The sequence below is a fragment of the Alternaria ethzedia genome (assembly GCF_023757985.1).
Source record: "Alternaria ethzedia strain BMP 0044 chromosome Unknown scaffold_34, whole genome shotgun sequence".
Lineage (NCBI taxonomy): Eukaryota > Fungi > Ascomycota > Dothideomycetes > Pleosporales > Pleosporaceae > Alternaria > Alternaria ethzedia.
In genome coordinates this window covers 185,947-300,706 of record NW_026056227.1, presented here as the reverse complement: position 1 = coordinate 300,706, position 114,760 = coordinate 185,947, and the positions used below count along the sequence as shown (strand labels likewise).

Below are 114,760 nucleotides of genomic sequence, written 5' to 3'. Positions count from 1 at the left end.
TATTTATAGAGTTAGAGTATAAGATTAATATAGTAATATAGAGAGATAGGTAGTAAGTAAGTAATTATATAGAAAAGGTTCTAATTATAGAATATTTAGAGAGAGTAGAGTAGAAATAAGATTAACTAATCTATCTTCTAGTAAGCTTTAATACATAGTAGAAATTAGTTCTATAATTAAGTAGCTAGGCTTATAACTATTAGAGCTAGAGATAATTAATAATTAGAGATAATTAAGTATATTATAATTAATCTTCTATAAAAGAAAGTTAGAATAAAATCTCTAGCTATATACTTAAGAGCTAAGTAATTACGTATCTATAATTAAGTAATTACAACTACTCTCTAACTTTAATATATATATAGTTAGAAAATACTTTATTTACTAATACTTAGTAAGTATCTAGATTAAAAGTATTTAGAAAGTAAATTCTAGTTAGCTTAGCTAGATAGTTAATCTAAAGCTAAAGATCTTAAACTATATTATTATAATTACTTTTATTATAAAAGCGCTTCTTACGTTTACTAGAAACTTATTACTACTATAAAGTTAGTAATATAAAGTAATAAAGGCTTAAATTCTTACTACTACTTTTTTCTTAAGATTATTAAGAGTAAAAGTTTAAAACTTTCTCTTTTTACTATATAATCTAAGTAACTTCTTAGTAGCGCTAAAGTTCTTTTTACTCTTAGCTAATCTAGTTATTTTATCTAGTAACTTATTAACTTTAGTAACGCGCTTATTATTATTTTTATTCTTATCTCTAATCTCTTCTATTTTATTCTTAGCTTTATCTTTCTTATTAACTTTTTTTTTTTTCTTTTTCTTTTCTTTAATAAATAGTATTTTATCTTCTACCTCTAGAGTTAGAGAGTAGTAATATTCTTAGCTTTTAGACTTCTTAACTTTTACTATAAGCTTAGATAAGAGTTTTTATTATTACTTAGAATTATTAGATATATATTTTAGGCTAAGCTTCTCTTCTATAGATAGCGTTTAGAATAAAGTCTATTAAGAGTTATCTTTAGTAATACGTAGTATAGATAGATTTAGCTTAGCTATAGTTTTTATATAAGTAGTTTATAAAGCGCATATCTTTAAATCTAATACTACTTTATCTTTAGTAGACTTCTTAGTAGAAGTAAATAAAAGTTTAGTTAACTTAGATAGAGTATTAAAATAGCTTTTCTTCTTAGAGGTAGTAGTTAAGTACTTAGTATTAGAGCTATTTTTATATACTTTTTTTAATAGTATAGTAGATTATATACTTTTTTAAAAAGCTTAAATAGTAACTTCTATATATTTATCTAGGTTATTATAGTATAAATAGTACTTATTAAGTTTATTAGCGCTTAAGCTACTCTTAGAGACATTACTAGTAGAGAAATATATTTCGCTAGATATAGTTATAGTATATAGAAAAAATATAAAAAAAGTAATTAGTAAAATAAAAAGAAAGTGTTATAGAGTTAATAGTAGAAGTTAGAATAGAATAAAAGGTTAAAGATTAAAAAGTAAAGAAAGTTTATAGATAGTAAAGGTAAATATAGACTTAGCGTAATATAACTAGACACTAGTAGCTTTATACTCTATCTAGCGCGTTAACTCTAAATTCTTAAACTATTAGTATTTTTATATTATTACTATACTATATACTCTATTTATAATCTATACCTACGTAAGATTCTATATTATAATATTTAGCTTTTCTATATATTATAATATAGCGCTATTCTTTCTTATATTTTAGCTTTATTACTTATAGCTAAATTATCTAGCTATTATCTTTTAGTTATAAGTATAACTTTATAGAATTTTTTAGATACTATATAGCTTAATAAAAAAGTCTCTAACTATATTATTTACTATACACTATAAGTTACTATATATTTCTACTATTTATCTAGGTATTTAGGCTACTTATTACTATTAAGATTACTAGAATTAAACTTTTACTCTACTATTTATATTAATAATATATTATTCTATACTTTTAATACCTACCTAGCTATTTAGATATAATACACTCTAGAGATTCTTAGTTACCTATTTTATTTATAATTAGCTATTAAGATTTAGTCTAGAGTATATATATTAGAAAAGAGAATTTAACTCTTTTACTCTACTAGTAACTTTTTTATTAATACTACTTCTATACGTATATATTTTTACTTCTAATATAACTAAATAGCTAAATAAAAGTATTTAGCTAGCCTAAAATACTAGAAATTATAATAGAAGATATACTAATATATTTCTATATCTAGTGTCTTCTCTACTAGCGCTACTTATCTCTATTACTAGCTACTTTACTTTTACTTTAAAATATTATATTTTTCTAAATAGTTTACTCTTTACTTAGACTACTTTTATTATCTTTTTACTTCTTTCTTTTTAGATTTAGAGAATATTACTAAATATTCTTTTATATACTCTTATATAACTTAGCTTTTTTAAGCTTATTTCTAGTTTATAAAATTTATTCTAGACTATCTTTCTAACTACTAGACTCTCTTCTCTACTCTATCTATATCTATATTTCTAAACTCTAATATAGTATCTATACTTTAGCTCTAAGTATCTAAGTTTAAAATTATATTATACTTTATAGATCTACTTCTAAGCTTATATTCTATAATTTATTTACTTTATTTCTAAGTATTTAGCTAACTTTTTAAATTATATATTTAGACTTTTATAATACTTAGTACTAGTTTTTATAATCTACTTCTTCTATTATATTATAGAGTTTTATTCTAGTAGTCTAACTTTAAATCTAATTAATCTAAATATAATAATATTTAAGAATAATTAGAAGCCTTATTTAGTTATAAAAGTAAAGATTTTAGTTAGAAAGATATTAATATAAGCTTAGATAATTCTATTCTATTAACTAAGAGCTATATTACTATAGACACTATATAGATTATTTAAGATATTCTTAGTCTAGTAAATTATTTTAAGAGTAATATTATATTAGATTCTAATATAATAGGTATAGTAGAGAGAACTAAGAAAAAACTTAAAACTATATCTAAAGATAATTCTAAGCTAGATACTAATAAGATAGAGATAGTAGCTATAAAAAAAGATAAGAACTATATAGCTAGTACGTTTAATAATAAAGATTCTAGTAAAGAAACACTACTTAAAGAGTTAGCTATACTAAGATAAACTTCTTTTTTTATTAACTCTAATCTAATTAAAAGCTATATATACTCTAATAATCTAATAAATAAAGTTCTATATTATACTAAAAACTTTAAGATATCTAAATTTAAAGTAGTAGTTACTCTCTATATTAATAAATAGAATATTAGTAAAGAGTAATAGATTAATTTTATAAATATACTTAGTCTTCTATAGAATATTCTATCTAAAGTAGCTTATCTCTCTAAGTAGGTTAACACTATAAAGTAGATACTAGATAATTAACTACTTTTTCTATCTATAAAAAGCTAAGAACTAAAGCTTAACTAGACTTTTCTACTAACTTATACTAATAATAAAGAGAAAATAATACTATTTAATATAAAGTATTTCTTTAAAAATCTTTTATAATCTTAGACTTTAATAAGCTACGTGTATTTTAGTATAGTGCATTTTATTAATAAGCTATTAAAGTTCTAGTATTCTTAATTCTAGAGTAAGTCTAACTAGACTATAAGTAGTTAATTTATCTATATATAAAGTAGTAAATATATTAGATAGATTATTCTAGCCTTAGATTTTATCTAGTATTATAGTACTATATTAAATAGTAGAAGGTTTAGCTACGTTATCTTTATTAGTCTTAATATAACTAATAGCGCTAAATAAGATAAAATATATAAAGAGGTAAAACTCTTTATATAGCTAATCTATATTAAGAGTTAACTTAAAGAGATACTATAAGCTATTATAGATAAGTCTTTTATAACTAACTCTATTAGCTTTACTAATAATAAGATTTTTTTTATAGAGAATAAGCCTAATATATAAATACTATAATTAGCTCTTATCTATACTAAGCTACTTATATATCTTAACTACTACTATATAACTCTAATATCTAGTAACTTTTCTCTTTACTTAATACGCTAGATTATTTAATATATTATTTTATATAACTTTATATCTATTTAGCCTCTAGTGCTTACTTATCTACTCTATAGAAAGTTAGAACTAAAGATATATAGCTAATATATAATTACTAGAAATCTTAATACTATAGCTAAAATAGTATAGTTTCTCTTATATACTTTATTTATTAACGTATTTAGTTTATACTAGAATATATATTATTTAATATCTAGAATCTACGCGTAATTTATCTTTATAAATAAGCTTAACTATAAATATTAAATTAATATATTTTTTATCTTATTAGCCTCTTTTACTATAAAGTAAAAAGATATAGTTAATTTAATAATATATCTAAGAGAACTAAAGACTAGTGTTAAGGTAAAACTTAATAATAAGTTAATAGTTATTATATACGCTCTCTACGTTACTTATATTAGTAATATACTATAATAGTAAGTAAATATAGGCTATAAAAACTAGAAAGTAAAGTACTACTACTAGTTATATCTTATCTTCTCTAAAACTAACTAAGATATTAATAGTAACTATAATATTATTATATATAGTTATTACTACTATAAGATATAGCGCGTTTATAATAAAATAGAAAAGATATTATAAAAGAACTATAATAATATCTTTTAATTACTTAGTTTTAATAATAAGCTCTTTCTATTATCTTATATTTATAAAGCGCTATATATATCTATTATATTCTTTAGTAATATAGTCTATAGTAAATTTAAAAAGATAGCTTACTAGATTCTTAATATTCTCTTTATAAACCTATTAAAACCTATTTTCTATAAAATATTTACTACGTAGTTTACTACTATAACTCTACCTCTAATATAAGCTTATATCTAGAATATTTATTAGTATATTAGCTCTTTTTTAATATAAGAGTTTAGTAAAGCTAGTATAATTACTCTAGTTATACTATAGTAATAGCTTAAGAATATTTATCTCTACTTTAAAGTTTTAGCTTCTATTAAGTAGGTTCTTAAGTATACTAAGAATACTTCTTCTTATACTAGTATTAATTTTATTATCTACTACTATATAACTATTATATAAATAAACGTAGTTATTATAGAGCTATATATAAGAAAGAAAAACTAAGTAAAACTACTATCTTTAGTTGTTAAAAGCTAGTAGAGAATATAGAACTTTATTAATATTATATTTCTTATTTCTAGTAAGGCTATTTACTTTATATCTAGTATAACTTCTACTACTAGACTAACTATTATACTTCTTAGTTTTTTAAACCTAACTTGCTATAGCTTATATAAGTAAACTCTAACTTAAAAAGCTTAATATATAAATAAGTATAATAACTCTAATATAGTAACTAGTAATAGAAATATTAATTTAGATAATACTTTATTTAAAGATAAGAAAGAGATATACGCTACTATAGTAGGTAACGCTTTCTAGAAAAAGAAGAGTATAAAGTCTAGCTAGAAGAAAAAGTAACTTAATACTTTTAAGAGAAAGAAGTTTATACTAAATATCTATATAATTCTATATATTATATCTATAGTTAAAGAGTTTAGCTTAGTAAGAAACGTAATAATATAAAGTAAGAAGAATAAGTATAAGTAAGTATTTTCTTAGTTACTATCTTATCTCTTTTATTTATTTTTAGTAGCTATTAGATATATTATTTATACTATAGTTATAACTATAACCTTTATAAAAATAATAGCTAATATTTTATAATAAAACCTTTAAAGATAAATTTACTATAATAAATTATTATAATACTATAGTTATACTTCTTAAATAGAAGTAGCGTAGATAGACTATCTATCTAGTATTAAGTAGTATATATAATATAAGCTACTTTAAACTAGCTAGTTATTTAAGTAATATTAACGCGTATTACCTATTACTTCTCTACTATCTAACTACTTCTAGTACTTAGCTTAATTACGCGTAAGAAAATAGTAATATAGATAGTTAATATATATAAGAAGATAAAGCTTATAATACTTCTACTATTTAGTTATAAATTATACTAAAGTCTCTTTATATACTAGCTAACTCTATTCTTTTAGTCTATACTTTCTATAAGCTACTACTAAAATATCTATTTATTTAACTATTATAAAACACCTATTAAATTAACTATAATAAACTAAACGTATATACTTTTAATTATAGTCTACTTTACTAAGCTTAGTACTTAAAGTTTAATAATCTATAAGTTAGAGTTACTATAGTATAGATATAAACTAATATTACTTTAGAAAGCGCCTTTATATAGTTACTACTATAATATCTAGATTTATCTAGGTTTAAAAAGATATAATTAGTTAAGTTACTAGAATATTTATATATCTTAGAGAAGGCGTATACTAGATTTTTATAGTTCTTAATATTATAGAAAGTAACTTTATATAATAAAATATTATTAATAACTTCTAGAGTCTAAGCGTTAATAGTAATAAGATTTTATTTACTCTAATCTATACTCTCTCTAGAAACTATTTAATTATTAGTCTTCTAAGTATTAATACTTTTTTAATCTAGGTAACGCTTATAATTAAGCTAGATAGCTTTTAGTTAATTAATTAAGATATTTACTATATATAGTATCTCTTAAATATTATCTAAGTATAGATACTACTTAATAGTTTAGTATATAAGAGCTTAAGTCTTAATATAATATATATTTTTCTTTTTTAACTTTATTCTCTTCTTCTAGAACTTTCTACACTAAGCTAATTACTTCTATAGCGTCTACTAATATAAGCTATATTATCTATTATAATATCTTACTCTTATATATATAAGCTATAGATCTAGATAGTAAGACTTTCTTTAGTTAAGAATAAAAGCTTAATAATAAATAGTTATTCTCTACTCTAAATAATAGCTTTAAGAAACTACTATTAGTAATAGTTACGCTTTAGGCGCTAAAGTAGTTTTAATATAACTAGTATAGTATATCTTTATAATAGATATATAAAGTTATAGCTTTTAATTTTTAAAAATCTACTATAAGTAATAAAGGTTTAGTAGTAATACTAAAGACTAACTAGACTATTACTAAAGCTAATATTATAAAATAGCTTTTAGATTATAGTAGTAAATACGTAATACCTTATAATATATTATATTATTACTTATTAAACTATAGCGTAATTAGCATAATATCTCTAAGATTATAACAATATTATTATAATACTTAGAGCTTTATAGACGTAAACTCTATAATATATAGCTAAAGAAAAAGCTACGCTACTAGCGCTATAGTAGAAAATATAAGAATATAAGCTAATAATTATTATATCTCTAGAAATATATATAAAAGTACTATTTAATAACTAAGGTATATTAGTTAACTTCTAGGTATATTATCTTAACTTAGAGTAAGAGAAGTAGATATAGTAGTTAGAACGCGCGCTTTACTTATAGCTATATAATCTTTTATATATATAATATAATATAAAGCGTTATACTTTATATAGATAAGACTAAAACTTTATTTCTTTAGTATATTTATATTTTTATAATACTAGAAGATATATCTAAATATATTAGATCTCTAGTATATAATTTAGTGCTATTATACTATTCTATCTATTACTACTCTTTTCTTTATACTAATTCTATTATCTATTTTATCTTATACTTTATACCTTATAGCTAAGAAAAGTATACTTTAATAAAGATATTCTAGATACTTAGATTTATTTTATTCTCTTCTTATAGATATATCTACTATCTTTTAATATAGTAATACTAATACTTAATTATTAATCTAATATATACTTTATAGCTAGTAAAGCTAAGATATTAATTAATCTAGCTTCTCTAATTTACTACTTCTAGAGTAGAAGACCTAGTATAGCTACTACTAAATTCTAATTATTACGCTAAGTAGCAAAATATTTTATATTTAGTAAGAAAATATAAGTGTATAGTAAGCTAATATATAATAAAATCTAGATCTTTATTTAGTAAAATAGCTATTAATACGCTAGACTAAGGCCTAAATTACCTAAGATAGGCGCTTTTACTACTACCTATAAGCGTATTAACTAGTATAATAAGTATTAAAATAACTAAATCTAACTTAATATCTATTATTAGTTATATTTCTTATAGCTTAAATTAACTAGAATATATACCTTTACTATTACTATTAAGCTAAAATCTATAAAAATATAGCTTAAAATAGCTAAGTCTAACTTAGTAGTATCTATTTAAATAGCTAAAATATTAAAAATATAGAAATAGCTAAGTCTCTAAAAGCTAAAATATATAAGTAAATATTCTAATATCTAAGTAGAAAGCTAACTAAGCTACTCTTCTCTAAGTCTAGCTAAACCTTCTCTAGCTTAGAATATCTTCTCTTTCTTAGTCTTTTTAAACTTACTTATTATTAACTCTTATACTTTTCTTATAAATTCTTTTAATATACTTTATTATCTATAAGTATTCTTACTAATATAGACTTATAATCTTATAGTAAATTCTAATTTTTTCTAATTTTTTCTAAGCTAGTCTAGACTCTACTAGCTAATTTTAAGTACTTTATATCTTTTTATCTCTAGCTAAAGTCTAACTCTTATCTTAAGTAAAGTTATTAATAATAATATTCTTTTTCTATAGATATATTTCTACTATAATATTATTAATATATATAACTTCTAACTATAATATCTTATATCTAAGACTTTAACCTTATATTATATATTTTTAACCTAGTTTATATATCTAGTAATAGCTTCTATACTAAAGATAACTTATATATAAATAGATTAATAAAAGATAAAATAATAGCGTAATAGGTATAGCTTAGACTTATATAAAGAGTAATAATAATATAGTAAAGTATTAGATAATAGTATAATAGATATAGCTTAGATTTATATAGAGAGTAATAAGAATATTAATAAAGTAAATAGTAATTTAGTATAGTAATTATAGCTTAGGTTAATTAAGTAGATATTAATCTAACTAAAGAATATTAGTATAATTTACTAATAAGATATTATACTAATAAAAAAGAGAAGAATAGTTATACTTAATAAGTAAGATTAAAGTATTAATAGATTTATATATCTTAGATCTTTACTTTCTTAGCTAGTAGACTAATAAGCTTTATAGCTACGCTAGTAGTAGACTATACTTATTAAAGTTAAAGTAGTTTACCTAGTATATTAATTAAAAATAGAGCTAAAGAAAAGAAACTCTTTTTAAAAGTAATCTTAGTATTATTACTATTTTTATTAGTTTTAGTCTTACACTTATAAAAAGTAGCTATCTTCTTAGTAGTAGTAGACTATAAAAGATTAGTAAAGTTTATTAAGTTATTACTATTACTTACTTATATATAGTAGAATATTATACTACTTCTTATTACGCTAGCTAGATACTACTTTTTATTAGTAGTAGCTCTAGCTAAAGTAATTATAATTTATATAAATATATAATAATTAGATAATTAAGCTTATATAAGCTACGCCTTTTACTTATAAAGTATTATAGTCTTCTTAGAAGTAATCTTAGTATTATTACTACTTTTATTAGTTTTTACTTTTTACTTATAGAGTATTATAGCTTTATAAAAAATTAGAAAGATTTACTATATTATTACTATTACTTACCTACGTATAGTAGATAGAATATTATACTACTTTTTATTAGTAGTAGTCTTAGCTATAAAAGTAACTATAATATATTAGATAAATAATAATTAAGCGCTATAGTTACTATAATATAAGAATATTATTTCTAAGTATCTACTACTCTATAGTTATAACTTATATCTAGTAGTTAATAATAAACTATTAGTATATACTTAGCTAAGCTACTAAAGCTAAATATTATTAGTATATATATATAGTATTATTAAAAGTAAGAACTTATAAGTTTTAATAGTTTTATTCTCTAAGTTCTCTTTAACCTTAGAAGTAGATAACTTCTTCTTCTTTAGATAGCTATAACTTTTCTAGATATCTAATAATTAAGCGTATTATTATTATTATTATTATTATTATTATTAGTAGTAGAAGTAGATATAGAAGTAAAAAAGATAGAGGTAAGTAGGTAGTAAGTAGAGATTTATAGCGCTTTAGAGTTTATACTTATATTATTAACTATTATCTAGATATAATAAAAGTAAAAGTAAGTATAGTTTATAAACACTATAGTAATATATATAGAGTTACCTAATACTTAGATAGTAAGTAATATTTCTAGCTAATAGAGTATAACTATAGTATAAACGTTTTAATAGCTATAAGAATAGTAAAAAAAGAAATAGAAAAGTATTATAATAATAGCAATAGTAATAGTAATAGTAAGCTACACTAATAAGTAATCTAGAAACTCTACTATAGTATATAGTTACTATAGTAACTATATACGTTTTAGTAAAGTATAGTATTATTATAATTAGCTACTATAGTAGCTATTAGTAACTATTTAAATATAAGTAAAGTAAGTAAAAGTAAAATAGTAAAATAATAAATATAGCTAACTAAACTAGAGCTTTAATAGTTTTATACTAGATTTATATACGTTAATATTAGTACTATAGAATACTACTCTAACTCTCTTTATTAAGAAGGCTTATATTAAATTAACTAATCTACTATATAATACTAATATATTCTAAGTAGACTAGCTTATTTATATAAAGAATATAGTTAACTAGACTAGTTTTATATTTACTATAGTATACTAAGCTCTCTATCTCTAGTTAGTATAATAATATCTTCTAGCTCTAATAATAGAGATAAAGTAAAGCATATACTTAATATTAATACTAAGTTACTTTTCTTATAGAGTTTACTACTTATAATTCTTTACTATAACCTCTACTTATATATTTATAATAAGCTTTATAGAAGCTAAAAATATAACTATAATCTTATTATAGAATTAGTACTTCTAATAATATATTTAGTACTAAGTATACTATAATACTATTTTATATATAATAAAAAAGTAAATATAAGCTTATATATTTTTAAGTAGAGATTATCTAGACTTAGAACTATATAGTATAATATAGTAGTACTAGTATATTATTATAAAATATTATAAAAGTAATATAATATAAAAGATTAAGTAGTATTATAATAAAGATACGCTAGTCTATAGTAGTAGGTATAGACTAGAGCTAGAGTAGCGTAAGTAAAGTCTTTTATAACTTTTAAAATATAGAGAAAGTAGTATAATAAAAGTATTACTATTCTTATTATAGTTATAAGAGTAGAAAAAGACTAGTAGGTATACGCGCTTATAGATAGACTAGATTTATAAGTAAAATAAGTCTAAAAGTAGCTACCTAGAATATATATATAATATAATAAATTAAATTAGACTTTAAAACTTATTAGCTCTTATTATAATAATAAAATAGTATTATAACTTTAATTACTATTAGTATACTTAATAGATAATAGCTATATATTATAAAATAATATATACTTAACGCCTATTTATCTATAAAATCTACTTAAAGTACTTTTATAATTATAATTAATATTATAGAAATTATTAAGTATTAAATATAATTTACTTATTAATATATACTTTATAGCTATCTAATATTAATATTTATTTAATATACTATTACGCTCTAATATTTAATAGCTCTCTAATACCTATTTAGGTAGATATATATCTATAATATTATAGTAATAGATAAGCTTTATAATTATAGAAATATATTCTAATTTATAATTTAATATTAATTCTTATTATTATTCTATCTATCTTATAGATTACTATTACGTAACCTAGGTTTAGTAGTATAGTAGCTATTAAAGCTACTACCTACTATAGCTAAAAATAAGTTATTTACATTCTTTTATAGAGTAGCGTAGATACGTATTATAGTAAGCTTTCTATTAATACTCTTTATATAGTAGCTAAAGGTATTATATAAGTACTTATTATAAATAGTAGTACTATTAATATTAGCTAAGATAAATAGCTATCTCTACTAATCTAGAAGACATTTCGCTTATAGATACACTACTAAAACTAACTAAGAACTAGATATTTAATTAAAGCTAGAGTAGATATATATATTTAGAATTGTTAGAATTAAATAATACTAGTATTTACTTAAAAGAGAAGGTAGTATATTCTATATAGCTAGATTAGTTAAGTAAGCTATAAAATACTTAGTCTAATAACGCTACCTATTTAGAAATAGAATAACTTAATCTATTAGGTATAAATAGAATCTATACCTGCTGTTATTTTTCTTACTTAGCTTAGCGCTGCGTCTCTACTACAAAACATGCTAAGTAATTAGTTAATTCTTGTGCTAATAATAACTAATACTAAGTATATTACTAACTACTATTGTTGTAATGTAGTATTCGTATACAGAAGCTCTAGTCTTAGAGGTAATTACAGTTGCGTAGTAAAGCATTATGTAATCTATCTAACGTAGGAACAATAGGTATAAGTGCGACGTGTTTCTTGTGATTAAAGAATGTGAGTAAAACACTCTCTTATTGACATCGAGTTATCACAGGTCGACCTGTTCTTTTAGGCTATCACACTTGTCTCTATAGCAAATTGCGTACTGTATAGCAATAACCTGTCCATCATGCGCTTCTTCGCCACTATCAGCGCCGGAACCCTCCTGTTCCAGAGCAGCACCATCATGGCCGCCACGGTCGACCTTCAGGTTAGGCTTCCATGAGCAATCGCGACCCTTTCCACAAAAGCGACTAGCTAACATGTCTCGGTTTCCTTCAAGGCACGAGGCTGCTCCTCCTCTAACAGCGGAACACACTGCATCTCCTCCGACCAGTCTAACCAAGACAACGCTCGCGCCGCACTGAAAGACCTCATGGATCAATGCGGCAACGGCAACCTAGCAGGGAACGCCAAACGAGTCTCCAGCAGCGCGTACAACGGTGTGGTCGCCTACGCCTGCAATGGCTTCTGTCGCACTGGCTATATGCCCTGCCAGGACGCTGAGTGGAGTATCAACCGCGTCATCAACAACTGCAACTTTGGCAAGGGTATGGGATGGGACAGCCAGGAGACAAGGGGCACGTGGTATGGCATTGCCCATGATTGGGACAACCCGTGTGGCTATGGCTACACGGGTCGTGGTGCGACATACTAGTAGAGATGAGTCGAGGAAGACCGATATGTTTAGATCCATAGAAACCGGTAGTTGGATGACAAGGTTTCCCAGCCTCAATAGCAGCCTTGCGTTAATCAAGAAATTTGTGCACCACCAATGGCCAGCTCGCAAGATTGGGAATAATCGCGTGCAGATTGCGTACCAGTGAGACAAGTACATAGGGTCGTACTGCAAGCACATTGCGGCGCAGTATCGCTATTACTAGTACCATCATCATCCTCCTGTTGTGTTGACCCAGCTACGTGTACTTCGTAGCTTGCGTACACATCCTGACCTACGCGCTTTACCTCCGCGACCCATTTCTCACCAAGACTCTATTCGAGCTCGAGATAGGTAAAGTAGTTTGCAGAATGCAAGGCAGCTGCGCATCGGTACGCCGGCGTAACATCCGCAAGGGTTTAGTATTCTTCAAGCTTGGTGCAGTAAGTATTAACAGCGTATGAACAGTAATTGAAAACCCCCCCGGGGTGGTCGTCTGCGAGTTTTCAGCGTGCTGGATCTTCTCAAAGAGGTCAACTTGCCGCTAACAAAAGCTCGGTGGATAGTGCCGAGATTCTCATTCTACATGTGGCTTGCGAAAAGACCAGCATATCTGCAGTGAAACTATCCTTGAAACATGGTATGTCTCCCTCTTCGAGGGACAAGGAAGGCAGGACATCGCTTCGAATCAGTCTTGGGAAGCTCGCAGATCAATGGAAATTTGCGAGGCGTGTCTATGATCACGTCGGTCCTTCGTACGATGGAACGATCGTCAATGTACTGCTTGGTGGCAGGCTCTCAGACACCGATCTCAGACGTCGGAAGATTGAATTAGTCGTTATGGGAAGACGATCTTCTAAAAGGCCACACTGGAACTGATACTTTGAAAGGACAGCCGCAATACAACCCCTTTGCAGGAGATATTCGACGAACGCAAGCAGAAAATGTAGGCTCTCTACTCCCATGCTATATATCTTAAGCTAGACAGCTTTAATTTCTAGAGTGTTTATTTCTTCGAAGATGAAAGATACATTCGATCTTAGTATTTAACTTAGTTAGACCTTGTGACTACTTACGGCAATGTGGCTCCAGGTGCTCCAACAGGTGCGGCTCGCAGTGTCTGTTCATGCATCCGCGAAGGATCTAGTGCCAGACCAAGTGGGCCAACGACAGGCGGGGCGGCACGGACGGATGCCTGTCTCCGGAAACATCATGCCGGCAAATTGTAACAATCAGGCAGGCGACAAGTGTTTCGTAGGCGATGTTGCAAACGCATTGATCCAACACAGCGGGTGTGGAATTCGCGTTGTTGAACACTCCCGAGGTCCACTGGGTCGGACGAGCGAAAGACGGTAAAGAGACTGCGGATATCAGGCCTTTGTATCACAACGCAGCTGATCCAAGATCCAAACATCGCGCAAACGATTAAGTGCTGAGCGATCGGGTGGTAAAACGAGTCATGTGTACTTCGGCGCATGGCGCAATAGGAAGGCAAGAACCCCACCGAACGATGGCTATCGTGCGAAAGGATCGAAGGATTGCAATAGAAGGCTGCCCCGCGCTGCTTTCTTTATCCTTTGACAAACATTGCAGAACGAACACTCGTCGCCTGACATGTCGATACCTGTACCAGATATCCTCGAGCGTGTTGCGGCCGCCGGCAGAGCTTACAAAGCCGAGCAAATCGGCTCGCGAGAAAGTCTTATCGAGCTTGGTCGAGACCTGGTTGCGGCGCTCGAGATACCTAGTGAATTCCTGCAGAGAAGCTTCTGGGCCGAGGTTCGTGACTGAACCTGTACTGCCACCAGCATACTGATGAGTCTGCAGCCGGCATTGTCAGCGCACTGCAAGTTCGCTGTTGAAGTCAAACTCTTCCAGCATCTTAGAGATGCAGGCGATGCCGGAGTTAGTCCGGGCGACCTTGTCCAAAAGACGAGCGTTGACTCCGTTCTATTGCAACGGATCATGCGTCACCTGATCGCTATGAAGATCGTTTCCTTCTCGAACGATAGATTCCATGGTACCCGTCTGAGCCACGAACTTGCAGCGGACAACTATCAGAAGAGCATTGACTTCTGCTACGACGTGTCACGACCGTCGTTCAATGGCTTCCCGGAGTATTTCAAGAAGACTGGTTACAGGCTACCCACTTTGCCTACAGAAGGACCATTGCAGGATGCGCATGGAACAGATTTGCCTTTTTTCCCATGGCTGGTCGCAACGCCTCCTCATCTCGACGAGTTCGACAACTTCATGTCGGTGTATCGCGCAGGCAAGGCGAATTGGTTCGACCCCGGCTTCTATCCGGTCGCAGAACGTCTGATCAATGGCTTTGACTCCAGCTGCAGCGAGGCCCTTCTGGTAGATGTCGGTGGCGGTCGTGGTCACGATGTCCAGCAATTCGTGGCGCAGCACCAGTCTCATCCGGGCAAAGTCATTCTTCAGGATCAAGAGCCAGTCATCGCGGCTATCAAGGACAAGGAAGAGCTTCCTTTTGAGAGTCAGGTCCATGATTTCTATACGCCTCAGCCTATTCAGTCAGCCAGGGCGTACTCACTGCACTCGATTCTCCACGACTGGAATGACGAAGAAGGCGTCAAAATTCTCGAAAGCCTGAAGCCAGCGCTGAAACCCGGCTACTCACGGGTGCTGCTGAACGAAATTGTGCTTTCAGAAGAAAAGCCCACCATCGCCGCCACCTCTATGGATATGATGATGTTAGCACATCTTTCGGTGCGCGAGAGAACAGAAGCGGAGTGGAGAGCGATAGTTGAAAAGGCTGGTCTGAAGTTCCTAGCCATCTACAATTACCCCGGGGTTGCTGAGAGTGTTATTGAAGCGGAACTTGGAGAATGAGACGCGGAGCGGCAAATGACAAAGTAAACGAGGTACCAGGTGTCATGTATGTAGGAAAGTAAGAATGAATAGAGTGCGCTTTTGACGCAGACTGCGGTCTGATCCTCATCGGGGCTGATCATTGAGATGAGGAAAGTGTTATGACGCGCAACGTGTATGTTGTGTGGTGATGGCAAGCGGGCAGTGGTTCAGGTCAGCCCATCGCCGGAAGGACCTCGGAGCAGCTAGCGCCGACGGAATGTTTGAACACGGCCCAGTTGGTTAGTTCGTCGCTCCCGTTTCTAGCACGTGTGCGCACCCTGATGAGCACATTGATATAGTACATTCGCATGATTTGAAGTTCCGATTCTGCCTCTATCTTGGTCCCTCTATGGATGCGCACTCCTAACCCGACCTTTGCGCTCTGTATGTTACCCAGGTACCTAGGTACAGAATCACACGCCTACTCACAAAAATAGGCCCCATCGCGGCCATGGTACATCAGCCATCCACCCATAGGCCCCCAGCAGTAAATAGTGCCGTCAGGCCGTTGAATGCCGTCCCCATATTGAGGGTCAACGGGAGGTGAACTCCAAACTGGGAACATGCCGTTGGTATGAGCGAACAGACGCTGGTCATGCTGTACTGCCGCTAGGCGCAGCCGCTCTCCCATGCTGCTGAAGCTTCCACTTACTGGACGCGGTCTCCGCGTCCCACGGGTACCATGAAACGGCTCACGACCCATGTGTCCCGATCTACTCCCAGCGTTCGTGGCAGCAGCGGTGTCATGTTGTCCAGTGCTTGTCATCACTGATTGTACAGCAGCGCGAGCCGTGTCAATGTCCATTTGATTGAGACGACGTAGTCCTCTCAGGCGGCGAATCATGGAGCGAGCTTGCGCAAGGCTATCGAACCGCTGCTCCGATAACCCATGGTCTTCGGTACGAGATTGGTTGTTGAGAGCCGCGTAGATCTCGTCGAGTTGTACATCTAGTGCAACGAGTTCTTCACTGTAGCCGTCGGTGGGCGAGGGCACTTGAGCATCGCGTGGAGGTAATGCCCCATGGCTGAGGATCGCTTCGGCTGAGTTCGCACGAGAATGTCCGGGCGAGCGCATAATACTTCGAGGAGTCGGCGAGGACGGCTGTGGACTATAGGGACCAGGGATCGTGGGGTCTCGTGAGACACGATCTGTCCGAACCGTCTCTGCAAATCGCACGTTACGTGACGGTGAGTTGATGCCATGGGCTTGTCCCATGGTCAAAGTGTCGAAGTCGTTCGCCAGACGATCGATTTCCTCGCCTCCAGATCGGCGCGCAGGAATGCGGCGACTAGCTGTACCCCTATTTCTGATGGTGTTCAGATTCTCCATGGTACCCTGTAAAGCCTCGACGAAACTGGGAACTGGGCGACGCTGACTACTCAGTAGAGAGGCAACATGTTCCCGAACTTGATCGCGCTCGCTCGACAGTAGCTCTTCGTCCAGCCAGTCAATTGGAATTGGATGTACGGCATTGATGTTACGATCGCCGTTCAACGGGATGTAATCGGCATTAGCTGCCCTACTGACAGCCGCTGCAGTACGGTATTGCCCGTAAATGGTGTGAATTGTGCGGTTGTGAGAAGCCATCTTGTTGCTGTCGGAGAGGTTGGGTCTGTAGACCTGCAAGCAGCCTGAGAAGAGAATCTGCCCTTGGGACTCGTGTGGAAGGTGAGTTTTGGATGGGTTGATAGCGAGATGATAACACCGGCGTAACTGTTTGGCAGCTTGTAGATATCGTTCGAAGCTGTAAGTTTTACCAGGGTTGAAGTAGGAGTAGACAAATCGCTGATAGCTGTGGAGGAGGCGCTCTTATTTAGCTATGGCCGAACGCGGTCGCATAGCCATCAGCAGATCGAGTAACGCCACAACTGAGAGCTTTCACCTCTCCTCAGTGGCTGCAGATGAAGGCAGTAGTAGGAAATTTAGTACGGTTAGTGAAAAGATCGAACGTGTGTGAGCTTTTCAGTCTCTCAAGCGACCCGTTGCAGCCATCTTCACCATGGTCGCGACCCATTGGTCCCGAGGTTTGTCAAGAACCGATTTTATGTCGCCTTCGGTGACCTGATCGCAGAATCTGCTAGTCGACACCAGCCACTTCACTGTTGTTGTAGATTTTGGAAGTTAGTAACCCACTATTTTTGGAGTGATACAGCGAAAAGCCGATACACGATTGATATTCTATCTCTATTTACTGTGCGTGCTACATAAGTGTATGCCCTAGCGAGAATTGCTATTTCCAAACGCCCCTGAACTGTCTCGGATCGAGGAACGGAAATGGCGGCAAATCCGACGATGACGAACTTGGCCGCCTGTGAGCATCCGGTGCACCTGCCTGCAGAAATTGATCATACAAACTTTGACCCATTTGACGGCGTCTGTTGTACGCCTCAGCGGCACGGTAGTTAGCAACCTGTTGAAGAACCTCTTGTTGCTGACGCAGAAGCTCCTCGGAGTCCCCGCACTCAAATTGCGAGAAACGATGGACCATCCGATCGAACTCTTCTTCCACTCGCGATGGCTTTTGGCGCTCGGTTTCGCGCGTTTTTCCACTACTTTTTGCTTGCGTAGGGCCGTCCAGTCGCAATTGCTCTTGCTTGGCTACATCGAGAACGCGCATAGCTTTCTCATGCCTTGTCCGCGCGATAGCAAGCGTTGCAAATCCGAATTTGCGTATCTTTTCGTCGTCTAGGCCTGAGTAGCGCTCTCCCCTGATGTGAACTTTGTCGAGGCATGCCCGTGCGCGGTCGATGCTTTCGATCACGCCCTCTCGGTAACGTGGTTGAGTGATGACCCCGTTCAAAGTCCTCATCGATTCGGAAAGATCGTCGTCGATCTTTTGCAGTTCCTGCCTCAGTGAGACAACTTCCGAGGCAGAGGGAAAGCGGGCCGGCACAAAAGACTCAGGTTCCGATGGTGCAGTGGATATGCTCCACTGTGTCGGAGAAGAACCGGTTGTCCGCGAAGAAGCCGTTGTCGACGAACGAACCGTGGTTGGCGAAGAAATGGTTGATGCGTCTTCCACATCAGCTTCTGACGTCTCCCACAGATCATCAGCGAGCTCCAGAGCATCCACTACGAGCGCGCGGGAGTCAGACAAGGCGCCCTTGCACTTGCGTTCGAGGACGCGCACCTTCTCGACTGCACTGCGAGCTTTCCGAATGGCGCCGTATAGATCGCGCCGCGCAGCTGAGCTGGTGACGGTCAAAGCAAGCGACTCGAGACTGGCAAGATGCTCTTCCTGAAGCGCCAGTTCGCGGCTTGCAGCGCTGTGCTCCACGACTAAAACGCGTGTCTTCTCGTCGAGCTTTGCGTCCTTGAGGAAGTCGGTGTGTCTGCTTGGCTTTCGCATCTTGCTGGAGCTAGATGATCGCGATCCACTACGACTCTCAGACTGAAAGACTGAGCTTGGCGTACTAACCGGGGGTGGAGGGTAGCCAGGGGGTACGGTACTCTTCCATTTATTTATATTCCGGCTACACCCAAGGGCGCCTGACCTTGAGCCGCTCATGACATTGGTGTCAGCCTCCACATGCATGGAGGAATGTTTGCCCCGGGACTCCTGATGCTCTCTTGCCGTGTGGTAAGTCCGGTTGCTGGTCGTATCCGTGGTCGTTAGGTCCGCAGTGGTCGAGCGATCATGATCCATATCCTGTTGGACCGTCTCCAACAAACCCAAGGTTTCTTCTACCGCTTCAACAAATTCGACGTCTTTATAGCTGTTACTAAACAGCTCGGCAGTGACATGTTTGTGGACCGCAGCGCGTTCACGAGAGTTCAAGTCACGCAGATACGCGACCGGGATTGGGTGGACGACGTTGAATTTGAGCCCGGTCTCTCTCACTGAGATGAACTCTGCGAATGGCGCATCTTCCACAGCTTTGATGCTTTTGTAGCGGCCTCCGATTGTATGGACGGTTCGGGAAGCCATTGCGGTGTCGTCTTTGATGGGATTAGGTGATGGTGTCGTGCACTGGACATTCGCCGATAACTGACAGTACAGGTATCAGGAGAAGAGCGCGCTTCAGAAGTGTGCTCGGTAGAGGTGTGGTATAAGATCTTTGTAAAGCTGCGGAGAGCGCGCGTTTATATACACATACGAAAGGGGTGTCCAGGCTCCAGCAGTCCCCTAGTTCTCGTCATTGTTCTTGGCGTATGGTCAATTCTCCCAGTGCGTCATTGGGAGAAGAGGACCCGCTACGATGAACGATGAGAAGCCGTGCGCACTGCTATAGCAATTCTCGCGTGCCTAGCAAGCGCGCACAGACCCGAAATTTGGTGTCCATGTTACAATCGAGAATGAGATGAGACATATAGTTTGTCGAGTTTAACCATGATGACGTTCGAAAAGGCAGCCGAGCGGATGAGACCAGGCTCCATCCGGTTCCTCTGCGTTACCGATTCGACAATTCCAACCACCTCCTCTCTTGATACAGGTCTTCTCCATAGTCAGGCGTGGCGTGAAGGCGCTCGAGACCTTGAAGGTATTCTCCATGGCCTCCCATTCCTCAAAGTCGTGGAAACAGTCGAAATCGCCGTTCAGAAAAAGCTCTTCTAAGGACTCTGGGAGAAGGCTCCTTGCGTCGAAGTCGACATCGATCTGTTCGTAATCCTCCTTTCGGTAATAGCCTTGCTCTAGCGGCTCATCGCGTTCAGGGTCTTCCTCTTTTGCCATGTCGGGGCGAAGCATGCGCCAGGGACAGTGAAGTACACGGAGCTTCTGGCACTCTCGGAGAGAAACAAACGCTGGGCCATCCTCGGGGGGTTCAATCTATCAAATTGTACTCAGTTTGGAACATGGACGGCGGTTGGTGACCTACATCTGTGTACTCTTCGCTGAGCATGAGGACTTCCAACGAGCGGCCGGCGTGTGTAGCAACTGCTCGAATAACTTTTTTTGGTTCGTAGCAGCTCGATTCGGACACCAGAGCATCACCACCGTCGTATGTTAGCTTCTTCAGATGCCGAATGTTCGCGAGTATGGTTGCTAGGCCGTCCACATCGAAGACACAATGTCTGAAGAATAGCTCTTCTACGTTAGAGCACGGAGCAGCACCTGTGGGGAACAAAGTGCGTAGGACGTCCTCGCTAGGCGAACCACCAATTGCTTGCCCTACAAACGTCTTTACCGAAGGGATACTGAGATAGAAACACGCCCAATCAGGAGAGCTGCTTCCTTCGTCCCGGGGGGAACGCACGGCGACCGTCTTGAGACGTTGTAGGGGAAGCTTTGGTGCCATGACCGGGTCCTTGTATCCTAACGCGATCTGCCATAGAACAAGTTCCAGACAGTCTTCCATGCCGACTTCTGAATGGCTGATGGTCGTGAGATAAGGTAGATAGTGCAGAAGGATCGCGATTATGGCGTCCTCAAAGCCGGCGTGAATTCGATCTTCGATAGATCCCATCGTGTCGTACGGCCGAGGTGAAAAATTGAGGGTATAAGAGTATCGTCTCTGCAGATTCAATTCATCTTCGCCGAACCCCGGATACAGATCTTGCAGCCCCCTTGCTGCCTCAATGAACAAGGCCTTGTCTTCTTCGGATGGCACCACGCCGTGCTTTGGGTGGGAAACATGCAAACTCTCGTTCGCATTCCAATTGTATTGCCGGCTTGGTGGAAGGTTAAGTTCCCTGATGTACCACCCTAGTCGAGGGTTTGCTATTACGTCTCTCAAGGTCTCCCAAAGAAGCGTGCGAGCATCGGTCGTGTCGATGACCTTCCATTTCGCAAGTAGTCGTGCATGCTGTCTTAACAAGGATTTGAGTAGTGTCGCATGGTCTTTGCAGGTAAGGGCGAAATTGAGAGTCGAGTCCGGGTCCAAGCTGTCAGCTATGTTTAGCTTGAGCTCCGGTGGCAGCGTAATGAGAGCCATGCTGGTGTTGAGATGGGATGGCTCTCAACGGACGCGTCGCATGCCATGCTTTATATCGCGACGAGCAGAGCATCTGGGCGGATTGCTAGAGCTGTACAAGCCTAGCGCAAGGCTGCGACGAGATGCTCTGCTCCTTGGGGAGTGGTGGAACGGCGCCGTGGCATGCGTAGCCGGCCCGCCGTCCAGCGCGCATCGCTGCACTCCAGGGCTGGGGGCCTGACGCCTGCCTGGAGCCCTCGCGGCTTGACTGGACATCTCACTCCATGCGCGGGGTTACAGATCCTTTAAACATGGAATCTTTTATTAAGCAGTGGCACAGACAGGGGGGAACAAAGAAGATGCAAACGCGGCGGGGCGGAGCAGCCGGGCGGGCGCGAAAGTGGCGCGTCTTTCGGCGCGTTGCGCGAACTTCATCTCTACCCAACACTGCGCATCACCAGCGGCAGGGACTATCAAGAGATGCATTCGATTATCCTCTGGTATCCATCTTCTTATCCCCCTTCTCTCTCCGATCGCGGGGACCAACCGCCATTCATTCACAATTGAAAGCGCACGCATTGAACTCATACTACGAAGGCTACGGCTGGTATGCCCACTCGCTGTACAAATTCCAGGTCGAGACAATTCAACATGCTACTATTCAACATTCTACAAGCGTAACATGTGTCGCATTTATGCTACTCAACTATCTTCCGACATTTCTGCGCTTTCTCGTCGTCACCCGCGAATTTGGCAGCTAGACCAGCTGCTCCACTAACGTCAGGCTTGTCCTCATTGCCGCACTCAGACAAGCAAGTCCACCTTGTCTGATCCACCTCCTCGTCGCCATAACCATCCTCATCCTCTGCATCGTCAGAGACAGAAAGATGCAGGTCCAACACCACATCCTCCTCGCCGATGAGCACTATGAGCGCATCGGCCACGCTGATCATCTCGAGCATCTCCTCCCGCGCCGTTTCAGCCCCTTGCAAGAACTGGTTGGCAAATGCTGAGATTGGTCCTATACCGGGGTGTAGGGACAATATACCCTGATAGCGACTAGGTGGTCTGACAGACGAGTCGTCGACCAAGGCATCAAATTCAGCCTGGACAGAGGTTGCGTATACCTTCAGGTTCAAAAGATCTGCTATAGAAGAGGACATTCGCGATGTGTCAATCCACTCCATTCCAAGTGGAGCAGCATGCCTGCCAGGTTGGTAACTTTGGCGCTGCGCTGGGTTGCGACAAAAGCAGGCGTTGCTGCGGGTGGGCCAGGTAATGGTATCTGGTGTGAATGTGACGTGCTTCTTCACTCGAGCCTTAGCGACTTTCGCTCGCGCTACATCCAACGACGAGAGCTTTCGCTTCACTGCAGATCTGAAGCTGACATGCGTCAGTACAGCCGGGTATTTCGTTTGCATCTGGACATTACGTATCGCTTTCGAAGAGCTGTTGGTCGTCCACATACACCCTACGTCGCCTGGATGTTGTTTCTCCCAAGCTTCTTCGTACTTTTGCGAGTACTCCAGAAGCTCCACAAGCTCGACTAACTGATAGCGCGCCAGGTGCCAACACTGTCTGACTAGAGCGAACTCATTGCGAACGCGCGCTTGCTGCCAAGGGCCGCCACATCTCTGGAATACCTTGCCGAGCGCATCGAGGAACTGGAGACACATTTCCACTTCGCAGACTGGGCAATATCCGCCGGTGATGATATCTGAAGGATGAAGTCCATGTCCGCACATGTTTGCAGGATTTCTGTTACGCGTCCGTGCGTTACCGCGCTTGAGCTTTTTGTTGTCTTCGTCAGTGCGTCGATATGCACGAAACTCGCAATACTCTGTGGCATTTCGAACAATACCAGGCAGCGAGCCTACTCCGTGCTCTTCCTGCCACTTAGTGAAGTGCTGCACATCTTCAGGCGAGAAGAGAATGGCTGCGGGAACGTACTCGGCTATGGAAGAGGGCATGATGTGGAAGGTTGCGCTGGCGTGAATGAGTGAGTATTGGAGGATCGCAAAACATTGCCAGAAAGCCCGTGCTTATTCTCGAGCTTGTTTCCGTCGACTGTTCTGGGAGTGAATGCGCAATAGCGAACGGCAAGTGGAAGATCTACTGAGAACAGGGTGTTTGCACAGTGTGCAGTCACGAATGTTTGGGTCATTGCGATGAATCATTCCAGAAGAGTCAAGGCCACTAACAATGCATTGTAGGATGAATCTACCAGCTCCAGTCGAGAGCGTTACGTCTACGTCATACCCACTCGGTGGTTGCTCAGATGGACGCGCGTCACATGGGGACCGTCCACATATCCTCTCGTTACAGCTGGCTCGGCAAGACCTCCTAGGGCCCAGGCGTTCCTTGTATACAACTGTGGCGTTCAAGCCCTCGCGTCTGAGGCCCCAAAACCCTCGCCATCTTCCTACTTACGCCCATTACTTTCCATCCTCCTCGCGCCTCCTGCACATTCGTATGTATTCCAAATCTCATCACGACATTCGTCTGACATGACTTCCAGATGTGACGTCCAGCCTTTATTCTCCACCATCCGAAACTCTTCCGCACCATCTTCCGGAAGATTCTCAATATCTCTCGTTGTATACGGTATAACATGCGTTACCTGATCTTTCTCATCAGTCTTCACGAGTAAGTAATCCGCAGTGCTCAGACTTTTCATAAACGTCTCGTTCGGCACCTCATCTTTTCCATCGTGTATACGCGATATCTTATCCCCGATCTCGGGCCACCGAGGATGCAGTTCTGCAATACCCTCATGGTTGGACAAAGCGATGGCGTCGATGAGCTCGATGTTCCACGGGCAATCCAATTCCCTGATGATCTTGAGCTGCCGAACGTTGTAGCGCGCGTTGGTCATGTTTGAAGTATTGACCCGGGTGCTCGACGAGACTGCAGCGTGTTTTCCCGGTACGTATGCCTTCGTGTTGCGGTGGAAACTTGGACGGGGTCGACTGATTTTGAAGTTTGTGTCGGAAGCGAATTGAACACGCCTTGTCTTCGGAGCTTTTGCTTTCGATAAAGCGGTGTGATGGATTGGAGATGCTCCAGGCAACATTGTTGGAGTGCCGGTGCGGCAGTCTGGATCTGCGATGTCGCCAGTCCTTGCTTCCGCGGGATACCTGGACATGGCACGCGCAATGACCACTGCATTGCCTGCTGAGCATGTCTTCCGAGCTGCTTCAACTTCTTCCGGGTGCTCTTTTTCCCAACCTGCTTCATTCTCTGCGTCTTGCTCATAACGCATCATGAGCTGTGCAATTTCAAGTCTTCTTTTGTGCCAGATATGGCAGTAAGCGTCTCGATCGGCAGTACTTTGACCTGTCAGTGGCCTCCAGGGGCCCCCTTTACCATTCCAATCTTTAGTGATGCGCCGGAGTAGATTCAGATAAGCTACGGCTCTGCACACGGGGCAGTATTCATCATCGTTGTCTGTGCTGGGGTGAAGGACATGACCGCATCTAGTCCCGACGCGACGACCATTGCCGTCGAAGTTGCTGAAATTCCCCGGGTTATCGTCGAACGAAAGCCGTGGATGGCTTTCCGCGGCAGAGGGTCGTCCTTCATTGAGGGAATGGCGGGTATGGCGGGTATATTCGTCCTGAATAGGGGAGGTGGACTGCGTTACTTGGAGTTTGTCTTGAAGTAAGCCTGCCAACATCATGGCATTGACTGCCGGCGTTCCAGCTGACATCATTGGTCACGGTGGTAATTGAGTTTGTGTCAACGGACAATGTATGTGATTCTGGGGTGGTTGTAGGTGGACTATATTCAGGAACAAAGAGTGATCTTCTAGTTGGGGCGCGCCGTCAATTTCCAATGAGCCCTGTCGTTCACTGTGGCTTTTGCCATCGGTATGCAGCCAGCGCAACTGAGGCGGTATGAGCTCTAGGATCTGGAAGTTGCAGCGCTGGAGCCGCATTCCATTGTTGCCACATCCACTGAGTGCATCACCTGCTTCACACCCAGGACTTTAGTCTTTTCACTGTAACTTTGTATTTCCCTCACAGACCAAATTCTTACTGCATATCCTCATCTAAACCGCACATCTCAACAAAACAATCATCCCTCCACTTCATCAGCCTCGCCATCTTCGGTAAACCGACATTATTCTTAGGCACAGTCCGCTGCAACTCAAGTATCCACTCGTGAGCTTCTTGATCTTCCTTCGCATCATTAACAAACTGGAACGTCACAGACTTATCCCTCTGATCCTGATAAAGAACCAACACTTTCGCCCTCGTCCAGTCCCCTCCGGTAAGACTGGAAAATGCAACGCCGCCTTCAGTCAGGTCCTTGTAGATTTTGAAAACCTCAAAACCAAGCGGATGGTCTCTTAGAAGTGTTTGGGAACCGGGAAGCAGCGGTAGACCTGCTCGCATTTGCGCGTGGAAGGAATTGTGTAGGACGTCGATTTCGTCTGCGTTGCGGACGTGGAAGATGGCGTGGACTTTGAAGTTGAGGAGCTGTTCCAGTTCGTTGCTCATTAAGCTGGTGTCCAGCCAGGCTCCGACATCTGGTGGGCAACTGTACTTCCCAGCTGAGTACGTGGGGCTTGAGCGCTTCCACTGATGTGTAGCCCGACCAGGCTCAAAGTTGGTCTCCGGGGTGAACTTTACGGTTTTCTTTCGGCGATGCGGCTTGGACGTGGACTGATATTCTGCAAACATGTTGTTGAGGTCAGGCATTTGCACGGCTGGCGCTGGAGAGAGTGAGAGATTATTTCACCTGGTTCACCAAAGTGGCGGCAATATACGACTTCCAGTGACTTTAATACATATGACATTGTGTGTGTGAATGTACAACAAAGGTCAAAGCAATCTAACAGTGTTCTCGAACGCAGGATGATGATGGGAAGCGCAATATAGCAATACTCGACGAAGCACATGTCGACTCAATAGGCATCCAAGGGTTGTACCACTCCTCGTTTCGCAGGTCTCCGAATCTAGGTAAGTGTCGCAAGTGCTGACCATAAGCAAAATCATAACTCCAGCGCCTTGTATGCTCTTTCCTCCTCACCAGGCGTATCCTACAAAGCATCTCCTGCATCACTGCATCACTAGATTCCATCCTAGGATATTGACATGTCGCTCTACACGGCAGCATAGCCTCCTCTGCTTCCGCCTCCCTGTACAGTGCCCATGACCTTCCTCGCGAAATCTTTCGCAATGTACGGGATGTCGCGGATCGTGTCTCCATGGGGCAGAAGGTCCCATCCGCGCGCTCCGTACCTGTTGTAGTTGAGCCATGAGCCGAAGATGAGGTAGGCAGCAATCGCGAGGAAGAGACTAGATACTTGTTAGAAGACTGCGAAGATGTAGAGATGAGGTCATGCAACTCACATGATGAAGAACCAGCCAAAGAAGCCCCAGTGGGAGCCACCGTCCGGCGACGGCGCATCCGCACAGGCGTACTTGGTCCGCCATTGCAGCCGCAGTGTCTGAACTTTCTTGTCTTTCTCTTCCGTCTCCATGTCGTAGCCACAGAAGCGCAGACTGTTGTCGTTGTCCTCACACTTGCTCTTGCCGTTCTCTTCTCTCCTCCTCAGCTTTTCTTCTTTCTTGTCATCGCCCTCCTTCTTGTCATCCCCTTTGTCGCCTCCGTCATCTTCCTTATCGTCGTCCTGGTGCGGGCTCTTGTCCACCTCGTCACCCTCCAGTCCTGTCCTCTCCTTGTCGCAGACGAATTCGATGATCGCACGCTGGTTTATGCCTTCCTTTTTGTCGTCGAACGGGAATCTGCCTCCGTTCAGCGTTGCCCTGACACCCTCTAATCCTGCATCGTTGTTGCTCTTGGAGTTGCCTAGGTTCTCAAACTTGGCATCGATCTTCCTCCCGTTCTGGGTCGCATATGTTCCGGCGATATCGATGGGAGTGATGGTGGAGTTGACGTCACTGCTCAAATCGAAGTTCTCTCTGATTCCACACACCCTGGTCCCGTGATGGCACTCGGTTGCCAGACTGCCGCCTTTGTGCCATTTGAGATTGTTGCAGATGTCGATGGTAAAGTTGAACTTCCACTCGAGCTCTTTGGCGATATCAGTCTCCTTGTAATGAACGACGTGCGGACCGCCGAGCTCTTTGAAGTTGAAGTGCTGACCATCTGCGAGGATGTCTTTGCAGTCAAAGGCATGGGCTGCGTAGGGAAGGAGGGATGTGAGGGCGAGTATTGAGAGCAGTGGCGCTCGGGACCGCGATGGAGCCATGGTGGCGCTGGTAGGTGATGCGAGTGTCGTGGTGGATGGAAGGACGATGGCGGAGCTTCGGGGATGGATGCGCCGTTACGGAGATGATGAGGATCAGGGAGGCAGCCGTGGGCGGTTGTGCGACTGTCGCGACGTCGAGCGGGAAGGCACGAGGCGTTCGGTGGATGGATAACACGTGAAAGAGATCACTTGATCAGGGCAGCAATGTCGCGATGTCGCGTGAACCGACTCGGAGAGGAAAGATGGCGCGAATGACGCTGCACGACTCAAACGGCCGCTGCTTAGTCAGATCGGCGTATCAATCTCCGCCCACCAGATCGTCCATGATCAACCATCACCTTCCCAGCCTCCCAGCACCTTTCAGTGAACGACATCACCATCAGAGCTCGTGCGCCAAGGCAATCATGCAAACTCTGGGGCTGCCGGGCATCTGTACTCCTTCAGCTCGGGGATGAGACGCCGGACTTATGACCGCTTCACATTCGGCAATCAAGGTACCTTCTGCAGCGTGGTATTGGCTCTTCATGCAATCCACATCGCTTAGCTCTCGACTGTCATTTTCGATAGCCAGGTCGTATGTAAAGCACGGGTGGCTGTCAGTATCGTATCTTTGAACTCCACGGAACCGCCTTTTGGATACGGGCTGCAATACCTGGGCAGACCTAAAAATAGAACGTCACGAGAAATAGCTTGGAAGTATCTTGTACCATTTTTCGAGCTAACAGCTATCTAGTGTCTAGTCTACAGATCTATCCCCACACACCGTAACTCCAGAGGATGCAAGAATAGATATCGTGAGGATTCAGAACGACGTTTACGAGTGGCCGAAGTACCTGCCCTGGAAATCTCTCGTATCGAGCCGCGCCCATACAATCGATAGCCAACGCGCTAGTACAAACGCCAACGGCCCGAAAGCAAAGGATGTGTGAAGTCGATCGGATCGCGAAGTGACAGTTACAGTGCATGAGAAACCAAACGCCACCCATGCGAGCTGGTCCGAACGAGAAGGCTTTGACCCAGCCGTATGAACCCAATCCAAAGCGACTGTGAGATGCGGAAAATGAGTGAAAGAAGAGAAAAATGGGTAAATAGCAGATAGAAACACAATGTCGAGCGTGAAATGAGTGTAGAATGCGCCATGGAAAGACCGACATAGAGAATCTAAAGAAGAAGAGGGTATTCCCGACGCCGAAAGTGCGATGTCTTCATGCCATGCAATACCGGGGCGAGACTAGAAATCTTGAGACATTGGAAGAAGATTGGCACACAGTGAGCCATTTGATGTGCAAAAGGGAATTCGTGTCCGTCAGACCGCTGAAGCCAATAGATGCCGTGCATGCGATACAGTAGTGTAGCAAGGGCGAAGACATCTATTTGCCTTGGCCCGAGCCCCTAGGGTTGGCAGGCATCGGATACGGGAATGGAGCGTATGGGAGTTGGCCAGATCCGGAGTTGCTGCCGGCAGTTGAGGTACCTGATGGGGAGGATCCAGAGGAAGACATGGTGGTAGTAGCTGTAGTAGTTCTGGTTTCAAGTGGCTCTGACTGAGATCGTCGTGGACGTTCGTGAAGGCTGGAAGGGGCTTGAGGTCTTGGTGGCTGTGGACTAGAGGTATATTCTGAGTGATAGCGTAAGGCTAAGGGACGACTTTGTCGAGCAGTAGAGTCCGGAGTTGGCGTGCGTGAGGTAGGTGATCCTGTGATAATGATCGTAGGCGTTGAGAAGGATTGTTCAGTCGTGGATTGAGGAGTTTCCGTCGAGTCTTGGTTTGACGTAGAAGATATGGTTGTTTGAGTTGCTTCTGAGGTAGTACAGGTACTGATAGACTTTGGAGAATTTGATGGACTGTATGTGTCGGACGGGCGATTGCTCATATATTGGAAGAGAAGACAGTTGTGCTTATGCTTGACTCTGACAATTGACAAGATGTGATTGTGACGTCGTTGCTGACCGAGTGTTGTCACAAATCTGGTGAGAGAGGCGAAAGAGTGTTGGTGGTACTGTTGATTGGAGTATTGTTGTTGGTGATGTGACTTCAAGTTGAAGGTTTCCAGATCTTATATCTCCAATCCCTCTTCTCTGGCCCCGGGTTTTGAGCTTATGAAGGACCGGCTCTACGATCACCGAAGGTCGAAAATAGCAAGACTGGTGTCTAAACAGAGGAATTATCGAAGGTTTCGAGCCGATCCCGTGGTGCATAACCAGAATGTGGCTTGTTCCTACACGCTTCGGAGTCAAGCGTGTAGTTGCTCTGAGTAGGCTATCCAAGCGTCCGTAGTGTCGGTGCTGCAAGCTCGGTATTGTGTCATAAGGTTGTATCCGACCAGTTGGAGAACGTAGTGACACTGCGGCGGGACCGGTGAGTGGGTATCGAGCGTGCACGGAGAGACCCTTTTTAGACGTGTGGCGCCCGGATTATGTCCTTCTTGAGGAGTTGTGTAGACACCGGTAGCGACTGTGCAGCGGGAATACTGTAGGGCTGCTGTCGTCAGATGCTTATTTGAGCCGCAAGCACAACAAATGGCACGTGTGTATGTAGAGGAAGGTTATGTGTGGTGAGATCGATCCACTTATTGGCATGCGTAAGAGGGAGTCTTTAACACAATGTGTGATAGATCAGTATTTCGTTATAGCCTGCTGGCGTATTATTCTTCACTTCGCCGAAGATATACACGATCAGGTTTCCTTCTGGTGTCTTCTCGTATCGGGTGGCTCTCCAAGGAACCACCATGTCTTCACTCTGGTAAGCATTGCAAATAGTCAGGTACGGTAAAGAGCCGGCCGAAGGTTTAACGCGGGTCGTATTCGTGACTTGAGGCGCTCACGCGACTTTGCCGTTGCGCATTTGGCGGGACCCCGGTTAGCGACTACTACGCTCGGTATGGCCGATGGACTGTTTCGATTTGTGATGATCATTTTGGCGCATTTCAAAACTGCATTGGAAAAGTAGGTGGTTAGTCCAATAGAATCGATACCTGCAATGTTCGTGTCGAATGCGCCGACGAGTCAGAGGCACTAACGGTCGCTAATATTAGCTGGTAACACGAGGTGTAGTCACTACGGAAGGATGTTACTCAGCTCCCGCCAAGCTAGCACTCTAGGCCGCGCGCCCACATCCTGCTGTGCAGGAATCTGCGACCCGATCTGTATGCATGAAGTCATCGCCGTCGCATGAAAGGATAGCGACGAGGTGGTGATGTCCAATGAAGCGTGTGGGCGTGGTGGTCGGAGAGTTTGTCAGCGATAGGGTTGCGCTCGCTTGATGAGTTAGTGGATGACCTTTGGCAGGGATGCCACTTTGTGGACTGTTCCTTCCTTCCAGAAGATTACCAAAGGCGGATGCAAGGCACGCCATTCAATGCGACCTTCCACGATGGTGGCCATCTGATCTCAGATATCAGGTTGCTACGGGTCTCGAGGGATTTGGACAGCGGTGAGAATGCCGTCATACAGCCACATATACTACAGAGCCCGCCTGTGAATCTGGTGTACTTCAAGGAAAGCAGTCTGCACATGCAAATCACACAAGCCATGTGCTATTCCCACATTCGTTCTAACATGTCCATCGGTGACCAGAGCCAAGAGATCTGACCTCAAGTTGACCGACTTCAGCTGTTGCGGAGATGCGTCGGGCTCCGGGTTAGCCAAGAAGGGCCCTTAATTAGCCTTGACTGCAGCAAATCTCTCTTAATTACCGGACTTTGCGATTGCTTCAACTGAGTGCTTAACATATGCTTACACAATCGCGTTTCGCCGTAGGACAAGTTTGGTATTTGTGTTCACCGCGAAACATACCTCCCCTGCTTACACAATGCGTTCATGGCTAATGTAATCGTCTGCGATAGTCATTGAAAGGTGGCGAGAAGCGATCGCGGGTGGGTGAGTCACCGCTCGAAGACATGTGGCATACACAGCGCCGATATACAAGTGAATTGTACACACTGCACCGCGGTATTGACCAGACAACGACCTGAACGTACGTCTTCATACTCACACTGTTTACACGTTAGCCGTTCCAGTGGCTACGACTGCGCTCCAAGCTGCTCCTCAACATAAGAATACCCGTTGGTTTTGAAAGCTTGCTCGCGCAGCTGAAAGATTTCCCGGTACTGACAATAAGCGGTGTGGAGATCTCCAGACAACAATAACAGACCGCGCGTTCATCATCTTTGATGAAACCAGGTATCGATTTGAACGCGTACGCGAGTGTTGATAGGCATCTGCGAACCCTATCTTACCGGCGATTTGCCGTTCATGACACAGAAGTTGTAGTAATATTATTGTTTCGGGCGCGGGACACTGGCCTTGGTAGGAAACAGTCGTAATCAGCACACTTGTGGTGCGTAGGAGATAGAACATCGCGAAGCGAGTAATCGCTGGGCTGCCGTGATAGTCGGCAAGCTTCGCCATTGCGGGTCATATCGTCCTTACGAATGGCGATGCGATACTACAGGGCGTGCCAAGGATGGTTCTCGAGGCGCCAGAAGGTGTTGTCTTGGAATCAACATGAAGATGTTCTTTCTTGGGACCGAGAGAGATCTGGAGTAACTGCACAATGCTTCCAAGCTTACACTTGTAAGGTTCTGTATCAGAGTCACGTTCTGCTTGACTGAGAAGGCAGACCATCCATGGGGCCAAACGCATTGCGTTAGCGATGCGACAGACGATTCGGGAAGTTGCCTCAAACCATTCTGCGAGAGGAGGCCTGTTGAAAGGCTATTGCGAAGTCGTGAGAATGAGAACGACGCACGCACGTGACGTAGTCTAGTAGGACTGTATTCTGTCCAGACGATCAGTAAACAGAATGCCATCTTCTCCTGGACGCATTCCGCTTGCCCGCATTTCGCGAATCGAGGTGTCACGGCTAAGCCGCAGCTAGTCGGTGTGCAATGAAGTGTCAGCCTGGACGCACAGATGCTGGTCAGAGCTGTGGCATGACGAACACGATGACGGACGAGCAAAAGCAATACTGCGCTTGCAGTAACATGCCGCTGTGAGTCAAGAGATTTTTGTAGGAACGGTGAGCATTCCAGACGCCAAAGGAGGTGTTGATCGCGATGGTTGAGCGGCCTGGACGCGAGATTGCTGCATGCAGCAGTCACGCTAACATCGCGTTCGCGTTGACGCCAGATCACATGCACGCGTCAATGACGTCAACCATGCTATTCAGTCACATCGCTTCTTTGTCCAAAGTGCATTGCGAGGTTCGGAGCGTTGCAGTAAAGTTTCGACTAGTACATCTAGATGCTCTTCCCGTGCCTATGGCGACATACCTCTGCATACTAATCGGGAACCTGCATGTTAGATCTAAGATCGATCGCCTAGTGAGTGGGGTCTCCAGGGACTAGAGACATGGCATTCGCTATTGACCATGATGTATATGGCTGTGTGCCTGAAACTTCCCCATGTTCCGGTCCACTTGGTAGCCACAGCCATTGACTGTTCGCCCTGGACTATGACGGATCGAGAGGAGTTCCTGAACGACCCCTTTAATCATGACCTCTTCACTCAACGCAAACGGCTAGTGACAGCAACAGCGTGCCTGGAGCCTAGATTTCCCAGCCTGCGCGGCAGCGGGTAACGCAGTGAGACGAGGGATCTGCTAACCTCAGGCCTATCCAAGCATGCAGAACTCCGATCGTTGACGTAGCAAACACCATGACATGGACGTCGATCGTACGATACCTCGCATTGCGTCCTTGGGGGGCATAGGAGACACGCTACGTCGATACAGCTGAATGTGTATAAGAACACTCGGGTTCGTCACTTTATACCCATCATCCAACTCAACAACTCAATCATCCTCCCAACTTCCACACTAGACTTCCAACTACCCACCACAAACCCTTCCCCACAACCATCAACATGTCTGCCAACCCAGGAAACGTCGTCGGAGGCCACAAGGCCAACCTCAACAACCCCAGTACGTCTTTCACTTCGGCTTCCTTCTAGACTTCGGAACTGACATGCTCCAGACACTTCCGACGAGTCCAAGCAGCACTCCAAGGAGGTGCTCCAGGACATCGAGAACGGCGGTGACGCCAACGCTGTCTCCTCCTCCGGTGGTGACAAGAACCCCAACAACGTCGCCGGTGGCCTCAAGGCTACCTTGAACAACCCCAACACCTCTGACGAGGCCAAGCAGAGCGCTAAGGAGAGGCTCGGCCAGGAGTAAGCAGCTATGAAGTTTTGATAGAGGCCTTGATGCCTATGGGCGGATCGATGAGGAGGGAGGCATTGAGCCTGGACATGCGACTCTGGTCGTGTAGCTTTATCCATAAATGATACCATCAACACAACCATGATCGCCTGTATCTTGTCGTGACGCTTCCTCGTATTCCATGGGGAATTCGCTAGCTCCTTCTACTCTTTATCTGTTTTCAGCAGCCCCATGACAACCTCGACCACCCTCCTGAAACCCTCCATCTCTTCCTCAACTGTTCCTCCCATACCCGCACTTGCGAAGCTCGAAGAGTTGCCCACATATACCGGCTTTCCCGTCTTGCGTGCGAGGACCTTGGATAACCGAGTCGCGAAGTCTAGTGTTCCGCCGTGTGTGTAGAGGGGGGTGCTGAGGGTTTCGGCAGGTTTGGCTCTCTGCGAACACACATTAGCTCATGCAATCGTGGGGGGTGAGCACAAAGTATGAGATGACGTACATTTGGCATCGCGTAGACAAAAGAACCGAGGGGTGCAGAGGACGCGGATTCGGGTGTCGCGGTCGTGAGGAAGAGCAGTAGGTTTGGGCCATTGTTGGTGAGCTGGAGGTGGATGTTCGTGTGTGGCGCCTTTGGGAGCGGGAACGAGACTTCTATAGGCGCGCGCGACGCGTTGGTATCTGTAGTTGGAGCAGCCATTGCGGGTGTTGGCAGGGAGTGTGGAGAGGGAAGTTGCGATGATGGCCGGAGGCAGGTGGGGCAACATCGCGAACCTCACCCGCAAGATTGTCCCCGCAACAAAAACCAAGAAGAGAGCAGCCTAATCGCATTGCATGTCACTACGTGTACCTATAAAAATTCAAGATCTCGATACAATCAACCAGATTGATCTCCGCTTCATACCACTGGTGGCAAATAAGATCGACGAAGGAGATCAGGCCATTGCGGAAAAGAGTCGAAACAGGGAAAAGAGCTACGGATTCGGGAGGGTTACTGCACAGTCATTGATTTGGACAAAACATGGAACCGGAGATTCCAGAGCCCTACGACCCCTCCAACGACCCAGAGGAACAAAAGCTCATAATCTCAGTTCTAGACTCCTTCCGGTACACACCCACGTGCCTCACCAACGCCAGCCAAAAGCAAAAGTACTGATATTGAAACAGATCATACCGCCGCCTCGCTCACTACAACGGAACCCACCTCCGCCGACGGGCCTTCTACTCCCTCCCACAAGCCCACTGGACACTGCTATCCCGACCACCCTTCTCTATCCTATCAACACTCTCCCAAGTAGACGACTTGATCGACAGCAATGCCGAACTCGCTGAAGCCATCTTTGTAGTAGGTTTCAAAGCCTTCTTAGCACCTACCCTAGATAGTGAATGGGTCGCTTCAATCGTCCCCGAGAAGTATGCACACGACGAGTACAAGATCTTCAACCTCGTCATGGACGAGCTAGGAGCAAAGACCAGCCAAGGCGACGCGGAAAAAGCGCGAAGTTGCGTCAACCAGTTCTGGCGTGAATGGAGTCAAGAGGGGGCAGTTGAGAGGGTCAAGTGCTTCGATCCTGTTGTAGCGGCGCTGGAGCAAGAGTTCACATCACAGGCTGGAACAGCCTCCGATTCAGATCGCGCGAATCTCAAAGTCTTGGTCCCGGGTGTTGGACTCGGTCGTTTGGTCTTCGATATCTGCAGTGCTGGATTCAGCGTTGAGGGGAACGAGATCTCTTACCATATGCTCATGGCAAGCGCGTTGGTTCTGAACGAGACTAAAGGAGCTGGGCAGTTCAAGATTGCTCCTTGGGCGCTGAATAGCTCGAATCATGTGTCTCGGGAGGATCAATTGAGAACGGTCACAGTGCCGGATGTACATCCAGCGACCGAGCTGGCGAAAGAGGGGACTTCGAAAGTGCCGGCAAGTGAGCGGATGAGTATGTCAACGGGCGACTTTTGCGTCGTGTATGGCCGAGAGGATTACGCTGGCGAATTCGATGCGGTAGCGACTGTTTTCTTCATTGACACTGCACCGAACATTATCCGCTACATCGAGGCTGTTCACAACTGTTTAAAGTCTGGTGGTCTCTGGATCAACCTTGGTCCTCTGCTGTGGCATGCGCCACCACGGAGAGACGATGGTGAAGACGAGGCAGCAGGGGATGGAAGGAGAAGAGCCGATGTTGATGCAGGAATTGGCGATCCAGGTTCAGTGGAACTCACAAACGACGAGGTGGTAGCACTGGTCGAACACTTTGGTTTTGTCATGGAGAAGCAAGAGCATGGGACGATTGAAACGGGGTATATTTCCAACACGCGCAGTATGCTGCAGTCTACATATCGTCCTTCTTTCTGGATAGCAAGGAAGAAGTAATGAAACACTTGCACGCGTATATCACAGATAGCTCACAGTACTGTTCCGCTCGAGCTTCTCATCATCACGGTGTCACAGATGTTGATGTCACGTGGGCAGAGACAGCTTTAGTTGTAGTAATTGTATTGTAAATTGATCGTTCACGAGAGATGGCAAAGTAAAGCATGAAGAAGGGGAGAACCTGCTGCCTAAGCCTCGAAACCAAAGCAAGAGCGAATATGGTATCATGCAACAAATATACAAAGAAATGCAAACCAGAAACCAATTCGTACGCTCAGTTGGAAAAACTTCTGACAAATGTATAATGCGACAGAAGGTCAGAGACTGGCATGACAAGCCTACGAAGGTGGCAATAGAACTCAGGCCACCATGGTGGGACCTTTGCCTTCAGACCCACTCAACCGAGCATTGGCATGTGCAAGGCTAGACTGTGCAGCTTCTTGGAGCTGTGTCTCTACATTCCTATCCCGCTCCCGCTCGTGGGGCGTGTTGCGGCCCGATGGTACCCGTGCATCGTGTGAACCATCGCGCTGCTGTGGGGGTGGTTGCGAATGCTGGTCTGACGGATGATGCACTTGCTGATGCTGCGGAGTGTGCTGACCGTTACCGTGCGGCATGTGTGATGGCGTAAGCCCATGATGCGAAGGACTCATCATTGCAGCGGGACTCGCCGTGCTCGCGCGGTCGCCACTCTCGTGGTCACTAGTCTCACTCTGGCCATTGCTGGTGGTGCCAGGGGGGTACGTGTATCCGCCGCGCAATTCTCCTTCTTTGACCTCTTTCCACGAGCATTTGGCATGTTTCTTCGTACAGCCAACACATGCTGTGAGATTCTTCAGGCAGTCCATGTGTAATCTCCGGCAGCGATCACACGGCGGTATTATGCGTTCACCCTTCGCCAACCCTTCCATCCTGTGTACCATCTCGACCTTGAAAGGGCCCCCATCGTCCTTTTCGGGTTGCTGACTGGCGCGTTGACTTGAGGCGGGAAGCAGGTTGGATGGAGTGTTTGGTATCGGCACGGGCGAGTTCATCATTGAATGCAGTTCAGACTCGTTGAGGGGCTGCGATGGTCTTGCAATGTGCTGAAGAGACCCCTGATGGCCATCCGCGGGTTTGGGAACAGCTCTTGTGGGGATCGCTGCCGGTGTTGAGGGGTGAGAGTTGGTATGGCTGCCTACGGACGGCCTTCGCACATCAGCTGTGCTAGTGGGCGGCTGCGAAGACGAACTCCGGCCATTTGTTGTGTGGAACTTGGCTAGCAATTCATGCCGGGTGGATGATGAAGTGCCATGGCCGCGGCTATGACCGTGGCTGTGACCGTGGCCATTGGCTTCATGATGTTGACGCGCATTGACTGCGACGAAACCACCGCCGCCGCCAGGTGATGTCTGGGAAGGTTGAGTGTGCGGTTGGCCGTGCGCCTGGCCGTACCCTGAGCTCGGGGCGCTCGAGCTGCCACCATTCATAAGGGCGACATTTGAAGGGCTTGTGGGCCGGGGAATGGTAGGCGCTGGGCTCGCGGTCGCTCGTCGATCGAGGATAGCCTGCTTACGGCCCTTCAGTCTGTGGTTGAGCTGGCGCGTGCGGGCAGCGACTGCGCGATGTTAGCCAATGTCGATGTTAATTAGTGATAGTCGGTCAGACTCACCCTGATCGGCAAGTGAACATATCTGGCTCAGGTTTTTCTCCAGTATCTCCATTGTGCCCAGCTCCTTCTCCTCGTCTTCGATGATGGGTTGGGGTGGGATCATCTTCTGCGGGATGCCAGATGAGATCAAGACGAAATCCTCCTCTGAGATCTGGACCCGACACTGCTTCGTGTAGAACTGGCAGACGCGCACGCCTTCGCTCATCTGATCCAGCTGGAACTGCTCGGGCTTGTTGCGCGCAAACTCGACCACGTCCAGCCAAGTCACAGTCGTCCCATCCTTTCCGTGACTCTTGAGCACGCGCGGTGGTCCGTCGAACAGCCGCTCGAATCGCTTGATCAGGATGGGTCCCAGTGGCCTTGCGCCCAGGTTGCAGGCCATGCTCTCGTGGCGATCGAGCACGCCCTGGTAGTCGCTGAGGACTGACAAGATGTTGGGTAGGGTGTCATCGTTCGTTATCAGCGGCAGGTCCTTCTCGAGGTGTCGTGCGAGGTAGTTGATCTGGAGGTGGTTGTGGGTCTTAGCGGCTTTGGGGACAGGCGCGGCCGCAGCCAGGTGCATCTCATGCGAAGGACTGCGTTTGCGCTTGAGGTCGGCGGGCAGCGGCGGCGCATGGTGTTGCGGCGGATGCGACGACATGGTGCGCTCAGCCGCAGCGTGCGAGTCGGCGGTGGCCATACCTTGGCTTGGGTGGGAGGGATACCAGGTTGATGAGTGCTGCGAGGGCGGAGTGGACGGATGGCAGAGATTCGAGGGTGGAGCGGAGGACGCTAGGCGAGGAAGTGGACAGCTCACAGCTCAGCACACTGCAGGCGCTCGCGTCTAGTCGCGAAGGCCCGAATTACAGGACAAGATACATCACGCAGAGAGAATCGCAGCGAGAGATGCGAGGGCGCGGGTGGAAAGCCAAACGGCTGCTCGGTGGCTGAAGTGCTCCGAACGGAAGGCAGAGGGGCGGACAAGGGAAGGCACGCAGCGCACCGGAAATAAGAAAGAGCTTTGCAGCGTACGCCTCCCACCCAATCAATACGCGTCTGCAGCTAGCAGCGGCCCCGGCGCCGACCTGCACTGAATGCGCATCGCTGATGATTCAGATTCTGCCGACCCGACCACGACAGCCACTGAGCGCCCTGCCACGGGCGGACAGTCACGACAGCCTATTTGCAGACGCCCGCAAGCCTGTGGCAGAAGTGTGTGAGGTGCCGTCTGAAGAAGAGGCCGGCACCGAGCACCCCGGGCTGGCGTCGTCGTCGTCTGGAGGGATGACGAAAAATGCCGCAGGCCCACGCGTCCTGGGTGAATCTAGCTGCTACGATGCAAGCGCCACAGCACGGCGGAGGTCTGGAAGCATGGCGGAAATCATGTTTCCACCCCTGCGTCGCCTGACACCAAAGCCATGCACGTGACCGGAATGTGGGGTGGGAGGAGCCTTTCCCGGAGCGGCACAGACCACCACCTCTAACTGGGCGCGGCGGCTGCACGTCACCACAAGCTTCAACATCCAAAACGCGTCTCTCCCTCTCCACGCTACTACCATGTCTGAGCGAGGCGCATTCCGGGGTCGAGGCGGAGGTCGGGGCGGCGACCGCGGGGGACGCGGTGGCGGTCGTGGCGGTGCACAAGCGGGCGGTGCGGGCGGACAGACTGAGCGCCCGAAGAAAGAGAACATTCTTGACCTGAGCAAGTACATGGACAAGCAGATCACCGTCAAGTTCAGTGGCGGACGTGAAGGTATGTAGGGCAAGAAAACTAGGAAGGAGCGCTGCAAGCTAACCTCTTGCAGTCATTGGCACGCTCAAAGGCTACGACCAGCTCATGAACCTTGTCCTGGATGAGGTCAAAGAAGCCCTGACTGGTATGTCTCTGATCTTCGTGCTCATACCGACCTATCTGACTTGACCCAGACGAGGACGGCAACATCCGGTATCGCAAGCTTGGTCTGATTGTCGCGCGCGGCACTCTTCTGGTCGTCATCTCGCCCGTCGACGGAAGCGAAGAAATCCCGAACCCGTTCATACAGGAGGAGGAATGAGCAAGAGATGAACAATGAGAATTCTCCAGACCTGGGGCGAATTGCTCTAGGCAGAGCAGCGGCGAGGATCAGGGCCCAGGGACGTTGGACGGGCTTTGATACCCAGTACGATACCCACGAGGCAGATGCAAAGCGCAACTACGACACAAAATTATCGTCGATACTATCACAGCTTGTCAGAGCTTGCATGCTCTTGAAGCCAGCGGCCAAGCAATACACAAAAGTTATGAAGTCTGGTCAAAATCATCACTTGGATTTCTGAGTTCAATCATCTGCTTCAACAGCGCAGCTGCAACAGTCATGCTAGGTCATTATCAGCGGGCTCACTACAGAAGACTGACTTTGGCGTACTTGCGGCTGACACTACCAAGCAGATTATGTCAATCGTCGCCATAGGCGTTGGCTGCATAGTTTCTATCGCCAACAGCTAACGTGTTCTTGTCGCAAGCCCCTCTAGATCTGATTACTTACGCGATTTTTACTGCAGCCAAGAGTTTGTTTTCAGGTATCAACGTCATGGTGCTAAATGTGTGTCGGTCGATCGCAACGTCGGAATGTTCGGAATGCTGTTCCGACAGTGTTCCTTTCACTCCACACAACCCCTCATCAACCTCGACCTTTGATCATCGACGATCACAAAGCAAAGTCTGATCAATCGCAGGACACCGGATCAAATTGCCGACGTCAGGTACCCGCTCTTCTCAGCAGAGCCCATTACCACAGATGGCTGAACTAGCGCAAGTGGGCATGACGTCGAGTTGATGTCAAATATGGTGACGCTATCATATGGGATTATAGAAAGCCCATGGTGAAAGTTTACTTCACATAGCACACGACACTCATCTTCCTACTCAACAACCTTCACATATACCCATCCACTACATTACATTTCAAAGCTCGCGGTTTATATCAAATACACATTGCAAATATGAGCCAGAACCAGAACCCCGATGCTGTCAGCGACGGTCGCCAGTTTGCTGGACACGTTGCGCCCAGTGAGCCCCTCATGAAAGGTGGTGTAAGTACATGCAGACCTCCCTCGACATCGTTGCAGAAATTTGCTTGATAGTCTTCTGAACCCATCGGAGCCTCCGTCAACACAACCAAGCACCAAAACACATCATTATCGAACCCAACTAACAAACCCCAGCACCAACCCGGAAAGCTCGTCGGCAACGACGCCGTCCCCGAGTTCAACGCACAAACCCTCCCCGCCGGCACCGCGCCAGCATCCAAGACCTTCCAGCCCAACCCCGACCTAAACAACCAGAAGATGTACCACCAAGCCTCCGACACCCTCCAAGGCGCCACTTCAGGTGACGTCCACACTGGTCTCGGCCAGCCAGTCCAAGGCCAAACATCGCAAGAACTCCACGATGGTTCCAGCAAGGGCCAGGGCCTGGCCGGCCTGGCTAGCGGCGTCAAGGACCAGACAACTGGTGGTGATATCAGGGAACTGAAGGATGATCCTGCACATGCTCATCAGAGGAATCTTGATGATGTGCCTACTGGTCAGAGGGGTAACGTTGGTGGCCCTCCTGCTGAGGAGAGGGAGCCTTCATCTGCTTAGGTACACTCCTTCACAAAGGATGATTGCATGAGCGTATCGCTTTTAGCAAGGCTGTATCGATCAGTCTTTGCTGAAGTGTAAAAGTTGCCTTGGATGCTATAACAGTCCAGGGCTAGATAGAAGTAATGAAATAACCGACTGAAGTTAACATATGACCGTCAACTTCCCTAATAATGTGAGCGAGGGTTTGTTGCATTCACCAAGCACAGGCTTCATAACCCACGGGGGAATGCAGTGGACCCCGTCAACACCGCATCACTCAACTCAGGCGTCTTTTCGAAAAACTCCTGAAGCAGTTCAAGCATAGCAGTTTCACTGCCTGACTACTGTCACCAGACCATTCCGTCGAACAAAGTCATCGATAAACACACCTTGTGGGCCAACTACGCCAACGGCGCCTGGAAGGTACTCTGTATTGCCCGTAACTGGCGATTCGTACGGATACTCGCCATCTGCAACATGTGAGTAAAGTCTTCGAGAACGCTTTCAGAGATCATGGCTCACAGGGGATGGTGAAGAACGGTAGGCCCGCAAGAAAAGGTATGTGGCTTGGCTTGAAACCAAAACCTTGCTTTTTGTGCGCGCCTTCTTCCAGTGATCTCCTGAGCGGGGTTAGCTTTGTTCAGCTCCCTTCACCAGCTGCTCACTTGCTTATGATATTCATGTCGGTACATAGGTTCCGTATCTCCACTCGGAAAGATGAGTATCTTGTCCAGACTCTGTCCATCGGATGGCTGCGGTAGTATTGCAGTACGTATCCAATTTCTAAAGGTGTCACGCTCCTTAACAGCTTGCTCGTATTGTTCTGTCGTAAGATCCTTGCCAAGAGACCTGACCGCACGATTAGCTAAAGTTTACCTCATCTCCAACATAATGACACACCATTTGTACTCGATATAAGGATCAACAAATGCCTTCTTGCGAAACTCCTTCTCGTAGTCTCGCACAAAGGTTTGGCAATTCTGGTAGCAGTCATACAGCTGGATATGGGCAACAGTCTGCTATGTGCGTCAGCTAACAGTCGAGAGGATAAGAGTCGAAAAGCTCACGGTATCTAGATAATTCTTCAGTGAAGTCCCACCAGCCATGCTTTGCCGCCTGAATATGCCATCCACATCGAGCTTCTTTCGCTTGACCTGCAGGAAGTCTTCCAAATGACGTATGAAACGCCCTGTATGGGATAGATACTTGTTGTGGCATCCAGAAAAGATATCGGTGGGGTACAGTAGCTCAATTGCGGCCGCGCGGGGTTTCTTGGTAACCTGGCGAGCACATAATGTTTGAGATATTGTGGTAGCCATCTGGATGCTGCGTGTGAAGAAGCCGACAGTGTCGAGTTCTCTGTTCATACGTTAGTCTCTTTACAGGTGGAAATGACCCTTCATGCTTACTTCGACACTGGTACAATCCCCTCCGTCGATATACCCCCTAAAGATGGACGAAGTCCAAAGAGGCCATGATCAGCTGCCGGACCTACTACGCTTCCAAATGCTGCGGACTCGTTAATTCTGTCGAAGTTCTGAAGGATGGAATGAGCCTACTATCAGTCCCTAAAGTGGCATCTATCCAGTCATACGCTGACACAACTGTGGCGCTTCCAGTACTACTGCCACTAGGTTCTTGATACCCATCGCCCCTAGGGTTGAACGGTGCAGAGTAGTCAATCCAATCCCGCGCATTCTCTCCAGAAGCGAATTGGACTGTCTTTGTCTTGCCCACTATCGCTGCCCCTGCCTCCAAGAGCTTTTCAACGCACGTGGCGTTGCATTTTTTCTCGGGATACAAGGTCTGGTAGGCCCGGCTGCCAGCGCTTGTTCGCACCCCCTTCAGATCGATGTTGTCTTTGATGGCTATTCTCAGGCCAGATAGAGGCTTGGTTTCGGAGGGCTTGTCATAATAGCAGCGACTAGGGACTGGAATCGCAGCTGTACCAGGGATAGTGTATCTAGAGACGGGGTATCAGCAGAGCCTGGTGTGTAGGTAGTCGTATGTTGCTGGTGTAAGGAAGTACATACGTATTTTCTCTATGTCCATCAGGCACTACCGGAACCTGAAAAGCTTCGTGCGTGTCGTCGAACAGGCGCCATGCCTGCCGAATGCCAACGTTGGAAGCAAAGTATGGTCCACTGCGGAAGCTGACTAGGTGCACATCAGAGCTTACCACCACGGTGTGAACGCTTCGATTTTGCCACTCCTCTGGTATGCTGATGGCCAAACTGTCCAGGTCGTATTTGGTGTTTGCGAGACACAGGAAGTAGACGTGCTGTAGGAAATGCTTGTTGAACACATCGTCTGTTTTGAGCCACGACTTAACGGTCGAACGCAGATTGCGAGGCGAAGCGTCCATCGCGTTCTTAAGAACAAATAATGTGATTGGAACAAGTCCGTCGTTAAGATCAGGCGCGCTGCCAAAGATACACTCGCGGGAATCCGGAGGTATTGACGTCAAGCGTGATGGAATGTAGTACGAATTCGCTCCGACGCGAGTAAGGGTCGTAGTAGGAATGGCAGACATTATGACGATTGTTAGCTCGCATGCGAGTGAAGAGTATGCAGAGGTGTATCTAAGAAGTCACCCAGGCATTAGGAGCAGTCTAAGGAAGGTGTGAGTCTTTCGTTTGTACGACATCCACTGTTGGTCAATGCCTCTCGGGGATCGCACGTGCACCTTCCTGTGTGAAGACACTAGAAAACATGTTTGGCCTTGCAAACGCAAGAATGCTCGAGCAAGATGGTGCAGTAAGCGTATTACTATGATGCTACATAAACATTAAATTATCTTCTGCTGCCCTGAGGACCAGACAAGATGCATCCGTCAGCACACTCGGGATCCGTGCTGTTGTATGCGATTTGTCCTACACTGCCACCAGGCTCGATGCTAGGGTCACGCGGGCTCTGGAACATACGTCCAGTCTCGGGTGAAAGTAGCGTCTCGATGATATCGCCGAAGGGGTTGCGGATATGGGCAATGGGTTGGCCCTTGGTGACTGGCTCATCGACCTGTACGAGCCTCTCGACGAAGCCTCCGTACTGCGACCATGTGTCGTGGAAAGTGGTGATCATGTATGTGTTGCTTAGATCGGGCTCCACGGTCTCGTTTGTGCCCGTCATCTTGAGGTCGACCATGACGCGGTTTACGTAGTCGACTACGCGGTCGATTAGGCTGTTGTTCCAGACCTTTGCTTGTCCCATCTCTACTGTGAGCGAGGGAATGCCGTAATCGACAAAGGTTGTCTCGATGGAGCCTGGCTCACCAGGATCGATCTTGAGGGTATCGGGTTGGAGGAGTTTGGCGAGGCGCTCGACGTAGGGGAGGCGGAAGTCGGAGTAGCACCATAGCGAGGTCTCTCCGCCGGAGCTGGGTGTGTCTAAGCCGTGTCAGCTGAGATTTGATAAGTGTTGGATGTCATGAGCTTACGCAGGTCAATTCCAACGTCAACATTTGACGTGTTGGCCCAGATCTGGTTCCAGATGTTGTACGCCAAAATGTCAGGGCCACTGCCTCCTTCCATGGCTGAGACACCGGGGAAGATGCGGTTTACGTTTGTGAGAGAACCACTGGCGCCAGACGTGAAGTAGTTTCGCTGGTTGAGGTAGATTCCCATCGGGTTGACTGTCGGAATGCCAATGACTGCGTGGACGTTAGCAATGATCTCGATGAAGATTCATGGTACATACCTGTGCCATTGAGCGTCGCGACCTGGTCTTGGAGCTGCTCGAACATGCGCTGAACCACGCGAACCGGGTTCAACTCATCGCCGTGAATCGAGGCTGAAAGCGACAGCTTCTTGCCCGTGTGCAGACTCTCCGGGGTTCCGCGCGCAACCATAATGGGGATGTGCACGGGATGTCCGCCATTGAGCTCGCCAGCGCGCATGTAGTACTTGGAGACGGTTTGCGGAGGCACATCAGCGAGGTCGAGACCGCTGATGACCGGGACGCCGTTCACGACATCGCCTGTGAAGTTTACAGCAGAAACGCTGCCGGCGAGGACTGCCGTGGCTGCGGCTACGCGAGAGATGAGCTGCATGGTCGCGTTAGTCGGCTGAGGCTACGCAGGTACAATTGACATGGCCGACTCACCAGCTCTGCTTTATAGTGCTGACTTCTCGCGATAAGAGACCAGCCATGGTAGTTCCATGGTCCATACTAGCTCCGCTCTTTGCGCAAAGAGGAAGGTCCACATGGGTTTTGTCCACTCGAGTGACGATGCCCAGAGGCGACTGCATGCCAATGCTCGGCGCGCCTGTCAGGCCGAACCCAAGGTCGCGGATTGCGGTGGACTCTATCATGGGTTATGGCCGGTACCTGGCGATCATCTTTTTGTCGGATGTATGCGGATGGTCACAAGTTGAGAACACAATGGCTCTCAAAGCGAAGTCGTGTTCGTAGGTTTCGAGCTGATGTGATGGAAGCCATAGCTCACGCGAGTCATGTAGCGCCGGTATCGATAAGCCCACTGTCAGCACCGGACATCACGGTGACCGTCAGACCTTCAAGCTTTTCACCAATTTCGGCGTATCGGAAGTATTCATATTGTAACTACGAACCTCATCTTCGTGTAGCCGTCGCGGTCGTTAGCCACGCGATGCCATCGTCACCCCCGCTATTACCATCGCCACTCATGATCCCATTGTTCCTGTCTCGCCTTACATTCTGCAATATCTTGGGCTGAGAACCCGCAGCGCTCAAGCTCTTCCTCTATCTTGGGCTCCCCGGACTTCCTTGAGCAGAAAGACAATAGAGAGGAGACCGAAGAGATTGCGCGGGTGATGATGTTGCGCTTCGCTTTGGGACGTGGAGGGAGGTCTGCTGGGAAAGGAGTGAAATAGTACGCGGGGTTTATGTTGTTTGCCATATCTAGTGGAGTAAGTTGAAGCGTGCTCTAGGAGGGGTGTCAATGACGAAGCGATTTGGGCCGTAACGAGAGGGCTGTGGCTCTAGAAGTAGCGAGACTCTCACACTGAGCACCCGATTGCGGGAGAAGCACACAAGTGAAAGCTTTACATGTTAGTCACAGAAGCGCCTGCCGCCTACAGACTCCTCGGACGAGAAGAAAGCAGAACAGGTCTGCAGACTATACTACGATAAAAACGTACAAGCTCCAGGGTGTTCAGATTTATTCTTGTATTTGGTGCATACTCGTGCGCAATCTCCCTAACTGCGCGTAAGGCACGATTAGCTTCCAAAACCTGAGCGCTCGCAAGACATCCATGTTCATACGATGCTAGACTCTAAGCATGCCTTGCCATACGTCCGTGAGTATCCCCGTTCATCTTCATAGCTTCCGCTCCTCCAATCCCAGTGCTTCATTCCCGCATCCAACTCAGACACCTTCCGCCTCAAACCATCTACTCCTCACGAGTCACAGCCCAGTGAATGACAATCCCAATGATACTGCTCAAACAGATTCCCAGCATAATCAGGAGCCAGAACATCAGGCTTCGAGACCGGCCCGCATCGTGAGCGTGCGGAACGCCACCGCGCGCAGCCATCTCGATGTCGGGCGTTCGGTAAGTGTGGTCGTGAGACACTTGTTTGTCAGTCTGAGTAGGGCGCGCAGATGAACCTTTCAGCCGCTTCAGCAACGACTGCTTGGCCGGAGGGCGCGGCGGAAGCTCGGCTGGGAAGATCGAGGAGACTTGTTCTGGCGATGTACGTGGGAAAGAGGTGTAGTATTGCAGGTGTCCAGATCGAATGCAAACTGGTGCCGGCAGATGAGTGTCGCGTTTAGCAGAGCCGGGGTGAGACTTTTCTACGTCCGCGCTTTCGGTAACGGTGTCCATGGGCTGAGGCTTTGTGTGCTCTGATAGCGATGCACGTGGGAAATACATGTAGCCTCGTCCAGATTGAATGCAAATTGGTGGAGGCAGATGAGTGTTGCGCTTAGCAGAGCCGGGTTGAGACTTCTCTACCTCCGCACTTTCAGTAGCGGAGTCCATCGGCTGAGGCTTTGTGTGCTCTGATAGCGATGAGAGGACGACGTCGGCAATGTCATGAGGTGGTGGCTCGGCAGCTGCTACATCAGAAGTGGTGGCTGTCCCTTCTGTAGCCGTAGATGACCCAGAGGTAGACATGGTCGTTGATATCTGACTGGCTTCACCGGTGGGAGTCTCGTCTTCGACTGTCGGGAACCGACGAGGTTGGTCCGTTGGGGGAGTGATCTCGGCAGGAGGAGTCATGGCTTTGGAGGAGTGCGATAACTGAGCTTTCTGGTGTGGTGTAGGTCAGATTTGAGAGTTGAAGGTAACGAGACGCGTTTGATGTGACGCAAACTTGCGCCTGAGTAGTGGGCCCGTTTATCCGAGGTGAGCGCTTGTTTTGAAGTGACCCTTTCACTGACGTTGCGCTCCCCGGGCTGGTGAAGCCGAAAGAGGCTAGTGAGGGAAGTCATCTCATCTTTCACTGAGCTACATGGTTTGCCATGACCTGGCTCAAGCACGTGGAAAGAAAAAGAACGGCAAGAAACTGAGCAAACACCCATGGAACGTGATAATAGAAACGTTTTGTTACATAGCAATGCTAATAATCCAAACATCCAAAAGAAAACTACCCATAACATGCCATAGCCCCGTCATCTGTCTGCCTCTATATAATCATAACAACGTCCGCCCTACTCAATATCCACCTTGCGGATCTCAACGTATCCAGAGTCAAGCTTCGGGACCTCGACTCTGAGCACACCATCCTCCAGCTTCGCCGTGATACCATCGGCGTCAACACTGGCAGGGTTGGCCCTCGTCCCAAGGCGAATCTTCCTCTCGAAAGCTCCAACCTTACGCTCGTTCAGAGCCAGTGTCTTCAAGAACTCTTCATCGCCAGGGCGGTATATCACACCAGCGATGCTGAGCTCGCTCTTCTCAGCATCCCAGTTTACACCAACATCTTCCTTCTTGGCACCGGGCAGTGAGACGTGGACGACGTAGGCAGACTCGGTGTCAAAAATATCGGCGTCGGGTGTGTAGTCGTCGGCCTCGGTGGGCTTGGTAGCGTTGGCGGTGTTGGAAGGGTGGCTGTCAGTGAACTGGTTGAACAGCTGGGCGGCGAAGGTGGAGGGGTCGAAAGAGTTCCAGGCGTTATGACCGGCACCGAAAGATCCGCCTCCCATGCCTCCGAAAGGTCCTCCGCGTGCCCATGGGCCCCAGCCTCCGCGATGGCCGCGATGGTGTGGTCCATGACGAGGTGGACCTCCGTAGGGATGAGAGTGGTGGTGTGGGCCGGAGTCTCCTGGGCCGCCCTGGCCACAGCGTCCTCGACGTCCTCCACCCCAGCGACCATGTGGTCGGCCACTGTTGTGAGCGTCGTTGTCGGAGCCAGAGTTGCCGGATGGGACTTCACCGTTGTCGTACTCAGCGTTCATAGTAGCATCCTTTTCGGCTTCAGGATGTTCATTGCGTTCTGGGTTCGACTCGCCGGTAGCTCTCTCATGACGATGTTCGGGGCGACCATGAGGAGGCCCGCCACGGTGAGGCATTCCCCTTTCGCCACCGAAGAATTGACCCCATCTGAATGGAGTAAAGGGATCCTGGGGACCTTGGTGCGGCGTCTCGCGATCGTTCTCGCTGTCGTCGTTACGGTTCTGTGCAAAGAATGGGTGCTGCGAGCCTTGCTGTTCGAGGCCGGCGACAAAGTCCCAAAAGGGAGCTGAGTTGTTCATGTATGTGACTGATGGCATGATGATGACTTGTGTTGTGAAGTAGAAGGAAGTGCGGTGTTTGATCTGAATATCATAGCCTACCTTTTTCGGCGTCTTATACAAAGCGAACAGCTCCAGGCATCAAGTCGCACGTGCGAACGTACGTATGTGCACCCCTCCCTTGACTTACTTGCCACCCATATGGGCAGCCTCTCGGGTTACCAATCGCGCCGTTTGCGTGCAGAGACCAATCACCCATCATTTTGGGAATGCTAGAGAAGCTCACAGAAGTTACCAGAGGGACCATCGACGATAGGCATCCAGGCCGCGTGCCTGGAGTATCGCTTAGCCGGGTGGTGAGCAGGCAAACAGGTGTTGCGCGTTCAGACGGGTGGCAGGTCGGAGCTTGATTTCCCCCGATGTGGCGGTGGCTGTGGCGGAAGGAATGTGATTGGCCACAGGTATCGCACGGTGGTGTACGCTGGGCGCTCGGGATAGGTCATGAACGCCGACGGAAGTATCACTTGCCCGCATGCAAAAGCAAAAGGAGAATGTTTTGGAAAGATTTCGAAAGGCAATGGGCGGGAGAATGAAGGTTGTAGAGAGTGTCGGGAGTGGTGACAAGATCACCGTATACAATGCGTGAAACAAGGAAACTTCGACAAGTATTGTACCATATTACACTATACAGCGCGATCTGAGAGAGACATCTTACGTGGTCTGGAGTATTATAGCCGTTCGAGGTCTTGTACTTCTTACCTAGCTAGGTAAACACGCGGTTGTTAGGAGTAAGAGCATCAGCCGAGTGAAGAGCTACTGTCTTGTGTATCTCTTATACCAGGGTACTGAAGACAAAGAATGCACCCAGATGTCACGATACATGAGAATGCGCGCGCCTAGTGGCGATGTCGAGCAGTCGCGATGCGGAGGAGGGGTAGCTGCAGCTTTCCGAAGTGCAGCTCGCTATGACGCCATTAGTCTGCAACAAACTGCGCGCCCCACCAAACTTCTTCTTCTGCCCACGACCCTGACGACCAATCTTCATTGCATCACCCGTAAACCTCATAACCAATTAAGAAGACCCCAATTGTACCACTCGAACCAACATGTCTGGATCCATCCCCACCTCCACCTCGGTCAGCGAGTCAGCCGTCATCGACGCGTCTTTCAGCGATGTCTGGCACCTGATCAAGCTCCAGGACTTCAGCAAGTTCTGGTCCAAGCTCGACAAGAGCGAGTTCGTCAAGGGCACTTCAGAGGAGACCGACATCGTCAAGTGGACCTTCAAGGACGGCGCCGAGCTTGAGGTCAAGCAGGAGGAGCACTCCGTAAGTGATGCATTGGTGCAAACAACACCAGCAGCCACTGACTCGTAATTGTAGTCTATCGACCACTTCATCACATACTCCGTCATCACTTCCAAGCCCGAGCTCTCTTACTCCTCTGTCGTGTCCACCATCCGCGTATACCCCGTCACCTCCGGCGCACACGAGGGCAAGACCTTCATCACATGGTCTGGCAACTTCAGTAGCGATGCCGATGCCAGTAAGTGGGACCGATTCTCTCGTATGGGAACGATGCTGACACACGCAGGCGTAATCCAGGATGCCAAGTTCAAGCGCCGCGAGGCCCTTGCCGACCTCGCCAAAGTCGCCTCCAAGAAATAGGTTTCGAATGGGCGCTTAGCTTTCTCCGATGTTGAGAAGTTCATGCAGTAGAAGACATGTTGTGGCCATTTCGCATTGTGCGATGGCTTGCGACGAGTACGATGATGTGGATACCACAGGCAATGAACTCTGGTGTTGTTGTCTAACATAGAAGTACCGATCATAATATGACTATGAAGTATCAATTCATTATGCTGATCATCATTGCTCATTAAGTAGCGGCGCATGTGTCTCCGCACAGTCGTTGCTGATTACGGCTAGTTCGTGCTATGTTTTATGGCGGAGGCAGTGCTCAGCCTCGTCACCTGCATCGAAGCGAATCCTTCGATCATCACTGCATATACTTAAAGCTACACCGCATCCATGACAGCACGCCTTCGTTGACCTACAGTCTTTGTTCAGAAACACGTTGAACTTTTACGGTCGTCAACGCATCTTGCTAGAGTCATCATCATGGATAGTGCAGGAGTTGGGACCAACGTTTACAGCAAAGCTGAGTGTAGATCACTCCTTCTGACCTGGATTCAGAGTTTCACACTGACTTCTAACAGTGAAAAAGCAAGTGAAACTGGAGGAGCAACGCAAAGCCGAAAAAAAGAAGGATGATATCAAACATGAGGAAGAGTTGAAAGAGGGCCAGGATAGAGGCAAAAAGGGAAGAGTCCATAGGTGGATAAACTATGCGATGGCAAGTCTCAACGGCTGAGAGACCTCACTACTACACGGGCAGAACACACTCGCTCGCAAACAGGTTGCGGCTTCGCGACATGCAGATGGCTCATCTCGACTGAGATTTATCTTAGCTAGAATGCGTTTTGATCGGAAGTATACATGTCACGGACTCGAGGCTCTTCACAATGTCAGACGTGTCAGCCCCGTCCGGGGACAATGTGAGTTATGTCATCTTACTGCACACGCGGTATTGCAATATGAAGGATGCAAAGTATACAAATCCAAGTATACGCCTAGCCCACGCATCGATAATCAGTTCTTATCAAGTAGCATCTGTGTAGGCGGTGAGCGGCATTTATCCCCCTTCTTCAAGACCAGCTACAAGAGCCAAGCCTCAACGAAAAGGATGTCTTCAGTGACAGCGAATTGACACGCATCCGTGCAGTATAAAGACAAAAGATGGTATCGGCTTTTGCCTGCCATATGAGCTAAGTGCTCGCAGCCAGCTGCTGCATATTCCTCGCCGTGCGATGAAGCATATCCATCTTTACCGCAAGTAAAACCTGTGGCCCACAGCTTCCCCCGTGCGTCGAACCTTTTGATTCGCTTTGCCCACAGTTCCGCTGCGGCACACGGTATTTTCTTCGACATGCGTCGGGTCTTACGATCCGCTTTGCCCACAGTTGCCTGTAGCACATGTCGCAGACATGCGTCGAACCTCACGGCTCGCTTTGCCTGCAGTATCTTGCAGCACATGTCTGGTTTTACGGTATGCGTCGAATCTCACGATCCGCTTTGCCTACAGTTGCCCGTAGCACATACCATCGACATGCGTCGGACGTTTCGGTCCGCATTGCCCACATTTACATGCGGCACATGCCTCGTACAGAGCTATATGCGTCGAACTTTTCAGTTCGCATTGCCTGCAGTTGCCTGCAGCACATATAGCTCGGTATATAACGTGCGTCGATCTTTCGATCGCTCTGCCCACAGTCACTTGTAGCACACGTTCTTGTTTTGACATGCGTCGACCTTTTGATCGCTTTGCCCGCAGTTACCCGCAGCACACGTTCTTCTCCAACGTGCGTCGACCTTTCGGTCGCATTGCCCACATTCGTTTGCGGCACACGTGTGGGGGGTCGAAATCCAACGGGACCTCAGTAGCGACAATGCCGATTTACTGGACGGAGGAGGCGCATCGAGTAGCGCATGGATGGGAGGCAGGAGGCCTGGAAAGAAAGAGATTCATTTTGCGCGGTTGAACGCGGGTGGTATAAGAACTCTAAGAGCCGTAGTGAGGAGAAGAAAGGGGAGGTGCGAGGATTTATATAAGCAGAGAGGGGAGGCTAGTACAATGAGTTCACGTGGTGACCCACAGTGCTCTAGGCACCAATATTCACTACGTCTAAATAGAATGGGCGTAGTGAATTAATGTTTCTCACAAGCGCAATTACTAGATACTAGTGCCTTAACAGTTGATCCACTGCAAGGCATCAGGCTGTGATATTACTGACACTATTCACCGCTCGTCAGGCGCGAACTGCTCTCATAGTCAGAGTGAAAAGTCGTCGCAGCGACTTCCTCATTCCACGTTTCATATGCAGACTTCTAGATGATGGCAGACTTTGACATACTTCTGCGGGTGTCGAGGCACTCAGGCGACTACGAGTACCTAGATACGTATATACTCCAGCTTTTCTCCTGATATTTCTCACTCCCTGACGCCCAACAAAGATCGCCTCAAGTACCGGCTCCGGTTACGAAATAAGACCTCCCAGGTTTCTCTCAGCCAGGGAGTGAACCGCAATATGGTCGGTTGACCACGTCCAATTCCTTATTGAAAGCCTACGCGATACGATCCCTCTACTTGAACAATGTGATGCCGACCTGCATTACCACCTGTTCATTTAGTCGTCAATGCGCGAATGCGACATATGAATACATTCACAAAGAGACGATTGCTGCGTTTGGGCTTCTCGAAGTTGCTTCGCTTCCAAAGAGGCCGCCTGAGGGTAGCTCAGGGAAGCATGCGCACGCGGATGTTAAGAAGGCTGGGGAGAAGAAGTGAGATTTGATGGCTCTTTCGTTGCCAGCGCAAGCAAGATAGCGTTTTCCAACCCGGTTCTATGTCATACTACCAGATTTATCTCCTTGTTCGCTGCTGTCTCTGCGTCAAACCCAACTAACCTGCACGGCACATTAACATTTCGGATTTACAAAGAGAAACATTACACTTTGGTCGAAGTGCTTCCTTTTGTCGTCATCAACCGTAATTCTCCCCACACAACGACCTCACCAATTCAAGAACACGCACCACCCCGAAAAAAGCGATCGGGCACCTCTCCCTCCCAAACCCTCTCCGCGAAGAGGTTGGAGACAACAATAACACTCCCAGCCCCCTGGCCCTCTAGTACAAAACCGCGCAATGCCGCCAACTCTCAACCATCGCACCTAGCTCTAAATTCTGGCCTTCCTTTTCCCGGGAACCCGGGTCCAACATGTCGCGACCTGAACTAATGCTGCGCGTTATTAGGTGCTGGCCATTGTACCACGTTCCGTGTCATGCACGCCGGTGCCAGGGAGCCGAGGCTGTACCAAGGAAAAGCAACGGATAGCGGGCGGAACATCAGATTTTGCATTGCAACCTCGGTATAGTTGCTCCGGACATGGAAAATGAGGTGGTCGGTTGCTGATCTCCGATGGGGAGGCTGGGGGGGATGCGATAAGGGACTTCGGGTACCTGACGCGTTCCTCTCTAGGGATGCAGGGCCGTGGAAATGACGACCTGGAGTTGCATTAGTTGACTCACACATATCGTTGATGTCAAGGTGGCGGAGGGAAGCTTGATGGAACGTGTTGTTCATTTCAGAATTATCATTATTACCATAGGTAAGGTTTCGCGGATAAGCAGCGCATATCTATGATGCGAAAACGGAACGCCGTCTTGCCCAGGCATACACAACGGAGTGTCATGTGAAGTAAATGAAGAATAAGAAAGGATACAATGAATGGAAAACGCGTCGTAGCAATCAACGGAAAATTATCTCCGTAGGCCAGAGTCTCCAGGGAATAGAATGCCGTTGGGGTGGAACTCCCTGTGGTATGTTTGCCAGTTCTTGCATGTTCTCTTCATCTCTGCGAAACCATCCTTGGCCTTGATCTCGGACGAGCGCTCAAGGAATTGTACACCAAGACCGGCAGCCACATGGAAGGGGATGTGGCAGTGCATAAGCCACGCTCCGGGATTATCGGACTCGAAGGCGAGAACAAGGTAGCCTCTGGCGGGGAGGTTGGCTGTGTCACGGCGGATGGGGTTGTTGGTCTTGAGTCGGGAGATGTCGCCATTCCAGACTGCGTTCTCTTGTTGATCCAGAACGTAGAAGTCGTGGCCGTGGAGATGGATAGGATGAGGCAGTGGTGGCGCAGTGTTGTTGGTGGTGTCCTGCTGGATGACCCAGTACTGCCACTACAAAATTCGTTAGTCGCGATAACAACGCGTTAAGCGAAGGAGACTTACCTTGTGCTTCTCATCGACTTCAAACACGTGTCGGTTGTTACCGTACGTGACGTTGCCGTCCAGCACGTGCTGTAGGGTGGGTCGATCGAGGTCAATTGCCATAGGGTTGCCGTTGACAAGCCACTGCACCAGCCCTTGGTTTTGCGTCACATCGCTAGTGTAATTGTCGTTGAAGCCGAATGTCAAAGATTCGGGCATCTCCTGGGGAACGGTCGTCTTGGCGTACGGAACGATATTAGCCTCGTCGTAGCAGCCCACCGGTAGAACATTGCCGGTCGAGTTGGGCTGCATAGTTGGAGCGCCAGCATATCGGAAAATGCTCCTGATGTTTGCCGCATTCGCGTTGGGGCCATCACAGCGACCACCAGTACCTACTCGCCACCAGTAATTGCCAATAGGCTCGGTTGCGTTGATAATGACCTCATAACGTTGACCTGGTGACCATGTCAGTGAAACGTTCCCCAACAATAGTTATCGTGGGCGCATTCTCGTGGGTGGGGGCGTGTTGCACGAACAGACGTTGTGAGCATCGCCGCGAACAGACTGATATGAGATGATTCGGGTCAACTTACCGACCGAGAGAACGAGGTTGTCGGTCTCGAATGGTTCAATGGGTGTGAAATCAGCAGAAATGACCTTGAACTTATGCCCATCGAGACCGACATGGAGGTAGTTGTTGATGCCGGTGTTGACTAGGCGCAGCAAATGCGCCTTTCCTGGGGTAAGAATTGTCTCTGCGTAACTTCCTCCGGCGGCTGATGTCATCGTACCGTTGATGAGAACATTGTCCGCAACAGGAGGACCGTTGGCGTGGACAGCTGCAGCATTCACTGTGAAAGTGGTCGCGTGGAACCAATCTGTCATTGGCAGCGCACCAAGGTCAATGTCGTAGTTCGCTGTTGCTGGTCCTCGGATGACCAAAGGGCCCACGAGGCCATCGCCGTACTGTACAGAGTAATGCGAATGATACCACTATAACAGTCAGCCAGGTTCCACTCATGTAATGCGCAACGGAAATTAACTTACGGTTGTGCCGTACTGCGTGGCCTTGAACTTGTAGACCTTGGAGTCACCAGGCGCGATTGGGCATTCGGTGATACCGTTCACTCCGTCTTGCTCGTTTGAACCAAGTTGCCTGAGACCATGCCAGTGCAGCCCAGTACCGTTGCTTTGGAGGTTGTTAGTTACGGTGATCTCAAGATCATCGCCCCAGTCCGCTAAGATGGTCTGTAATATATTAGCAGGGAAACGAGATGACTCAAAGTGTTCCACTTACAGGTCCTGGCGTTTGACCATTGATCAGTAGGATTGGCCTCTCAAACCCATCCGGGGCTCCAGTGGCGTTCGAGATGGTCAAATGATACTTGACAGTCTTTCCAGTGTTTGGCCAATGAAGGTCCATATCTGTGTCGATGCTGAAGTCGCCATTCCAGCACCCTCTCGACTGTGGGCCATGGTTACAATTGGTCTTGTAGCCGTCTCGTCTTTCGCGCCCGCTCCAAAGACCACTCTTCTTCCATGGGACTTCAGGTAGCCTGGGTGTGAGGTGCTCGACGGATGGCACAGCGAACGAAGTCACTGACGGAAGGAAGAGCCCTAGGGCGGTGGCCAATCTGAAGATTGAAACACCCATTGTGGATGATGGAAGGAGGAATGAAAGAACGTAGATGTAAACGACAGCTGCCAGACCCTTTACGCACGGGGCCAACGAGTGCAGATAGGCGCAGATCAAGCTGTAAACGAAAAGCGAAGGCTGGCTGGTTTGATTAACAAAGGGTGGTACGATAGATTATATCCCCAGCATGAAAACATTGCCCTGCCTCTCTAGTGGACCGATTGATCGGCCGAAAGACTACCGATGCCAGCAGTGGAGAGTTCCCACCACTAGTCAATGGTATGATCACTCCATGTAGAGACTGTTGCGGCAAGAAGCGTCCAAGATCGCCATGAGCGCGGTCTACGGCCCATGAACGGTAAGGGCGTGGGCTTAGTATGAGGGCCTGCCCAGAGCTGTGAGCGTAAGAGACGGCTACATTTCAGCCCTAAGTAGATGAACGGAGAATTTTAAGTGGTCGCTTTCGTCTCAAATGTCGGCATAGCTCGTGTTACACGACTGAATGCAGCTAGACCTACCGAGCCTCGGCGGCAGATGGACTAAAGAGAGCGGCCTGGATACTTGGTAGAGCTGCAGCAAGTGCTGAGTCGTACATGGCGGCGGCAGCCTCAGCAGGCTGTGATGCAGCAGCAAGCGGTGATGTGCCTTGGGTCGCGCAGAAAGTGGGGCATGCGAGGCGTCGGTTGACATGCAGATACAGGAGTGGATGCCGCTATGGGTAGTGTGCAGAACAATCGCCCGAGCTAACCGTGGGGTTGAGAGCCGTCTCCGGTGCTTGTAAAGCTTGATAGTCGTGAAGCGAGAGGAAGAAGGATCCCAGAAGCGCAACCGAGCCAACATCCATGGATGTCGAGACGATCTGAGCTAATTGCCGCTAACGCTAGGCCATGCACGGACTAGTCCGCCATGCTGTGTCGGAGTTCGTGAGGGGGGCCGGACCTCATGGACCGACCACAACATCACCACATCGCAAAACTGACCACTGAGAACACGTTTTCCTGAAGGGATGTGTACTTTGCGCTTAGTTAGGCGCCCCAAATCGGCTGTAATCGCCTCCTTCAAAACGTGCCGTACCGTTTTCATGACGTTCAGGACCGCAATTAGACTATTGACATGCACCACAGCTGCACCGGCAGCCTTGGATAGCCACAGGCGCCATAGTGTCGGCGATGTCTTCATGTCTCGACTGATATCGCGATGTCTCAGTGTTGCCACTCTGGATACACGGCTGAAGCGGATGCATCCTTCCATATGTGGTCCGAGGGAAGGCAGCATCGCCGGATGAAGGCCATACGCCCATGCACTCTTCAAGATCGAGGGCATCTGCGTGGGAACATATTACCACTGCTCAGCAGTGGTTAAGCTAGTATTCTCCATGGGTGCGAAGATACCACAGAGTCGTTCCCACGTCATCCTTGCCAGCCCTGTGCATCGTCCATTATCTGCATGGTGCCGGTACCAACACGAAGGTTTGACAGAAGCGAACGGCTTACGGCCCAGTGTCAGATTTGGTGCAGTGCCTTCCGCGTCGGTGGTTTGATCACTGACAGCAAAGAACGCCACAATATTGAAGGAATGAGGTGCGTCTGCTTACCTGCATAGTGCAGCGAAACTGACATTCAGCTCGCAATCCTTCGTGGCATTTCCTCAGGTGAGAAGTCAGCCTTACAGCAATGCTCACCGAGTGTCGGTCAAAGACGAGCTTGGCTCAAACAAATTTCCTGTTTGCCGACTACGTCTGTTCGCCAGTAGTGTTATTACGTTATGGGTAGCAAGCGACGACTACATGTGCCTTGAGGCTCAACTAGAACCTTGGTATACATCGCCCGCGGACCGACGTCCGATCATCTTCAAGGCATGCGCAATGTTCAGAGAGCTATATTTGCACCGAAGAACAAATCTGGCGTCGCCCTTCCGCCTCTAACTGGGACGCCCGGACTACCGAACCCCCACTTGTGGCTGCATGCCGTAAACCGTGGTTAAACCCGGTCACGGAGTTCGTCCTAGGGTGCCGCGGAGGTCTCGAGAGCAGGCTTCTCCATCAAGCCGGGTAAACAAGGCCCATGTCTGCACATAGTCGTCTAATCTTGTCGGCTATCTCAATCAAATTGATCCTCGACATGGAATCAATCTTCCGACCTACATGGATCGCAGAAGCTGTATGACGTCCTTTATTAAATTACCCGGCAATTCGGATCATGCAAATTGGCGACGGCCCTGCTATCGTGTCTCTAGGATCGACCATGTGGAATGGCCACTGCCTACATGTCAACGGAGGTACGAAGAAACTGAGTCTTGAAAGGATGCATGCGAAGTTGCAACATGACACTGTTCTACTCTACTATCAGCGTGGAGATCCTTAGGATAGATGTCTCCTCGAAAAGAAAAACCCACAAGAGACAGAATCCATCGTAGGTCGAGACAGAAGATCGAGACATTACCGGAGCCCAGTTCTATTCACTCGCTGACCGAGCGTCCGGCTCTAGGAAAGCTACCGTCCGTTCCTGCATCTGATCATCCCGCGGAGTCCCTGTGGCGACAAGATACCCAGTCCTGGGATGAATATTAGCAGCAGGGTACCCAGACAACCGCGCGTCTCCATGGATTACGAATGCATGACGCCTCAACGCCTACATCCGCCACTGTGTAACGTGTGTAGACAGCGATTCTTCTGCAGGTGGACGTAGTAGCTGATGATCGAAACGAGATTAACGATGGCGGTGATGTGCAACCTCGCGTGCAAGTAAACCACATGGTGTGATCTAACATGTCGTGATCCAAGCGGCTGGTGCTACTAGCCACGCCAACTTCCGAGCGCCGTGTCACTGCCGTCGCCTCAGAAACGTGCTGTGCATGTTAGTCGGGCAGACATGAGACACCGACAGGAAGGTACGACTGCGGAGACGTCGATGCTGTGCAGCTGTCAGGTACGACTTACAACTTCCGAGAACCTTATGCGTGTCTTCGCTAAGGCATGAAGTGTTTGACGTATAGGAATGAAGCCTGCTTCTGTCGATACCTAGCATTAGATCGCGACAACGGCCGCTGTTCCCTTAGCAACATAGAGCGTCAGTCAGAGCGGTAGGCGCCGCTCATGCATAGCGCGAACGTCTGGCCTCAACAGACGCATGCAAGGTCGATCAGTGAAGAAACCTTATGTTGTGAAATTGGACATGGATGCCTGGAGGACGGGAGGTTGGGGAGGCTGGGCTACGACGAGGTCGTTTCCCTGTAGCCATGCCTAGGGAAATTGCACCGGGGAGGTATACAAAGATGATATCATTGACGTTCCAGCTAGTCCAACTACAACATATGCGTCAAGAGTTTAGAATACGAATAACAATGAAAGACATGCGAGCTTGTGTAGTACTAAAGAGTTGACCGGGTGACGTGATTTGCTACGTACGTCTTCAAGCAACGACTATCCGCTTCCTTCCGGTTTCCTTGTACAAACTCGCCTTCTGCCGTCATTTCTCCTTGCAACCCCCCGATAGATTCATCGTCAGGCAACCTCTCTGACCTTCGAAGATACGTATCTTTTCGACGAGCCTGCCGCTGGGTCCAACGAACCAGCTACAGCTGACTTGATCGACAGTAGAATAAGTGGCCTGGCCATTGCCCTGGTTTCTGAGACCTGCAAGGACAAAAACAGGAAACCCACTTCCCCAGGTCCGCGCTTTCAGTTCCAGGATGCCGACAAGGTCCTCGCGTGTGAGTAATGAGATCCAGTGTTTGCTTCGATATCGCAAGAGCCTCTCTAAGGAGTCAACAAGAGTATCTGGATCGTTGGTGAAGGTGACCTTGATGTCCATTGGATGATTGACGAGGAGTCGTAGGAGTGGTATCAGGTCGGTGGTTTCAAATTCGTCGTAACTTCCTTGTCCAACACCGAGATGTACATCTGTCACGGGCAGGAACTTATCGTGACGATCGACGTCGACCTTCGTGGGAATGAGAAACGTCTCGATGTAGTGACATGCGTCGTCGATGTTCACGATGTGCTGGGATAACAGCAATGGCCGAAATTCGCTCCGAATCTGTGCGCACATGTTTGCAAACTGGATAAGTGGCATATGACCCCTGCTGACTGGATGTGGTGTACCTGCTAGGTAGCCGTAGATTATGTTCCGTATTTCTAAAGAAGTTCAGCAAACTACCAACAGTGTCACTCATCAGTCTACGATATCTTACCACCTGGAAGTTTCAGCAATGGCGAGATGTCCTTCGATAGATGTACGGTAGCGACATGTTGCGCATTGTCGGAGGATTGATCTTGTTGGCAATTCGTCATGGTAAATGCTGATAATGTGCCTATTAACAGCGGCTCTGACCACAGTTTATAGCGTTGGTGTTTGTACAAGGGAAGTATCTGGAAAGTAGAACTCATCATGAGACCTTTCTTCTTCTTCTTTGCGCAAACAACAATTGTGCCGCTGCCCACTTAGCCATGGATTAGGACATAGCCCTTCGTGTTGATTTACCGATGCGGCAATGTGGCAGAGATACAGTCTGTCGAGCGAAGGACGATGGATGTTTGTGATATCGGTAATCGTCAGGGCAGTTGAGAAGTACTATATCAGTCAAGTAACACATATTTGATTGCCTCCTGGGGCCACGGAGAGCCCAACGTTTCCGGAGTCTCTTTGTTAGGTATGCAGCAACTGACCCGTGCTTCGCTCGGTTTTCGTTCATATAAAAGCGACAGAGAAGACTGTAAGACTTTTGTGATGCCATGATATTCTCCATATGTACACAGCGCGTCTCCTCGCTCGTTTGGATTCCGATACCAATGCCTAGAACTCGGAGATCATGTCGCCCCTCCGCTTGCCGCGCATGTCCCACTTGCCCTGGAAATATCTGTCAGCATCCATTCGTCTTGCTTTCCATTTACGCAGCGTCTCAAATGCCGCTTCCCCCACCGCCCAAATTCGTGCTTGTCTAAACTCACCTCGGTCATGTATCCTGCCGTACCCAGCATAGCGGGCACCATGACGACGTAGGCGAATGTGAGCCAAGCTGTGCGCTTCGTCCAGCGGAAGTACTTGTGGCGGTTGACAGTCATGTCTGTTCCTCGTCAGTACTGCGTACTGCATTGTCCCCTACTCCACCGCCCATGTCACGACTCTTGCGCCTTTGAGGCCGTTCCTTCTTTTCAACGCGTCGGTTTTCGGGGTACCATAGAGGTCTTCAGGATGCGGGGTCGGTGGTGAACGTACTGGCCCATTTGATAATGGCGGGATCCGCGTGGATCACTGCGTATTGTTAGCGATTGCGCCCCCAATGGTCCTTTTCGTAGTATTACGCACTGCCGTGGTTGTGGCCCGCCATTCGGCGGAAAGTTGGCTGCATGTTTGCGGGCTCTTGCGCGTGTGTATGTGTTGCGCGGTTGGTGAGCTTGGGGTTGACGAGGTGCGCGCGATGAGGTCGGCGGAGAGGCGGCAAGTGCCGCCGGGTCTTGGCGCTTCAGCAAAGCATTATGAGCCGTCAGCACGCAACAACCTCATGCTATATGAGCACCTCTTGAGAAGAAGTCCACCTGCTCTCTGTATTGCCTGTATAGCCACAGATTCTGTAAGGCGCCTTACTTCTTGCTCAAGTCGCTACAGCTGCGATCATGATATCACACGGCAACCATTGGCGACATCACAACCGGACTGCCCCGTCTTACACACCCTCAATGTCTACAAAGCTACTACATATAGTAATTGTCGAGGCCTCGTTCCTGCTTCTCATCGATGCTGCGGAGAGTCGGCCAAACCGACACTAGATACATGGATGACCGAGTGCCCGAGCGGGCAGCCAACCACCGATGGGCGCTGAACGCCGAAGCTTGTGACGGCATCAGATAAATCCGTCCAAGAACCTCGGTGGTATTGAAAACTTCATCTCATCACTGCGGTTACTATCCAGAATACATTCTAATCGCAGAACCGAACTTCACATCGCTAAGACTTATCGCAAACATGTCGAACCAGCAGGGAGCAAAGATCACCGTTCATTGGTAAGTTACCAAGTCTGTCACATGCCTGTCATCCCCGTGCGGTCCACGGGTCCCACCGCATTGCGCCATCGCCATCAGCAACCACGACTAATCAACTGAATAGGCTGAACAAATCCCGTGGCCAGCGCGTTGTATGGCTGCTCGAAGAGCTCGGCCTTGAGTACGACATCGCGGTGCACAAGCGCGATGAGAACAAGCGCGCGGGTCCCGAGCTAAAGGCCATCCATCCTTTGGGAAAGTCACCATGTGTTACCATCAGGCCCGCAAACTCTGAGAAGGACATCGTGATCGCTGAGAGCGAGACGATTATGGAGTACATTTGCGACCATTTTGGCAAGGACTTGGTTCCTAAGCGGTACCCTGAGGGACAGGAAGGTGTGCTTGGCGCTGAGACTGAGGAGTGGATGAGGTACAAGGTGAGATAGATTTAGAGATAGACTATTAACAGGCCAGATAGCTAACACTGATCTAGTTCCTGATGGACTACACTGAGGGTAGTCTCTTCACTATCCTAATCCTGGCGCTAGTCACCGGAAGTGAGTACACCCCTGCCCAGATGCCACCATCCCTCCTCCGGCCCCCGGGGCCCACTAACCACTACCTCAGACATCAAGAACGCCCCAGTCCCATTCTTCCTCAAGCCCATCACCAACGGCGTCGCCGGCAAGATCGACTCTGGCTTCGTCGACCCAGAGCTGAAGACCCACTTCGACTTCCTCGAGGACTACCTCGTCAACTCTCCTAGCAAGGGCGAGTTCTTCTGCAGCGACAAGCTGACCGCTGCGGTAAGTCCTGGCTGTACGAAATGCATGTGAGACAGATGCTGACTTCGTACCTCTACCTCTGCAGGATATCATGATTCACTTCGGACTTGAAGGCGCGACGCAGAGGCTGCCATTGAGCGAGACGAGCTACCCTAAGTTGTATGAGTACATGAGGAGGCTGCAGAAGAGGGACGGGTATCTGAGTGCTGCGAAGAGGGTAGAGGAGGCGAGTGGAGAGAAGTATGTTCCGTTTAGTGACGCGAAGTTGTAGTAGCTGGCACGAGGAAGTCCATTCTATATTCTATAACAAAACAACCTAGCGAGCGTCTATATACAAAAGAAAGCGCGATCTAATCCCAAACGCCATCATCTACTCACAAACGAACGATCGCCTTCACCTATCCCTCGTGAGATCCTACCTACAACCTCACTTCACACCAAACACCCAACCTTACTAATCACCCGAACTCGCAAGTCACCTACCCCTAATATCCACCCGTAGACATCGGATACCCACCCGTAGCACTAGGATACCCACTCACCGTCGACGAAGCCTCACCATCCCCAGCCGCCTTATAAGGAATCCCACACTTCTTCGCACAACTCTCCACAATCGCCGTAAAATCGCTCGTCAACTGCGGCCTCAACCCCGCAATCTGTTCCGGCGTCAAAAACTCACTGTAACCCGCACTCGCCTCAAGCACCTCATCCGGCGTACCAGAGAAGAAGCCCCTGGCAGCTTCCACGCGCCCAGGATCGTTGACATCGAAGCCCGCGACGAAAACAGCGGGCTCGCATTCGGGGTTGAATTGCCAGTGGATGAGGCCCTTGGGGAAGAGCATGCCCGTGTAGTTGGACAGCGTAGTCTCGATTTGTTTGTAAGGTCCGCGAACGGGAGGTGCACCGCCTACTACATTTCCAAACCCGCTGTCGTTTTCGAGGAGGAGGGCGCCGATTAGTGTTCCTTGGGTTACGGTGAGGAACTCATTGGAGCGGGGGTGCCAGTGCGGCGTGTTGAGACCACAGGGGTTGACGAAACCCACGGCAGCTGCGAGGCCGGTGGAGCCCAGCGCAGGGAAGTTGTTGATGGTGGACAGGAAGATGGAACCGGCGGTAGGGGCTGTTACGGTGTTGTTGATGAATTGGAAGGTGTCGTTTGCGGCGTTGGGGGGGTTGGGGAAGAGGATGGCTTCGCGGGCGGTTTCGGATTGGGCGAGGAGGAGGGCGTTGCGTTGGGTGGTTAGTTCGGCGGCGGTCAGGGCGTTGACGGTGTTGGGGTTTATGGTTCGTTTGGAGTGGTAAGGTGGGCCGGGGGCGATTGGGTTGGCTACTGCGAGGGTAGCCAGGAGGGTGGTGATGAGGATGGAGTGCATGTTGCTGGTTGTGTTGTTATGAATGAGGTTGATAGAGAAGATGAGAGTCTGGTGAGGACCTTCTGGCAGGACGCTGGCCTTCCTTATATGCCTATCCGAAGCCTTCTTGACTGTCAACCTTCCCTCTCGTTCTTACTTCAGCTTGTTGTCAAGGCGTTGTGCACGCTCGGTCTCTTCCAGCCACGTCTGATCACACACGCTTCAAACCCAACACTTTCTATCCGTATGACACTAGAAATAATACCGGATGAAGCGATCGTCACCACTTATTGGACGTGCTTGTTCTCATGGCTATGAGCTTCACATCAGCAGATTAACTATGAATGCCTAAACGTGTGCAAAATAGACGAGATATGATGTAGGTGGTGGTGGTGATGGTACGAGGACGGACGCCTACATGACTGTGAGAATCAATAAGCATTGGATGCCTTGGTGAGCTTGAGTACAAGGCCACCGCGGGAGCTTGTTCTCACCAAATGACTTCTAGAGCTTTGATCTTGATTGTTCAAGATGAAGAGTTTACTGAGTAGTTCACCCATCAATTTCGAGTACACCGATGGAGAGCTCCTAGGGCTACGCTGCCGCCATAAAGCACTTGGCTTTTGTCATCCAAGTCACGGTTGTGCTCGCGATGGAATCTCCATTTTCCAAAACTCGTAAACATGACTCTTCTCTTGCGCACTGTCCTAGTGCACACGCGTTCGGGGAGGAGAGATGGCGTTATCATGACGTTTTTCTCGGTGAAGAGCTTGCTCCAGACTGCCATGTTTGTCAGTGCTTGATGCCATGGAGTAACTGTCCAAGAAGCGCAGCCCACAGCGGACTTGTTTAGAGACCAAGCCCAAGTCGCACGCCAATAGACGTATTGCACGTGACTTCGAATACGAAAGGGTGTTGTTGAGTGAGCAGATGCCAACACTGCCTTCGGCACCTTCCGCTCAAGCACCAATACCCCACCTCTTCTTGTCCGTATGAACCTATGCAAGAACCAGATAGACACTGTACTAGTGATAAAGTTCGTCTTCACGAAGCCCAAAATCACTGTAAGCAAGCCGTATGTCTTGGCCGTGACCTTAAGCTTACGCCACTCTGCCCTAAATCGTAGACTCGCTTATTAAAGCCACCGCCGAGCTCTTTCTCGGACTATACCTGCCAGTTGCATGCGTTGATTCTTGTGGCGATGTTGGAGCTTCGCTTTCGCAATGACTGTGCGCAGTCACGGTCTGAACTTTTGAAGCTTGTTCTCGATTACTAACTTAGCGTAGACCCGACTGCTTATGCTACTCGGCCGATGACCAGGTCGATGTACGTCACTGGGAGGCTCGTGTGGAGATGTGGTGGTGTTGTACGTGCGCTTTCGCAGGTAAGAATCGAAACGGTCTGATCAGCCACACTGTGTTTGATAAGCAAAAGAACTGTCGCATACTGCCGTGTGAACAAACGAAGAGAACGGACTACTGTGAGTTGCGGTCAAGAAAGTAGTGCTCTAGAAATATACATTAGTTTGTTGCGAGTCGCAGTCACAACGACATGGGTTACAGAAGTATATATGATATTCTCGGCGTAGCGTCTAAGCTGCAAATAACCAGCGTATGCGTCTTGAGTAAACTAGGTAGAGGAGCTTGACGACTTGTTCCCATCATGTCGGCACAAACTCGGTAGTTCAAATTGACGTTAGTGGGGCAAAAAAGAAGAAAAAAAGGCAAAAACATACAACAGCGCGGATTCCCCGGTGGTCACCCACCCGAGTACTAATGCGCCGGTATCATGCTTGTATATGGCTGAGCGGACGGGAAGCCTAATTCTCATGATCCTATGGTCGTATGTGGAAGAACTGGTTGGAAAATATCGATATATTGGCAGGCCGACTGCACATTCGCGAGAACTCTGCGTCGACCCTAGCCCGCTTGATCCACTATGCTAGCCACCAGGAACTTCCTCGAAGAATTGCGTGGCCGTTGATTTGTGAAAGCTTCAAGTTTGACTGCGCACAAGATGACTTGCATCCTCTTTCCCTCAGTCTCGCCCTTAACGGGTTCGACGCGGATGCGCCAGTGCGCGCGTCTGACTGTCCATTGTTCGTCTTCGTCGTTGTGGAAGGATGGGCCTCCATCATCAGCCCAAAACCATTTGCCATTGTGGTTTGTGCTGCGAATGCCGTCGTGGTGGTATTCGTCGACTGCGAGCTCCGCTGGCGATCCGTCGACTTCCAGAGCGGTATCTCGATCGAGCCGTACACGCACGCGACGTTCGCTGACGCCTGAATTGGCCGGGCTGACAGGCTGGGCGGCGACTCCGGCACCGGATTGTAAGAACATCAGTCCTAACGGCTGTGTAGCAGGTAAACCCATCTTGGAAGCTATGACGGAGAAGAGGGAGGTCATTCGTGCGAGAGTGGAATCATGGAACGTTGCACGAAGTTCAATTCCATAGTCGCCAGATTCAGCCTCGAAAGTGTCGATATTGTTCCTTGGAAGATATAGCGTTGTTGCCTCCGTTGACGCAATTTCAACGATGAGAATGTTGCTTTGCGCATGGTCGTCCGTATATGGTCGAGCGTACGACACAAATCCCGCCTTCAAAACCGCACTGCTGCTTGCCGTTGATGGGTCGGGGCTTGCAACGTTGTTGACGAGTAGAGGGTTCGGTGGAACGCTTGCTGACTGCGCACCAGATACGGTTTCCGAACCCGACTCGCTTCCTGAACCCGACTCGCCGGGGTCTTTATCTGGAGTGAAGAAGATACCCGATTGTCGAATGTCTTCAAGACGGATCAGGATCTCAGATTCTTGACGTTTTAGGTTATACGATATGTCGCAAGGTATGAGCTTTTGCTCTAGGCCCTTGAGATGGAAGTATCGCGCATCTCTGAGTAGGCGAGAGCGATGCGCGTCGCTTCGGATCTCGACATTGTAGCCCTGCAGTAATTGTATCAGCTCGCGGAAGACCTCCCCGTCTCTACTCGGCACCGAAGGAGGCTTGATGGACGGCGGTCGAAGCAAGGCATCGCGGTCCAGTCCCGGGAATGCCTCGTTTGGCGTCGAGAAGAAATGCGCAAAGCCTAACGAGAAATAGTTCGGGCTGTCTCCGGGGCCAGAGAAGAGATCGCGTTGTATCTGGAAGGGTGTTCCTCCGATGCGCACGAAGATGTCGGTGCTGAACAGCTGTTTGGTGAGACGAGGCACTGCTGATGTTAGCATCTATTCCTTTTGCTATGGATGGCTAAGCTTACGCGAGTAGAACTGCGCATCTGCATACAGCTTGACGAAATGTTCGCCGTCTCTCGGTGTGATGTGGTAGCCCTGGAGGTGGAGCGCGATATCGCGAAATGTATCCGGATCGCGGTCGATGTACAGCGTCCTCACGTCACCGGCACGACCGCCATTGTCATGCAATTGCTGGCCGAAGAAATGCGAAAAGTGTGAGGGTGCTCTAATAGTCTTAGTTGCTGTTCCATTTTGATGTCTTCAGCGGATACTCACCATCTGACGAAATCGACGCTCCTGACAGCCTGAACAGCTCCGACCCAATCTGTATAGGGAACACCTTGCCGGCAGGAAGGATGTCGAGTGCGCCGGGCGACCCAGGCACTCTACGTGGTGTCGAGACATCGATGACCCTTCCCTGTGGCCCCGTACCTTTACTCTGCTCCTTCCGTCGCTCTGTATTTGTGTCCTCTCGTGACACTTGTCGGGGTGTGGCTTCGGAGGTGGCAGCGGTGCGCGTCATGGTCGGCGTTTGAGCGTCAGCCACGGCTGTTGCGGCTGGCGAAGCAGCTGAGGCGTCGGAGGGTTGTCGCGACACGTTCTGGCGCTTCGGGGGGTTCTCCGCTGCGGCACTGTCTTGCTGTGCGGCTGAAGGAGATTCTGTGTCGGCCTTCCTCTTCGTACCTGCTTGAACAGCCGGTCGCTGTTGCTGTTGTGCTGGAGCTGGTGGCAGCGGAGGCGACAGTTGGTTCTGGCTTTGCGCGACATTTGGCGCTGGAGTGACGCTCTGGCTCTGTGAGAATGCCTGGTACGCCGCTTCGCCTGCCGAGACAGGAAGCGGGATGTTGAAGTTGTTTATGACATCTGCCTGGCTTGGGTATTCTTGGACAAGTTCTCCCTGCGGCTCGTACTGGTCCGTGAAGTCAGTGAAGTCGATTGCGTCCCAGCCTGTAGGCACAGAGGAGCCAAAGCCCAAGCCTGCGAAGTGACCTGCCATCACTGGTTGCTGTGCCGCATTGTAGTCGTGATATCCCGCGACAAACTCATGGCTATGCGCCTGGCTCGCGGCCTCGGCTGTGTTTGTGTCGTGCTCGGCATGATAGGCACCGTAGAAGTGCTGCGGGTGCTGTTGCGGAGCTCCACCTGCTTGGTCATAGGTTTGAAATGCAAAATCGCGAGATGATGCGCCTGGGCGGTCGGACATTGGCTAGCTACACCGGAAATCCTTCGCATTAAGCGACGAAGAACCTAAATGCAGAAGCAAGTTGCGACTTGCACAGAAGGAGGAATGCTAGCCCTGCGTTGCTGATGAGAAGCTGACCAACAGCTGTGTCATGGGTAGCTTGCGGCTTCGTTACTCAATGCGGTTGGCTGCACCGGGGAAGGATCCTGAGGAACTCGAGAGAAAAACGTGGGGAATAGCGAAACCTCGTAGCAACGTCGCTGAGCTACTGAAATGGCCCAGGCGGCCATATAAGAAGGCATTGCGAGCTACTGATGGTGAGGCTGAGAGTGCCCAGGAAAGGCTGACATGCTGTAGATGTGCAGGTGCAGATGGGAGCTGGCAGTCGGGGAAGCGACGCCCGGCGGCATCACCGACAGCAAGCGGGGCTGACGTGAGAAACCCTCCATCGCACCAACATCGCACCTGGGCACCAACATCGCCCCATTACGCTAATGAGCGTATCCAAACCTGCATCCTCTAGAGAGACATACCTCTTAATGGTCTCCCGTTGCAAATGCCGTGACTGCAAGTCGGCTCCCGGATCCATTGTTCGATATCAGAACATCACTCTCAAGTTGGGTGAGTACCTCGCGGACCCACCAAGTCAAACTGATTGTTCTTGTCTCAATGCCATGTATACCTCTAAAGTCGTACCAACATCGCCCCGTTGCGCCCACTGAGCGGTATGCAAACCTGGACGCCAGATACCTGAGACACGTCCTGAATCCAGGCGGCTATTCCAACGACGTGTCAATTCCCAAATGCCTTGAACACAAATGTTCCACGTATCAACGTACCACGTTTACAGCCTATGGCATACCCAGGTACCATTACAATATCATAGTTGTACAAACAGACTAGCAGCACCTTATTCAAGAAAAAAGCTAGACACCCTAGAGCCTACGTTAATGTTAAGTTATGTGCTTTACACCTTTCTATGCTAATGTAGGCTCTATAGTAATATTTAAGTTATACACTCTTAGGGACAGTAACCCCGTGGGCCGATTACGAGAACTCTCTGCTATTATGCAAGACTGGAGACAGTACCTGAACAAACTTAGTTGGAGCTAACCTATCTACTAGGATATGAAACCTTAACAACGTCGATTGCGAAGATAAAAAAGACAAAAAGCTATTTCCAGGAGACGCGACATATGTCTATGAGTGCTAGGACAACTAGGGAAGCAAGTTGATAAGATAAAGCAACCTTTCTAATAATGCAACGGGGAGACATGACAAACAAATGATGAATATAGATTATGTCTCTAGCTATGTGACTGATATTGGAAGCATTGCACATGTGGTAGAACTGATAACATCGCCTTAAATCTTACAACAAACGATGTCCACGAGATATGACCCTCCGTTGACACCTCCTCTGCTTCCACTGAGTTGTTCTACAGCTTATCGCGTGCTCTTGCTAACCTTCTTAGTTACCCGCTGTGACCCGGCCGTTTCTGGGGTGGCGTCGTCTGAACGACGCTTAATGCGGGCTAATACCAGACATCTATGGGTGATCTGGAGATGAGCTTCAAGGTGGAGATTGTCTATTTCCTTCTCTTTCGTACAGGTTAACGGGAAGCATGGGCAGGTGACGAGCGAGTTGCTAACAGATTTGAGGTGGCCGCGGATATGCTTTGGGTGGCTCTCGCGGGTGAATGTCGCGATGCGTTCGTGGGCTGGAAGAGACTCGTTATGAGCACAGAAAGGGCACAATCTTGGTATTAGATCGCGTCCTATCTTTACTCCACAGTATCCGTGCATTATGATCGTGGTTTGCACCGTGTCTAGATGTGTGACTGCGTGAGAGATGGCCTCGGCGGGGTTGACTAGCTATTGGTTACAGATCCGACACATTTCTGCGACTGGAGCCTTGGAGCTAGTGATCCCGTGGGCCGACCACAAGTGGACTGTCCTGTCTTGGCCGTATCTTTAGCCTTCGACCTGTGCTTGCAACCTTAGCGGGGAGTCGTAGAGACCGAAGATCGTTCTAGCTTCGGATATCGTCTATTATAGCTAGCGTGAGCAGTAGACGCAGTGTATTCTGAAGCGCTATGGACGTCGGCAGCAGGCCAGGAAATGGTAGCGTCTTGTAGGCCGAGTCGTCGAGTGTTTTGCCTTTTGCCTATCTGATCTTGACCTGGGCTCGGATGTCGAACTCGTTATCGTTGTCGCACTGGAAAGAGTAGAACTCTATATCCTCCCATCGCAGACACATATACTTAGGTCGTACGGGATTGCGCGCGAACTTATCCCCTCTGCTACATGTGTCGACGACGAGAAGCATGTACAGCGTGAGGTTTAGGACTAACCTTATGCTCCCAAACGTTGACAAGTAGTTGGGCTGGTACAGCATTGTGATGATGAATGTTAGGTCGTCCGAATGCGCGACGGCCTTGGTCTTCATCCGGGTGCTGAGGTTTTCGTTAGATGCTAGTTGATTGTCGATGAAGTTCCGCACGTTATCCCGGATGGACGATATCTTATACTTGCCTAGGTGGTATGCCGGCACTTATACTTGGTTGTGTAGCTCTACCAAAAGCTGTAGTAGGACAGCTTAAGAAATCTAGAATCTACATAGTGTAGAGGAATATATAGTGTCTAACCGCGAAGATTACGTTTAACTTAGTAGACCCGGGAGTTACTTAGCGATTTTAAGAGCGTTGTCTAATGTCGGACACAGAATCCTAGCGCCGACTTGTAGTGTTAATACATGTTCTTAATGCCGTCGTAGTACTTTATAGCCTTCTAGGAGCGGGTGTACTTAAATGTTAAGATAAATTAAGCACGTCGTATTAAGCAAGTGTTGTTAGCGGAATTGTTGCATCTTAGACTGCAAACACGCGGAGATATCTCTCTTAAAGTACTCTGTATTACATAGTTAACTTTTAGAGAGAATTAAGAGAAGAGAAGTAGTATAAAATAGTTAGGCAAAAGAGCTCTTAACCTAGACTCTCTAGTCTAAGTTAGAATAACTTACCTATGTATACCTACTTAATGTAGCTCTTAAGCCTACTAAGGCTATATAGCGCCTTAGACGCCTACTACTTTAAGTAGCTACTTAGCTAGTACTTTTATAATATACTTATACTTATATTTACTTACTATATACTTACTATATACTTCTTTTATATACTATCTTATATACTATATAATATATAATTACTTTATACTATATATATTATATTATATTATATATATATATATATATACTAATATACTAAATATAGCTTTATATTTAGCTACTTTTATAAAAATACTATTACTAGTAATATTATAATACTATTACTATTACTACTTACTACTTTACTATATAAATACTTATACTAATATAAAACTTAACTAATATATTATACTACGCGTTTTATAAATACTTAGATACTTAAGTATAATACTAAACTATTTTAATTTTTTATAGCTTTTATTTATACTTTATAATTTAATATTATCTTTCTTTTTAACTTACTTTTACTTTTACTCTTTAGATTAAGTTTACTTAATATATACTATACTAGCTTATTTAATCTTTAAATAGCTTTTAATCTAAACTCTTTAGTCTAAGTTAGAATAATCTATCTATATATATTTACTTAACTCTTAAGCTTTTAAGTCTACTAAGGCTATATAGTACTTTAGGCGCTTACTACCTTAGATAGCTACTTAGCTAGTACTTTTATAATATACTTATACTTATCTACTATATATCTATCTTATATACTACTTTATATACTATATAATATATAATTACTTTATACTATATATATTATATTATATTATATATATATACTAATATACTAAATATAGCTTTATATTTAGCTACTTTTATAAAAATACTATTACTAGTAATATTATAATACTATTACTATTACTATTATATATAAATACTTATACTAATATAATACTTAACTAATATATTATACTACGCGCTTTATAAATACTTAGATACTTAAGTATAATACTAAATTATTTTATACTTTAATAGTATTTATCTAGATTCTTTACTTACTAGTTATTTTATTTTTATTTAAAACTATACTACTACTCTTTAAATTAAGAATACTTAGTACTTTTTTTACTAGCTTCTTTAGCTACTTTAGCTACTTACTTATAAAGCTATTATTATATATTACTTTTACTTACTATTAGCTTTTATTTATTATTTACTATTTACTCTTTATACTTATATACTTTATATCTTAATATTTTTAAAAAACTACTTAAATAACTTTAGAATTTATATATTTAATAAATTCTTTACTTTTTTTTTATAACTTACTATCTTTACTTTCTTTTACTTTTTAATAGTTTTAATATTTAAATTTATAAAATTTACTACTTATAAAAGCTTATATATAAGTTTTTCTTTACTAGTTTTTTTTATACTTAATTAGCGCCTATATATATATATATATATACTTTTATAATACTTACTAGCTTTCTTAAGTAGTTTTATAGAAATTAGCTATATACTTTAGCTTACTTATTAGTTTTTTATTTTAGATAAAATATTTAAAAATATATTTTTTTATACTAAATAAAGTTTTTTTAAAGTATACTTTTTACTACTATATTTTTATAACTATACTTTTATAACTATACTTCTTTTTTAGCTTTTTTCTCTTTAGCTCTTTAGCTACTATACTCTAATATATAACTTAAATTAATTTAAAATATTTACTATATTTTAGCTACTTAACTTATACTTACTTTATTTATACTTTTTATTTTATTTATAGCTATAATAATTATATTTACTATTTCTTTTTAATTTTTAAAGCTATATATCTATAAAAAGATTATAAACCTTTATATACTATTAGTACTTACTTACTTCTAAACTTTATATATATATATATATATATATATATATACCTTATACTTTTATATCTTTAATAAACTTCTTAAATAACTTTATAAGCTTTATATTTAATAGTAAACTTATTCTTCTAGTATTTACTATTTTTATACTTTTTCTTCTTATAATAGTTACTATATTTAGATTTATAAAATCTACTATTTATAAGAACTTAAATCTTTTTATACTTAATTAGTATTTATATATATATAGTAGTATATACTTTACTTACTTAGCTTTTTAAAATACTATATAGAAATTACTTATATTATTTTATTTTACTTTAAACTTTAAATAAAATATATTTAAATAAAAAATATTTAAAAATATATTTTTTTATACTAAATAAAGTTCTTTTAAAGTATACTTTTTACTACTATACTTTTATAACTATACTTTTAATTAGCTTTTTCTTAGCTTTTTAGCTACTATAGTTTAATATATAACTTAAATTAATCTAAATCTCTACTATATTCTAGCTATCTAACTTATAATTACTACTTTTATACTTTTTATTCTATTTGCAGCTACTATAATTACGCTTACTACCTCTTCTTAGTTAGGTAAGAGAATTTAATAGTCTTAAGAGCTATTAGATTACACAATTTAACGTTATAATAGTGTTAGATATACTCTATAACGTGCTAATGCCTTTTACTAGTGCTATAGAGCCGGCACTTAGGCGGCATTGTATTACTCGAAGATGTTAGATCTACAACTGCTATTTTGTGGTCTAGAACTAGAGGTGTAGTACAAGTTGCTATATTGAAGAAGTACGCTTTGTATCCGTCCAGACGATACGACTTGCTTCTAGACCTTAGATTCCCCATGGGCATGAAGTCTTTGATGTTAAGAACATCATCAGCATTATTGAATGCCCGGTCTTCAACGCCGTTCAGTTTCACGTGGAATGCAGTGCTTGGACATTATGAGTTGGGTCTATTGTGCAGTATGTTTCCTACTCGATCGTACTGTTACATAAAATCGCCGTCTAAGCGAAGCAAGATCTAACTTGAATGACTGCAAATAAACGCAAAACACATAGAAGAAATGTGATATCGAACAAACCCATGCCAGCCATTATGCAAGAAAAGACAGACTTTTTGTGTGACAAGTCCACCTCGAGACCCGCTGTCCTGGCTGTCTTGGTATCATCTCCTCCGTCACTCTCTCCGCATCGCACAAGACGAAAACTTAGTTAGTCTTAGCGATTTCTACTCCGCCTGTAGCACCTAGTGCCTTCTTGATATCACCTTCCCGGAGTTAGCTTTGGGCGCGACAGAAGGCGTTGAGAAAAAAACTTACCGTAGATGGCGAACTGACCAGCGGTCAGGGTACCGACCATGAAAAGACGGGCACCGATACCACCGAAAGATCCGCGGAGACCGAGCTCCTTGGCGATCTTAATCAAACGGGAGGTGGTTCCCTCTCCGGGAAGACCCTTGGTCTTGTTAATCCTGGAGAGCATGGTGTCGGCGGGCTGGGAGATGATGGCGGCGGCGAAACCGGCAATGATACCAGAGCCCAAGTTGTAGACGGTCTGCATGCCGTTGGAGGTTTGGCTCTTGTCGACGACAGAGTAGACGGCCTCGTTGACCTTCTCGAAGACGGCGAACTTGGCCATGGTGTAGGGGACCCTGATGGATGATTAGCCAAAAATCAACTCCCAATCAGAGGAATTGTACATACTGCTTGAACAGGATGGGTCCGAAACCAGAGTAGAAGGCACCGACACCCTCGGTCTTCAGGATCTTGGAGAATCCACCAACGAGACCGTTGGCGAAGGTTGGGTCACCGACGAGACGGATACGGGTAGCCTCGAGAGGGCAGAGGGCGACATCGGCGAAGAACTCAGCGACAGCGGCAGAGGCGAGGTAGACGGCAGTGCGGTTGTTGGCGGCAGTCTCGTAACCGACAAGGTTGATGGACTGCTGCTTGAAGAACTCGTAACCTCCGAACTTGAAGGCACCCTGGAGGAAGTAACCGGCAGCGGTAGGACCGAAACCGGTCCAGACAGCGCCCATACCCTCATTGGCGATGGTCTTGCGGAAGCCACCGATCAGACCGGTGTTGTAGGTGGCGGGGTCAAGTTGTATCCTGGTCTTGACGCTGTTGCACATGTCAGCTTGGCATTCTGTCGTCATTTTCGATACCTGTCAACTGTCGCAAAGCGTGTGCGATGCAGCCATTGGCATCGTCCCGAGCCATTGGGGGGCGGCACAACGTACACATCGACGGGTGTGAGGGCTCCGTGGGTGACGGAGCAGCAGACGGCACCGGCGAAAGCGAATCGCGAGTACAGGGCCAGGCCAGTGGGCGCGGTAGGGTCGGCGGCCGCAAGCTTAGCCTTTGCGGCATCGACCTTGCTGGAGCCGGTGGCGGTGGGGGGAGGAGAGGTGGCCATTTCGCTGGTATGGAACGTAGAAGCGAAGGAAGTGGAGTGGAGAGGTTTGGTGGTGGTGAAGATGGACAGGCGGAGATTAGAAAGCCGCGATAGTTGATGAGAAGTTTTGTGCTTGGCGCTGGACCCGTTCTTTCCCGACTGCAATCCGGATATCCGCCCTGCAGCACACCCTCCATTCACATCACCGCGCCTTAGTGCGTGCCACCGGTATCAATTAATCCCGCACCCGAATTCCGATGCGCAGGGTGGTGCTGTAGCAGTACTAAATTTGCGCATTATTCTACATCGCTCAAGCCAGGCACCGCTGACGTCCAGCCTTATGAGACGCAAAAATTGACATGCGTCAAGCGACGTACTGAGATCGATCGGAATCAGAAACCTCAACAACCGGAAATAAGGGCGTTATCTCCGCCAGCATCGCCAACTTCCTTTCGCCCTCTTACTCCTCCTCTTGGATCTCGTTGCTGCTATTCGGACTTTCCTCGCGATTGATCAGGCGTGTCAATCCAGCCAGGTCGTCGCGTTTCGCCGTTACAGCTTCCAGCAATTCACGCATGGGTTGCCCTATCAGCCCGAGCTGCTCGAGCATCTGCTTCGCTGCTCGACGTGTGTCCGTCACGCCTTTTAGTGTCTCTTCGATTACCGTCGCCGTGACGGGGTCGTTGAGGCGCGCCGTCATTACCTTTTTCCTCTCATCCTTATCGAGACCCTTCAGATCAGCACCAGCGAGCTTCACCATCCGGAACAACACGGTGTCATGAACTGTTTTCATGTCTTGCGCATTGTTTAAGGTCACTTCCAGCTTGGTCTCCAGATGCGGGAAGTGCTCTGCGAACTCATGGTTGAGACTGTCGTAGTCGTCTGCGTTGTTACATGCGTCAAATATCTCCTCCTGCGATAGAGTGTAGACGCCTGGATGAGGTTCTCCAGAGTCCCGTGGCTGTGCTGATCGAAGTACAGCCAGATCCAGCAGCTCGTCGATTTCGGCCTTTTTCAACTCGTTCCGCGCGCACTGGATCTTGGCCATCAGTCCTTGTCGCGCTCTTTCTGCCAGCTTCCTGTTATAGGCTCTCCATTTGGTCTCGCATCGTTTGACTTCCTCCTTGTTATCATCTTCCTCTGCATTCTTTTTGTTCCTTTGATACGCACGTCTCTTCTTCTCACGGTCGAATCGGTGCTCCAGCTGCTCCTGTCCGCTCAACACCTTGAGAGCAAGGTATATGCCATCGTCCTTATTGGCAAGCTCAAACTCCTTCTGTCGGATATGCGCTAACATAATAATGAGCATGTTAAACGGATCCTGAGTCTTGAAATCTTTGGTTTCTGGCCGGTATGCGTGAATGGCTTTCAGTAGTTGACGTTGAGAAGGTTCCAGGATACCATTCTGTCCAGTTTCATTGTCCTGGTTGCTATTTCTGTTGTCACTGACAATCGCCAAGATCTGGTCGACAACCTTCACTCTTTCCCTGAGAGCAGCAACAAAGGCCTGGCGCTCGGTCGAGTCACTGTTACGCTTGTCGGCAATGCGCTTGTTCCAAGTGAGTATTACGTCTAACATGTGTTCTTCTGACTCTTCGGTTTCCAACAGTAGTGGCTCTAAACGTAACGGAGCAAGTAAGTCGTCGAATACCCGGTCACTTGATCCGTCTGCGTTCCTGATTCGCTCCAGGACTGAGGTATCCATGCCTGGCTCATCAGCCCTTAACGCCGCTGCCACATCCCGGTACTGCTTTCCGTCCGCCACTTCTTCATCGATGTCAAGATACGGTGGGCATGAAGCGTTTTCTTCTCGACATAGGTCGTCGAGTCGGGCTATGATGTCCTCGAGATCGACGTCCGACGCCTCGTATTCATCATCATGTCGAGTCGAAGAGGGCACTGTGCTGCCCCTTTCGAAAGTAAAGCGCTCATCGAAATGTTCCTGTTCGCAGTCATCGGCAGTGTTTGGATTGGCCTGACGCAACCGTTCGCGCATCCGCGCTAGAGCCTCCGACCCACGTAAACTCCTCGCACTGATTGGTGGTACATCAGTACCATACATTAAAGCATCGTAAGCTGACTGACGTTCTAACATTTTATTGGGGATAATACTGGTGCAGGTTCTGCGTGCACATGACCATGGTTGTGGACTACATATGGATACTCTAGTCGTCACTGCCTTCACAATCAATGCTACACCAATAGCGTGGGATGCGGAATTCATACCCGCGCGGTGATGTCTACGCATCGAAACAATCACAGCACGAGTTCTTCCTGCTCAGTCTACCTATGCTAATCACATGGCTGAGGTGCGTCGAATGGGCCAATCCACACCAGTGTGATTTTCGACACAACCATGGATCGCGCATGTCTACACTGGATCGCATGTCACGTCCACGGTTCACCATATTCATCAGAGTATATAAACAGAGGCCGCCGTGACTATTTCAAAATTCCACATTCAACTCTACACAAAACTCTTTCACACACAAGTCTTTCACAAAAGTCACAAGGCCCTTCAAAAGCACTCTTCACACAACGCTTTTCATCCACCACCACCCGAAACCAGCCAAGGTTCCAGTCATGTTGCTCTCACAGCTCGTCCACGCGCACCTCAATACCATCAAGTCAAAAGCTCAAGAGCCAAAACACGCCGAAGGGTACGAGCTCGACCTCATGCCATCTGAGCCGCATTCCTCGCCGTCTCCGTTCCCGTCGGCCCATCCTTCAAGGGCTTCGTCACGAACTGCATCGCGGACATCATCGCGGACATCATCACGAACTTCTTCACGGACATCGTCACGAAACTCATCGCGGACATCGTCTTCAAAATCTTCACTGTATTCGGTATCAACATATTCAACAATGTCGACTACGTCCCTCGACACCGCGTCCTCTGACGCGACAACATCAGAGTCGCAACAATCAGGCTTCTCTTCACGCGCAAACAGCCCAGAGATCGACATGAACGAATGGGAAGACGTCGACCTCACAGACCGCGCCACCTTGGGACGTGCTTCACACTCCAAACTGTTGTTGAGGGTGATGCAGTACCTGCGATCGCGTACTAAGCCGCGCATGCCCGCGACGCCGGTACTGCGACCCACGCATGATGAGGAGGCTATGTTGGAGGTTCCGGCTTGGCATTTGGAGGGATAGGATTGGTCTGCTTGTTCTTGGACCTTGGTTCAAGCGGCTCGCCAGCTTACAGTCGGATGCATAGACACGAAGTTGTTTGGCAATCGGGATCTTGGAGTTGCTGCTGTTTGGACTTTCTGGTAAACTAGTGAACCCCACGAACGAATCGAAATCCTCCATAAAGTAATCGCAAATGAGAAGAGAAAAAGACAGAACCCTTCCACTGTGATTGAATGTCAAAACCCCTCCTCTCCATGATCTAAACTCCCCTCCGTCTCTCCATCCATCCCCCCTACCTCGCCACCCCAACCCCCCTCCCAAACCACCCCCACTCTACCGCCACAACCCACTAACCGTCTCCACCCCCCTCTCAACCACAGCCTTAACCCTCGCCCTCAACGCATTATTCGCACACTCGACCTCCAAATCCTCCAACCAAACCTTGGCCACAAACCTATCAAACTTGATCTCCACACCCGGAACGGGTATACCCAGATTATGCAGTCGCTTCAACTCCGTCTTGTCCTCCGCCGATAACTGGTCGTCTGGCGCGATGGGAGGGGGGAACGCGGTGATGTTGGATATGTTGGATGGCTCCGTGGAGTCGGGGGAGGAGGTAGAGGTATCCATGGTGTCTGGGTTGGTGTCTGGGTTGGCGGCGGCGGGAGTACCGTTTGTAGTGGCGGTTGTGGTGCTGTTGCGGGGGAGGGTGATGGGGCGGACGGCTTCTTCGCCGAATTGGGCTTCGAGGAAGAGGAAGAGGCGGGCTAGGCGCGTGGAGGGGTCGGTGGTGCGGTGGGGGTGTGGCTTTTTGAAGCGGTGGGTTAATTTTGTGGTGGTGATTTCGTCGTCGGCTTCTGGTTGGGGCGTGTGGCTGTGGGAGTGCTGTTTTGAGGATTCTGGGGGAGTGGGTTAGTAAGAGGGTTGAATGGGGCTGGAGGGGAGGGAGACTTACGTCGGACAGCTGCTGGTGAGGACTCGACTGTGAAGAGGACGGCGAGGACGGCGTCGGCGATACCGTCGTTGATTACGTTGCCTTCCCATTCTACTTCTACTCTTCCTCCGTTCTTGATTAGGACGTTTACGCAGTCCATAACTGTGAACTTTGTTTCTGTGCGGCTGACTTCTTCGTCTGCTTCCTCTTTGTGACTTGTGCCGTTGCCGTTCATCTTGCCGTCAACGGCAGCATCTGTGAGACTGCTCTCTTTGATTGCGCCAAAGGTTCCTTCGAGGGCCCATCGTATGAGATCGATACCGGCGGCTGATAGGGTAAGGTGCTGACGGCACATGATGGTTGTTGTAGTCAGACCGGCATATTCCTTGAGATCCTCGGGCGCCATGAGAGAGATCTTGAAGTCGTTCTGGATGAGAACTCCACTGATCATATCCACCTTTTCCCCTTCTTGGTCTTCAGCAGTCTCACCCTCACCATTGGAAGACAGAGAGCGAGGTAAAGGCGGAGCAATAGATGCCAGCTTTCCGACTACCTTGGCGATCTTATCGGTCTTGAACGGAATGCGAAGTTCCTCGCAGTTGGCGGGCGAGTATATCTTTGTGGGTACGGCTTTCTGGGCGTTGAAGGAAAGAAGTTTAGACTTCAGGCGTGTCATATTACCCTTTTCGCCGTGAACAAGAATCTGAGATTCAGTAAGTAAGTGGTCTTCACCATGGATGTGGACTAAGCTAGACTTACAACGACAGGAGCGGCGACTTCTTGCACAAACTCCATGTTCTCTTTACCATCAACGTGTGCTGCAAAACTGTACTCCTGGACTGTGCACCGTCGGGGAATCATGGCCTGCTCATTCTCCCTCTGACCTGGCCGACGTGCTGCGTTACTAGCACGGGACATGATTGCTGGGATCTGGTCCGGCTCGTGAACAATTTGTTTCGCCATGGTGCCCTCGACGGAGTAACCGGTGATAATGACACCGTTCCTTGGGTCGGGCGCCCATCGCTCAAGCAGCTCGCGCGACGTGCCGGACTGCATCATACCCGGCGAGGCAAGCATGACACATCCACCTAGATCGTCGAAGCGCTCTAGACTCTTGAGCGAACGGACAAACTTGAAGTCCCAAGCTCCACGTCGACCGGTGTCACCCGCGGCTTCGGCTTCGGCCATGCGCTCGGCGAAAAGACGTTTGATGTTGTCGTTCATGGCCGAGACGTACGTTTGGTAGACCTGCATACACTTACGAGCTAAGCTGGAGTTGTAGTATATGGGTATCTTCTGAACTTCTGGGTGCTTGCTCCAATATTCGTCGAGAATGAGAAGAAGTTCCTGGGCTCTACCCAGGGCGAAGACTGGAAGTAGAGCACGACCTCCGCGGTTGAGAACGTCGGTGATAGCCTTCATGAGCTGTGCCTCTCGCTCGACACGCGGCGTATGCATCGAGATACCGAATGTTGACTCGGTGATGAGGACGTCAATCTTTACGCCCGGAGGTACCGACGCTGATACCAAATGTCGGTCGTCTTCTCGCGAGTAGTCGCCGGTGAAGAGTATCTTTAGGCCTGCAATCTCCATAAGGAACATGGCCGCTCCAAGTACGTGACCAGCTGGGTATGGTGTTATCCGTACACCGGATACGGTGTGGGTGGTGTAAAAGTCGATTGACTCAATCATAGGATAGGTGTTGAGATGGTCCGCCTCAGTGTACATTTGGATCTTTGTCTCGGAATTGCTCGACATGTTACCGACACGGACAGAGTCTTGGATGAGCCATTTGTAGATGGCCTTGGTCGGATGTGTCATGAAAACGCGGCCCTTGAAGTTGGTCTTCGCAAGTACATAGGGTAGAGATGCAGCATGGTCGACGTGGAAACTAGCCTGATGTCAGCATGCTGGAGGACGACTGGAGGACTCAGGGTGAGCCCGGAAGAAGCGCCCAAAGTTGTAGATACATTCGTGGGAACCAGGGAGGGGCACATCATCGAAGTCGAGCGGGAGGAAGCAAATTATATTCCATTCATAGTGATATACAAGTCGCTGTATTGCGAGTGCCCTTTGCGCGCTCATGGTCCGACTCCAGTGATGCGCCGAACCCCAACTACCAAGGCAAGCAAGACGCGCGTATACATACTGTGAAATTAGTAGCACGTCTACGGTGCTAAGATCGAAATCATCGTAAAATGGCATGGCGGACAAGCCTTCGTGTGCGGGATGCATACCGGCATCAAGCTGTCCCTCGTTAGTATGGGTGCCGTAGAGTATGCGAGTCCTGAATGCGCACCATGACGGTCTTGCCCTTGTACTGGATGATGTGACACGAGCGGCCGACCTCGTTACCGCCTCCTAAGCAGAGGAACATGAGCTCGTCGGAGGGATCTATTGGGTCTTCATCTTCGGGCGCCATAGCTGTCGCCTTTCTCTTCGACGCCATAGTTGTGTGGGTTGAGATGTGGATGTGTTACTAGGTGGTATACGGGCGACGGAGGTGAGGCTACGGGGTTGGTGGATGCCCAGGTGGTAGCCGGAGAAGAACGCGTAAGATATCTATAAACCGCGCCTGGACCTAGCTCATTAATCGTGAATTGGTGTCGCAGGGATATTCAACGCCTCAATGGAGAATCCCAAGTGTGAGAGAGAAGTCGTGGCAGTGTCGAGTGAGAGCGGAGTGGTAGTTGGTAGACCGTTGCGGCTCTCTTTGTCTGGCGCGCGACTGCCAAGACTTTGTCCGTGCTCGTCATTCCCAGATTCATCGTCCGCTCTGTCAACCGCGACATCACCAACCCCGACGCGCCTGCCAACTCCACCCACCGCGCCTGCCCACCGAACACGTCCCATCGCAAGCGCTACCGAGCCCCGAAGATACTGCCGCCGGATGACGCGCCGATAGAAACCCTCTGCCAGCGCGACTCCCCGAAAGGGACGAGCTGCCCACCATGGCCTACCCGAACAACTACCAGTATCCGCCGCCGGGCCAGCAGCCCCCCCCGCCCGTGCAAACGCAGAATCTGGGCCACCAGCAACAGCCGCGCGCTTTCTCACCGCAGAATTACCAGCAGTCGCCTACCGCCCTGTCCCCGACCATGGGCAGCGGCATTCCTCCGAATAAGCGACAGCGCCTGTCGCCAAACCCGCCATCGCCTGCGCCGTACCAGTCGCCGTTTGGCATGCCTGGCGCGCCCCAATACCCTCCCTCGCCGTATACCGCTTCCCCTCAGACGCCTGGCTACCACTCGCTACCCACCTCGCCCGCCGCGATGCAGCCTCCGCCCTTCCATCAGCCCCAGCCGTATCAGCACCCGAATGGACAGCCGCCCGCGCCCCAGGGCTCTATGCCGCCACCCAAGGTCCCTTATAGCAAGACTGGCGATAGTTCGGAATTAGAAAAGGCGAATGCGCGCGACCTGGACGTCAATAACATTAGCGATGTGCTCACAGGATCTGGTATCGATCTGCGCGCCGAGGAGGACAACCTGCTGCACAACTACAGGAGCTTCAACTCGCAAGCATCGGGCTCCACAGCATCACCACATGCCAGCTTCAATAACTGGAGCCAGCAGTCGGGCCATGGCGCATTCCAAGGGACCGGCGCACTTAGTCAAGAAATGACCAAGGAGCAGCACGAAGCCGAGTTCATCAGGAAGCACGAGCAAGCCGCCAGGATCCTGAACGAGTCAGCCCAGCAGCCACTGAATGACCCGTTCCTGTCAGCAAGTGTCCTAAGACATCGCATCGCGAAACGTGGCTATGAGCACGGTATCCAGATCAATGTCGATGGCTTGTTTGACAAGATCCCAGATAAGGGACAGCAAGAGATCGCACGTACCACAGCAGCTGGTGCCAACGGCGAACAAATCGTAGGCTTGGAGGCTGCCAGTCTACTGAACCAGAACGCTCCACTTGTGGAGATTCTGACGCTGATATCGCTGGCTGCCGAGGAGCGTGTCCGGACCATAGTGGAGGATTCTTTTGCTTTATGCCAAGGTCGTCAGAATACTTCTCATGGCATCATTCCCCCACAGATGCTTGATCTTGCTGTGGTGGATGAGGGCGCATCAGAGAAGATGGCTCCGCCAGTCAACATCTTGAAGACGCCATGGGAGGCAACAGACAGTGCTGTCAGCCCTACAGCGACAGCCAGCAAGGGTATGTTTGTTTTGAACATTTTTCAATTTATTGCTAATCGACTTAGGCGTCCCCAATGCGGGACGATTGCCAACGCCTCCAAGCGAAGCACCCCCAACCCCTCAGCGAACATACCAAAACGTCAACCACGTTGCCATTGCACTTACGAAGCGCGTCAATGACGACTACAAGTGGGAGCAGGAGCGCCTCCGCAAGCGCGCGAAGCGTCAAGCAGGCGCCTCAGCTTCCTCAGCAGATGCGCCAGCTGCACCAATACCCATGCCGGAACCTGTGACAAAGAAGGCTTTGGCATTCGCCAAGAAGCAAAGTCAGTCGGACGTCGTCGTATTTGGCAAAGCCAACGAGACCGCCAGTATGGCACTTGGTGGCAAGAAGAAGAAATACTCGTGGATGACGGGCGGTGGTGGAGGACCAGCGTCAGGTGCATCTACACCGCGACCGGCTGCAGCAACAGGTGGTAGTGGCGCCGCTACACCTGCGGTCCAAGCGCCTGAAAAGGCTCTCATGGGCAAGAAGCGCAAGTTCGGCGACACAATTGAGCAGACCGAAACAGGCGCCGGTATCCAGCTTCGTGATTTGATTCACGTGCTAGATAACGACGGAAGAGAGAAGAAGACGCTCACGGTCATCCTGGCGCGTCTCAAGAACACAGAAAAGGACACCAAGCCTGAGGTCAACAAGGCGGCGCCTGCTGTACCTGGCCCAGGTCTAAGAGCTTAGGTTCTACCTTATTTGCATTATCAGCGTTGGCGTTAAACGGAGGGATGTCAAGTGGAGAGGACAGAACTTGTGACACATTATTTGCATTATATCCCCAAGGGCTGGGGTAAAACTTTCATCGATGAGAGATGAATGATTGGGTACCTTCGAATGGAATGGGTTTCGTGTTAAAGGTATCACGTTCAATGGGGCGTAGTAACTGATCAAGCACCTTATAGTAATGTGCACCAAAAACTTTCGAAACATGTTCCCTCAAACGCTTACGCTCAGATCGTCTAATACGCCCAAAGTTCGCACCTCTCTATGACTACAATGATGACGGCAAACAGAAATTGACCAACAGCGAAGATAAAACTCCCGATGGTGGGGGCCGCTCCCCATTTTTGTTCTCCTTTCCCGAGACCCAAATACAGAAACGTCAACAAAAGGGCGATGAAGGCAATCAAAGATTCGCATGTCAGTATGAATCTAAGATTCAGCTTTTCCACAATCTCAAAGCCAAAGCCCGTAGGATAACCTTTGTTAGGCATGAACCTCAGGCGACCTTTGCGTTTGGGTGAGCGCGCAAAGCATTGTCTTTCGTGTACCGTTCCCAAAGATTCTTCATGTACCGAGCTACCCGGATCCCAGTAAAGCGAGGTGAGTTGCGCAGAGTGCAGAAGAGGGGGTTCAGGGAGGGGCATTGGGGGCCAGTAGCTGAAAACGTACTCTTCCGGTCGGTTGAATATGTCGGGCATGGTATCCACCGGATTGCCGGTGTCGATGATGCGGACGTTGGTTTTGTTGTAAAGCTCATACTTTACGGGTCGGACAGAGTTGACCATGAAGATCGCACGCCAGTAGGGGCGTCGCTCGCGGTAGACGCGGTTCAATAGGTAGGCTAGGTCGTAGTCGGTTTCGTACTGGGTTACTTGTAATGGAACTTGCTTCTTGTTCGCTAGGCCGGCGGGTATGATGATGTGAAGGAAAAGTTCTGCCGCTTCGATGTCGGGCTCTTCAGTTTCCGTACTGTCGTAATCCAGGCTTTGTAATTCTGTGCCTTCATCATTATCGTTCCCATCGTTTTGTTGCCACTCATTACTGGGTCCGCCGAGGCCGGGATTGACACCATGATCTGAATCTCTGCTGACTTCCGTTTCGTCCGACTGACCTCGTCTGGAGTAGTCTGATGTCGCTTCACGTGCGCCACTCGATAGGCTGGCGTTCTGACCAACGAGTTCGTGGTTCAAGGCGTTATGGGGTTCGAGACGTTGGTGTGTCGGTTCGGCGGGCGCTAAGGTGGTGTCCCTGAAGCAAGGGATGATGGAAGTCACGCATCGATGCCAGGTAGAGTAACAAGTTCGCGTAAATCTTGCAGTGAGCTTGATCCAAGGGTTGAGTGAGGCGTAGTCCAAAGCGATGCGAGGTTGTATCACACCCTCGGCTATAGAGAACTCGTTCTCATACTTGTGTGCCGACATGATGTATAGAACGAAGAGACCCAGCATGGTAAGGAGAAGTCCACATGTGGCCAGAGAAACACTGAGATAACTAAAACACTCAACAATACCTGCTCCCCATACTTCTTCTCTGCTAGTGTTGAGTACTCGGTGCATGTGAATCTTTGAAGGGTCTGTCAGCCGTGGCAGGCTACGCAACATCATGGAACTGTCTTCGTGGAGGCGATTAATGTTATCGAACTCTAACGCCAGATTTTTAGGGTGCACCGGGGCCATGTATGTTACTGGTCTTGGCTCGAATGGATATTCTGTATGATCTTCTGATGGTAGATCATCGTATCTCATATTGGCCACTTGATTGTCCTCGATCGTGATCTTAGCGAATGTAAGCTGAGTGTGTAATGAGATTACCTCAAGCGGAATCAGACACGTACTTTCACATAATTTATCCCTTCAACCCTCATAAGATTTCTTCGCCAACCGGTTTCCTTTTTACGCGCGTCACGTAATTCGTGGAGAAGATCATCGTCAGATTTTAAGTCGTCTGTTTGAAGTACTTCCCACCCTGTAAGAAGAGAATCTGGCATCTCCACGCATACAATTCCAAGGCCACTAGGGTTGACAGAGGATGATGAGAATCTCTGATGAGTAGGCAATCCAAATTCTCGGGCCTGCTTGGACGGCGCGTCGGATACTGAAGCATCCTGGGATACTTGTATTGGGGCGACCAGCAGCGCTTTGTCGGAAGTCGAGGATTTGTACTCTGCCCCATGGCTCTGGCATGAATAGAGATGTTGGCATGAAACGGGTTCTATGAGAGAACATGATATGCCCGGGCTTCCCGGTAATTCAAATTCACGCCAATACTGCCCCGATTGGAGAATAATTGGGGAGGCAGTAGTCTCCGGTGCCCTACAACGTGACTCAGTAATGAAGTCAACCTACTTAGGTAGTTTGGCTTTTACATACAAGTTCGATGGTTTGCGTTCATTCAAAGAAGTGTGGCTTGAAAACTCTAGGGAGCTGCCGGATGTGTAGGACGCCGGAAAATTGTGTGTGGGGCGAGGCAAACATGGGTATGTTGTAACCGCGATGGTGTTACTGCCGTAAGCAGCTGGAGGTGTTGGTACTGCTGAAGGCATAGGAACAGGATGCTATAGATTCAGAACAACGGCCTACTCAAAGCTTCTTAGCTGTAGTGCATGCAAGCAGTACTTGAGAAGAATTAGCTGCTGTCGGAAATGTGTTTTCGCGCCAAGAGAGGTCCTTCATCTGAGCTGTCGCGTGCCCAGAGGCGATTGGCTGCAACACCAATGACCGCATACCTAGGTAGGTAGTCTGCCTTGCCGAACCGGACGCCACATAGCACATCGAGGCCATGATCGGCGACCACAGAGCTGCTTCAAGCTCAGCCGCATACACACAGCCTCCACGTTAACCTAGGAAAAAACCGAACAGGTCTGCAGCCTACATTGACATGGAAATATGTAAAGTAGGTAGCCTGACATCGATGTAGGCTCTAGGTCTGTTCAGTTTTGTTTTTCCCTTGTATGAGATGCCTCCATGAAATAGCTAGTGCTCAGCCTCATGGTTTGTGTGGGAGAATTAGCCATTCCACTTCATCCCATGGTACTGCGATGACGCAGAGCGAAACGAGGCACTCACAACTTCCGCAACATCGACGATCTAGACGAGAAGATACACTCATGAATGAGTGAAATCGCAAGTATAATATACTGGGAGAATTAGCACTGGGAACAGTGCAGCTTTTGGCATGGAAGTTAGTCATGCTAGAGGTTTTGCTTGCGTCAATAGCTGGCAGGAATAGCTGGTAACAAACAATACTCACGTGCGTGTCTCAGCGCCCGAACAAGTGTATAGGATGGTAGCCGTCCAACGGTCGAATGCGCAAACCGGGCGCATTCGCGAGTTACGAGACCTGTTTGTCCATGGATGCTAGCATTCTGTCGCTCCGCTGTAAACTTACACAATAATCATACACCCGCGCCTGATCTCTTCCGCTCTTTGATCCTCCTTGACGACACCGAAACTGAGTGGAGAGTCCCCCTACAACTCACAACCCCATCACTCCCGCCTAAGCTCCTCTTTATACCCAGCCGGCAGATCAAAAGGCCACACCTCCTTCAAAAACTCATAATTCTGAACCTGAGTATCCCGATCAATCCCCTCGCCCTCAAACATATGCTGAACACTCCATTCCAGCAGCTCCAAATGTAAAGCCTGTATCTTTTCATACGCCTCCGCCGGCACCCAGCCATCCTCAACCCTATTCAGTGCCCTCTCTTTACTCTCCTTCCATTCCTGAATCTCTTCAAAAGTCTCATACTCTTCCACGTGTTTCGCGTACTCAGCCTCACTGAGCAAAGCAACAGGGCAAGGACCTTCAAATCCCAATTCCCCCCAGCGTCGCGCCGTCTGAATGATTTCGTTGCGGAAGCGGATGAAGCCGTCCTTCCACGTGCGGTGGCAGTAGCGGAAGGGGTCGAGGTACGCAGTATCCATTCGACGGGCTTTAAACATGGGACCGAAGAATACGATAAGCCCCAAGTCAAAGCGGATGCCGCATTCATCGCGTTTGAAACTCAACTCGCGTTCTGGCTGGACGTGCGGACGTGGTTGCGCAAAGTCTGGTGAGATGTCTGCGTAGTGGAAGGCTGGTTCTATGCTGCAGGCTTGCCAGTCGATGATTGCGGTGACGGTTGTGGGGGTGTCTTCTGAGACGAAGATGTTATCTGTGTGGAGACAGGGATGGAATAGGGATGGCTTTGCAGAGTCTTGGAGCGAGGGGTGATGGGCCATTGCTTTTAGCAGCGCGCGGCCGCGTTCGAGTAGGTCGTAGTGTTCTGTGGTTGATCCGTGGAATTCTTGCCAGTGTGGGTGTTTGGTTATGAGGTGAGATGGTGGAACTCGGGAGATACCGAGGTCTATGAGACTGTCGCAGTATGCGTTGAGATTAGGCCCTGATATAGATTGTGAGCAGGCAGGTGGTACTACAGTATGCGTCTATACCCACATGGTCCTCTGTTCGGGTTGACAGTGTGATAGTATCTGGGCTCGCGGGGATCGCAATCCCAATAGGTAGATCCACAGTGAGGGCCTATGCAATACGCCGGGTTAGATGGTAATTCAGCCCCGGTAACGTACGGCGTGTCGGCAAAGTAAAGGCTGCCATATGCCGGAAATTCGAGTTTGCCAAGTTCGTTGAGTTCGAATATGATCTTACTAACGCACTTAGATTGTTCATCTACGTCCATAGTTGGCCACTTCTCGTGCAAAGGAACACCAGGGGCGTGTTCCATGATTATGTACTCAGTTCCAATGGGGTTCGAGGCGTCATCACTCCAGTCGAGAATCTCCGGGATAGGAATACTCGTAGTCTGTTGTACTACTCAGACACAGCTTTGTCAGCTATTGGGTCGTCTTGTGCGATCTTTTGCTTGGTAGAACATACGATACTTGATGGTAGCGACTTCCGAGCTAGTTCTGTATCTGTGCGGCCCTGCTACAGAGAAGGGCAGTTTCGCAACGACACGCTTGCCATTGTCAGTATGGAAGATGAATACTCGATTGTTATCCCCTTCTTTCTTCTCATACGAAGAGATCGAGCTGGCACCCGGACACAGTGTTACGACTTTCTGACACAGAGAGTCAAAGTCGAACTGTATCATGCGTGCTTGACGGTGCAGCGCATCGTGACGGAGCCATCGGCCATCCGTATAATTGTAGGGGTCAGGACCTGGGATGTGTGAGCAACGGCAGATTGGCAGAGCATAGGCGACTACGATGACTTCCCACCTTCTCTGGTTGATTGCACTCGCGAAGAGAAGAGAGCGACTTGACCGAGATGGGATCTAAACTGCACTCTTCGAGAGCGCGTGAAGACCCGAGAGTCATGAAAGTGCCCAAGCTTTGATGACGGTAAAGTTAGTCGCCGCGTGGGGAGATGTCGCATTACAGCACAGGGCGTTCGGCTAAGCATTACTACGATATTCTCAGAGTATGCTCAACGTCTCTCGCGTGATACAGAGGGTGATCTCTGGATGTCAACGCGGAGTATATCCTGGAGATCATCCACCCGAGCGCCGGCGGTGACAGCGCCGCATCGCTGCAGGACAACCGCCGTCGCCGACACCGTAAGAAAGCATGAGAACAGCGCATCGGCAATTTTCGGAACCATCCGTTGGTAGGTGAGGCGCTTGCAAATTTGGATACTATTCTCAGCCTGAAACGCGTTCCTGAGATGTCAGGCACTCTCGCGTCGCGGGTCACAGTTTCGGAACTGTGCGTTGCGATGGTCCTTCCTCTTCGGAACTTTGGAAGCACTGATATTGGCTGCAAACCTTGTTGAGAGATGGGAGAGCTCGACAAAATCTGGTATGCAGAACACTCCGTCGATATGAGGATGTTGGATTGTATTCTTTCGCGATAGTCGATCAAATCCAACGGCATGCCGATGTCATAATGTCTGCCTTACCGGCCCGGCAACGGCGTAGCCAGGACTCGCGCCTCAGCGCTAAACCCACTCGTCCCCGCTATAGCCACAATCGTCACAGCGCATGGATGTCGAAGCTACCCCCCAGCCATCCGATGGGGGCAGCTATGGACTACTGCGCCGCTGCTGCGGAAGGCCTTGGACGCCTGTCGCAGCTGCCTTGTGCTCTCCAACTTGATATGTGCCTGTGACTACGCGACTGCTAACCTCCTGTGCTGTGTAACGTGCCGCAGCCTCTACTGATCGCGCTCAACAGCATCTTGGTGACATAGCTTACAGCAGCTTCTTTGGCAGTACTTGAGGGAATTGGACGCTCTTTTGGCAGTGTTGGAGGTTTATCTGAGAGAGAAGGCATCGTACCTGGCTTTGGAAGCTCATCATGGAGGTATGCATCAGCCTGTCTTCCCTTTTGGAGTCACGTCAGCTAACCATTGCGCAGAACACTACTACTACACCATACCGCGACTCTCCGGCACGAGACCGGAGAACATCGTCTACCCAACAAACATCACCCAGCTCCTCAGACTCGTCCGCGACCATAAAACCGCTGTCCGCAACGCCTCCTCCCTACGCAGACGAAGAGCCCTACCGCGACGATCCCCCAACACCAACAGAAACAGCACCCTCGACGCGTCAAACTACTTCACCAACCCACCAACGGCAGTCACGACACAGTCCACCCTACCAACCATACACAGACTCACCACCCCACACCCCAGACGCCGACGACGTCCCCCTCGCCCACCTCGTCTCCCACGCGTACACGCAGTCAACAGAGATCTCTCACCAACCCAACGACGCCTTCTACCCGGCCGACGCACCACCTCCATACGCAATCGCAGTCCGACAGTCGTATCGCGACACGCTCGTGCAGTACGTACCGCGCGGCCAGCACGTGGGTCGCGAGGAAGACGAGGAGAGCCAGATTGGTGTGGATGTGGTGAGGCCGGACGATGTGAGGTACTCGGTTGAGAATATTGTTGCGATGTTTGTTGTTGCGATAATGTTGTTGGTTGTGTCGGGGGTGTTGGCTTGGCTGGCGTTTGGGAGTGGGCTGGTGGGATGATCGCGAATACAGCATTGGGAGTCACGGTACACAGACGAGCATTCTACACGACTTTTGGATAGGGCGGTGGGATACTTGTTGGCGTTTTACGTTGGATACACTGGAACATGGGTACATTGGACACATTGGATACACTTGGAAAGTTGGATGGTCGCATCTTGAAATCATTTTAGCACATACTTCGCATAGCATCAAGACATTGCCATTGGAAATTTTGATCGAGTCTCAAACATACGCATGCAAGTCCAAATGTACTGGTTAACGTGCTGCACAATTCGACGCTAGCATACCGTGACCGAACAGGCCCGGTTCCAAGTTTAGACACCAGCCTTACGGACCCTGGTGTGGAGAGTTTAGTGGGTCCGTAGCATGGCATCGATGGGCATCGGGACAAAGAAACGCGAAGATAGGTGACGACCTGCAAACTGCACAGAGATGTCAAGCTTGTACCTTTGCAATTCCAGCCCATTGCTTGCATAGGGCAAGGCATCCGCAACGTGCAACCTCAGGCATCTAGAGTGCTGAGGTGAGCAGTGTGCAGCGGACCCACCCAGCTCGGGCTTGTAAGACGGATGCATCAATGATGGATTGGTCAGGCCGCCAGAGTCAACTGCTTGAGGAAACTATCTTGTCCTCTCCAGAATCGGCCCTGCTCAGCACGTGGTGTTCGGCCGGGAATAGTCGTTGCATGTCGCTGGGGTACCGCTGGGAACTGGACTGAACAGGCGTGTTTGACAGCGGCTCGACTTGGCTGGTCGTGGACGATGCCCTTAGTATGTGGCGTAGGATGCCCAGGATGCTGACCGGCGGAGAGTGACCCGCTCTTTGTGTACAATTCACCCCGCCGCGTCAATTTCGCCAGCAAGCGCCGTGGCCAGGGACTTGAACTGTTGGGTGTGCGCGCGCTGCATCTGCCGTGTCTTGCTCGAGGATACTTTGCCTGTCCTCCAGCTGCCCCAGCCAATTCCGGGACTGCGCCGCACCGCGTTGGCGGGCTTTCCTTCACACAGCCTTGCAGCTTGCGCCGTTTGGACCGCGCCCAGCTTGCTGTCAGCCGCAGCACCGCTCCCAGATATCCTGCACCGCACCCCTCCCGCCTGACCAGCCCTCCTCCCTCCTCTCTCATGAGTTCCATGAACGCCCGTTTCAAGAACCTAGTGGGTTCGAAACGCAAGAGTTCCTCACACAATCCCTCGCCCACGCCCCAAGGCAATCCCGCCCCCACGGGAGCGCAACGACCGACGTCGCTATCGCCCCAGGCTTCGAATTCGAGCAGCACCTCGCTCCCCATGAACCAGCAAAACCCCCTGGGCCGCCCGCCCTCGTACACCTATGCCCCGCCCGGCGGCCTCGGTGCGCCGCAACAGCAGCACGGCCGGCCCGCGAGCCCTCTGCCGCCCATCAACACCGGCGCGCCTGGCTACCCACCCCAGCAGACTCCCATGGGCTACCCGCCGCAGGCTGGGCCGCCTGGCTATCCTCCCCAGGGCCCGCCGGGAGCTGGACAGTACGGCCAGGGCTACGGCGCTCCACCGCCGGGAGCTCCTGCCCCTCATGGTCCCCCCGCAACGTACAATAGGCCCTCGGGCATGGCAGAGGTAGCGGGTGAAGGTCGCTCCAAGGCCCAGCTCATTGTGGGCATCGACTTTGTGAGTACCCTCAGACACCCCCGGACGCAGCAGCAGCTAACCATGCCCCACAGGGCACCACCTTCTCCGGCGTCGCATTCGCCTTTGCGACCAACACCGAGGCCAAGGAAGACATCATCACCGAATGGCCGGGCGCGGGCAACCAGACAAAGCAGAAGGTGCGCTAGACCGACCCCTCCACATGCACCCGCTAACCCTTCCCAGATCCCCACCGTCCTCTACTACGACCAGTACCAGAAGGTAGTCGGATGGGGCCCTGACATCGCCGATGCTCTGGCCCCCACGGGCTACCCCAAGCCTGGTGTGCAAAAGGTCGAATGGTTCAAGCTGCAGCTCATGCTGTCCGGAAACACATACATCGACCCCATCAACCTCCCGCCGCTACCCCCGGGCAAGTCTGAGATCGATGTCGCCGCCGACTACCTCTTCCACCTGCGCCAGGCGATGCGGAACCAGCTGCAGAAGACACTCGGTGAAGTCTTCAACCGCGAGGAGCGCAACATCAGATACTACCTGACAGTGCCCGCCATCTGGAACGACGCTGGAAAGGCTGCAACGCGTGCGGCTGCCATTCAGGCTGGTTTCCTGCGGGACGAAAACGACAACCGACTGACCCTCATCACCGAACCCGAAGCCGCCGCCATGTTCTGCTCAAAGACCGGTCTGCTCAACCTCAAGATACACGACGCAGTCCTTATCGTCGATTGCGGTGGTGGTACCGTCGATTTGATCGCCTACGAAGTCGAAGAAGAGCAGCCCTTCTCCGTCGCCGAGTGCACAGCTGGATCCGGAGACTCGTGTGGTTCCACCGCGCTCAACCGCAACTTCAGCAACATCCTCCGAGCCAAGATCAGGAAGATGAAACTCCCAGATGGCTCCAAGACAGCCGGTAAAGTGTACGCCAAATGCATCATGGACTTCGAGAACAGGATAAAAGCCGACTTCCGAAACAATGGTCAAAAGTGGGCTGTCGACGTTGGTATCGAGGCTGAGTTCCCTGAGGCTGGCATTGAGGAGGGGTACATGACCTTCACCAACGAGGAGATTCTACAGTGCTTTGAGCCTGTGGTTAACCGCATTCTCGAGCTTGTCAGGAACCAGATTATCGCTATTCAGGCACAGAACAGGTCATTGCAAGTAAGCAGTCACAGATGTCGAAACACGTCACTTCCAGTGCTGATTATAGTAGAACGTCTTAGTGGTCGGTGGTTTCGGTGCCTCCGAATATCTCTTCCAACAAATCAAACTCCACGTCCCGCCCCAGTTTCAGTCAAAGGTCGTCCGTCCCATGGACTCCGTCGCCGCCATCGTCAAGGGAGCCGTCACAGCCGGTATCACAGAGCGAATTGTCACACACCGTGTTGCGCGTAGGCATTATCTCATGGCCACCCTCCAGCCATTCAAAGAGGGTCACCACCCCGAACAATACCGTGTTCCGTCTCTCGATGGCAAAGACCGCTGCAAGTACACGCGCCAGATTTTCGTGCAAAAGGGCCAAAGGGTCAAGATTGGCGAGCCAGTCAAGGTCTCGTTCTTCAGACAAGTCGCGCCTGGTGCGACACTCATGTACGAGGATATACTCTACGCATGCGACGATGATGTTTGCCCGGAGTACACCAAAGACCCTCGTAAGTGAAAAAGATACCTGAACGAAATGTATGTACTAACAGCGAATCAGGCATCAAGGAAGTCGTCACCCTCACCTCTGACCTCTCACGAAAGAACCTCGAAAAAGACTTTGAACGCATGGATACCCCTCAAGGTACTTTCTACCGCGTCTACTTTGACATTTACCTCACACTCGACGGATCCGAATTCAATGCCGAGCTCGTCTGCCAGGGCGAGGTCATGGGCCGCTGCACTGCTCGCTTCAGATAAACAGGGCCAATCGCATCTTGATGAAACCGAGCAAACTACGCACGACTGTTTTTTCGAAAAAGTTGTTAATCTGCGGGAGAGCAAACATACTTTTGGACATTTTACTACCGGGATACGACACGATGTATGGGTAGACGAGGACCATGATTGCGACTGTCTCTTCTGCGCGCGCGTCCTCTTTTATCTTGTTTTGTGGGCCATTTTTTTTCTCCCTGACGATCTGGTCCAAAGCGATTGATGACGTGATATAAGCATACCCCCTTCAAACGTTTGAAGTAGCAAAATCTCTATCATTCTTTCAACTGCTGTTACTTGGAAGTTCGACGAGCTCTTTTTGAGATGTCGCTTACGCGCTAATGCCTAACATTCCAAGATTGCGTTTCGGTCTGAAAACAGGGAGCGCTCGCATCTTGACAGATTTGCTTCGAGATGATAAACGCCTGCACCGCTGGTAAGGGACTTGGCCTAGCTGCAGCGCTCTTCTCGAAGCTCAGCGTGTACGCGCTGTGCACATCACAAAAATGTTCACGTGAATAAAGACATAGTAAGCATTCTTTCATTAAATCTGAACTCTGCTCTAATCGCTCATCCAATCTTACCCTCTGAAATTCCCAAACGCAGTGTTTCCCTCAATACCTCTGCGTCTCCGCACTGTTCATAGCAGTAAACGTTCAGACCCTCTGTCGATCTACCCACGATGGATTCCTCACCACCAGAACTTCATACCAATATCCACAGTCATTGACTCGTCAAAGGGTTGCGTATCCCTAAATTCAGCCTCCTATCTGCTTCCCTGAACGTTTTCTGGTGGCATTCTTCCTACCTCATCCCACAGTCTCCTTCTCACGTGTGGTTCACGTTAAATCGACTGAATGCTATCGTAAGACCGATCGCAGACCCACACGACTTACTATTGGTCCCTTCTAGTTCTACTTCGACCACGTTGCGGAACTTCGTCATCAGTATCGCTCTCACTCGGGCAGTCGTCGTCTTCGGACCCGGCGCCATCCTGAGGGGAGGTCTGGTTGACGACCCTCAACACCCTTCCGCTACCAGACTCACCCCTAGAGGAGTTCTCTGGTGAAGTGCCGTTGGTAAGCGACGGAGCGTCCGTGAAGTCTCCGTCGAATTCCGCGAACTGCGATTGGTCGATCGATCCGCTGTGGTTATCTGGATCTGGTTCTTCGTAGAGTCCTTCGTAGAAAGCCATGTCGTCATCTGCAAGGTTACCCTCTGAAGTTTCAGCGCTGTCTTGTGTGTAATACCAGTCGGTCGGAGCGCTTGCCGGGACAGAGCCTTCTGATGATAGCGATACTGCTGCATTACGCACTCTCAGTGGCCCCTGACGTACATAGTACGGAAAAGACGAATTGTTTTCTTCATCTCCTTCGTCGTCAGCGTCTGCGGAGCTGTTATCATCGACGTGGCGCGTATTGGTAGCCCACCAGCGTTCAATTCCAAGGTCTCCGGAATTACCGTTCGAGACCGAGGACGAGGGAAATCGGGATTCAGCAGAATCTGCCTCTTCAACTGAGAACTCACCCGTAGAGAACCGGCGAGATGCTGGGACCGCTTCCGGTACACTATCCGAGGATGAGCAAAGCGAAAAACGAGATTCCGCCGGAACAGCATCTTCGACCGACCATTCATCTGAAAAGAAACGCCGAGCTGCACGGAATGCTTCTGATATACCATCAGAAACATGATCTGTTCTATCGACGTGATATTCCGGGTAATCTGGCCATGACGATGATGATGAAAATGAGGCGTCGTCTGGAATATCAATATCAGTCCGGTAGCATAGTGATGCTGAAGCTGCGAGCTGTGCGCGGAAGTTTATGTCCTCGTTAGCGAAGGAACCTTCGCTTGATGATAGCGACTGTGGAGATGAATCTGTGGTAGTACGATTCATGACACGCAGACGCGGACGGGATCCATCCTCTACCATATCGGCATAAGAACGATACTGCGGGCAACCTACCTGAGGCAGCTCGTAGCATTCAACATGAGAGTATGTCGTACCTTTTCCGTTCGCACCATTCCATTGCTGCGACTTGGTGTTAGCAAAGTTCGGGGGTACGGAATGTGAATGGCGTCCACGTCCCCTGTATCCGTATCCGACATCTTGTAAGAAATACGCATCTGCCTCACCTCCAGGGTGATAACAAAGCATATCCATATCATCTTGCTGATCCCGCGACTGCAGCCGTGGTCGATTCCGGTACCGAACCGCATTAGAACGCTGGAGACATACCGTAGCCGGAGGAGGCGGCCGCGGCATATTTAGCTTTTCAGCCCCAGCCAGTTTGAATTTGGCAAGCACAGAAAAAGGCTCTTCGTCGCTGATAGAGTTACCAGAACCCGGGGATGGCGACCTAGAACGCTGTCTAACAACCCCCACAGCACTCTTGATGAGATTGGACACGCTGGAGACGACTTCCTTGACCTGGGGCACACAAGCCTGCCGATTATCTTTCTTCTCCCCTAATCCCCGGCCTCTTATCCCAATATCCTCCCCAGTCATCCCACTCGTCTCAGCCACCATAACCATACTCTCCACCAACCGTCGCGGTTGCTCTTGCTCAGCCGATATCTTCGGAGCCGTCATATCCAAGCTCAGTCTTTCCCAGAACCTGGAGGAGCCGATGGGACGGTTAGCATACCGGGGTGGTGCTGAGGAAGGGTAGACACGTACGAATCGGTTTTGTTGGGTTGAGGCGTCAATGGAGTGGCTGGCATATTGGGGTGGAGAGGTGTGTGCGTGGTTGCGCATGTCTGTGGAGGTCATCGATTTTGTGCCGATGGCTTGCGGGTTTGAGGAGGGTGCGGTCGTGGTTCGTTGGTCAGTTGATCGGTTGTTCTTGCGCATCTTCAGGAATGCTAGAATCTGTGTCGAGCCGAACGTCATATTGGTGTATGTGTGATAAATTTCGAGATTATTCTTGATCGTTAGGCTGGACCGTAAGTCGCGAATCGTTAACTCAGTATCTTTCCAATATGTCTTAGCTGAATACTTCACTAAGCTTCAGACTTTCACGGTAATGTTTGCTTTGGGACTATTCGGGAATAGTTCAGGTCACTGTTTTATACAGGGCATTGCTTCCAGCGATGTCTGCGAACATCTACGAATTTACTTCTTGTGCAAGAACGCGGATGGCCAAGATGAGTCATGCCACGCTGACATTGTGAGTATAGAGCGAGTTGATATCCTGATATTGAGCGGTTCGATTGGGTCAGAGTGGTCGGCTTCATATATCAATAGAGATCGTGGTGCCAAGTGAAGACACAGCATATCGAATGCAGTGAAAGTCAAATGCGCACTTGGTGGCTGTGATTATGTCGTTATATTGATCATCTTCTACTGAAGGCTGTCTGACGTTTCGTAATCCCCCTAGAATGTGAGTCTTGACCCCGCTACGGATTGAGGGCCAACCCATTGTATACCATTGTGCCGCGACTTCGTGATCGCATAGCTATGATACGACAAGGATATCCAGTTCATGCTCATGAAGTGATGCTCAGAACATAAACAGAGCCGTGGCCAACTTATGAACGTTCCAAGACTCGGGTATATTGCGCGAAAAGATCAATACCTTCAATGACGCGTCCGAACCCGTCATGTAGGATGGTTGGGGTATCATGCACTTCGTGACTGGAAGCTTACGCGGTGAGGTTCTCAAGGTTATCAGCCTTACTGAGTCGCCTGACTCCCTCCGCCTTCCTGTCTTCCGCAAGAAGGGAAGCGAATTTACTAGCCTTTCTGATCTGGGGTCCTTTCCAGTAGAAGACGTAGATTGGTGCCACGACCAAACAAGACAGGCATGCCAGTAGGGTAGTGGCGTACTCGGACTTCTGGGGGCTTGACGATGCAAGGTTGTTGTACATGGGTGTGGCGTACATGGCGGAGATACCGGCGAGGAAATCACGAGCGAACGCGTTTCCTCCGGTGGCCGAAGCCGAGTATGGTCCGTAGGCGGCGATCATGTAATCGACAGAGGAGTAGTAGATGGCGAAATTTGCCAGTCCGACGAGGAAGGAGAATATCATCGGCGCGATCCAATGGGTTTGTGGTGGTCCCATGCCTATGTCACCATTAGCTGAATTCAATTGATGGCGTTCAGGAGTCAACTTACAAGTCCAGGCAAATCCGAACAGCCCAATAGGCTCGAAGAGCGCAAGCAGAAGAAGCGGCTTCAACCGTCGCTCTGGTGTCATCCAGTCGGGGCCGTTCTTCTTGCGCAGGTGATCATCGCGCCAGAACCAGGGCCAGTACAGGAAGTAGGTGAAGAAGTACGCAGCGTTGATAGGAATGAAAGCCCATGCGACTTGAAGTGTGCCGAAACCGAAGTTGTTCGGGAATGTGACGTTGAATGCCTCCAGGAACGTGAAGATCAGAGCGTCGGAAAAACCGGAGAGTAGCGACAGGCACAAGACGATTGGTTCCCGAACGAACATCTCAAACGGACGGAGCCAGATCTTCCCGGCTTCCTTGAGCGAAATTCGGGGCGATTTAAGTTCATTCGGTCCGTAGATGTTGGGATCTTCGCCGGTCTTGCGACGTCTCTTGGCCTCGCGATCGATGAGAATGGTAGCTCGGCTCTCAGGCATGAAGAAGTGTACTGCTTGCACAGCAACACCGAAGATCAACTGGATCCAAAAGTTCCATTGCCAGGAAAGGTATTTTTCGATAGGGCCACCGATGACACCACCGATAGAGGTTCCGATCGTAGATGACAAGACGATAAAGCACAGCGGCCAGTGCTGCGTCTCTGGCTCGTACATATCCGCGATAAGACCAAGAGTCACACTGCCTCCTGCTGTGGAGAGACCACCCTAATATTCATCAGCAATGGAAGTAATAAGTACGAAGGAGACTTACAAGAGCTCTGCAGACTATAATGGTGGCGAAGTTCGGTGCGACGGAGCATGGAATTTCCCAGATGTTGATAAGAAACATGCTGAGCTGCAGAATTGGCCATCTACCAAACTCTTCACTCCATGGCGCCCATAGCTCGCAGCCAAAGGAATAGAAGACCAAATAGATCATCTGTCCAACGCGCGCTGCCTGTGCGCTAATTCCGAAATGCTCGGAGATAGGGTTGACGGCGCTAGGATAGACCGACGTGTTGAAGTTCATGGAGATTTGGATTCCAGCAATTGAAGCCAGATACATGGCCTTCTTCCACTTAGGCCATGAGTATGCGAGCTTATCCCAGCACTCCCATTCTCTCAGCTCACGCTTCCCGTCTGCACGGATCATCGACGGATGGTGATTTCCTTGAGGGTCGACAGGGACATCGACATGCCACTTCTCCTCCTCGCTAGTCTCGGCTGGGATGCTTGGGCGTCGCGAGGTATCATCTTTCTCAGAAATTGGACCTGACCCAGCTCGGGCGGGCGAAAGGTGCCTGGACTCGCGTTCCGTCATCGTAGGGTGGGCTGGACGAAGAAGCTGGAGATGAGAGTCGGGGTGCGGGTTGGGGAATTAAGGCCCTCTTGAACCCAACAAAAGTCCACATTTGGCATCCACCTCCAGAATGACGTCTGAGGAGAAAGCCCGTTGCGAAGAACGACTCTCCACTCAGAGAGGGGCCTGTCACAATGGGATCCATTGTTGCGAACCCATTTCGTACAAAATCGGCCTCAAATTTGACGTTGAGATCGGGGTGATAGATGCCATCGACGACATCGACAACCTTGGCGATGAAGTGTGTCTCAGGGTGGGCCTAGCCTGGCCATGTCGGGGTGCTCTTTGGCGGTTGTGTCTTGTGGACCCAACTATGTGACGGTAAGCTTCGTCCATGCAGCGAAAAACTAGTAGCTATGTGCTTAATCCACTTCTTGCCGACGTGCGCTCACCTCCCGACAGGCCAAACGTCCGTAGATCTGCATGCGGCTCAAGTAAAGAATGGGTCAAGTGGGTCGAAAGCCCACAAGTTCTCAAGCAGCTAAGGCGGTCACCCGATAATGCTTGACTTATTTGGCTTCCTTGTGTCCGTCACAAATACAGGTACGCTCGTAAGAGAGTTGCCTCGCTCTAATCGCGTTGCGACGTTGACGAAATCTTTCAGACTGTCGCGTCTGAGTGGGTCAGTGGCACCTCAAGCAGGCAGCAAGAAAGAGCCTTCATCGGCTCACGCTGCGGCATGTAAGAATGCGGTCTGGCAATTGATCATCATGCCGTAGTCGTCCGATTGGGGTATAGATGGGAAGAGGCTCTGCGGGCAACGGATGCAGGTGCAGGGTGAAAACTCTAGCTCGACCGTATGACATCATGGTGCATGAACGCGAGATCCGCCGCGGCAGCAACACCAGAGCCAATCCTCACGATGCTTTCAGGTCGGTCTCGACCGGGCGTCGCACATACTACTTAGAGTAACCTACCCGGGCTCTTTTGTGCACGGTGTTGTGAGTCGTGTTGCACGTTTTACCCGCCCGCATATCTCCACTGCTTGACCTATGTGCATCCACTGTTCTACGCACGTGTTCCTCGCTGACGTTGATTGATAAGAGGGTACATGCTAGCTATCTTAGGCCTTTTCTGGTCTCGTCGTAGAAGTTAGAAAACTTGAACTCGCAAAGTAAGATTGTTTATCAGGTGATAGACAGAGCCTGAAGATAACAAGGCCAATTCGGACATGCTCATTCACCAAATAGTCCGAAGAAAGTTTATACGAGCAATCAATATTCGTCTCTATTATTTTCAACCAATTTCTCAAAGCAAAAAGCGCCAATGACCGCAGATCCAAGAGTGAAAAACCAGCTCTAGATCAATTGCAAGCCATGCATATAAACGTGGTATCACATAAACTAAAATAATGCCATTCTTGCATACATCCTCGATCCGTTCATCTTCACAACGATAGATGAACCCCCCGTAATCACACCAGAAAAAGAAGCTTCGAATTGTCCACCTTACAAGACGGCGACAGCGGCAACAATAGCAGCCGCCGCAGAGCCGATGAAGCTCTGGGCGCTGAAACCAGCCGCGGTGTTGGCAGTCTGCTGGGCAGGAGCACCGCTGGCAGTACCGCTAGCATCGCCACCTGCAGCGCCACCAGAGGTGCCATCAGTGCCAGAGTTTGCGCCGCCGCCAGCTGAAGGCGAGGTAGGTGTGTTTCCAGCCGCGCCACCGGAGCCAGCAGCCTGGCCGGGGGAGAGGTTCTCGGTGGCTTGAGCGGCGAGGGCGACGAAGGCTTCCATTGTCTTGTTGCCGGATGCGGGACTGTTGGGAAACATGTTAGCGGGTGCATGTGGATGGTAGAAGGGGCAGTGGCTTACGCGTTGATGGCACCGACCATACCAGCCTGGCAATGCTTTCCCTGGGAGCAGTAGAACCAGACGGGCTTCTCGTCTGCGACGCGGATGGTGTAGGTGAGGACTTGGCTTGTGGCGGTCAGGGAGGCGTTGGTGGGCATGAATCCGGAGAAGAAGGCGTCGGTCTTGTTGGACATGATGTTTTGGATGGGGGTGCATGGGTTGTCGAAGGTGGATTGGACGACGGAGTGGTTCTGTTGGGGTATTTTTAGTTGGAGAGATGGAAGTAGGGACTATGATAGGACGTACCTTGGGGTGGAATTGGAACTGGACAAGATCTCCGGGCTGTGCCTTGATGTTGGAGGGAGAGAAGGTCAGGCTTCCGTTGGGTCCTCCGACTTGGACTACGTGCGTCATGACCATGCCTGCCATTGCGGCGGGCGTAGAGGTCGAGACGCTGCCGAGTACTGCTGAGGAGAGGGTTGGCTCAGTAGCAGAGCCCATGGACATGGACATGGAGGACTCCTGTGCGCACGCGAGGCCGAAGATGGCGGAGACGATGGTTGCTCTTGAGAAGTACATGTTGACAGTGTATGTGGTGTTCGTTTGCGTAAAGGCGAATTTGGTATTAAGTATGCGATTCGTATTGCGATGCTCGTCTCGTCAAGAGAGTGGATGGGCGACTAGCGCTTTGGGTCGTGAAAAGTAGCAAGCTGGACTAGCCAGTTGTATATTAAAGATTGTGAAGAGGTAAGTAAAGAAAGATAGATGCAAAGGAAAATGCAACACAAGTGACAAGAAACGTGGGATGCAGAGATGAAGAAAAGAGAGCCTGAGGTGACGGCTATAGGGCCATCTTAAGGCATGAAAGATTTGCATGCGTGGCTAGGGCGGTTACTAGCTATTCCGATACATGGGGTTGGTGTTGCGACACGTTAGAGGCGAGAACTGCTTCAGCCTCCTGGTTCGGCTGTGGACCCTGTAAATGAGGCTTAAAACGGGTATATCTGTCTGTAGCTTGCAGCGCGAACATCATCGCTGTGAGATGACCGCAACATTTGAAAAGCACGCAAGAGATAGTCGACGATAACGCAGTGCAGTGCGGTGCAAAGCAAAAAACACATGCTTTTTCTAGTGTCGCGTTGACGATATCGCAATATTGGTGTTCGTCGAGATGCAGCTAGGTGTTGACGGTGCGACGCGCTCCACGTTCCGGGTGTGTTTGAGCCGAACCCCATGATGCTTCAGACCACGCGCGGCAACGGCAATCCCAAGGCCGATCAAGCCAGGCAACCGGAAGATCTGTTTGCGAAATTGTGCATTACATGTCGGTCAGGCTGTGCAGTAGGAGTAGCAGTCACCGACAAGATCTTGGAAGCCAGGCGTCATGTGGTCATGTTTCAAACATGCCAGGCCGACGTGTCCTTCATTTGTTCATAGGTGTTTTCGGCCTGACTTCTGAAGAGTAGTTCGTTCTGAAAACGACAGATGAGTACATGTCCATGTTTCGGCTTTTTGACATCTCCACCTCTTGCTACCACGAGCCTTGGCCGTGGGCCGAACACCCGTCTTCGCTCGTAATGACTTGTGGTGTTCCAAAAATACCCTTACAGTTCTGTCATCCAAGGATAGGCTGCGAGCAGCGCATGTATGGTGCGGCGCAGTTCTCGAGACCAGCGCTATGGACGGTGTGAAGCTCCCCGTTGGTTGTCGCCTGGAGCTACATGCTAACCCCATATCCAAATAAGCCTGCATATATCCAGATAGTAGCTAGTTGTTCTTCTCATCTCGTCGCTGGTCTGCGCTGGATCTTCGTGTCTTCGTGTGCACAGCACTCAGAAGTCGAGCACAAGTTGGGGTGCCAGCTTCTCCAGATCTTCCACCTGGAGGAAACCATCGATGCTACCGCCATCCTTTGCCGCTGCCTTCATCTCGTCCTGGCTTCTGAGGAAAGCTTCCGTGACAAAGATGTCGATGTACTTGCCCACCAGCTTCATCGCACCTGTTTGTATTTGTATGTTCGGGTCTTCGAAGTTCTCTAGAAGTAGGCGTGCGAGGAGCGCTCGGGAAATAGCGGGTTCGTCGAGGGCGGCGGCTGCTGGCGGTGGATTGGCAGTGGGTGCATCGTCCATGATGTCGTCAAAGTCGGAGATGTTCAGATCCTCCGCTAGCTCTTCGTCCTGGCCATCGTCGGATAGATCGATTACATCAGCAGCTGGTGTGAAGGCAGTCTTCGAGGGCCCCGCGCTGCTCTTCTTTGCGGCACCTGTCGCGCGGGATGCCGCCGCTGGGGCGCGTTTCGTCGCGGTGGATGCTTGAGAAGGCGCACCCACGGGTCTTGGTGGGTTGAAAGACGGGCCTTTCCGGCGCGCGGCATTCGCTGTCGCGTTCTTGGGTGGCATTGCGAGCTTAGATGGAGCCTGCGTTGAGTTGCGGGCGGTCAATGCAAGTCACAAAGTGTGAGGTGAGCTTGATGTTGGTCATGGTGCCCGCGCGATCCACAACACGCCGCGCGCTCTCACGTGTACGTCATAAAATACAACAACAACACTCCCGAGGTCTGATACCGACGTCTGTAGCATTTGTTCGCTTCCATGACCCCCAAAGGCTTCGAAGTTCATCCTCAGGCCAGAAATCAAGGCGCCCCATCTCATATGTGGCCATTCGTTCGGTACTGCGCACCGTCCTCGGTGCTGCACAGCCTTTGGAATGGGCGCCTTATGTTGGTTCGTCACATTTCCAACTTTCCGCTATGCTACACCGCCACGGGTATGTATACTGTCACAACCGTAATCATTTCGGAGACTGTCTCTGGTTGCCAAGCCAAACTATATCAACCGACCGTTGAGCAGGTGTAAGAAACAACGTTATACGATCACGGAGAACACAGACCATCCTTCCTTCGTTTACGCGCCACAAGCCCACCTCAAAAGCTTGACATCTCATCGCAAGCCAGACGGGCCGCACGGTGGCGCCGTTCATTTCGTATTGTTAATTACGGTTACTTGTGTAGTGTCCGCATTGGATCGAACCCTCACTATGGGGTATGTAGACTAATGAAGTCGGTGTAATCGTGACTTGGTAATGGCGCGAGGAGGCGGTTTCAGTGAGACAAAGAGAGAGGCCAGCCGTTGGACTAGTTATTTAGTCGGGAGGCTGAGAGCCAATTGTGGGGAAATGAGATCGAGGTGGTACTATGCGACCGGTAGGGTACTTCGTTACACGGCGTTGGCAGCAGACATTTCGAAAGGGTCTTGACGTGCAGAGCGCCTGACACATAGTACATATATGGAGCTGTGCCACGAACAAAGAGGATTTTCTAAAGCCAGGGGGAGTTTCTGCGCACTGCGTTCCGATTGGTGCTGGTTCACCATGGATTGGACAGTCATTTCGGGAGAAGTCGAGGCGCAGCGAACATGGTAGGAGCAAAGTTGGGCGGTTGGCTATCTCCCAACTCCTTACGCAGACGTGGCAGAGAAGGAGCAATAGCTTGAGTCGTTATCGAGGTACGGTCCATTGAATATAAGTGGAGATTGCTAGGTCCCGTCGCTTTGGGGTCGAGACTGGGACAAACAAGAACTAGTACCTGCATCAGCTGTTTATCTCCCGCTCCTTTGCACACAAATTATTTGGGTACCCATGATGCGTGGAAGTGATTGAAGGATGAATGCCGGTGGCTGTCTCAGTGATTGGGTTGTGACGCGTGCAGTGTCGTGCCTTTCTGCATCTGGAAGGCATATGCACATCAGTGACCATGTCGGCGTTGGTGTCTGGTATGGCTTCGCTCGGCAGCGCGCCGAACTGCGGAGTTGGAATGTGGCCACGACATGTGCCAGTGACCGCCGATGCTGTGCGAGCAAGGCGGCTCCAGGTAGAGTAGCGGATGCTGCTTCTTCCCGCCCGCGTAGCTCCTGACGAAAGAGTGCAGGCAGACCAGAGACATTGCACGAGAGGCGCGGCCGTCGAACAGAGGTCGAGACTCCGGAGCGAGCGTCCAAGAAGAGCGGCTCCAGGCTAGGCTGAGTTTGGCGGGGTAGGAGGAGTGGCCGGCGACGGGGGTTAGTGCGCGGGCTAGGAGCCAGCGTCAAACCTCGATTGAGTGGACCAGAGTGGTGTTGCGTTGTCGCTGAGATTGAGGCCAACGTCCTGGACCAGGGGGGACGGGGTTGCCCTTTCCCTTGTGGGCGATGCTATTTTCAACTGGCAGTCGCAGCGAGGGGGAGGAAAGCGCGGTCGGCACAGCTGGCAGGTGCGGGTGGTGGCGCGCCTGGAGCAGCAAACATGGCTTTCCTGAGAGCTGAGGGCTCGCTGGAGTCGCCGACACTTGACGCATCGCCAGATAAGGATGCAGCGCACAGCCGTCTTCAGCCAGGCCTCATGTCAGATACCCAGTCCGATCGTGTGCAGGCGCCCAAAACTGCATGGCGGGCGGCTGGCCCGTGTGCAGGTGATGCTGCAACTTGAGGCCGCACCCCTGTCGCTCTACCCGAGATGCTTGAGGCTTGGTGCTGCTTGGTGCTCAAGTGCACTGGCATGCGGCGACTATGGGAATATATCATACAGTGGTTCGCCTGCTCTGCCCAGGGCCCATCTCCTGCATCTCTCCGACCAGCGCCTTCCTTTTGCAACTGCGGGGTGTTTGCTCAGTCGTCATCCATTCCTCAACCCTGGACTGCTACCGCCCATCACTTGCATCCTGCCGCACCATCTTCCACCACACCGTCAATCGATACACGGACTCCCCACGGACTCTCTCCCAGTTTCCGTTTCCCCCAGGCCGCTGATAACCAAACGCCACCGCGTCTCATTCCGGACCTCGTCTCACACTGCAAGATAGAGAAGCGCGCCGGGATCTGCGCTCTTGCATGTGCACCAACGCCTTTATCCATATCTAGGCAAATCCCATACCAGACAGACAACCCTGGTCGTTACTCTTATATCCTCAATTCCCCATCGTTTTCTCTCCTCTGCCATGCCCCATTCAGTCAACAACTCTACCTCGACCCAAGCCAAGATGTCACGCCCATCGTCCACCTCGACCTACTCCGGCAACAATGCATTTCCCCAACAGGCAGGCACCACCCTCCTCTCGCCGGAGAAGGCCAATGGACAGCTCTCACCCGCGCACTCACAGTTCTCTTTTGCATCGTCGCCCCAGTCGGTCCAGGACATCGAGCACGACTCCCGGAACCGCGCTCCGAGTGCCGCCGCGGATGAAGTAGGTCCCCTGCGGCCCATGACTTCGCGCTCGCGTGCACAGTTCTACGAGGATCAATTCTCCTACAAGGACGGCATGGCGTCGTCGGCTCGCGACCGTGTGACCAAGGATGCCCCCATTGTAGCCGAGCTGCGGACAAACGTTATCGTAAGTTGTTATTCTGCCGAGCTCCACTCTTTTGGCAAATCACTAACCCAGCGTAGATCAAAGACGAATACACCCTGGTCACCGACCTCTCGCACCACCTCTCGACGCGCTATCAAAGGCCAGAAGCCTCTATCATGATAACGGTCAACCACTCAGCGTGTCTGCTCCTCGGTGGTTCATTTGAGCCCACCTACATGCTCACCATTAACGCTCTGCCTGTGCAACTGCAACCCACGACCAACAAACGCAATGCCGCCCTGATTCAGACGTTCATGGCTGAGTCAATTGGCGTTGCGCCGGAGCGTGGCGTAGTCAAATTCGTACCCATCCCCGAAGAGAGCTTTGCCATGAACGGCATGACTATCCTCGGCGAAATTGAGCGCTTGGAGCGACAGCAAGCCGAGGAGACTGGTAGCAACATCAAGCGTGCCATGACCAAGAGCTCGCGCAGATCTGGTGTCTTCAAAGCAAAGAGTACCATGCAGCTGTCTCGTGGTCTATCCAAGGCTGACCATGGCGCAAGACCAGTCGTCACCACTGAGGTTTCTCACGACGCATCCCGCGATTCCGGAGTAGCTGTCAACGAGAAGATTGACGACAGCAGGATCGTCAACAAGAAGTCTGAACCCATACTCTCCAAGTTCGGCAAGAGGTCCGCGTCTGCCGCGCACCCAGCGCCGCCTCCTATTCCTGCCGACAGGCCTATGACTTCAGGAATGACCAAACGCAAGAGCTTCATGAGCGTCTTCCGCAAATGATCATCTACGAACATCCGCTACATCGACAGCATTGTCTAGCAGTCATTCCCTAATCAGCAAACGAAGACCTAGCATTCACCATATCGGTTTTCAACGGCGTTCCACACGGCACATGAAACCACTCTCTAGACTGAGTCGGCAACACAGACTCACCTGCTGTACTCCACCATCACGGCATCTGTCAGATTCTGCATACGGCGCTACACATGGGCATGGTCGAGTCGCAGAGTGCGACAAAATTGCATTACCAGGCGTATGGGGTGCGACACATCACATGCTGTTCATACGAATATACCCTTTTGCATTTCCTTTGTCGCAAAGCTCGAGTGAGCATTTGGGCTACATAGAATCATTAATGACACATCACTGCCTCAGTACATCACATTGCCTTCTCAGTTCCTACACATGCTGCTGATCTGCACTTCGCCGAGGAAGCACCTGCGCTTCACTCACCGCAATGGTGCCGTCTCCCGTGCCGTGAGCGCAATCGCTGACCCACGAGCCTGGATGCACGCTCGACTACGCCATTGAGATCTTCGTTCAATCCAGATCCTCACAGATCTTTGCCATTTCAGAATTGTCTCGGGTACGCAAGCCCCATCTCAGATCGACAAACTTGCCGGGCGGTCACTAAGAGTGAGAAGGGCCGGACGTTCACCTGCCGCGTGGCTAGACCAGAGACTACCAGACCGCCCGTGCTTGTCAAACGAAATCCAAGCCGGCGACGACTTCACGCACTCGGTTCAAACCTCAGTCTTACGGCGTACCCCGATGTCCGTTTCCGCACTTCAACGCACCCATGTCTCAGCCCAGCGTCAGCAAACAAAGCCCACGTAGAAGCCCGTCAATGCTGCCAGCCTATCATCTCAACATGTATGCCTCCTCAGCCAGATAAGCGAACACCACCAGCGCCCATCGCTGTCACCGACTAAGCATGACTGACCCGAAAACACTGGACATGCCGCAGAACATCCACGTTAGCCGCCTGCCGCCCATTCTGCATTCTGCATTTTACTTTTTTCAGCTCTCCACGATTTACTAGCAAGTGGATCTAGATGCGCCACAGCGATCGCTGGTGTCGGAGAGATGTAGCGTGGCGACTAGCGCGGTGCGGGAAGGCTAACGTGTAGCTTCGGGCGGATAGAATGGTTATGGCCTTGTCACGATTGTTTCTTCAGCTGGGGGGAAATGTGGCGTTGGTCCAGCCCTACGATGTCGGTAGAAGGTTTTGCTTTCTAAGGGCTAAGAGCTGTAGTCTGGTATTCCGCGAGGGTGTTGGAGTGGAGGTGGTGGTGTTGTGCCACGTCTTCATGGACTACACTGGACCAGTTTCGATGCGAGAGCTATGGCGTGTATGCGAGAGTGATTGTGCATATCTGAAAAGAAGGGTCTGACCGGTTGAAACTCGTGTGGAGATATGCTATGGTAGACATGGGGAACCAGGAAGCGAGAAAGTCTGCAGACAGTAAGCATGATGCTAGATACGAAGTTTGCTATCGGCGCCTTGACAGACAGTGAAGATCCTCGCAAGGTTTTGGGCGATCAGTGATCAGCAAACTGCGCAACTCTGCGCATCGCATTGGTATCTCGCACAACACCCACGTTGGTCCTAGATCCCCATTATTCTGTCGTCTTTATTCATTTTTCATTTACTTGCAACATTGTCCTTGTTGGCTAAGGACATGGATTCCGGGTTTCTCAATTTGCAAGATGATTTACCCGCATCTTGCACGAATGGAATTGTTGTCTTCACAGCCAATCAGCATCCTAGCACCTCCTTTGAGTCCCCTTCCTTCGACGTCGGAAGTTTGCGTTGCTGTAGCTTGGCAACGCGTGCATTGCGCAAATCATCCAAGCGAGAGCTTGATTGAAGTCGGGACTCGCGCGACGGAATGATGCAGATAAGACGAAAGGGATCAGCAGTGAACTGCGTAGGCCAAGAGTATACCGGTGTATACAATAGTTCATCATGGTCGCGGAATGGCCGTAGAGTTCGCCGGGAACTTATTGGAACGGCGTAGTGAGCTGCGCACGATGGATCCAAGATTCCTGCCCGGGTTCGTGACCCGACGGCGATCTTACTTCGGAGTTTGGGGTGTGACGTCATAGGTCGTGGTAAAGCTTGTACGGGCGCTACCTATCTTTGTTGCTTTTGATCGTCAACCACGATTACGAGGTGTGGTCTAATAAACGGGAGCCTTTGAAGATGAGGTCCGGAAATGAGGGGTGGTACTGCGAGGATGGAGATGCCGAAGTGGTGAGGAAGGATGGGACGATGGCATTTGGTACATTCGCAAAAACGTCAACTGTCTCAATACCCAGGTAACATTCCACATACGCACGTCCATCTGTTTGAACATCGATTCAACCCAGGTAGTTCTACATTTACACACCTTTCTAGTCTACCCACGACCACCTCCCCGAAAACCCCCCAACAAGCTCATTCGTAAACTCCGGAATACTCCCCAGCAGCAAACTCCCCCTCCTCTCACAATCCTCATCAACCGCACGCTTCATCCCACACAAAGCCCCATGCGCCATCTTCATCCCCTTCGCCTCCAGTAACTCCACAACCGCCGCCTTACTCTCCTCCATCCGCATCTTAGCCATCGCCTCCAACTTCTTCAGCAAGAAATTCTTGGTCTTGTAGCGCTCATGGGCCGTCGCGCCTTGCATGAGGCGACGGTATAGTACGAGCCATTTGTGCAATGGTAGCCAGGGTTCTAGGTCGTTGGATTCGTTGTCGATGCCGGAGAGGAGGGTGGTAACTTCTTTTTGCCAGTCTGAGGGGCTGGAGTGGTACCAGCGGTATTTTACTTTGAGGAGACGGGTTGAGCGCGCGTATTCTGTGGAGAAGTGCGCGAGGATGTCGGTTTCTGGTGTGGGGATGGGGACGGGGCAGCGGATTAGATCTGCTGTGCAGATTTCGGGGGTGAAGGGGTCGACTGCGTATGTGAAGGGTTCGTCGGGAGCGGTGTTGGTGTCAGTATCTTCTTCCGGTGAGCCATTGTGTGTTTTGTTCCATGCGTCGACTTCTTTCAGCATCTCTGCCCATTTTTCGTCGGAGGGGTTATTCAGATCATCGAAATATGCTGTCAAATCATCGAAGGGGAAATCAGGGAAATCCGATGGGAGAAGCTCGCTGAAGTCAATGTCAAAATCCTCGAGCGAGTTGGCATCTTCTGCGCACTCCTCGGGCTGCGCGGCTCGCTCGTCATCTGCGAAACCTGTCGCTGTCAAGGAGTCGCTATGGGCTGACCTGTCCGAAGCATGAAGGCTTTCGGCTTGTTGTTCGTCCAGCTCAGCTGAGATTGGACTGGCTTCCGAATCTGCTTCTACGCCCAGGTTCGTCCAGTTGTTTGGAGGGGAAGGAGTGCTTACCTCCTGGCCCTCTAGCTGCATAGCTGTTAGCATGTCTGCCATGATGACATCCTCACCGGCTTGTCGCTCCTCTAAGGAGGGTATAGACAGTTCGTATTCTGAAGAAAGACCGGTAGGTGTAGAGGTGGGTTGCATGGAAGTAGAGGTTTCGGAGGGCATAGCATCGATGGTCCCTCGTACTGTCGTAGGCGCCACGGCAATGTATTGAGAATCTTCCGTACTGTAGCTCTCATATATGTGGGAGCAGGCCCCTTGATCTGCACATATATTGCACGTCTGCATCTTATTCTCGTTCTTTGTCGACACGTCGTATGAGAAGCTTTATTGAGTCTGGTATTCTATGTCTTGTTGAAGTCCTAGTTCGTCGGCCGGAATTGATGATTGTTTGATGCTTCTTCTTCAGCCTGACTGATTTTAATCCATGGTCGGTAAGCGTTTTGCATGAACAGGGAGTCTACACAGCAGATGCTATCGTGTGGCTGTGAAACCCATGTCGACTGTAAGTTTGCATAGTGTATACTATGCAGCTAAGGAACATGTGCAACAACTATGACAGATCGTCACAATGAACGGCGTCTATTTCTAGTTGAGGCGAGAGGCCCGACGCGTATCGCAGCCAAAAGATAATATTAGTGGGTTTCATCAGATTATGTATATGGTTCGCCAATTCCCACGCCTTCTTGCCTCAATTTCATCATCTACAGCCCTCCTGAATGGTCTCATTGGTCTCATTGGTAACAGAATATAACGATTGTCTCCCTGACTACGCAAGAATACTCGCCCCGTAAGGCCTTTCAGCAACCATTCCTCGTCGCAAAGCCCATCGATACTGTAGTCACGATCATTAAGTTCTAAAAACGTGTAAGAATACTTCTCATGATATAGGATTGGTTTTGTTTACCTATGAAAATGTGTTGTCTATTGACAAAGATTCCGTCGACTTGCAACGCCCGCGGAAGACCACTTAGGGTTTCAGGTTCGTGGAAGGAAGCATTGGCCTGAACCTTCTCCAATTCAGGATGATACGATCGCAAGTGATCATCGTCGCGGGGGTAAACACAGTTACGCCTCCAATCAACCACCCACGATGGTAAACTAGGGTCAAGAGGTGGTGCTGAATCTATAGCATGCTCTAGTACTTCCAGGCTATTCTCAGTCTTTATGATTCTTATGGTCGAATCGATGAGGACTTGATTGATAGAGTGAGAATAGTTTGGCAGAATGCCATAAGCCGGATCTGTCAGACCAACGTATGCAAACACTTTGTCTCTAGGATCAGAAGCATCGCAGGCCCGAGAATGTCTCAATAGCCTCTTCAAGTCCATTTTCCCACGCCAATTGGATTTGCTCTCGGTTGCCAATGCCACTCTGTTCAAGGGAGCGTTCAGACTCCGCCAGACACTGGATGAAAGAGAGCGACGTTGTCGAGGAGTTTCCACAACAAACAAGTAATTCCGCTCCTGACATATAGCTTTCAATGCTGGCCGGATCATCTCCCAGGACGCATATACTCCGCTATACATGAACTGAACCTTTGCCGCTACAATGAACTCTTGGAAGACCCAGGCTCTAGTAAACCAGGGTGCTCCAATGACATTGTAGGAAGCACGGCATCCCTCCAAGAACTCCACGCTCCCCGAGTTATGACTGATGTAACTTTTCAAGGCAGAAT

At 48.5% G+C, this 114,760-nt stretch overlaps 35 protein-coding genes across 35 annotated transcripts; 11 read left to right on the top strand and 24 right to left on the bottom strand.

Annotated features, from left to right (window-relative positions):
* Positions 1-12,655: 12,655 nt before the first annotated feature.
* Positions 12,656-13,183, top strand: J4E87_009391 (uncharacterized protein; the record flags this gene model as incomplete). The annotated part of the gene is made up of 2 exons (XM_049380968.1): positions 12,656-12,736; positions 12,863-13,183. The coding sequence occupies 2 exons, from the start codon at positions 12,656-12,658 to the stop codon at positions 13,181-13,183; spliced, it is 402 nt and encodes a 133-aa protein (XP_049229394.1).
* A 1,614-nt stretch (positions 13,184-14,797) lies between these two features.
* Positions 14,798-16,039, top strand: J4E87_009390 (uncharacterized protein; the record flags this gene model as incomplete). Its single annotated transcript, XM_049380967.1, has 2 exons — positions 14,798-14,962; positions 15,011-16,039. The coding sequence occupies 2 exons, from the start codon at positions 14,798-14,800 to the stop codon at positions 16,037-16,039; spliced, it is 1,194 nt and encodes a 397-aa protein (XP_049229393.1).
* A 986-nt stretch (positions 16,040-17,025) lies between these two features.
* Positions 17,026-21,934, bottom strand: J4E87_009389 (uncharacterized protein; the record flags this gene model as incomplete). Its single annotated transcript, XM_049380966.1, has 6 exons — positions 17,026-17,169; positions 17,220-17,673; positions 18,413-18,993; positions 19,048-20,000; positions 20,475-20,829; positions 20,879-21,934. 6 exons carry the CDS (start codon positions 21,932-21,934, stop codon positions 17,026-17,028), a joined length of 3,543 nt encoding a protein of 1,180 aa, XP_049229392.1.
* Positions 21,935-22,611: 677 nt separating this feature from the next.
* J4E87_009388 (uncharacterized protein) lies at positions 22,612-23,883 on the bottom strand (the record flags this gene model as incomplete). The annotated part of the gene is made up of 1 exon (XM_049380965.1): positions 22,612-23,883. One exon carries the CDS (start codon positions 23,881-23,883, stop codon positions 22,612-22,614), a length of 1,272 nt encoding a protein of 423 aa, XP_049229391.1.
* Positions 23,884-25,947: 2,064 nt separating this feature from the next.
* On the bottom strand, positions 25,948-26,616 carry J4E87_009387 (uncharacterized protein; the record flags this gene model as incomplete). The annotated part of the gene is made up of 1 exon (XM_049380964.1): positions 25,948-26,616. The coding sequence occupies one exon, from the start codon at positions 26,614-26,616 to the stop codon at positions 25,948-25,950; it is 669 nt and encodes a 222-aa protein (XP_049229390.1).
* A 404-nt stretch (positions 26,617-27,020) lies between these two features.
* J4E87_009386 (uncharacterized protein) lies at positions 27,021-28,133 on the bottom strand (the record flags this gene model as incomplete). The annotated part of the gene is made up of 2 exons (XM_049380963.1): positions 27,021-27,216; positions 27,271-28,133. The coding sequence occupies 2 exons, from the start codon at positions 28,131-28,133 to the stop codon at positions 27,021-27,023; spliced, it is 1,059 nt and encodes a 352-aa protein (XP_049229389.1).
* Positions 28,134-33,998: 5,865 nt separating this feature from the next.
* J4E87_009385 (uncharacterized protein) lies at positions 33,999-34,308 on the top strand (the record flags this gene model as incomplete). The annotated part of the gene is made up of 2 exons (XM_049380962.1): positions 33,999-34,056; positions 34,109-34,308. 2 exons carry the CDS (start codon positions 33,999-34,001, stop codon positions 34,306-34,308), a joined length of 258 nt encoding a protein of 85 aa, XP_049229388.1.
* Positions 34,309-34,496: 188 nt separating this feature from the next.
* On the bottom strand, positions 34,497-34,990 carry J4E87_009384 (uncharacterized protein; the record flags this gene model as incomplete). The annotated part of the gene is made up of 2 exons (XM_049380961.1): positions 34,497-34,730; positions 34,793-34,990. 2 exons carry the CDS (start codon positions 34,988-34,990, stop codon positions 34,497-34,499), a joined length of 432 nt encoding a protein of 143 aa, XP_049229387.1.
* Positions 34,991-35,311: 321 nt separating this feature from the next.
* J4E87_009383 (uncharacterized protein) lies at positions 35,312-36,661 on the top strand (the record flags this gene model as incomplete). The annotated part of the gene is made up of 2 exons (XM_049380960.1): positions 35,312-35,397; positions 35,458-36,661. 2 exons carry the CDS (start codon positions 35,312-35,314, stop codon positions 36,659-36,661), a joined length of 1,290 nt encoding a protein of 429 aa, XP_049229386.1.
* A 359-nt stretch (positions 36,662-37,020) lies between these two features.
* J4E87_009382 (uncharacterized protein) lies at positions 37,021-38,991 on the bottom strand (the record flags this gene model as incomplete). The annotated part of the gene is made up of 2 exons (XM_049380959.1): positions 37,021-38,258; positions 38,313-38,991. The coding sequence occupies 2 exons, from the start codon at positions 38,989-38,991 to the stop codon at positions 37,021-37,023; spliced, it is 1,917 nt and encodes a 638-aa protein (XP_049229385.1).
* Positions 38,992-39,848: 857 nt separating this feature from the next.
* LSM7 (Sm-like protein lsm7) lies at positions 39,849-40,345 on the top strand (the record flags this gene model as incomplete). Its single annotated transcript, XM_049380958.1, has 3 exons — positions 39,849-40,044; positions 40,097-40,168; positions 40,218-40,345. 3 exons carry the CDS (start codon positions 39,849-39,851, stop codon positions 40,343-40,345), a joined length of 396 nt encoding a protein of 131 aa, XP_049229384.1.
* A 928-nt stretch (positions 40,346-41,273) lies between these two features.
* J4E87_009380 (uncharacterized protein) lies at positions 41,274-41,915 on the top strand (the record flags this gene model as incomplete). The annotated part of the gene is made up of 2 exons (XM_049380957.1): positions 41,274-41,363; positions 41,496-41,915. 2 exons carry the CDS (start codon positions 41,274-41,276, stop codon positions 41,913-41,915), a joined length of 510 nt encoding a protein of 169 aa, XP_049229383.1.
* Positions 41,916-42,769: 854 nt separating this feature from the next.
* Positions 42,770-44,430, bottom strand: J4E87_009379 (uncharacterized protein; the record flags this gene model as incomplete). The annotated part of the gene is made up of 4 exons (XM_049380956.1): positions 42,770-42,916; positions 42,965-43,256; positions 43,492-43,770; positions 43,931-44,430. The coding sequence occupies 4 exons, from the start codon at positions 44,428-44,430 to the stop codon at positions 42,770-42,772; spliced, it is 1,218 nt and encodes a 405-aa protein (XP_049229382.1).
* Positions 44,431-44,690: 260 nt separating this feature from the next.
* On the bottom strand, positions 44,691-45,945 carry J4E87_009378 (uncharacterized protein; the record flags this gene model as incomplete). The annotated part of the gene is made up of 3 exons (XM_049380955.1): positions 44,691-45,283; positions 45,334-45,546; positions 45,594-45,945. 3 exons carry the CDS (start codon positions 45,943-45,945, stop codon positions 44,691-44,693), a joined length of 1,158 nt encoding a protein of 385 aa, XP_049229381.1.
* Positions 45,946-48,528: 2,583 nt separating this feature from the next.
* J4E87_009377 (uncharacterized protein) lies at positions 48,529-49,813 on the bottom strand (the record flags this gene model as incomplete). The annotated part of the gene is made up of 2 exons (XM_049380954.1): positions 48,529-49,635; positions 49,742-49,813. The coding sequence occupies 2 exons, from the start codon at positions 49,811-49,813 to the stop codon at positions 48,529-48,531; spliced, it is 1,179 nt and encodes a 392-aa protein (XP_049229380.1).
* An 844-nt stretch (positions 49,814-50,657) lies between these two features.
* On the top strand, positions 50,658-51,218 carry J4E87_009376 (uncharacterized protein; the record flags this gene model as incomplete). The annotated part of the gene is made up of 3 exons (XM_049380953.1): positions 50,658-50,879; positions 50,934-51,096; positions 51,145-51,218. The coding sequence occupies 3 exons, from the start codon at positions 50,658-50,660 to the stop codon at positions 51,216-51,218; spliced, it is 459 nt and encodes a 152-aa protein (XP_049229379.1).
* Positions 51,219-54,930: 3,712 nt separating this feature from the next.
* J4E87_009375 (uncharacterized protein) lies at positions 54,931-57,040 on the bottom strand (the record flags this gene model as incomplete). Its single annotated transcript, XM_049380952.1, has 5 exons — positions 54,931-55,356; positions 55,408-55,841; positions 55,980-56,379; positions 56,434-56,634; positions 56,684-57,040. The coding sequence occupies 5 exons, from the start codon at positions 57,038-57,040 to the stop codon at positions 54,931-54,933; spliced, it is 1,818 nt and encodes a 605-aa protein (XP_049229378.1).
* A 4,775-nt stretch (positions 57,041-61,815) lies between these two features.
* On the bottom strand, positions 61,816-62,084 carry J4E87_009374 (uncharacterized protein; the record flags this gene model as incomplete). The annotated part of the gene is made up of 2 exons (XM_049380951.1): positions 61,816-61,869; positions 61,971-62,084. The coding sequence occupies 2 exons, from the start codon at positions 62,082-62,084 to the stop codon at positions 61,816-61,818; spliced, it is 168 nt and encodes a 55-aa protein (XP_049229377.1).
* A 901-nt stretch (positions 62,085-62,985) lies between these two features.
* Positions 62,986-64,058, top strand: J4E87_009373 (uncharacterized protein; the record flags this gene model as incomplete). The annotated part of the gene is made up of 5 exons (XM_049380950.1): positions 62,986-63,023; positions 63,127-63,439; positions 63,496-63,559; positions 63,630-63,808; positions 63,873-64,058. The coding sequence occupies 5 exons, from the start codon at positions 62,986-62,988 to the stop codon at positions 64,056-64,058; spliced, it is 780 nt and encodes a 259-aa protein (XP_049229376.1).
* A 214-nt stretch (positions 64,059-64,272) lies between these two features.
* On the bottom strand, positions 64,273-65,160 carry J4E87_009372 (uncharacterized protein; the record flags this gene model as incomplete). The annotated part of the gene is made up of 1 exon (XM_049380949.1): positions 64,273-65,160. The coding sequence occupies one exon, from the start codon at positions 65,158-65,160 to the stop codon at positions 64,273-64,275; it is 888 nt and encodes a 295-aa protein (XP_049229375.1).
* Positions 65,161-67,058: 1,898 nt separating this feature from the next.
* Positions 67,059-69,570, bottom strand: J4E87_009371 (uncharacterized protein; the record flags this gene model as incomplete). Its single annotated transcript, XM_049380948.1, has 3 exons — positions 67,059-68,344; positions 68,393-68,590; positions 68,643-69,570. 3 exons carry the CDS (start codon positions 69,568-69,570, stop codon positions 67,059-67,061), a joined length of 2,412 nt encoding a protein of 803 aa, XP_049229374.1.
* A 2,146-nt stretch (positions 69,571-71,716) lies between these two features.
* On the bottom strand, positions 71,717-71,998 carry J4E87_009370 (uncharacterized protein; the record flags this gene model as incomplete). Its single annotated transcript, XM_049380947.1, has 2 exons — positions 71,717-71,849; positions 71,904-71,998. The coding sequence occupies 2 exons, from the start codon at positions 71,996-71,998 to the stop codon at positions 71,717-71,719; spliced, it is 228 nt and encodes a 75-aa protein (XP_049229373.1).
* A 3,642-nt stretch (positions 71,999-75,640) lies between these two features.
* Positions 75,641-76,850, bottom strand: J4E87_009369 (uncharacterized protein; the record flags this gene model as incomplete). The annotated part of the gene is made up of 4 exons (XM_049380946.1): positions 75,641-75,699; positions 75,752-76,083; positions 76,136-76,555; positions 76,675-76,850. The coding sequence occupies 4 exons, from the start codon at positions 76,848-76,850 to the stop codon at positions 75,641-75,643; spliced, it is 987 nt and encodes a 328-aa protein (XP_049229372.1).
* Positions 76,851-77,289: 439 nt separating this feature from the next.
* Positions 77,290-78,970, bottom strand: J4E87_009368 (uncharacterized protein; the record flags this gene model as incomplete). Its single annotated transcript, XM_049380945.1, has 2 exons — positions 77,290-78,862; positions 78,963-78,970. 2 exons carry the CDS (start codon positions 78,968-78,970, stop codon positions 77,290-77,292), a joined length of 1,581 nt encoding a protein of 526 aa, XP_049229371.1.
* A 1,330-nt stretch (positions 78,971-80,300) lies between these two features.
* On the bottom strand, positions 80,301-83,350 carry YSH1 (endoribonuclease ysh1; the record flags this gene model as incomplete). The annotated part of the gene is made up of 5 exons (XM_049380944.1): positions 80,301-80,866; positions 80,923-81,604; positions 81,661-82,792; positions 83,051-83,148; positions 83,201-83,350. 5 exons carry the CDS (start codon positions 83,348-83,350, stop codon positions 80,301-80,303), a joined length of 2,628 nt encoding a protein of 875 aa, XP_049229370.1.
* A 502-nt stretch (positions 83,351-83,852) lies between these two features.
* Positions 83,853-85,782, top strand: J4E87_009366 (uncharacterized protein; the record flags this gene model as incomplete). Its single annotated transcript, XM_049380943.1, has 2 exons — positions 83,853-85,062; positions 85,109-85,782. The coding sequence occupies 2 exons, from the start codon at positions 83,853-83,855 to the stop codon at positions 85,780-85,782; spliced, it is 1,884 nt and encodes a 627-aa protein (XP_049229369.1).
* A 275-nt stretch (positions 85,783-86,057) lies between these two features.
* Positions 86,058-87,377, bottom strand: J4E87_009365 (uncharacterized protein; the record flags this gene model as incomplete). Its single annotated transcript, XM_049380942.1, has 1 exon — positions 86,058-87,377. One exon carries the CDS (start codon positions 87,375-87,377, stop codon positions 86,058-86,060), a length of 1,320 nt encoding a protein of 439 aa, XP_049229368.1.
* Positions 87,378-89,306: 1,929 nt separating this feature from the next.
* Positions 89,307-90,783, bottom strand: J4E87_009364 (uncharacterized protein; the record flags this gene model as incomplete). Its single annotated transcript, XM_049380941.1, has 4 exons — positions 89,307-90,202; positions 90,256-90,290; positions 90,387-90,619; positions 90,775-90,783. 4 exons carry the CDS (start codon positions 90,781-90,783, stop codon positions 89,307-89,309), a joined length of 1,173 nt encoding a protein of 390 aa, XP_049229367.1.
* Positions 90,784-93,924: 3,141 nt separating this feature from the next.
* Positions 93,925-96,327, top strand: J4E87_009363 (uncharacterized protein; the record flags this gene model as incomplete). Its single annotated transcript, XM_049380940.1, has 5 exons — positions 93,925-94,449; positions 94,503-94,607; positions 94,654-95,586; positions 95,639-96,077; positions 96,128-96,327. The coding sequence occupies 5 exons, from the start codon at positions 93,925-93,927 to the stop codon at positions 96,325-96,327; spliced, it is 2,202 nt and encodes a 733-aa protein (XP_049229366.1).
* A 910-nt stretch (positions 96,328-97,237) lies between these two features.
* J4E87_009362 (uncharacterized protein) lies at positions 97,238-99,235 on the bottom strand (the record flags this gene model as incomplete). Its single annotated transcript, XM_049380939.1, has 1 exon — positions 97,238-99,235. The coding sequence occupies one exon, from the start codon at positions 99,233-99,235 to the stop codon at positions 97,238-97,240; it is 1,998 nt and encodes a 665-aa protein (XP_049229365.1).
* A 752-nt stretch (positions 99,236-99,987) lies between these two features.
* J4E87_009361 (uncharacterized protein) lies at positions 99,988-101,587 on the bottom strand (the record flags this gene model as incomplete). The annotated part of the gene is made up of 3 exons (XM_049380938.1): positions 99,988-100,409; positions 100,461-101,160; positions 101,207-101,587. 3 exons carry the CDS (start codon positions 101,585-101,587, stop codon positions 99,988-99,990), a joined length of 1,503 nt encoding a protein of 500 aa, XP_049229364.1.
* Positions 101,588-103,242: 1,655 nt separating this feature from the next.
* On the bottom strand, positions 103,243-104,166 carry J4E87_009360 (uncharacterized protein; the record flags this gene model as incomplete). The annotated part of the gene is made up of 3 exons (XM_049380937.1): positions 103,243-103,552; positions 103,609-103,838; positions 103,894-104,166. 3 exons carry the CDS (start codon positions 104,164-104,166, stop codon positions 103,243-103,245), a joined length of 813 nt encoding a protein of 270 aa, XP_049229363.1.
* Positions 104,167-105,419: 1,253 nt separating this feature from the next.
* J4E87_009359 (uncharacterized protein) lies at positions 105,420-105,986 on the bottom strand (the record flags this gene model as incomplete). Its single annotated transcript, XM_049380936.1, has 1 exon — positions 105,420-105,986. One exon carries the CDS (start codon positions 105,984-105,986, stop codon positions 105,420-105,422), a length of 567 nt encoding a protein of 188 aa, XP_049229362.1.
* A 2,612-nt stretch (positions 105,987-108,598) lies between these two features.
* Positions 108,599-109,707, top strand: J4E87_009358 (uncharacterized protein; the record flags this gene model as incomplete). Its single annotated transcript, XM_049380935.1, has 2 exons — positions 108,599-108,949; positions 109,006-109,707. 2 exons carry the CDS (start codon positions 108,599-108,601, stop codon positions 109,705-109,707), a joined length of 1,053 nt encoding a protein of 350 aa, XP_049229361.1.
* Positions 109,708-112,104: 2,397 nt separating this feature from the next.
* On the bottom strand, positions 112,105-113,247 carry J4E87_009357 (uncharacterized protein; the record flags this gene model as incomplete). The annotated part of the gene is made up of 1 exon (XM_049380934.1): positions 112,105-113,247. The coding sequence occupies one exon, from the start codon at positions 113,245-113,247 to the stop codon at positions 112,105-112,107; it is 1,143 nt and encodes a 380-aa protein (XP_049229360.1).
* Positions 113,248-114,760: the final 1,513 nt, after the last annotated feature.